Consider the following 144,179-nt stretch of genomic DNA (forward strand, 5'->3'; position numbering starts at 1 on the left):
CTATACTTCTGTGCTGTCAAACATCTTACAAAGCGCACATTTCTTTAGGGGAAAAAAATAATACATACATTTGCCAAATAATCTATTTTGTAAATGTTCAATTTCTCTATATTTATTTGGAATATTTTAAAATATACCAAACATATTTATAATGTACTAAAAGCTGACATTTTTTATAGGTTTCCTGAGCTTGGTTGCAGACCACACACAGGTAACCTTCCGATTACTACCAGCCACATACTAAAATCTAAAAAAACAGGGAAATTAAAGTGGTTGTAAACCTCAGACATGAAATATGAACAAAGTATACTGTATCCCTCTATAGTGTGTACTTGTCTCAATTAATTGCACTAAGGGGTTGATTTACTAAAACTGGAAAGTGCTAAACCTGGTGAAGCTCTGCTTAGAAACCAATTTGCTTCCAGGTTTTAGGCCCGATTCACACCTATGCAGGTTGCAATTTGCATATTGCAGGTGTATTTTGCATTTTTCAATACACATTTTTTGATCCATAGAAGCCTATGGAACCAAAAACCAGAAAAAAATCCCTGGCCCTTTCCATAAAATGCACAGATATGAACTACATCCATAGGAAACCATGTTAAATGGACTGTAGTGTGTTTCTGCAAAACTGAAAATTCACTAAAAAATGCATAGCTGTGAATTAGGTCTTACTCTTAAAGCTTAATTAAACAAGCTGAAGCGATCAGTTCACCTCTTCACAAAAAATAATAAATGCACATTTTTTTCCTTCCCCATTAAAAAATGTTTTCACCTCACCTTTGCCATGCCATCCCCTCCCAACCTTACAATCTTCCAATTTTCCTCTAAGGCCTTGTGCACACGGTCGGACTGTCCGAGGAAAACGGTCCGCCGGTACGATGACGCGGCGATGTGCGCGACCCTGGAAGGTCAATGCTTCCACGCATGCGTTGAATCACTTTGACGCATGCGAGGGCTTTTGGCCGAGCGGACATGTCCGGTGAGTCGTAAAGACGTCCGTACATGTCCGACGGACAGGCTTCCAGCGGACATGTTTCTTTTTTTTTTTTTTTTTTTTTTTTTTTTTAATTGTTTTTATTAGTTTTCACAAGTACAAGTACAGGTACAGTGGTCCAAAAAGTACTGGCACAGTAGTTGGAACAATACAGGCATATCATGGCACACAGAAATGCAACCAATTCCTTTCCCTCCACTGTACTTCCCTCCCACAAACAAATTGCCCCGTTCCCTCAACGGAGGAGCGGACATGTTTCTTAGCATGCTAAGAAACATTCTTCCGCTGGAAACCGGTCCGGTCGGCCGTACAGACGACCGAACATGTCCGCGGAAACTGGTCCGCGGACCAGTTTCAGCAGACATGTTCGGTCGTGTGTACAAGGCCTTAGGGTATAGCAGTGGAGGGTCCCTTTTTTTGTGTCTCACCCAGGTCCATTCACCACCCTCAGCTCCCGATTAGAACATCTGCTGTATAATTTTTTTGGAGCCTCTAAAGCAGGGGTGTCCAACCTTTTGAAGAGCGAGGGCCACTTAACTAACTTGGTAACGAGTCGAGGGCCACAATGAGCGAAGCAGGTGGATGACAGGTCACGGCTACGCTATGGCCCTCTGATCCACCCAGATAAAAGGGTACAAACTCCCTTCTGTTTTTCGGATTGGAGGTAGGTGGGCGTAAACAGACATCTGTCGCTCTATACAGGTGAATTGAGGATCCCATTTGGTCGGGCTGATCTTGTGAAAAGGGCCTAAGACTGCTTTCACACTGATGTTCTGTGGTTTACTCACACCGCGGGTGCAGCATAGTACACCTGTGTCTATCCTGCGAGTTAGCTGAATTTTGCCATAGATTCCGCCTGTGGCAAAAGCTGCACAGGAAGCATCGGCTTATGGGGCTCTGCTCAGCAGCCGCTTTCTTCTTCTACCACCAGCTTCATTCACAACCCTGATGCTGTGGTATGGCTGTTCAGCAACCTGCGATCTGGGCTTTCCAACCCACCATTCCAGAGCAGGAGGTCGCGGGCCACATCATAGGGCTCCGCGGGCCACCCCTGCTCTAAAGCATTGCACCAGCGACCAGCAGATCATTGATGCCATGCAAGTCTCCTGTCAGTGTATTGGCTTGCTTGTACCTTCCTACAAGGAAGCCGATACATTCTGATGCCTCGTACACACGACCAGTTTTCCGATCTGGAAAACTACCGGCAGGAAAATACAAACATATTCTCTTTTTTCCTGTCGCGATTCCCAGGGGTCTTTTTCCCTGCGGTGGAGCATACACATGGCCAGGTTTCCCGGCCAAAATTCTCATGGCAGGTTTCCTGCCAGGAAAACCGGCCATGTATAGGGGGAAAATGCTGCCAAGCAGGTTCTCGGGTTTCCTGGCGGTAAAAAGTCAGCAGGGAAACCCGTACGTGTGTACGAGGCATAAGAGAAAGAATGAATGGACTACCACAGGGCTCACAGCACTGTGGCAGTTCATTAAAAACTACAAGCCAACAGCCAAAAGGCTGTCAAACCTTGTCGTTTTCCATTCACAGTGAATTAGCAGTGTGAATTAATGATTTTTTTTTCTTTCTTTTTTTTACAGCTAGCGGGAGGGAGAAGATCCCCGCTAGCTGTCACAGTGGGGAAGAGGGAGGTGCGGGGGCCGGTGCATTCATAACAAGTTACACCCCGAATATGAGTGTAACATGTTACATGTTATGAAAGGGGAACTTATCCTCGATGTTAGAAGCTGATTAGCTACCTTGTACAGATGTACCCCCTAAGCCTGGGTTCACACTGCTGCGATGCGAGACACACAGGAATCGCAGCACATTCCTGTACAAATTACATGCAGTGTCTGGGGTGCAATTTGAGCCATGGATTTGTATGGCTCAAATCACACTGCATTCGCACCAACCTGGTGCAGGACCCTTTTTTTGTTTGCACCAGAATCGGATAGCATGGATGTTCACACCCATGCAATCCGAATCTACAAATCACGCTGAGTTTTGCAAACTGATTGCAGGGTGTTCTTAACTTAACATACACTCCGCAATCGGTTCGCATGGATGGGTTGCGATTTAGATGCAGTGCCGAATTTGCAACTGTGAACAACAGGAGAACAAAGGTGACAGGGGAGGAAGCTGCAGCTGGAAGGCAGCCTCAGCTTTGTTCTTGTGCGCTATGTGAAGGGGAAGTCCCATCCCTTCCAATCAACTCTCAGAGCTCTCCTCACCCAGTCACTTCACTGGGTATATGTAAGAGTTTACAACCACTTTAAGTCTGGGTTCACACTGCCCGTGATTTCATAGTGGGTCCCCAGCGCAACTTTGGCACGACTTGCATGGGACTTTTTTAACATGAGTTAATGCAAGTCGTATCAAAAGTAGTGCAGGAACCCTTTTCTAATTTGGAGCAACTCAAGTCGCAACAATTAGAATGGTTCAATTGCACAGAATGGGGTCAGACTGGGGTCTGACTTCTGCTCCAAAGTGGGAGTGATTGTCGCATTAGTGTGAGCCAGGCCTAAATGTGAATGCACAAGGCTTGAAGCCAGCCCCTTAGTGTTACCTAGACCATTTTCTAAAGGACATCTGTACCTTTATTTTAAGCCTAGCTCCAGGAATTTATTTTCATCTTGCATTGGTCGAGCTTGGTTACATCTAATTCTTTATATCTGACATCCAGGGGGCTGCTGGGTATGCAGAATTCACTGCAGGAGTCTGTGCTACATACAGTCAGCACTGATCTCTTTACAGGTGCTGCTCAAGTGTTTTGATATCTGAACACAGGGGGTTGCTTGCTTGGCATTGGCACCATTCAGAGAACCTCTTGTATTTTTTCACTGACCACAAGGTGTAGTTTGATTACAGGAGGTGGAGATCATGATGTCATCCTCCCCCTCTTGTCCAATGAGAAAACACCTTGGGCCAGATACACAAAGAAGTTACGTCGGCATATCTATTGATATGCCGTATAACTTCTAGGATGCGCCGGCGTATCTTTTTTCTGTATCCAGAAAGCGAGATACGCCAGATTTTTGCTTAGATACGACTGACGTAAGTCTCTTACGCCGTTGTTTCTTAGTTGCATATTTACGCTGGCCGCTAGGTGGCGCTTCTGTAGATTTACGCGCAGAATATGCAAATTAGGTAGATACGCCGATTCACGACCTTACATGCGCCCGGCGTATCTATATGCATCGTTTGCATAAGGCGTCGGACCGGCGTAAAGTTACCCCTGCTATAGTGAGGCGTACGCAATGTTAAGTATGGACGTCGGGACAGCGTAGAATTTTCCGTCGTTTACGTAGTTTGCGTAAAACTTTCGCGAATAGGGCTTTGCGTAAGTTACGTTCACGTCGTCTAGGCATTGAGCGGGCGTAATTTAATTTGAAAATTCGACGTGATACTGAGCATGCGTGCGCATGCGCCATTCGAAAAAAGCGTAATTTACGTGGGGTCATGCTTAGTTTACATAAAACCCCCTGTTCCTCATTTGATTTAGGCGCGCTTACGCCGGCACATTTACGCTACGCCGCAACTTTAGACGCAAGTGCTTTGTGAATACAGCACTTGCCTCTGTAAGTTGCGGCGGCGTAGCGTAACTACGATACGCCCGCTTATATTTACGCCTATCTACGTGAATCTGGGCCATTGTATTCACTGAGAAAATCAAGACGTTTTCTAATTGGTAGAGGTGGTGAGTGAGTGCCTTCCTGTGTTAGTTTAGACTGCAAGATGGTTAAGCAGTACAGGTACTTGGAAGAGACCATTGCTGACTACATGTACTGCACTCACACTTTCATTTATTTATTTATTTATTCATTTATATTTTTATGGGCACTGTTCCTAGTACACCTACACAATTTATTGCTTTAACATAACAGTGTCCATTTCTAATATATATTTATCTTTAGAATATTTTAGATAGTGTTCTCAAAACTTTTGGCACTCTTTTTTCCTTCCCCATTGAATTTTTTTTTCACCTCACCTTTTCCATCCCCACAATCTTCCTCTAAGGGTATAGCAGTGGAAGGTCCCTTTTATGTGTCCCAGCCCAGATCCATTCACCACCCTCATCTCCCGGTTGGAACATCTGCCGTGCTGGTCCTCCCACAGCGCAAGGATCCAGGAGTCATTTTATTCCATATATTGGCTTATATATATATTTTTTTTTTCAGAGGATACCTACTTCAGTGTGAGTATATCTAAGGCACATCATTTTCAATTCAAACTAATATACCCATTGAAATGTAAATTAAACAATATGTCCTGTTCTACTTTAAGGGTTCAAATTGTCTAATTGGTTGCTCTTATTAGGACATGGTTTTTTCCACAGATATATACTAAAATCCAACATTAGCTGACTCCTGATGAAGTGGTTGTTGCCCCATGAAACGCGTAGAGATCATAGCTCCATTCAACTATGAATTCAATGTCTCAACAATTATTTCAGCATTTTGAATATATACTGGTGATCTATTTTGTATGATGGAATGTTTGTACTGTACATGTTTTTTTATGAAATATTAAAATACATTTTGTAATTTTTTTATACCTAAATGTATCATTTTATTTAGCAACACTCGCAAAAAGTCCCATGGGCAAATCCTTTTGTTGATCTTTTCAGGCTACTACAGTGAATTTCTGCATGTCCTGCAGCCATTTGGATGTGAGATATGAAGTATAAGGCCCCTTCGATATGGAGCAGAACCCGTTTTGATCAGAAGGGGATCTGCCCGCTTCTCCCCTTGCTGACTGGAGAAGAGTGGGTTGATGACACATTCGTGTCCACTCAGTTTCTGTAGAGCGGAGGTGGACAGAGCCCACTTTGCTTTAAAGGCGGCCAGGACTCAACTGTCCATTTACACCTGACTGCTCTCCGATCCGATTCAATCTGTCTAGATCAGGGGTCTCAAACTGGCGGCCCTCCAGCTGTTGCGAAACTACAAGTCCCATCATGCCTCTGCCTGTGGGAGTCATGCTTGTAACTGTCAGCCTTGCAATGCCTCATGGGACTTGTAGTTTCGCAACATCTGGAGGGCCGCCAGTTTGAGACCCCTGGTCTAGATGGAGGAGGACGGATCTCCTTCTGTTTTTTTTATTTTTTGTTTAATACATTTTTGAAAAAGAATATTAGTAACAATACAATATAGTAACAATACACCAATGGAACATGTATTCCACAGTATAATATATCTAGTAAAAGGAACAGGTGAACATAGCATGAATCTTTAACTAGTCCAAAGTGGCATTCTTACATCCCATGAACAAAACAAGAGATGTTGTGATTGAAGAAGTGGGGGAGAAGAGAGGGGAAAAGGGGTAAACGGGGATGGGGTAGGGGTTAAGACTTAAGGGAATTAGAAGGGAGGGGAAGTTGCCTCACATTTATGTAACATTAGCTTTATAATTGAACATCTATGACATGTTGCAAATTTTCGATCAGGGTTAGACATAAATTCCGCAAAGGTAGTGGAGAACTTAAGGCGAACCAGCAGGCCCATATTTTATTGGAGGTGGAGGTTTGGTCTCTAAGTTTATACGTGAGGTCTTCCAAACAGTAAACCACAGGTGTCAAACACAAGGCCTGCGGGCTGAATCCGGCCCTCCAGACCATTTCATGTGGCCCTCGCACCTCTCCTGCAGCTGCAGGAGAGCTCCAGCCCTCCTCTAGTCCTCCTCCAGACCCTTACTTGCTGTTTTCAAGCAATGCATGTAGCTTCTTCCCAGCAGCAGCATAAGGAAAGGGGGGTGCACTGTGATGTAAGGGAGAGTGGGGGACTCAACTTCTGATGGTGGGGTGGCTCTTGACATCTAATGTAAGGGGAGGGGAAAGGCTGGACATCTAGTCTTACAGATACAACCGGCCCTTTTGAGGGCAATCATAATGCTAATAATGCCATAAATTGGGTTTGACACCCCTGCATTAAACCCTTCTGTTTTTTTTTTTTTTTTAATGGACTGGATTGATCAGAGGTAGGACACAAGTCTGTTTACACTCGCCGGCCCATAGGGGTGAATATTTGATAGGCGGACCTGATGAGACCCTTTGTGTGAAAGGGGCCTTAGATGATTGTATAAAATATGGCATCCTCAGCATATTGTTACGTACCTGGTTACCAGAGTCTGATGCAGGGTAGCCCCTCTTACGGCTCTGGTTCGCGAGCCACTGAATATGAAAACAACGGACTCGGAGCACAGAGGGGTAGGAGTGCCGAGGTGGTGAAGAGAAGTCGCAGACGGACGGAACCCTCTTGATAGACGATGCTGAACGCAGGAGCGGAGGATGGGTCAGCGACCCGCACGGAAGCTGCGACTACAGCGGCACAACAGGTCCAGCAGGCAGATGGTCGGACGGAGCCGGGTCGGAATTGGAGAGGTAGAGTAGTCAGACAAGCCGGGTTCAGAGATCAATCAGGATTTCAGGCAGGTAGGAGAACAACAGGTCTCAGTTAGGGATCCAAAGTCAGAACTGCAGATCAGGCAGCGAAGACACTGTGCTGCTGAGGTGTTTAAATAGGGCAGCCTGCTGTCGATCACTGAAATCAGTCTGCACCATTAACCCTTAAGTGGCAGATCCATGACACATATCTTCCAATGTGCACTTAAGGTCTCTACGATCAATCTTTTTATTGCAGCATGTTTTATAACATGAACCCTGATATTTAATCTGTAGGAGGCTGTGTTCATTAGAAATGTTTACTGCAACTCAAATTAGATATTTGTAGCAAATGCTTGGCCTCCCGAAGGTTCAACGCACTTTGCATGATGCCAGGATGGATTCATTTTTATGCACATGCACAGAAGTTAAGTCCCTCCAGGACAGCCAATCAAGGTGGCCAGAATGAAGTGGATTTTATCGGTGTCTGTTAATAAATCAAATGTAAGTGCATTTGTCATTAGCTGTTTATTTATTTCCATATTTGTTATTAATTTTTCATTTGCAATATTTATGGCAATGATTCCCCAAAGTGTGGACAAGTTGAAGTTGGTAGTTCATGTTCCCATTCGTGGTAACACAGGCAGAAGCCAAAATGTAAACATTTATCAGTAAGTGTATTAGTGTCAAGGCTTCCATGCACACAACTGTCATATGATGTTAGACTTTAGCAAAGCTGAGAAACAATCTCATGGACTAGGGTTGTGAAATGTTATGGTTTGGGCTATAAATCTGTTGAATAGAGTACTTTGGAGGGTAATGACATGCTATCAGTAGACAAGCTAATAGAGGGTTTTCCAGCACCATCTAGTGTTAAATAGTTGGTGCTACTTCATAGTGTATATGCAGTAGCTGTCTGATTACACTTTACTGTAGACGCAGGGATCTCCAAACTACGGCCATCCAGCTGTTGCGGAACTTAACGTCCCATGAGGCATTGTAAAACTCTGACATTCACAGACATGACTAAGCATGATGGGACTTGTAGTTCCTGAACAACTAGAGGGCCATTGTTTGGAAACCCCTGCAATATAGAGCATTGTTTCTCAACTTCAGTCCTCAAGTACCCCCAACAGGTCATGTTTTTCAGGATTTCCCTCAGATGAAATGGCTGTGGTAATTACTAAGGCAGTGAAACTGATCAAATCACCTTGCTCCGTAAGTTGCGGCGGCGTAGCGTAAATCGGCCGGCGTAAGCCCGCCTAATTCAAATGTGGAACAGGGGGGCGTGTTTTATGTAAAATAACCATGACCCGACGTGATTGACGTTTTTCACGAACGGCGCATGCGCCGTCCGTGGACATACCCCAGTGTGTATTGCTCCAAATATGCCGTAAGGACGTATTGGTTTTGACGTGAACGTAAATTACGTCCAGCCCCATTCACGGACGACTTGCGCAAACGACGTAAAATATTCAAAATTCGACGCGGGAACGACGTCCATACTTAACATTGGTACGCCGCATGTACGCCACCATATAGCAGGGGTAACTTTACGCCTGGAAAAGCCTAACGTAAACGGCGTATCTTTACTGCGTCGGCCGGGCGTACGTTCGTGAATTTGCGTATCTAGCTGATTTACATATTTCTAGGCGTAAATCAGCGTACACGCCCCTAGCGGCCAGCGTAAATATGCAGTTACGATACGACGTCGTATCTCCTTTGTGAATCTGGGCCTGTATGCTCTTCCAATTGACAAACAGGACCTAATTCTAAAACACTGGGCTTGATTCATGACGCAATTGCGCCTGTGTAACCATAGTTACACAGGCGCAATTGCTTACTTGCCCCGGCGTAACGAATGCTCCTGATTCAGGAACCTCGTTACGCCGACTGCAGCCTAAGATATGCGCGGCATAAGGCTCTTATGCCCGCATATCTTAGGCTGCATTCTTGCGATGGCCGCTAGGTGGCGTTCCCGTTGTGCTCAGCGTATAGTATGCAAATTGCATACAAGCGCCGATTCACAACGTTGCGCGAGCCCTGTGTACGCAGTTTACGTTGTTTCCGTACGGCGTCTTTCGCGTAAGGCTGCCCCTGCTATTAGCAGGGGCAGCCAATGTTACGTATACCCGTCGTTCACGCGTCGCGAAATTTCAAATTTACGTACTTTGCGTAAGTGATTCGTGAATGGCGCTGGACGCCATTCACGTTCACTTTGAAGCAAATGACGTCCTTGCGACGTCATTTGCCGCAATGCACGTCGGGAAAGTTTCCCGACGGAGCATGCGCTCTATGATTGGCGCGGGAACGCACCTAATTTAAATGATTCCCGCCCCCTACGGGATCATTTAAATTGCGCGTGCTTACACCGGGCATTTTGCCGGCGCGCCCACGCAATTTACGGAGCTACTGCTCTGTGAATCAAGGGCAGCGCAGTAATTTTGCGGGGGCGCAGGGCAAACTCGTTGCCCTGCGCCTCCGTAAAAAAAGCGCAATTCTACCTGAATCCAGCCCACTGTTTTTTGTTTTGTTTTTGCATATATTTGCAAATGGTGCTGGGACAAGGTCATCCAGAGCCCAGTGGGCGAACATGATAAACTGCACCCCCCCTCCAGATGTATGAGCATTATGTGCCAGCAGAAATCACCCCCCCCCAGAAAAAATGGGCATTAATCTGCATGATTACCCCATAATCCCAATACAAATGGCCCCCCTGCCAGAAAAAATTCTCCTCCTAGCAAACCCCCCCCCCCCCCTCGCTACAATATAACCTCTTCTAGCACAAACCTCCCAAATCCCCTCCCAGCACAAAACCTTTTCTCCCATCCTCCTCCCAACACAAATCCCCAGAATCACGATTCCTATCATTCCCCCCCCCCCCCCCCCCAAATTCCCCTCCTTGAACTTATTTTCCCCCTCAAATTCGTCCTCTCAACACAAATCCCATCCCCCCCTCAATCCCCTTGCAATGCCACCCCCCCCTCACATGATACCACAGTGCCCGGGGCAGCCAACCCTCCTGCCCTCCCCTTGTCCTGACCCTTTTGGCAAATATACTGTATGTAGAAGATGGGGGTCTTTTGTAGCACGTAGTCCTGCTCTAATCAATAGGTACCAATAGCTATAAACCCAATGCGGCTTGTAGTCATCCTGCTAGACAGAAGTAACAACCAAACAGCACAGACGTCTGTTACCATTTCATTTGTTATTATGTAACTATAACAACTACCATACGTAAAATGTTGCCCTTGCTAAAAGTTTAAAGCTGAACTCTTAGAACTTCTATTAACTTTTAAATGATTTTTCTGTCCCTGTTGATTACTTTGTGAGCACACAGAAAGTAAAAAAGTTGTATGGACTCTTATGCTGCGTATACACGATAATTTTTCGGCATTAAAAAACGTTGTTTTAAAAAAAGTGTCATTTAAAATTATCGTGTGCGGGCTTCACATCATTTTTCGGGTTCTGAAAAACGAAAAAAAAAAAAATTCCGAACATGCTGCATTTTTTAACGACGTTTTAAACAATGTCAGTTTTCGGGTTGTAAAAAATGATCATGTGTGGACTAAAACGACGTTAAAAACCCGCGCATGCTCAGAAGCAAGTTATGAGACGGGAGAGCTCGTTCTGGTAAAACTACAGTTCATAATGGAGTAAGCACATTCATCACGCTGTAACAGACAGAAAAGCGTGAATCGTCTTTTACTAACACGGAATCAGCTAAAGCAGCCCCAAGGGTGGCGTCATCTGCATGGAACTTCCCCTTTATAGTGCCGTTGTACGTGTTGTACGTCATTTTTTTTAAACGATAGTGTGTGGGCAACGTCGTTTTAATGATGAAGTTGGAAAAACTTAGTTTTTTCTACATGCAGAAAAACTTCGTTTTTTTCATGCCGGAAAATGATCGTGTGTACGCGGCATCAGAGACACGTATGGCAGATACTGGGATGTGAGGTGTGTGTTCTTTCCCCCCTGGATGACACACGACCAATACTTTCCTGGCTTTACTGTGTTCTGCTTTAGTAATGGGGCACCCTTTTTTTTTGGCTTTTCATTTGAATCTTTAACAAGACTCTTACAGTATGCGCAATTATTTATTGCAAGCTTACGTTTCTGAACAAATAATGTTCATTTACTATTATGAAATTTTCATCGCTACTTATACCTAATGAGGCCTATGGCCATCCAGTACTCACCTAATTTCAGGACCAGTTCATGCTATCTCCAAATTCATAATTAAAGAAGAACTTTAAAGAATAAACAATTTAAATCATTTAAGAATAAAAAAAATATATATTTTCCCATACAGTGGGGCTGTGTCTGCACTGCATGGATAAACTGCTAATGTCTGTCTAGGGGATTGCAGAGTGGATATATACTTACCTAATCCACCGAACCTCCCAGAATAAGACCGGCCCCTGACGCTACTGCATGCTAGCGATCTTGTGCATGGACTTGCAGGGCTGGCCGCCGGTGTAAGTGTGGATTGCAGGGCTGGCCACAGGTAGATGTGTAGGATGCAGGTCCGGCCGCGGACAATGTGCTGCATATGCAGGAGGAGTGAAAAGAGTCTCACCATTCCCCCACACACCAAGCTGCTCCATGGCAACCACTGCTGAAGTGAATGTCCTTGCAGCTGCCTTTTTCCTGGCAACCAGGACGCCAGGAGAGAAGGAGGGACAGAGAGGCTGAGGCCTTCCATACCACCACCTTCTGTATATGCAGCTGCAGGATCTGACTCGCCTCCTGCACATGGAAACCGGCTAGTTGCTGCCGCCGCTTATATGGAAAGCAGTGCGGCTGGTGTACACCCACCTTTCTTCCCATTGACTTATTTTTCCGCTGGTGAAGGGGTTTGGATCTGATGCTCCAGGGCCAGAGTACTCCAGGCTTTTATAATCAGTGTGCGCCCGCTGTCTCTGGGCAGTGGTGTAGCATAAGGGAGGGCAACTGGGAGCACTGTCCTGAGTATGCTGCCCTTGATGTCATGTCGGGTTCTGTGGCAGCGGCGCGATCCTTTGGGTGTGAGATGAGAATAGGGAAGTCCACGGATTAACATGGAACTTGGTTTGGGACTTTGAATGAGGCATGTGGATAACACATGCCTCCATCCCTGAAAATTGAAAGAGAGAAAGGGTTGGGACTTTAAATGAGATGCGTGTTGATGCAAACAGTATGTATAAGTAAATAAATAAAGTTGTATAGCGTAATAAACAGGCTCAAACTTACAAACCAAATTGCAAACCGAATTCAACTGTCTAACTTAGTATGTTAAAAGCAGAGGATTAGTTGCACACATTTGCAAATATATGGATAAGCCACAGGCCGCTTACAAGGCTCTCTGCATTCCTGTGGTGCTAACTAAACTTTTATAGTTTCCTCAGGGGAAGTTCACGGATTAGGGGGCACAAATTACCTGCCTTGCCCCAGGGGCTGACAACCCACGCTACGCCACTGCTCACCCCACTGCAACTTTGCTCTTGCTAGAGACTTATCACACAAATTTGCTACAAATTGGAAAAGTGTCAACTAGAACTTGTTCTTCAAGTTTGTTGCAAGTGTGCAACTTCCCAGTGAAAACGTGCAGCAAGTTACCAGCCAAATTTTTGGAAAAACAAATGGTTTTCTAATCAATGATGGGAGAATCGTGCGAGTAAAGTAATTGAAAAAGAAATGCGCATTAGCAAGAAAAGAAAATTCCCAAGAAAGAAAAGAAGATTCTCAGCCAGGAAAATTATTTTCTGTAGCAACAGGAGGTGAAATTGAAGGCTTGGTTGGTCGAATTTCCAAATCAATGGTGGCACCATCGGATCACAAAACGCACAAAATTTCTAAATTTCAAATGAAAATTCTTTCGAAATTCCATGTATGACCAGCCTAATTTAACATTGCCACACATTTGTGGCAAGTTATTCTTGCCATCTGAGAAGACCCTCTCACTCTGCAAACTAGAAGAAAGAATAATCAGGACCCAGCATGTCATGGGACCATATATTCATCTAACTATTCGGGCCATTTTGATTAGTATTTTTTTAATTTGTCAACAGTGTGGCCTCAGCCTATATTGGAAATTCTGCTGCAAACAATTTCTAGGAACATTTAAAACGCAGCCTAAATTACACCACTAATTGTAGGTAGCAATAAAACTGCAAATAACAGTTCACTATGGTCAGACTGGGTGGGCTTTCTCCTGAATAGGAGAGGGATTAAATTAATGGTTTTCGAATATACAAGAAATTGATACCGCAAAGCAAATCCTTCTAAGTCATCTAAAGTTTTTTTTCATTTCCTCCCATCATAATGCTAAAAAGCCGGCTTCCCTCAGCCATTCTATTAGTTCTGACAAACTAAGAAAGATCCTGACACAGAGCAGAGGTAAGAGGAAACAGGTGGTCCTTTCTTCTCTTATATATAGAGTTTAAGCTGTCAAAAAGACAAATGCTGATTCTCACTCTCTAATGTGATTGCTGGGTTTTGTGTTACATTGTTTTGTCCTAAATGAACTGTAAGAAAACACAGTGAAATTCCTACACTTAGTTATTACAGATAGTAAATATAAGGTCATCGAATAGCAATTGCCAGTGTTAAATTTACTGATAAAAATTCATGTATTTTATATTCTTTTGTTTTTAGTTAAAAAAAAGGCTGATACAGAAGGTTGTTAATGAAGATATATCTGTACAATGCAGATGTCATCAGCTTGTCACCTGCACATTCAGAAAAGGAAGGTATGAGGTTTTCAGAGCCGTCACATTACTAATGGGAAAGCAGCCTGTCAGTTTATTCTAACTAAAATGACATGGAATACAGGAAAAGCTTGAGGCTGAGCTTGCAAAAAGTCACGGGGTCCTAGTAAACTGATAAAAGTAATAATGGCTTAGCCCATAAAATGGTGCCATGGTGGGTAAGGTACAGCTCAGTGTACATTCTTGGTACACCCCAGTGCAGGACCAAATTAACTCAGGTGTAGCAGCTGCTTCATCAGGCCCGGGATAAGGGGGCAGGTGGGGAAGCTGCCCTGGACATTTTAGGGGTAGATGTTTTTTGCTTTGAGGGGTGAATTCTTTTTTGGGGGCATCTGAGCTGGGGGGAATTTAAGGAATGGGGGGTAAAGAAAGGGGGATTTTCAGCAGGGGGCGGATATTTACTGGGCTGAGGGGGAATTAATGCTTAGGGGGTTATGATGCAGATTAGTGCTCAGTGTTTTCGTGGGGGGATTTTCTCTGATACATAATGCTCATACATCTGGGGGCAGGTGCAGTTTGGCATGTGCGACCGTGTCCCAATGTCCTGTCGAGAAATGCCCAGCCGGAACTGCGCAGGCACAGAACGGACCCTCAGAACAGTTGAGTTTATAATCAGCTGTTGTCTCACGTTGCCGAGGCACGTTCATGAGGGGCAAATATTTCAAATGATGGGCAGTGTTGGGGGTGGAATTATTATCACGATGGCCAAACAAATCTGCTAAAGAAGTCTTTATCTAATATAGAAAAATTTGCCCTTCAATTTACTAAACACGCCCCGCAAGCGTTCAAAATGAATAGCAGATAAAGATTTCTTTAGCAGATTTGTTTGGCCATCGATAAAAATTCCGCCCACAGCACTGCCTATCATTGAAAAATCCAACCCCTTCAAGTAAATATCCGCCCCTCACCTACATGAACGTGCCTCGGCCACGCAAGACAACAGCTGATCATAAACTTAGCTGTTCATGCGCAGTTCCACCCGGGCACTATTCAATAGCCGGGCACTTCTCGACAGAACACCAGCACTGTGCGTCATTCCCACTGGCCAGTAAAGAACTCCGAAAACCTAGCACCAAAAACAAGAAAATAAGAAGATGTTGGCACCGGGGGAAGTGAGGTAAGATAGAGCTGCATGATTCTGGATAAAATGAGAATCACAATTTTTTTGCTTAGAATATAGATTACGATTCTTCCCACGATTCTCGGCATAACATCATCTTTCACATTATACAAAAAAAAATTGGGCTAACATTTTTTTTTTTTTTAATTAATTGAATTTTATTTTTTCCCAACAAATTGTGTTTGAAGGGCAGTTGCGCAAACACAGTTTGATATAAAATATTGCAACGACCGCCATTTTATTCTCTAGGATCTCTGCTAAAATATATATTATATATATTAGGGCTGTTACTGATCAAAATTTTTGTGTTCGATTTAATCGATTTTTTTAATCGATTAATCGACTAATTTCGATTAATTATAACGCACATACAGATCCAACTACTTTTAGCTGATCTCCTCCTTGCAGGCTGATTCCCAGTGCAGCTACCAACCACTGGAAAAATGGATAGCAGGATACACAAAAACACACAAAGGCAGCGCTCGATGGGAACAAAATAAATATTGCACTGGAGATAAAATCGATGTAGCTACATAAACTGTAAAAATGGTGCGAATACCAAAGGGTAGCAAAAGCAGTCATAAAAACATGTAGCTAAGTATGATACTGGCATAAAAATGTCTACAACGATACCACTTCTGAATCCAGATGAGGAGAGGTTAACATCAAGCCGTCAGCATGTAGATGTCCCATGAAGGGAACCATCACAACTCCCAGTGGATGGCTGTAGAATCCCAGGTTGATAGAGGGAAGTGATAGAGGGAAGTGTAACAGCCCTTGCGTGTGGCAGATAGTAAGGTCCCGCCGGCATGCAGATATGAAGGCACAGCAAAGGAGCCCTTCAGATGGACACGGCAAGCCCCGCTGGTGTCCGTGACGTCACCGCATCACCGACGGAACTCCTTGAGGGCCCGGAAAGCCGGCGGAGAGGTGAGTACCAATCAAAAGAATTTTGATCAATCAAAAAAATGTTGATCGATCAAAAAAGTTAAAGATTAATCGATGAATTAATAGTGAATTTCCACAGCCCTAATTATATATATATATATATATATATATATATATATATATATATATATATATATATATATATATATATATATATATATAATGTTTGGGGGTTCCGAGTAATTTTTTAGCAAAAAATACTAATTTTAACTTGTAAGCAACAAGTATCAGAAAAAGCCTGATGCCCTGTACACATGATCGGTTCATCCGATGAAAATGGTCTGATGAATTTTTTCATCAGATATCCGATGAAGCTGACCTTCATCAGTCTTGCCTACACACCATCAGTTAAAAAAACGATCGTGTCAGAACGCGGTGACGTAAAACACAACAACGTGCTGAGAAAAATGAAGTTCAATGCTTCCAAGTATGCGTCGACTTGATTCTGAGCATGCGTGGATTTTTAACCGATGGACGTGCCCACAGACGATCGTTTTTTTCTATCGGTTTTTTAACCATCAGATAATTTTAAAACAAGTTCCTAGTTTTTTCACCGATGGATAAAAAACGATGGGGCCCACACACGATCGGTTCGTCTGATGAAAACGGTCCATTAGACCATTTTCATCAGACGAACCGATTAGTCTTTAGGTGGTTAAACTGACCTCATTTGCAGACCAAAATTCATCTCTTTGATCTGTAAATGAACAGAAAGATACAATGTTTCTTTTTATCTTTCTTTCTGCGCTTTGTTGATAAACATTGCCGTCTGCTTTTTTTTGACAGCTGTGAACAGGGTAACTGCTCTGCACTTGTTACATGAATTGTCAAAATGCTAGATTAAGATCGTGTTGGGGGGTTGAATCGAGATCGCAATATTTTTTAATGATTAATAGTGCAGCTCTAAGGTATGTATGAGTACCAGAAATACTTGTAACTGCCCTTGTTCCTTTAAAGTACACTTCTATGTAACATAAAAAATCTAAATGAATTCTAAATTGGAAACAGTCCTTTCAATAACATCTATCAGTAATAGTAAAAAAAAAATATATATATATATATATACAGCCACGGCCAAAAGTTTTGAGAATGACACAAATACTAATGTTCACAAAGTCTGCTGCCTCAGTTTTTGAGATGGGAAATTGCATATACTCCAGAATGTTATGAAGAGTGATCAGACAAATTGCAATTAATTGCAAAGTTCCTCTTTGCCATGAAAATTAACTTAATCCCATAAAAAAAATTCCACTGCATTTGTGAAGAAGGCTTCAGGGTGCCCAAGAAAGTCCAGCAAGTGCCAGGACCGTTTCCTAAAGAGGATTCAGCTGCGGGATCGGAGTGCCACCAGTGCAGAGCTTGCTCAGGAATGGCAGCAGGCAGGTGTGAGCGCATCTACACGCACAGTGAGGCGAAGACTTTTGGAAGATGGCCAGGTGTCAAGAAGGGCAGCAAAGAAGCCACTTCTCTCCAAAAAAAACATCGAAAATATGGTGAATGGACTGCTGAGGACTGGGGCAAAGTCATATTCTCCGATGAAGCCTCTTTCCGATTGTTTGGGGCATCAGGAAAAAGGCTTGTCCGGAGAAGAAAAGGTGAGCGCTACCATCAGTCCTGTGTCATGCCAACAGTAAAGCATCCTGAGACCATTCATGTGTGGGGTTGCTTCTCATCCAAGGAAGTGGGCTCACTCACAATTTTGCCCAAAAACACAGCCATGAATAAAGAATGGTACCAAAACACCCTCCAACAGCAACTTCTTCCAACAACCCAACAACAGTTTGGTGAAGAACAATGCATTTTCCAGCACGATGGAGCACCGTGCCATAAGGCAAAAGATATAACTAAGTGGCTCGGGGACCAAAACTTTGACATTTTGGGTCCATGGCCTGGAAACTCCCCAGATCTTAATCCCATTGAGAACTTGTGGTCAATCCTCAAGAGGTGGGTAGACAAACAATAACCCACTAATTCTGACAAACTCCAAGAAGTGATTATGAAAGAATGGGTTGCTATCAGTCAGGAATTGGCCCAGAAGTTGATTGAGAGCATGCCCAGTCGAATTGCAGAGGTCCTGAAAAAGAAGGGCCAACACTGCAAATACTGACTCTTTGCATAAATGTCATGTAATTGACGATAAAAGCCTTTGAAACGTAAGAAGTGCGTGTAATTATATTTCACTACATCACAGAAACAACTGAAACAAAGATCTAAAAGCAGTTTAGCAGCAAACTTTGTGAAAACTAATATTTGTGTCATTCTCAAAACTTTTGGCCACAACTGTATATGTGTGTGTGTATATATATATATATATATATATATATATATATATATATATATATATATATATATGTGTGTGTGTATATGTATATATATATATATATATATATATATGTGTGTATGTGTATATATATATATATATATATATATATGTGTATGTGTGTGTATATATATATATATATATATATATATATATATATAGGGGAGTGGGTTAAGCAAATGGAAAAAGCAACATTTAGTAAAAAAAAAAGCAGCATTTTACTTATCTGTCTGTCAGCCATTTTGCAGAAATTTTTATCCTGGCAACCTAAACATCCAGATGTGTGGAATAGCCCTTGCTTGTCAAGGTGGTTCCTCCCAACAACATCTACATCTTTACTGTGTCCTGCAGTGACAAGCAGCCAGCAGGAGAGATCACTGCAGTCAGTTTGAGGACCCTCTATTCTGAACAGTTGAATAGGATTGGTGTTAGGAGGTTTTCAGAAAAATGGCCAACAAACAGGTAAGTATGAAGCCATTTTCTTCCCAGGGTAATGCTTAACCCCCTGACAAGGTTGCTTTAAATTGTCTACAGTGCCCAGGTGACAACTGCTATGGCTGCACTCTGATCTCATCTTCTTGGAGCACAGACTAAATATTGTTGAAGAAAGCAGCTAAACCCATTTCCTGGCTTAGATTACTACTGCCCAATGGCACCACAATGCTACAACAATGGTGCTGGGTCATCTTGTGGTTCCCTGCTCTGAACAGCCTCATCTAACAGCAGGCACACTTGGGACTCATCCACCTCCCAATGCTACACAACAACCACTATTGGGTGAGGCATATCCACCTGCCAATCAGTCCACACATAGCCCTGTTAAACAGAAATAAAAAAGGGTGAAGTAGACAGCACCACCTTACAGGAGATAGGCCTCTATACACAGGCTACACAAAACTCCCTCACACATCACTCCATTGAAAACTTCCCTGTGACCAGCTAGTCCATATCAGACCTGAGGCCTGGTACACACGATAGGATTGATCCGCGGATACGTTCCTCCGGACCGTATCTGCGGATAAATCCTCTGGCGGATTTGGATCCGTTGGCATGTACTCACCATCGGATCCAAAGCTGCGCGGAATTCAACCGCGGTGACGTGTCGGGCCGTCGCCGCGATGATGACGCGGCGACGTGCGCGACGCTGTGATATAAGGAAATCCACGCATGCGTCGAATCATTACGATGCATGCGAGGGACGGGTTCAGACGGATCGATCTGGTGAGTCTGTACAGACCACCGGATCGATCCGCTGGAGCCGATTCCAGCGGATAGATTTGTTAGCATGCTAACAAATTTTTATCTGCTGGAAATCGGAAATATCCGCGGATAAATATCCGCTGGAACGTACACACCACGCTGAAACCGATCCGCTGAGATTTTTCAGCGGATGGATCCTCTCGTGTGTACGGGGCTTTACTGTGAAAGAAATGGCACTTCCCCGTTACAATTGTCCATATCAAGATAGGACTAAAATGATCTCTAAACTTGATGTGACTATCCAGGACTTTGGAGACAGAATCAATCACCTGGAGAATTTTCCATAGCACATAACAATTTAGTAGATGCACAATGAGTAAGACGCAGAAGTCACCTGGCTGAAAATTAAACTCACTGACCTCGAAGATCGCTCGGGGTGCAACAACATCAAATTTTGTATCATCACTCAATTTGAACTTCAAACATTTCAACAACTTCTGCAATATCTACTCAGGGACACTAAAGATTTAAAGAATATGTAAACCCAACATTTCATATTCCTGATATGTGCCATGTACTTGTTTGAAAAAGTAACCTATTCTCTTTGTATTGCTTCCTTTGTGTAAAATCTCTGGTGACTTCCAGCCCAAGATAATGACATTTATTTGGGGGGACAAGAGACCCAGGGTGAATAGGTGCACCCTTCATACACCCAAGCTTAGAGGTGGTCTAGGAGTGCCAGATTTGGCCAAATACTTTTATGCTGCTCAATTATCTATTAACTAATTTGCTATCATTCTCTGACTTCTCAACCTTTATGGATGAAAATGTAATCATCTCTCCATCCCACCAAAGCCATTAGTCACATAAGTCACATCATCTGCGGACCAGAGATAGACCAACTATAATGTGCCCCACACTATTCTTTTCTCTGAATCTATGGGATAGATTAATAAACCCATATCCATATAAATCCTCTCACGTTCCCTTGGCAACCTTGACTTCCCTTGGCTCCCTTGACTTAAAATCCTGATTTCACCCCAGGTCTCAATTCCCAAGTGTTCACCTGGTGGACAAACAAGGGCTTGATACGTATTGCTGATATGTGTGATTGTAAGGGTATCTTATTAAAAAACAAATCCTACTATAAAAATACCAACTCCCAAGCTCGGAAATTTACCACTACTCTCAGATTATAATTTTTTTTACTATCTTACAATGTACAAATGATCTAATCACTTCACTTCCACCTCAATGGAATATCTACAGTGTCTTGCAAATGTATTCACCCCCCTTGGCAGTTTTGTTGCCTTACAACCTGGAATTAACGTGGATTGTTTGAGGATTTGCATAATTTAATTTACACATGCCCACAACTTTGAAGATTAAAAAGGAAAAAAAAATATTGTGAAGCAAACAACAAATAGGACAAAATAACAGAAAAAGTCAATGTGCATAACTATTCACCCCCCTAAAGTCAATACTTTGTGGAGCCACCTATCACAGCTCCAAGTCACTTTGTATAAGTCTCTAGGAGCTTGCCACATCTTACCACTGGGATTTCTCCTTGCAAAACTGCTCCAGCACATTCAAGTTGGATGGTTTGCACTTGTGAACAGCAATCTTTAAGGCTGGGTTCACACCAGTCAGGTGCGAATTCCAGGTCAGTTTTCCCTGCAAAGAGAAAAATCAGTTGTTCAGCGTTTCATGTCAGTTTTTAAACAGTATCAGGTCAGGTTTACATCAGTATTTTATCCTGTACACAACGGAACACATCTGCGAATCAGATGCATGCCCATAGAAGAAAATTGGCCTGAATTCGCACTTGAGCCGGACCGCACTGACTAAAAAACGCACACTTTTTTGTGCAATGCGCAGTGCAAATGCCCAGCAGATATGTGAACCAGCCCCAATAAAATAAAAGTATTTTAAAATGTTATGCGAATTGGATGCGCTGAAAGTAACGGCTTCCTTCCGGCCACTCGGTCATAAAGCTCAACTCTATGGGGCGTCCGGCTTATTGTCATCCTATGTACAGATACTCAATTCTCTGCTATGGAACTCTGCAACTCCTCCAGGGTCACCTTAGGTCTCTGTGCTGCCTCTCTGAATGCCCTCCTTGACCGGTCCATGAGCTTTGGTGTGTGGCCGTCTCTTGGCAGATTTGCTGTTGTGCCATGTTCTTTCCATTTGGTTATGATAGATTTGATGGTGCTCCTAGGGATCATCAAAAATTTATAAAATCCTGAACGCTCCGAAATTGCAGAACGTACTCCCGTTCATCAAGAAATGGGAGGAGGAGTTGGGCTCATCTGTAAATGAACATGAGACTAGGCAGCTAATTAAAAGAGTGCATGTGACATCAGTAAACAATAATATTATGGAGCAGAATTACACATGCTTGGTACGATGGTATCTCACACCCGATAAGATCCATACGAGCTCAGGAACTACAAAGCACCTTTGTTGGAGAGGCTGCAATTAAATTGGTACAATGACCCACATCTGGTGGACTTGTCCCAAAATCAGAGTATATTGGGCGGAGATAAGACAAAAAATTAGAGAAATATCAAAGCTAGATCTTCCAGGTGACCCATGGGTCTGTATTTTACACGGGACCCAAATGTCAACCAAAGAGTATCTGAGGACATTAGTCCCACAGCTCTTGAATGCAGCAAAACATCAAATATCTAGTACCGTATTTATTGGGGTATAGCGCGCTCCCGCGTATAGCGCGCACCCCTAAAGTTGCCCCGAATTCCTGTGGAAAAAAGATTTTTTGTACTTACAGTTTTGGTGTCTTGCGTGGCATCCATCGGCGGCCTCGTCGGGTCCGGCGTCCGTCTGCGGCTTCGGGTGTCCTCTCCGTCAGGTCCGGCGTCCTTCTGCGGCGTCCTCCCCGCTCGTTTCCCGCACCGAGTTTGAATACTGCGCCGACATATACAGAGCGCAGTACACTCGAGTATTGTCGGGCAGGCTCGGCTACTCTCGCGCTGACGTCCTGTACGTCCAGGACGTCAGCGCGAGAGGAGCCGAGACTGCCCGACTATACCCGAGTGTACTGCACTCGGTATATGTCGGCGCAGTATTCAAACTCGGCACGGGAAAGCGTATATCGCGCACACACGATTTTGCCCTGATTTTCAGGGCAAAAAAGTGTGCGGTATACGCCGATAAATACGGTAACTGGCAACAAATGGAGAGGCCAACATTGATGGGATGGGTCAAAAAAAGACGAAACTTATAGTATGGAATATCTGAGATTTAGAGATGGAGGAAATTGGGTTGAATTTGAAGAGAAATGGAAAGAGTGGAAAGGGTTCAAGTCAACGATGGAATATGCCGAGATGATGGACGTATAAAATAATACTATATAAACGATAAGAGGTAGCAATTATAAGAGCTAGAGCAGGTGAAAGCCGACGACATGGAGACAAGAAAGAGGCCGAGGGGTGGAGTGGGGGGGGGGACAGGTTGGGAGAGGAGAGAGGGTTGGGAAGGGGTGGAGGGAAGGGAACTAGATCGTAAAAGATTTTGATGTATTGGTGACTCATTTTGTTTTCCCTTTTCAGAGGGGAAAAAAGAAAAATAAAAGGAATAAGAAATGAAAAGAAAAGAAGTATAAAGACAACTATAACAAGGAAAAAAAAGAAAACCCATATATGATGCGAAACCATGAAGGAGATGTGGCGGGTAAATGAATGGCGGGCAAGTCTCACTACCTTCTTTCTGACTATGGTTAAGTCTGATGTGGGAAAAAAAAAAATCAAAGATTTGGATTCTTTTTAATAACCTAGCCCTAACTTATACTTCTCAACAACATTGTCCCTTACTTGTTTGGAGAGCTCCTTGATCTTCATTGCAGTGTTTGGTTAGTGGTGCATCTTGCTTTGGCGTTGCAGCCTCTGGGCCCTTTAAAAAGGTGTGTATATGTAATGACAGATCATGTGACACTTAGATTACTCACAGGTGGACATCATTTCACAAATTTTGTGACTTCTGAAGGTAATTGGTTGCACCGGAGCTTTTTATGGGCTTCATAACGCACGTGCGAATTATCCATTTTTTATTTCTGAAATAGTTTTATGTATATATTTTTCTAATTTTACTACTTAGATTATTGTGTTCTGATCCATCACATATAATTCAGATTAAAAAAACATTGAACCAAAGGCTGTAATGTAACAAAATAGGTAAAAAAGCCAGGGGGGGGGGGGGGGGGGTCCTTGATGGACCATATCTCAAATATTTACAGTATTTTGACCTCTACGTCGTAAAAACTATTTTAAATGAATAAATGGGAACAAGATGTAGAGGAATAATGTGAAGTTGATGAATGGTTTAAAATGTCACAATATGTTTCAAATTCATACATTATTAATTGATTGAAGCGAACTACAAAATGTTGCTACGCTGATATAGGGTTTCCGGTGAGAGTGGCAGCCTACTTCCCCCAGGTACTTCCCCCTTATGTTTTTGGGGATGTGGCATGGAAGGCACAGTGTTCCACATATAGTGGACATGCATAAAAAGTCCGGCGATTTTGGATTTGCAACTATAATTTTATTTATTTACTAACCCAGGAGAATTTGAATAAATCACCACAGCAGTTGCTACTGGGACGCCCAGTAGAGGGAGTACCAGGACACATAAGGAAACTTGTAGCATTCAATTTTACAGCATCCAGGCTAGCAGTAGCTAGATCTTGGAAGGCGCCCACGATCCCCTTCGACTTGAAGAAAACTAAGTTGTCGTGGATCATGATTAATGAATGCCTTATTACCTGATAAGCAGGTCATCTTTGACAAAGGCTGGAAACCTTGGATTAAATATCTATCTGAAGCCTTTTGAGATATCAGTACCTTGCTATGCCCAGATAGTCAGAAGTGCACATCTCTATTATCCTCTTTTCTTTATTTTGTTCCTTTTATTTACTGGCTTTTCTTTCCTCTCTTAGTTTTCTTTTTGAGTGACCAGTGAACTACACATTATAAGATATTTTTTTATATGTGCTGCATTGAGGGGACTTGGATTCCTTGCTTAGCTTCTTCCCCCTTATGTTATGTCACATAACTATATTGATATTAGCCACCTGGTCACGCAGTTGTGGTTCCCTTCTCTCCCTCCTCATTGAGCCTCAAGCTCCTAAAAAAAATACATATATATATCACCTTTAAAACAAAGTTTTTTAAAACCAGACTGGACATAAAACTCTCCTGTCTGCACTTCAAGACCAGATTACACTACACTTTGTAGGCCCACTAGATGGAGCCATAGTACCTCTACTTATTAAACTGTTCCATTAGTTACCTTACTGCCCCACCACCTCCACAGCATAAAAGGCTAAGGTCCTTTTTACAGTCATTTGTTCTTTGTTTACTAACCAATCTCTTATGCCGCGTACACACCATCACTTTATGTGATGAAAAAAAAACGACTTTTTAAAAACGTCACTTTAAATGACCGTGTGTGGGGGAAAACGTAGTTTTATGTCTTGTGAAAAACGACAAAAAAAAATTGAAGCATGCTTCAATTTTATGTGTCGTTTTTCAAAACGTCGTTTTTTACTTCACAGAAATTGACTGTGTGTAGCAAAAAACGACGTTTAAAACAACGTTTTTACATCCGCGCATGCCCAGAAGCTAGTTATGAAGCGAGCTTCAATGGAAAAACGTGGTGAACGTAACCTCGCTTTGCTAGAGCATTGTGAAAAAACGATGGTGTGTAGGCAACTTCGTCTTTGAAAATTGAAGTTTCAAAAACGTTGTTTTTTTACTTCACAGAAAATGTTTTTTTTTTTCATCACATAAAGTGATGGTGTGTATGTGGCATTAGGGTCCATTCACACAAGCATATGCATATTTTCTATATGAGGGCAGTTTCTTGCTGGCAGAATATCCTTCAGAAATTATACACGTTTATGCACGTTTACGAATGTAAATTCTGTGGATATGTGCAGCCTTGGATGCAGAGGCATCCTACGTTTTTTCGGAATAGTCAAGTGAAGCGCACATTTTTGTAGATAGGGGCAGCTGTGTGTATGGGTTCATTGATTATTATAGCGCTGCGTTTAGATGTGCACAAAACTATGTGATGTGTGCATCTAATTGAAGCATTTTTTTTTGAAAATCAGGACTTCCTTATGCTTCTTCCGATAACCACCTCACCGTCCAGACAAAACTTTTACAATGGCCTGAGTCTCTCCGACTACAAGGTAGTAATGAAATAGTCTCCATTAATGCCAGATGCATCAACAGTCCTTACAAGAAGTCCACATTGCTTAAAGGGGTTGTAAAACTACAATTTTTTCCCCCTAAATAGCTTCCTTTACCTTAGTGCAGTCCTCCTTCACTTACCTCAGATTTTGCTTTTAAATGTCCTTATTTCTTCTGAGAAATGCTCACTTTCTGTTCTTCTGTCTAACTCCACACTAGGGTTGTCCCGATACCACTTTTTTAGGACTGAGTACAAGTACTGATACTTTTTTTCAAGTAGTCGCCGATACCGAATACCGATACTTTTTTTAAATGTGTCCCCAAATGCAGCCATGTCCCCCCACAGATGCAGCCATGTATCCCCCCCATCCAGCCATGTCTCCCCCCCATGAAGCCATGTCCCCCCCCCCATCCAACCATGTCTCCCCCCATGCAGCCATGTATCCCCCCATGCAGCCATGTCTCCCCCCATGCAGCCATTGTCTCCCCCCATGTATCCCCCCATCCAGCCATTGTCTCCCCCCATGTATCCCCCCATCCAGCCATTGTCTCCCCCCATGCAGCCATGTATCCCCCCATCCAGCCATTGTCTCCCCCCATGCATCCATGTATCCCCCCATCCAGCGTCTCCCCCCATGCAGCCATGTCGCGCTTACCTGCATCCCCGCTGCCGCCGACTGTGTAATACGCCGGGAACATTACAACTTTGAATCGCTGTAATGATTGGCGCCGCGCTGCGTATAGACACTCCCCCTCGCTCGGGATTGGACAGTTCACCCGAGCGAGGGGGAGTGTCTATGCGCAGTGCGAATCATTACAGCTATTCAAAGCTGTAATGTTCCCGGCTTATTACACAGTCGGCGGTAGCGGGGATGCGGCGTCACGGCGGCGGCGGGGGGGGAAAGGGGGGTGAAGTATTCTATTTTGGTATCGGGGGTATTTGCGGGAGTACGAGTACTCCCGCAAATACTCGGAATCGGTCCTGATACCGATACTAGTATCGGTATCGGGACAACCCTACTCCACACAGTAATGCAAGGCTTTCTCCCTGGTGTGGAGTGTCGTGCTCGCCCCCTCCCTTGAACTACAGGAGAGTCAGGACGCTCTATGTTGCAGATAGAGAAAGGAGCTGTGTGTTAGTGGGCGTCCTGACTCTCCAGTAGTCCAAGGGAGGGGGCGAGCACGACACTCCACACCAGGGAGAAAGCCTTGCATTACTGTGTGGAGTTACAGACAGAAGAACAGGAAGTGAGGATTTCTCAGGAGAAATAAGGACATTTAAAAGCAAAATCGAAGAATGAGGTAAGTGAAGGAGGACTGCACTAAGGTAAATGAAGCTATTTAGGAGGGAAAAAATTGTACATTTACAACCCCTTTAAGGAGTTTCAGCAGAATTTTTTTTTTGTACAGGAGACCCAATTTTACAAATTGGACCAAATCAAATTAAAACATTTTGCTTTATTGAACCTTGTCCCTGAATGGACAAGGCCCTACACGCAGGTACCACTTGGTACAGCGTTCAGACCTATCCAACTGTAGCTTGCCATAGACTTTGACAGGATGCCTGCGGTGGGGTTGAACACTGCAACTGCCCCTCCCGAGTGCACTAAAGGGTATACCCTTGTTTACATGTTATAATCTTTGGGGTTCAGAACACTAGATTTAAAATAAAAGTCTTTATTTTTCTTTCAAAAACCAGGCATACAAAAACAGCTTTTTTCATCAAACAAAAACAGCGCATATCTAAAAATAAAAAAGCACAGCGCCAGTAAAACTTGTCCCTTTAAAGCAGTGTTTCTCAATTCCAGTCCTCAGGCCCCCCCAACAGGTCAGGTTTTCAGGATTTCCATTATTTTGCACAGGTGATTTGATCAGTTTCACTGCCTTAGTAATCACCACAGCCTTTTCATCTGAGGGAAATCCTGAAAACCTGACCTGTTGGGGGGGCCTGAGGACTGGAATTGAGAAACACTGCTTTAAAGGGTTATAAAGTCCCCGCCTGCTTCGATGAAGCTTAGCAATGCCTAAGTAACAAGAATTACACAACACTTCCTTCAGAGTGTGTACTGCTTCACACACCACCTCACAGACGAGAGAAAAGATGATTGGGCAAGGATTAAGCACAGTAGTGTGAAATGCATTTGCTTACCTCTTGGGAGCTACATGTGCATCGTCTGTCTCAGTTTTTAATGGATTTACAATAAAGGATATATTTTATATGCTGGAAGTGCCAACCTTTTCTCTCATCTCTGTGGTCTTGGTTGTGGACTAGGCGGGCACCCGGCTCTATACAGCAGTGAAGGATTTCACAGGTCACCTCACAGGTCCTTCTACCACCTTACAGATACCTACTCTACTTCCTAGCCTTTTTAGCACTCTCTCACACAGGCAGGTTAACCAACCCTTTCAGGGCAAAAGTCCTCGCAATCAGGGTTGGGGGCTCTTTCCTACCCAAAAATCTCTCCAATTCTCCGTATTCTGGGTCCCACATGAGGACTTAAAGCGGTGGTTCACCCTTATTAACATGTTTTTAGCATAAAATGAGGCATAGTAGCGCGAGCTACAGTATGCCTGTCTTTATTTTTTTATCCCCGTACTCACAGTGTAATCGTAGACACAAGATTCCAACTCCCCGCGGGGAATGGGCGTTCCTATGGAGAGGGAAGGTGATTGACGGCCGGCTCTGGCACGTCACGCTCCCCGAAGACAGCCGGAACAGGTCTCGGCTCTTCAAGGCGCCTGCGCACAGACTATGCGCAGGCGCCGTGAAGCGCCAAGTCCTATTTCGGGTATTTCCGGAGAAGTGCGACGTGCCAGAGCCGGCCGTCAATCATGCTGCCTCTCCATAGGAACGCCCATTCCCCGAGGGGGGTCGGAATCTTGTCTCTACGATTACACTGTGAGTACCGGACTAAAAAAATAAAGACAGGCATACTGTAGCTCGCGCTACTATGCCTCATGTTATGCTAGAAGAAAAAACATTTTTTTTTTTTTAATAGGGTGAACCCCCCGCTTTAAAAATCCTTTGGAAACTGCAAGTCAGTTTTCCCCTTTTACTGGATCGCCCCGGCACCCCTCACCCTGCATAAGTAAGAACCCCTAAATGCTCTGTCGTGGAAATGTTCTTAAGATGTTTTTAATATGTATTGTCTCCCAGTGTTAGTTCTGCTGCAGCCCGCTCTAAAAAGCGCACTGGGGCAGACTGACGATGGTTGTGTCCCGTCTGGTAGTGGAAAGACTCCTGAGGTTGCAGAGAGGTGTTTGCAGAGTGGGAATATGTCAGCCAGCGAAGGGCCCCTGTGCGATGCAAAAGTGTTCACCTTTTTGGTTATGGGGGGGTACGCTCGTGTCACCCTTGTGTGCCTGATCAACACATAGGGGGTCCAAGGCGTGCCCCTGCAGATAATCTCCTCATCCACAGGAATGGTAGTATAATGTTCAGCCGCTTGATCGTTCTTATAGGTGGTGAGAGGGGACACCCCTCCCTCCCGTGCTTCTCCGGGCTTGCCCCTGCCATCATTGAATCGGAGAAGGGATCCGCCGACCCCGTAAGCTGACCATAGATATTTCCAGCGGATGTTATGACATTCGAAAAAAATGGCGCCGTCTTGGCTGGAAAGCCGAGATTTTTTTTATTATTATTTCAGGCTTCCCAGCCTAGGAGGTGAGATGTGGAGACCTATTGACCCCAGATCTCACTGTAAAGAGGACCTGTCATGCTTATTATTATTACAAGGGATGTTTACATTCCTGGCCAGTCCCATCCAGGTACCAGTACAGACCTTAGGCCACCAACTGTACTAAAGCTCCACCTGATCCCTTTTTCAAACGAAGGGTCATGGTGGTCTGGTAAGTAGGCACTTACCTCTACCTCTCACCGGGTGTCGCCAGTTTGATATCTGTTCCGTGGTGATGGTGTCTACTCTCAAGTCAACCATTTGATGCATGGACTTATTAATGCTTATCATTTAGTGACCATTGATGCATTTTTTTAACCTGTTTTCACCTATTTTTTGATGTTGTTATTATATAAGCACTTTCACTTTAAATCACGATTATATTGTTGACCTTATAGTTAATATATTGTTTCAAGCTAGAATTTTTAATTTATCTATCACCTATTAGCGCCCCCTTATTATTATACACCCCCCACATTGCTAAAGTTGTTTTCACACCACTTTAGGGGAGCAGCTTCTTTAAAGGGTCACTAAAGGATTTTTTTTTTTTAGCTAAATAGCTTCCTTTACCTTACTGCAGTACTGGTTTCATGTCCTCATTGTTCATTTTTGCTTTGAAGTAGCTGTAATTCTGCTGTGATCTCCACACTTCCTGGTTGCCCGTTTCCTTATAACCATGGTACTGGGAGATTATTACGGTGGTCTAAGCTGTCATTACTGTGTGTCTAAAACTCCTCAGAACCAATCAGATTCATTTTAAAAACAAAACACTGCCCTGGATTTGTTGTTTTTGTTCTGTGAGTCTTCCCGACTCACCTCTCACCCGGAAATTCATGTATGTACCTTTAAAACCGAACGTGAAACTAAAGGCACATTATATGATAGATTAAATTCAATTTTTAATCATTTTTAAAAGGAATCAGTTAACGTTTATGTCTCTATACCCTGTAAACAGTCATTTCAGCAAAATGTTTTCCTTTAGTGACCCTTTAATATATTTATGTTTTAATTACCATAGCGCGGAGTTCTCTATTTATTCATAATATATATATATATATATATATATATATATATATATATATATATATATATATATATATATATATATGTTTGGGGGCTCTGTGTAATTTTCTAGCAAAAAAAATATGATTTTTACATGTAGGAGAAAAATTTCAGAATTGGCCTGGGTGGCAAGTGGTTAAAGGTCAGCAGCCAGGGCCGGCCCAAGACATTGTGCTGCCTGGGCCCAGGAATGAAGTGCTGCCCCTCCCTTACCGACCAAAATCTTACCGACCAAAAGGCCCCCACAATTATTTCATATCATGACAATTAAAACCAAAATTTAATTCATCAGTAAGTCAGATTTACCTGCAACCGTGATGGTGGGGTTCAGACAGAGGCAGCGATGGTCGTGAGGGGGGGGGGGGGGTTGGGTTAGACACAGGCAGGGTTGGTGGGGGGGGGGGAGTTTAGACACAGGCAAGGGTGGTATGGGGTTATACAGAGGCAGGGGTGGTGAGGGGTTTAGACTCAGGCAGGGGTGGTATGGGGGTTAGACACACAGGCAGGGGTGGTAGGAAGGGGGGTTAGACACACAGGCAGGGGTGGTAGGAAGGGGGGTTAGACACACAGGCAGGGGTGGTAGGAAGGGGGGTTAGACACACAGGCAGGGGTGGTAGGAAGGGGTTTAGACACAGGCAGGGGTGGTAGGAAGGGGGGTTAGACACACAGGCAGGGGTGGTAGGAAGGGGGGTTAGACACACAGGCAGGGGTGGTAGGAAGGGGGGTTAGACACACAGGCAGGGGTGGTAGGAAGGGGGGTTAGACACACAGGCAGGGGTGGTAGGAAGGGGGGTTAGACACAGGCAGGGGTGGTAGGAAGGGGGTTAGACACACAGGCAGGGGTGGTAGGAAGGGGGGTTAGACACACAGGCAGGGGTGGTAGGAAGGGGGGTTAGACACAGGCAGGGGTGGTAGGAAGGGGGTTAGACACAGGCAGGGGTGGTAGGAAGGGGGGTTAGACACACAGGCAGGGGTGGTAGGAAGGGGGGTTAGACACACAGGCAGGGGTGGTAGGGAGGGGGTATGGGAGTTAGACACAGGCAGGGATGGTATGGGAGTTAGACAGAGGCAGGTGGAGATGGGATTAGTGGCGCGGCACTTACTTTCTCTCAGTGTCAGCAGCAAAGGGGGGAGCCGCGGAGAAGATGGGAGGGGGCGGCCAGCTGTGATCTGCTATTACATGTAATGGGAGCGGCGCGCTGTGAATGCTGGGGCGGTCGCAACCTCCTCGGCTCCTCCTCTGCACGGCTCTCCGCGGCGCTCGTATGTTAGTGACTGTGAGTGAGAGTGAGACTTTCAAATTCTGACGGCCGGCGGCCGGATTGCCGCTCCCTCCAATATGCCGCCTGGTACCATGGGTACCATTGGGTCCCATGGTAGGGCCGGCTCTGTCAGCAGCTACAGTTTTTTGACACAGGAGATGGGTTGGAGTTAAAAAAAGAGAAGGATCAGAGAAGATAAGATCAAGCAGCCTTCATACAAAATGCAGAGGATTGACCCTTTATGTTCCACAAGGAGGAATACAAGCATGTTTTACTGCATATACAGACTGATTTTTATGTTGTGGGTTTAGTAACACTTTGACCACTCACGGACCGTCTGCTGTTGTTATACGTCGTGACTTTGAAGAGGAATACCGTTGTTATGGTAGCAGCTAGCGACCATAACCCCAGTATCCTCTTCTTCAGCGGGCGGTCTTCTTTCAGATAAAAGTGGTCTCTGGGGTGATTCGCTGCAAGATCACTTATCGGCGGCAGGAGAGGTCCCCCTCTCCCACTGCTCTCTGGTGCCCTCCGCCGCTTACCGGAGCCGTCTGCAGATGGCCCCCCACCAATCTCCATATCATTGCAGGGCAGAAGCGACCCCAAAACGTCACTCCCGCCCAATGCTCTTAAAGGGACATTTTTATTTTATTTTTTTAAATAACATTACATTTTTTTTGTTATTACATTTTAGTGTGAATTAAAAATCTGAGGTCTTTTTTATCCCCAGATCTCATACTTAAGAGGCCCTGTCATGCTTTTTTCTATTACAAGGGATGTTTACATTCCTTGTAATAGGAATAAAAGTGACCCAATTTTTATTTTATTTTTTAAAAAGAAAAAATGTAAAATAAAAGTTAAAATAAATAATAAAAAAAGTTTAAATGTGCCCCGCCCCGACGTGCACTCGTGCATAAGCGAACGCATACACAATCAGTATGAAAACGGTGTATAAACCACACATATGAGTAGGGCCGAAACAACTAATCGATTATGAAATTAATCTATTACAATTTTCATAATCGATTAATCGGCCAGTAACATAATGGGGTTAAAAAAACGAAAATTAGCCCTTTATAGTACAAAAAAGCAAATCACTACTGTAAAACCTACGTTAGGCTTACCGGTAACGGTATTTCTATGAACCTTCCAGGACGGCACCCGAGAGATGATGGCTCCTCCCTGCAGGAAACACAATCACATGACAGTTTAAAAAGCCCCACCCTTCCCCTTGCCCCCCAGTATGTAATAGAGTAATCCTGAACTGGTTCACAAGGGACGTAGTCCTTATAGGTACTTACCTTTTTCCCTCCACATAGGGCGGGAAGTAGGCCTGCCGTCCTGGAAGGTTCATAGAAATACCGTTACCGGTAAGCCTAACGTAGGTTTTCTCTTATCACCTTCCAGGACGGCACCCGAGAGGATAATCAAGTATACACAGGCCTACCTTCAGGGTGGGACCACAGCTTGTAGAACCTTTCGACCAAAGGCTAAGTCTTGCTGTGATAACATTTCCACACGATAGTGCTTCAGGAATGTGTGATGGCTGGACCAGGTAGCCGCGCTGCGGATTTGTTCCCAGGAGGCCCCTGCTTTCTCAGCCCAGGAAGTTGCCAAGGATCTAGTAGAGTGAGCCTTGATTTTACTGGGAGCAGTCGCTCCGGTGCATACGTAGGCTATGGATATAGCCTCTCTAATCCATCTTGAGACTGAGCCCTTTGATGCCTGCAGTCCCTTCCTGGGCCCAGCATGTAGAACTAATAGGTGATTGGATCTCCTAAAACTCTTAGTTCTTTCTAGGTAATTAAGAAGACACCTTCTTACGTCTAAAAAATGAAATTTCTTTTCTTTCTCGTTCTTTGGTTCAGAACAAAAGGACGGCAATATTATGTCTTGCGTCCTATTAAATAAGGATGCCACTTTCGGTAAATACAGGGGGTCTGCTCTAAGAGTGATCCTATCTGCCTGTACTCTCAGGAAGGGTTCTTTCATGGATAGCGCCTGCAAATCCCCTACCCTCCTGGCCGAAGTAATGGCTAACAAAAAAGTCAATTTTAAAGTTAGAAACTTAAGGGAAACCTCTTCCAGAGGTTCGAATGGGTGTATAGATAACGCCTCTAACACCCTAGTTAAGTCCCAAGGCGGACAACTATGTTTCTGAACTGGAGACCCTCTTTCCCTGGCCAACAAGAAACGTCTAATCAGGTCCTCTTTGGCCAATCTTTTGTCAAGATAGACCGAGAGGGCCGCTATCTGGACCCGAAGGGTACTGACTTTTAGTCCCATGTCTACCCCATCCTGGAGGAAGTCCAGGATAACCGGGATAGAAGTTAGGGATACTTGTTTTTTCTTACCCCAGGAACAGAAGGTCTTCCACACCTTAAGGTAAATCTTTTGAGTTACTGATTTCCTGCTCATGAGGAGAGTACTAATGACCCTCTCTGAGCAGCCTTTGCGTTCTAAGATCTGGCGCTCACTAACCAGGCCGCTAGTTGAAAAAATTCCGGCTTGGGGTGAAGTACTGGGCCCTGCCTGAGGAGATCTGCCCTGTACGGGAGTTTTATTGGTTCCCTTATCGCCATGGATCTTAGGTTTGCGAACCAAGTTCTTCTTGGCCACCATGGTGCTATCAGAAGAATCTGGCCCGGGGACCTGCTGAGTTTTTGGAGAACTCGCGGGATAAGTATCACCGGCGGAAAAGCATAGGCCAGCCCGAAGTCCCAGGTCTGGGATAGTGCATCCAGACCCTCCGACTGTGGTTCCCTGGAAATCGAGAAGTACCTTCCCACCTTCCTGTTTTGTCGGTTGGCAAATAGGTCTATCTCTGGATTTCCGAAGAGCTGGACCAAAGTTTGAAAGACCTCTGGGTTCAGTTCCCATTCCTCCTGCCTCAACTGGTAACGGCTGAGGAAGTCCGCTTCTGTATTGTTCGTCCCCTTTATGTGTATGGCTGAAATGGAGACTACTCTTCCTTCTGCCCATTCCAAGATCTCCTTGGATAATTCTAATAGGGGGCTGGATCTGGTCCCTCCCTGGTGGCCTAGGTACGCTACCACTGTGGAATTGTCGGAGCTTACTAGGACTTCTCTGCCCCTGATGTCTTCCTGGAAGGCTATTAGGGCTTCCCCCACTGCTCTGAGTTCCCTGTAGTTGGATGACCTGCGAACTAGTGAGCTGTCCCATTGCCCCTGAGCTTTTTTCTTTTCCAGGTGGGCGCCCCACCCCCAGGAACTGGCATCGGTGGTAACCTTCACTGGGTTCCACTGTGCCCATGGTCGCCCTTCCTTCAGGTTTTGGTGAAACGTCCACCACTCCAGGGAGGTCAGGACCTGGGGGGTGAGCAGAATGTCCTGGTCTAGGGACTCCCTCTTTTTGTCCCATGAGGACAGGAAGAAGAAATGCAGTGTCCTGGCATGAAGCTGCGCCCAGACCACTGCTGGAATGCTGGCTGACATAAGGCCTAAGACTCTCAGAACACTTCTTCTGGAGAGTCTGGGGTTCTTTTTTAGGGCCCCTGCCGCTGAGGCTAGCTTTAGCACCTTGTCTTCTGGTAAGAAGAGCTTCTGCTGCCGAGTGTCCACTATATATCCCAGGAAGGTCTTGACCTGCTCTGGTTTGAGGGAGGATTTTTCTTTGTTGACTATCCACCCTAGACCCTCCAGGACTGCTATTACCCTGTTGGTGTCCAACGAGACCTGAATGGCAGACTTTCCTGATATCAGTAAGTCGTCCAGATAGGGTATAAGGGATATGCCCTGTAGGTGTAGGAATGCCGTAGCTTCCGCTAGGATTTTTGTGAATATTCTTGGGCTGGAAGTTAGCCCAAAGGGTAGTGCCCTGAACTGCCAGTGGAGGATTTCTCCTTCCACTACAACCGCAAACCTCAGGTATGCCTGGTGATCCACATGAATTGGCACGTGAAGGTAGGCATCTTTGAGGTCTAGGGTCACCATGAAGGCTTCCTTCATGAGGTTCTTTCTTACCGAATAAATACTTTCCATAGTGAATTTTTTGTATTCCAGAAACTTGTTCAGGTTTCTCAGATTCACTATTAAACGGTATTTTCCAGAAGGTTTGCGAACCACGAATACATGGGAATAAAATCCCCGGTATTGCTGATCCTTTGGTACCGGCACTATCACTAGTTGTTCTGCTAACTCCCTTATGCCCTGTAAGAGGGCAGATCTCTTCAGAGCATCCCTGGGAAGATGTGTAAGCGTGACCATAGAGGGGGGTGTCGTCAGAAATTCTAGACGATAGCCCTTTTGAATTATTAGGCGAATGTAGGGACTGTTCGAAATTTTTTCCCATTGGGGAAGGAATTGGGACAGTCGACCCCCCACTTTGATCTCGGCGTCACTTGGATTGCTTGTCGCCGGCTTTTGGAGGAGGGAAAAGCAGGTTGTTCCTCTTATTCCCTTTACCAAAGTTCCAGCGCCTGTAAGGTTCCTTTTTGGATTTTTGTTTACCCTGCCCCTGGGGGCCTCGAAAAGTTTTTTTGAAAACTTCTTTTTTGGGTTTAACTGGAAATTTTTTGCCTTTTTCTGATGACCTGGCCAGGACATCATCTAGGTCTTTGCCAAACAACAGGGAACCCTGAAAGGGGATACCACATAATTTACCCTTGGATGTTACATCTCCTTCCCAGGCTTTAATCCAAACTGCCCTCCTAGCTGAGTTAATGAGGGCTGCTGTTTTAGCTGATGCTCGTGCAGATTCAATTGCTGCATCTGCTAGGTAAGCAATCGCTTTCCTTATCACTGTAAGTGATTCAACTACTTCTTCTGCATCAGTATTCTGAGCCATGTGCTCGGTGAGCGTTTCCACCCATATATCGGTGTTCCTAGCTACGCATGCTGCTGCTAGAGCTGGACTCAGTGCTGCCGAGTTGGCCTCCCAAGCTTTTCTAAGGAGAGATTCTGCTCTACGGTCCATCAGATCCTTGATGTTACCCGCATCCTCAAAGGAGAGATCAGACAATTTAGTGACTTGCGACAAGGCCGCATCAAGTCTAGGGAGTTTAAAAAAGACCTCCTCGTCTTCCTGGGAGAAGGGAAACCTTCTTTTCCAGGTTTTTTGTTTGATAATCCTCCTTTCAGGATCTCTCCACTCCTGTAGGACTAATTCCTTGAGGGACTGGTGTAGGGGAAATACTTTAGATTGGGTGTCGCCCAAACCCCTATAGACCTTATCCTGTGCTGATGCTGCTTTAGGGGTCTCTGGTATCTCCTCTGTGGCGTAAATTGCCTGGAGGAGACCCTCCAGATCTTCCACGGCAAAGAGGTGTCTCCTAAGACGTGCGTCTTCCTGGGACTGACTAATTGGGTCCCCGTCTACCTCTCCTGAGCTGTGCCGGGACCTGGGTAAGCTTGCTACCTCACTTTCTTCACCCTCTATCTCCCCCGGAGGGGGATTTTGCGGTGATGTGAAGAAGGCACTTGGGCCCCTAGAAAAGGGGTTTTCTTGTGAGGAAGTGCCTTCCCTGGGGGTAAGATCCTCTGTCCCAGTCTGAGCTGTCTGACCAGCTGCCTCCCGGAAAGCTTTTACTGTTGCTAACATTTCTGTTTGCATAGATGCAAGAAAATTCTTCATCATTGCCGCAGCCTCCTTCCCTGCTAAAGTATTAATACATTTGTAGCAGAAAGGCTTAGAGTAAGATTTGGGGAGTTTCTCTCTGCAATTCCCACATTTCTTAGAGGAACTATGCCCTGTAGCGGCAGGAGACTGAGCTGAGGCCTCCTGGGCTCCGCTGGGGGATTCTGAAAGACATGAGGTATACACACATTACTCTGTCTTTTTTCCCAAAGACTGCTGGCTGTACTGGGGAGGAGAGAAAACAGACTAGAAGAAGGGCCAGATCCTGCACTGGTCGTTCCCTAAAAGTTTGGGAAATCTTCACTGCTTCCCTCCTCCCTTTCCAGGGGGATTCGTACTTACCGACCCCCGACCTGGATCTGCCAGCGGTCGCATCTGTCTTTCCGTCCTCTTCCATGAGGAGGGTGACTTGGTCCTGGCTGTCGGTACTCCTACACGAGTCGTCCACAAGCCGACCTGCCCACCGCTCAGCGCTGTCTCACGTTGCCGACAGGAACTTCCGGGTTACGCCGCCGGGAACCGCCCACTTCCTGTGATGCGGTTCCTGTTCCCAGAACGAGGCTTGGAACGCAGCATTTGAATTTTGAAGACCCGGGAACAGCCCTTTCGATGGCGGTGGTTTCAACAGCACTCAGTGATGGCTCACCTCCCCGCAGCTCAGAGCACTGGTGTGTATAGGGGGCGACCTGTGAGTTTGGACCGAAGTCTACAGGTTAGTTCAGCCCTCCCCGGCCTCCCTAAAACCTGTCTCACAGGGGTACCTTCGACCCTCCCCGGTCTCTAGGTTTTAACAAAAAAATAAACGTGTCGCTGTGTTCGGAGAAACACAATCAATACTGGGGAGCAAGGGGAAGGGTGGGGCTTTTTAAACTGTCATGTGATTGTGTTTCCTGCAGGGAGGAGCCATCATCTCTCGGGTGCCGTCCTGGAAGGTGATAAGAGAAATATCACTTTCACTGTCCCACAGTAAAAAAAATTAACCCCTTACAGTAGCGATTATTTGCTCTTTTTGTACTTATTTTAGTTTTTTTAACCCCATTATGTTACTAAACATCTCAGGCCTTGGTCACACCTCTGTTTTTTGCAGAAACACGCTACAGTTCATTTACATGTTTTCCTATGGGACACGTTCACATCCATTTTTTTTTAAGGCTATTATCCGATTAATCGAAACAATAATCGGGCAACTAATCGATTATGAAAATAATCGTTAGTTGCAGCCCTACATATGAGGTATCGCCGCGATCGTTGGAGTGAGAGAAATAATTCTAGCCCTAGACCTCCGCTGTAACTCAAAACATGCAACCTGTAGGAATTTTTTTAAACGTCAAAGTTCGTATCAGATAAATTCTTAATCCTCCATCATAAAGTGTCCATGTGTCTTCAAAGTGCTCCGTGTTCAAAAATATAGAAGCGCTCCAATGCTCCGTTTCTCCATAACAGGCGTCCTCTGGGATTGGAGGCTGCATTAAGACTTCAATCCTGTGTGTAGTGATTGGCTGATACATTTTTTATTTTAAGTGGTTATTGATTTTGCAACCTCCCACTTTTTAATTTAAGTATTGATTTATATGTGTAGACGAGTATGAAAATGGTTTTACTGATTATCTATTTTTATTAATTATGTGCACTAGGTCTTTTTTACCCCAAATCTCATATTTAAGAGGCCCTGTCAATCGCCTATGGAGATTTTTAAGGGTAAAAGTTTGTCGCCATTCCACGAGCGGGGGCGAAACTTTGAATCGTGACATGTCGGGTATACATTTTCCAAAAAGGCTGCGTTTGTAAGACCGCTGCGCAAATACAGTGTGACAAAAAGTATTGCAACAACCGCCATTTTATTCTCTAGGGTGTTAGAAAAATATATATATATAATGTTTGGGGGTTCGAAGTAATTTTCGAGCAAAAAAAAATAAAAAATGTTTTTAACTTGTAAGCACCAAATCTCAGAAAGAGGCTCAGGGGCTGAAGTGGTTAATGTGTCCTGTGCAGTTCAGGTTATAAAGATTTATGGTCCTTTATTTTTTGAAAATAACACTGTTATGGGACATTCCTATCTTGAAATGCTGAAGGACTGACCTTTCCCACTTATATGCACTGTCTGCTTGGCTCTGCCCCCCACTCCCTGTGATTGACAGAATTTGAGTCATTTAATTTAAAAACAGATCAAACAAGTGAAACCAGAAACTAAAAATAGATCAAACAGTTGAGACCAGGATCTAAAAATAGATCAAACAGTTGAGACCAGGATCTAAAAATAGATCAAACAGTTGAGACCAGGATCTAAAAATAGATCGAATAGTGGAGGTCAGATCTAAAAATGGATTGGCTAGCTGAGGCCAGTTGCACTGTTCCTGGGCGGCGGGCCTGTGTGCCAGGAACATAAGAGAGGATACTCCTGATTTGTAGAGATCTACTCTGACTTCCTGTTCCAGCTCCATGACAGGAAGTGAGGTAAAATCTCTCCAATTGGCAACAAACAACACAAAATAAACTGACAGGGGCTTCACCTTTTCCCTACTCCCTCTAAAACTGAAACTTTCAGGTTTAATTTCCCTGCTCAGCTCTGTCTGGATTATTGCTCTCCTCCTTGTCTGGCTGTAATGTATGACCAGCGTTCAGTTATATTCGTGCTCGGCAGTGTGGGTGGTACAATCCACCTAGCATAGGCTGTAGCCGTAATGCACGGATGGGCTCTTATGTCGGTCCCTCCATCATCCATATCATGGCGCCTGCCCAACCCCCTCCTCCCTCTGCGCCACATCAGCCGCTCAGGGGTCGCAGAATCAAAACAAACACACGTGGTCTGGGTCACCTGACCATCGCTCTCCGCCAATCCGCTCTATGTTCCGGAGTATTGGCGAGTGACCGAGGCGCGTCACTCTTTGCCAAGCAATGGACGGAAGAATGGGCGGGGATAGCGACGCCATTAGCATATTGTGTTAGAGACAGGAAGACTTCCGGCAACAAGAGGTGAGGAGAGGTTATATGTGCGGAGAAGAGAGCGGAGTGCAGGTGAGTGCTGTGCCGGGACTGTCATTGGTCACACTGTGCTGGCTCATCATGGGACTACCAGTGTACTTTAGGGGCCCCAGCTGCCTCTCACCCAGTGCTGCTAGAAAACTGCTATCTCCATGACAGACATTTCCCTTCCTGTCCTTTACACCTGGCTGGAAGTCCAAGGTGGGGGGAAATGCACTCTGAGGACCTGTCTAATTTTGAGCCTTTATTTGGGAGGGGGATTTGTACAGCAATTTTGCATACAGGCTTAAAGCGGAGCTCCACCCTAATTACAACATTACTGCATTTACATTTGCGCTATCAACAATGCTAAATATGGATGTTTTCATTTTGTAAATATGTACAGTACCTGTACATTGCTGAGGCTTCCGGTCTGCGTCGTTGCGGGAATTTTACGGGCATTGCGTCACTTCCCGTTCGATGCTGTGCAGTGGGAGCTTCTCTCCATAGCTCCCTGCCTTCACTGCGCAGCCGTCATATCAAATCTCGCGGTATTTCTTTAGCAGGAAGTGACGCGCTGAGGCTGTGGCTGTGTAGCTGAGGCTGTGTTTACATGAGAAATCACAACGCCTGCCATTGCTATGGCAACACAGACGCTGGCGCCCATGGTCCGCGCTGCGTGAGCGGTGGATGCTGGGAACACAGCGTCACCGCAACCAGGAAGTCCCTGCCCGTATGTATTGCCAACACTCAAAATGGAAACGGAAGGAATATAAGTTATTTTTCAGCACAGAAATAGAGCGGAGCGGACGTTAGAGCGGAGAGAAGTAAGTTTCTTTAAGCCCTGCACTTAGCTATGTAAATAGACTAAAAAAAAACAAACGTTATTGCATGGGAGATCCGCTTTAAAGTGGTTCTAAAACCTAAACATAATGCATTCCCTGCAATGCGCTTCTGCCCACGTATGGCCAACGCTCTCACCGTCAGACCTCCGGGTAGCTCAGTGACCCCATCAGTAAGATACAGCATTGGTGTCTCCACAGCAGGAACACATAGGGAGACCCTAGGGAATTAAATGGTGGTCATTGCAACTTTTTATCTTGCACTGTGTTTGCGCAGCAATTTTTGAAACATGTTTTTTTTTGGGGGGGGGGGGGGGGGGAAGTTTCATGCATTTAAAAAAAACACCCCGTAAAGTTAACCCATTTATTTTGTCTAATGTGAAAGATGATGTTACCCCGAGTAAATGGATACATGTCATGCTTTGGAATGGCACCAAACTTTGGTACTTTAAAAAATCCCCATAGGCGACCCTTTAACATTTTTTACAGGTTACCTGTTTAGAGTTACAGAGGAGGTCTAGTGCTAGAATGATTTCTCTCGCTCTAGCGTTTGCCGCGATACCTCACGTGTGTGGTTTGAACGCTGTTTACATATGTGGGCATGACCTATGTATGCGTTCACTTCTACAAGCAGGGATAGGGGGAACTTTTTTTTATTATTATTATTATTATTATTATTTTATGTTTCTATTTTGATGCTTTCTTTTACTTTTTTTTTTTGATCACTTTTATTCCTATTACAAGGAATGTAAACATCCCTTGTAATAGGGTTATGGCATGACAGGTCCTCTTTACAGTCAGATATGGGGTCAATAAGTCTACAGGTCTGACCTCCTAAGCTGGGGGAAAAAAAACAAAAAAACGATCTTGGCTTCCCAGCTTAGACGGCAGCAAGTTTTCAAATGCAGAGGCTGGACGTGACGTCATAAGATCACGCCTGACCTCCAACAGGTCATAGAGACTTCTGGGGAACATCTAGCCTGCCAGATTCTCTATGGTCAACCTCCGGCCCTGGTCGATTCCTTCTTCGGCCACAGGCGAGTCGGTAGAAGCACCGGATGGTGGGGGCGTCCCCATCCCGCCGCCTGTAAGAATGATCAAGCAGCTAAACAGCCACTATGATTGTTCTTATGGTGCAGGGAATCGTCGGCTGTAAAAGAAGATATCCGAATGACATCTGTAACCGCAGGCATCATTCAGATTATCACCACTCAAATCTGCAACGTCATATGATGGCGTGCGGGCGGGAAGTGGTTAAGCACAAAGGAGGAGAAGCCTCATAGTGCAATGTTATAAAAATTCTTCTTTAATAAAAAGTGAATTCTCTTACATTTAACCACTTGACCTCCAGAAGATTTACCCCCTTCCTGACCAGGCCATTTTTTGCATTACTTTAACCACTTGAGCCCCGGGCCATTGTCAAATGATGGCTTCACGGTGGCTCTGAAAATCCAACAGGACATCATATGACGTCCTGGATTCCTCCGGCCACTGGGGGGCGCGCGAGCGTGCGCCCGGCGCGTCCCCGAGATGCCGATGCGCGTGCCTGGCGATCGGTAATGACTGAACAGGGACGTGGAGCTCTGTGTGTAAACACAGAGCTCCACGTCCTGTCAGGGGAGAGAGGAGACCGATCTGTGTCCCTGTACATAGGGACACAGCATTGGTCACCTCCCCCAGTCACCCCCCTTCCCCCACAGTTAGAACACAATACAGGTACACATTTAACCCCTTCCCCACCCCCTAGTGTTAACCCCTTCAATGCCAGTCACATTTATACAGTAATTAGTGCATATTTATAGCACTGATCGCTGTATAAATGTGAATGGCACCAAAAATGTGTCAAAAGTGTCCGATGTGTCCGCCATAATGTCGCAGTACCGATAAAAAAAATCACAGATCGCCGCTATTACTAGTAAAAAAAAATAATAATAATAATAATAATAATTCTGTCCCATATTTTGTAAGCGCTTATTGCGATTTTTTTTTTTTTTTTACCAAAAATATGTAAAAGAATACGTATGGACCTTAACTGAGAATTGTTGCTTTTTTTTTTTATAGCGGGAAAAATTAAAACCGCAGAGGTGATCACATACCACCAAAAGAAAGCTCTATTTGTGGGGGAAAAAAGGGCGTCAATTTTGTTTGGGAGCCACGTCGCATGACCGCGCAATTGTCAGTTAAAGCAACGCAGTGCCGGAAGCTGAAATTTCACCTGGGCAGGAGGGGGGTATATGTGCCCAGTAAGCAAGTGGTTAACTGACAATTGCACAGTCATGCTACTCTGCACCCTAATGAAATGTATTTTTGGTAAAAAAAAAAATCCTAATAAGTGTAACATTATAGGATCCACAAACTATGGGATATATTTCTGAAAAAAACATTTTTTTTATATACTGCTAATGGTGGCGATCAGCGGGACTGTGATATTGTGGCATTCAATCTGACACTAACTGACACTTTGTTAGAACCAGTGACACGAATATAGTGATCATTGCTAAAAAAAATGCACCGTCGCTGTACTAATGACACTGGCTGGGAAGGGGTTAAACATCTAGGATGATCAGGCTTTTACTAGGAGGAAGTGATGGGTTTTATTCCCTGCTTTGCAGAGGCACAGAATTTATCCCCCCTGCCTTGTTTACATAGTGTGTGTTTTACTGATGATCAGCAGGTGCCGGCAGATATCCAGTGCCGTCACCCGCAGATCGGCTTTTGCTTTTAATAAAGTGTTACTAAATTCACAACAGTAAAATCAGTCTGTATATGCAGTATAGCATGCTTGTTATACTCACTGAAGAACCTAAGGTGCTAATCCTCTGCATTATGTAAAAAGGCAATTTGATCCTCCCTTTCTTCCACTGTCCCCAAGCCATCATCTTAATAGAACAGAGCCTTGAAGACACTCTGCACATGCTCAGTTTGGTGTGTATTGCTAGAGAGGTTTTTTTTTTTTTTCTTTCGTTTTTTTTTGGAAGGGTGCATGTGATCAGCACAGGGCCAATCGGCACTGTGCAGATAGAGGATTGGGGGAGAATGAAAGCTCGTCCTACAAGCTTAAGCAGACACTGATAGAAGTCGTAAGACTGCTATATACTGCTGATGAGAAAATGTATTTAGCAGTTTAAATTTACTAAAATAATTATATTTCCATGTTCTGTGTACTGTGGGAGACCAGATATAGTGAATGTAGGCTCCTGGGTTTAGTAACACTTTAAAGGGTAAGTTCACCTTTACAGAAAAATCTGTAAGGTAAACCTCACCGGTCCATGTCTTAGAAATCCCTGCAGCTTAAAGCGGAGGTTCACCCTAAAAACAAGGATATACCATTCAATCCAGCATACTGCCAACATGTACAGTATGCTGTTTTTTTTTTCAGGTTTACATACCGTAGTAGAGGTATATCCCCCCCCCCCCGGCTTCCGGGTAGTGAATCCCACGGGAGTGGGCGTTCCTATTCAGAGACTAAGTGATTGACGTATGACAAAAGCTTCCCCCCCTGGCGCATAATGCGCGTCGCCAGTTTCCAAAAGAAGCCGAACTGCGAGTCGGCGATATACGGCGATATACGGCGCCTGCGCACCGACGTTCGGCTTTTTTCTGAAACTGGTGATGTGCCTTTTGCGCCGGGGGGTGAACCTTTAATCTCCAAAACATACCTCGTCAGGAAGTACGTTTAGGAGAATTCTAATTGGTCGGCACCATCACATGGGCGGCGCCGATCAATCAGAACCCAGGTAACCCATCCTGTCACCGTGGGCGAACTGGAGAGAAAGCCACAGTGATTTCAAATACCCGGACCGATACAGTGGCGATAAAAGCTGTCAGTGCGGATGATTGCCTGACTCCAGGTTAGCAGGACTGAGGGGATGGGGACAATGTAAGTTTACCTTACAGATTCTCTGTAAATGTGAACTTACACTTTAACCACAACAGAAGTGGCCTGGCAGTGGCACATGCACACCCCCTGTAGGCAGCCTCCAATCCCAGAGGACGCCTGTTATGGAGAAACGGAGCATTGGAGCGCGTCTATATTTTTGAACACGGAGCACTTTGAAGGCACATGAACACTTTATGATGGAGGATTATGAATTTATCTGATATGAACTTTGACTTGATACATTTTTTACTTTAAGTGGCTATTGATTTTGCAACCTCTCCCTTTTTTAAAGGGGTGTACCACTAATTTTTAATGTTTATTAAAAGTCAGCAGCTACAAAAAGTGTAGCTGCTGGCTTTTAAGAAACATACACTCACCTGCTCCACGTTCCAGCGACGCACCGGCCAGGACTCTGCTCCTCTCCCCCCCTCTCCGGCCGGCGTCTTCATTCTAAGTGTGGGCACCCGGCCGTGACAGCTTTCGGCTTCACGGCCGGGCACCCACTGCGCATGCGCGAGTGGCGCCATTTGATTGGACATGCGATCACCTGGGACCTGTCACGTCTCCCAGGCGATCGCCTACAGGGAGGGGCTGCCAAAATGCAATTAGACTATTCGCCTTTGCAGCCCCTCGGCGGAAGGAGGAAGTGGGACTGGAAGTCCCACTCCTCCTGAAGCCCCCACTCCCCCCCCCCAAAAACAATTTACATGCCAAATGTGGCATGTAAGGGGGCGAGGTGTGGCATGTAAGGGGGCGAGGTGTGGATTAAGCAGAAGTTCCACTTTTGGGTGGAACTCCGCTTTAAGTATTTATTTATATGGGTATACGAGTATGAAAATAGTTTCACCGATTATCTATTTTTATTAATTATGTGCACTAATGTGTATTCTCTTAATTCGGGTAGTGAATTATAAAAAATGTTTTCCATTTAAAGGGACAGCGCACTTTTTTTTAATTTTCAGAATCTCATTGGGTCCAATATTCAGAATTATGTTGCATGAGTCTTGTAGCTACAATTAACCAAGCACGTGGTTTTTCTACATATAACAATTTTTCAAAAGATAACTGAAGAACTGCTTTAACCCATCTGTCATTACAAGAAATAACTTGTTATTAAATATTAACAGTACAATCATATTTCCCTAGTTATTTATTTCCAGAAGAACATAGATATGCCTGGAGTTATGAACCTCTTACACAATATCATATGAAGTCACGAAAATCTTTTGTACAGCACTTGTGACCATATATAGAACATTTCAGCACATGTTACCTTCATCATGGGCACAATTCCCAAATTCTCAACACAAAAGCAATTTAGCAAAAAGCAATTTAGCTCCAGGATTTTCTGATCAAAGGACAGTGAGGACCATTTACTGCATAAAAATTAGTTTTTTTAAATTATATATTTTTTTTTATTCCCCAGTAATAGAAAGGCTAAAACATCCCTCCATTTTCTTGTCTGTGTCCCAGAGACAGGAAGAGGGGGGAAATCTTCCCAATAAAACGGTCATTGCAATGAATAGGCTGTCAATGCATCAGAAAAGCATTTTTCTCAGACCTAGTGCAACACAATGCAAAGTAGTACACAAGATATTCAGGTGCATCTCATAAAATTAGAATATCATCAAAAAGTTAATTTTATTTCAGTAATTCAATTCAAAAAGTGAAACTTGTATATTTTATGTAGATGCAATACCATAGGTGTGCGCAGCCTATGGCATTAGGGTGTGCACCCCAAAGCTTAAACACAATATATGTGTATATATATATATATATATAAATATACACTGTATCTCTATCAGTAGGGCAATGGACAGTGTCAGTATAGTGGTAGAGGGCATCAGTAGGGCAGAGGTTGGTGTTAGTAGTTTATTTTCATAATTTTTTAATTATTACTTTTTTTACAATAACATATTTTTTTTTTTTTTTTTTTACAATATTTTAAGTGCCCCATTGGAGGGGCTTTAGTGAACTATCAGGCCTCGTACACACGATAGGACCTGTCCGATGAAAACGGTCCGCGGACATGTCCGCTGGGATCATTTGGTCTGATGGCTGTACACACCATCAGACCAAATTTCCCGCGGACAGAATACGCGGCGACGTGCGCGACCCTGGAAGGTCACTGCTTCCACGCATGCGTCGAATCACTTCGACGCATGCGAGGGCTTTCGGCCGAGCGGACATGTCCGGTGAGTCATACAGACGACCGAACATGTTCGACGGAGGTGATCAGACTGTGGCACTGCTGAGGTATTATGAAGGTCCAGTCCAGGTTGCTTTGATAGCGGCCTTCAGCTCATCTGCATTATTGGGACTGGTGTCTCTCATGATCTTCCTCTTTACAATATTAGCCCACAGATTCTCTATGGGGTTTAGGTCAGACGAGTTTGCTGACCAATCAAGCACAGTGATCCCATGATCATTAAAGGCGGCCATACACGGTTCGAATTTCGAAAATCGTATCAAAGAATTTTCGTACGAATTTCGCACCGTTATTGAATTTCATTTGGAAATCAAAGTTCCAGAGTCTGGAGGAAGAGTGGAGAGGCACAGAATCCAAGTTGCATGAGGTCCAGTGTGAAGTTTCGACAGTCAGTGATTTGGGGAACCATGTCATCTGCTGGTGTAAAGTCAACTGCTAGGTGTTTATGGGGTCTTAAAGTGGTTTTAAACCCTTACATATACCCAGTGACTGGCCTCAGGTGATACAGCAGGGGTGCCCAACCAGTGGCCCAGAGAGCCCTCTGATGTGGCCCGCAAAATCCTGCTCTGGGATGGAATAGAATAGAATACTTTTATTAAAGGTAAGTTTATTACTAAAATCACAGTGTGTGTGTGTGTGTAATATATATATATATATATATATATATATATAGGCATATCTGTTCTGCAGTGGTTACTGGGCTGCTTTAAAACTGATCTGCAGAGCAGTGCACCTGTGGGTTACCTGCACTGAGCCATAGACTTCTGCGAGTTTGGTTAGGGTGAACTGCAGCACATGTCTGTGTGTGAAAGCAGCCTTGGGCCCCTTTCACACGGTCAGTCTGACCAAATTGGACCCTCTATTCAACTCTAAGGCCCCGTACACACGACCGAACATGTCTGCTAAAAATGGTCCGCGGACCAGTTTCAGCAGACATGTTCGGTCGTGTGTATGGCCGACCGGACCGTTTTGCAGCGGACAAATGTTTCTTGGCATGCTAAGAAACATGTCCGCTGGAAGCCTGTCCGTTGGACATGTTCGGTCGTCTGTACAGACTCACCGTACATGTCCGATCGGCCGCCATCCCTCGCATGCGTCGAATCACTTCGAAGTGATTCGACGCATGCGTGGAAGCATTGAACTTCATCGGCGCGGCCTCGTCACCGCGTATCGTGTACGCGCGGATTTCTGTCTGGTGGTGTGTACAACCATCAGACAGAAATCTCCAGGCGGACATGTCCGCTAAAAACGGTCCGGCGGACCGTTTTCAGCGAACAGTCCGTCCGTCTGCACGAGGCCTAAGGAGTGGCAGATGTAAACCGACTTGTGTCCTCCCTCCAATTCAATCCGCAAAAACAAGAAAAAAATAGTATAGTGGACTGTGTCCCTGTCTGCAAATACAGAGCAGACACGAACCTGCTATCCGCCCGCTCTGATCATTGTGGCCTGTGACCGGTTACCAAGTCGCTTAACCACTTAAGGACCCATTCACGCCGATATACATCGGCAAAAAGGCACGGCTGGGCACATCCACGTACATGGCTCTTTAAGCCCAGCCGTGGGGTCGCGCCGCGGGCGCGTGCACGCGACCCGGTCCAAAGCTCCGTGGCCGCGGGACCCGCGGACCTGATCGCCGCTGGAGTCCCGCGATCAGTCCCCAGAGCTGAAGAACGGGGAGAGCGGTGTGTAAACACAGCTTCCCCGTTCTTCACTGTGGCGCTGTCATTGATCGTGTGATCCCTTTTATAGGGAACCACAATCGATGACGTCACACCTACAGCCACAACCCCCTACAGTTAGAAACAGACATGAGGTCATACATAACCCCGGCAGCACCCCCTTGTGGTTAAATCCCAAACTGCAATTGTAATTTTCACAGTAAACAATGCATTTTAAATGCATTTTTTGCTGTGAAAATGACAAGTGTCCGCCATAATGTTGCAGTCACGAAAAAAAACGCTGATCGCCGCCATTAGTAGTAAAAAAAATTAATAAAAATGCAATAAAACCATCCCCTTTTTTGTAAACGCTATACATTTTGCGCAAACCAATCCATGACCGCTTATTGCGATTTTATTTTTTTTTATTTTTTTTTACCAAAAATAGGTAGAAGAATACGTATCGGCCTAAACTGAGGGAAAAAAATAATGTTTTATATATTTTTGGGGGATATTTATTATAGCAAAAAGTTAAAAATATTGAATTTTTTTTTCAAAATTGTCACTCTATCTTTGTTTATAGCGCAAAAATAAAAACCGCAGAGGTGATCAAATACCACCAAAAGAAAGCTCTATTTGTGGTGAAAAAATGACGCCAATTTTGTTTGGGAGCCACGTCGCACGACCGATAGGTTGTCCGTTAAATCGACGCAGTGCCGAATCGCAAAAACTGTCTGGGTCCTTTAGCTGCCTAAAGGTCCGGGTCTTAAGTGGTTAAGTGGCCCTCTCTCTTCAAAAGGTTGGGCACCCCTGTGATACAGAGATGAAAAAAAATCCTCCTACATAAGTTTCACCTGTTTATCTGCAGCCTTCTCTTCTCTGCATGTGTTCAAAGTGCAGAATTTTTACAAAGCTTGTGTGAGCCGTCAGAAAAAATGGGGCAGAGAGCTGAAGTCATATTCTGCAGAGCTCAATGAGGAGAGTTGTTTGGAGGAAAGGGACAAACTCTTAAAACAACTTTGGTCCCTCCAGAATTCTGGCCCTGCTAGCCATGTAATGTCACACATCTGTCTCCCAGTATGTAGTCTCACCTGAGGCAACAAGAAACAAGGGAGTAATCATATTTAGCACCTCTACAGTACAACCTTCGCAAGTAAAGGATGGTGTGTCTGTAGGAATATAGTGATACCGGCAACTCTGCTAACATTGTAACATTACATTTGTGATTGCTGTTTGAAAGAGTACCTGTTAGTAATCCCGTATGACATGATGACTGCTTGAGAAGGATGTTCTATTAATCTATTGCTCTGATCGGCAGGACAGTCATGCCATTTTTGGGTCAAGACTGGCGTTCTCCAGGCTGGACCTGGATAAAAACTGAAGATGGGTGGAAAAGATGGAAGTTTTGTGGAGATGATCCTGAAGAAAACAACAATATTAATCTCCAGCTGTAAGTAGACTAACACCCATTTTTATTATTGGGATATTATTAAAGGCATCATAAACCTTCCTACCTGCACTTTTTCACCTACATAAGATGTGCATTGATCATGTAGTTTCATGGTGACGTTGGTGGTTTTTCCTGTACACACAGCCTGTAGTAGAGTAAGGGCTCATTTACGCTTGCTTCAACTTCAACAAGGCTCCAGGCAGGCTTTATTAAAGCTCTCTGAATGCTAGTTAAAGTGATACTAAAGGTTTACGTTTAAAAATAACAAACATGTGATACTTTCCTCTACTGTGCAGTTCGTTTTGCACAGAGTGGCCCCGATTGTCCTCTTCTGGGGTCCCATGGTGGCTCCTCCCCACAATAGATAACCCCCTCTGGTAAGCTCTCTCCCGAGGGGGGTTACCTTGTGGGGGCGATCCCGTGTCATACACTCAGCGTACATAGCCGCAGAGGGTGTGACTCGGACGTTTCAATGGATTTGATTGGCAGCAGTGGGAGCCAATGGCTGCACTGCTATCAATCTATCCAATGAAGAGCCGAGAAGCCGTGGGGAGAACGACGCAGGATCGCGCTCAGGTAAGTAAATGGGGCCTTGGATGCATAGGATGCGTTAAGGTGAAAAAAAACACGAGGCTTTACAACCCCTTTAAAGCTCCTGTCACTAAATAAAATGAGAACCCCATGAATAAATCAGTTGATGAAACATGTCGGGGTGTGATTGCTAAAGTCACAACCGCTACCTTAACCTGCTAGTTTGGACGTGGAATGGTCTATTTTTGCTACCAGCTTAATCACCTGAGCAGCAGCTCCAGTACCACCTGCATAAGGGCTGTGAGTAATAACTTGGGCTATTCGTTGGTCCGCTGTGACCACTAGTTCACCTGGAGAAAATTTTCGTTTGTGTTCACACCGTGTTACTTTTGGATTTATTTCACTGCTTTTGACAAGTTATTTTTGTGAGTGCATCTTTTGGGAGATTTTTAGTGTGTTATTAAAAGTTGTGTTGCAATATCACACTATTGTGCTCTCTCTCTTCATTTCATATGGCTGTCATCTTGGAGTTTTCTGTTTGCATCGGATCTCCATCCATTTAACTGAATGCTCCACTCTACAAAGAAGGAGCTCCATCAATTAAACTGAGTGGGTCAGTTAAAAAGCCTGTGTGCCTAAACACGAGAATGTCAGGCCATTTGTTGTGGTGGGTTTGCATTTCTGGTGGTAGAAGCACGTAGTTACTATGGTGTGGTGAAAGCACTCACTGAAGATCGTGAAGGAATTTCTTCTGTTTTCCATTTATGAACTTTATTTATGTTCACTTAGTAAGTTTATGGACTTTTTTTGCCAACCTGTTATTTTTGGTGCAATTTTTGCACACATTTTGGACACTTATATATTATCTCACTCAGAGGGTGGATTATTCACACATTTTTCACTGTGTCACTGTACCAATAGTATATATGTTGTTCTATTATTTTTCACGTATTTTGAGCGCTGTTTAATATCACATTTGGTACCTTTTTCACATTAGGTAGCACTGTATTTGCATATTAACAATTTTTGAATTTATATTTTTATAGCAGCAGCTCATGTATATTTATTAATTTATTCATTTATTTTACTAATATCACTATAGTTCACATTTATTCTCCAGCTACGCGCAGTGAGGGTGGCTCAACTAGACGGACCTTATTTCCACCTTTTTTCCAACTAAATAAAATGAGCAAAGGAGAAAAAAACGCTCAGGTGTGGGAATCTTCGAGGTGTTTACTTCTCCCAGAACCACGGGTGCAGGCAATGCATAGATGAGCAAAGCTATGACTAAACACTAAGGCTGCGTACACACGGTCGTTCCAAACCAATGAGAATGGTCCGACGGGCCATTTCCATCGGTTCACCGATAAAGTGGCCTGATGGTCTGATGTGCGTACACACCATCGTTCCAAAAACCGATCGGGTCAGAACGCGGTGACGTCAAACACACGACGTGCTGAATAAAACGAAGTTCAATGCTTCCAAGCATGCGTCGACTTGATTCTGAGCATGCGCGGGTTTTGAACCAATGCTTTCTGTACTAACCATCGGTTTGGACCGATCGGACAGCGGGCAATCGGTTCGATTTTGAAGCATGTTTTAAAATTTTGGACCAAAGGAAAACAGACCGATGGGCTATACACACGGTCGGTTTGGACCGATGAAACTGAACCTCGGTCCATTCTCATCGGTTTTGTCCGACCGTGTGTCTACGCGGCCTTATACAGTGTGAAGCTCATCAGCTTTACCGGTGTGCTGTGACATGTAGTACTGTTTTGGATTTTACAATAAAGGCAATTTTTATTCGGTGTGCGGCTGTCCAGAATAATTTGTCCTTTTGTTTTGCAATCACTAAATAGAATAGTTAGCTTACAGTCTTGTTTACACCTGCTTTTGCTTTGCTTTGACTTTGCTTCAAAATTATACCCTATGTAGCTTCACCGAAGCACCAAGCCAAAGCGGTGTAAACTGTTATGCTGCGTACACACGATCATTTTTCAGCATGTAGAAAAAACAAAGTTTTTCCAACTTCATCATTAAAATGACGTTGCCTACACACCATCGTTTAAAACAAATTCTCTAGCAAAGCGCGGTGACATACAACACTATAAAGGGAACGTTCCATGCGGATGACGCCACCCTTGGGGGTGCTTTAGCTGATTCCGTGTTAGTAAAAGACGATTCGCGCTTTTCTGTCTGTTACAGCGTGATGAATGTGCTTACTCCATTACGAATGGTAGTTTTACCAGAACGAGCGCTAACGTATCATAACTTGCTTCTGAGCATGCGCGGGTTTTTAACGTTGTTTTAGCCCACACACAATCATTTTTTACGACCTGAAAAACGACATTGTTTAAAACGTTGTTTAAAAATGCAACATGTTCGAAAGAAAATTTTGTAGTTTTTCAGAACCCGAAAAAATTATGTGTAGCCCACACACGATCATTTTAAATGACATTTTTTTAAAACAACGTTTTTTTCATGCCGAAAAATGATCGTGTGTACGCGGCATAAGCTAGCCTTTTTATTTAGTGACAGGAGCTTTGATTGGCATTCAGAGAGCTTTAACAAAGCGTGTCGGAAGCCTTGTCTTGAAGCAAGTGTAAACTAGCCCTAAATCTTCACATTCCAGTCTCGGAAGTTCCTGTTTTCATTCAAACATGGGGCATGGCACTGCATAGGTTAATCAATGACCTCTGTCTACAGTTTAAGAACTGACACTTCCTGTGGGAAAAAAAAGGAGATCTCCCACAGTCCCCGGATCTCTGTCTAGCACTGATGCAGGTGAGAGCTAAATAGTAGTTAGATCTGATGCAGAGCAATTAACAGAGATGTGTTTTTCGAGGAAATGACAAGGCATGGATTTGAATAGTGTGTGACCTAGAACAAGAAGTTCCCTGTCCATTTTAATGAATAGGTAGCAGCTAGGTGAAAAAATACATGGACTTAGGGGGGTCGATCAGCCATGGCGCTACAAACTGCAACCACAGCATGTGAGTGCATCATAAGGCAAATGGTCTGTGCACTGCAAGTGCAGTTGTTCTAGATCTGAAGGAAACATGCAAGGAAAGTAAAAAAAAAAAAAAAAACAGCTTTTGCTCATCTTACACATGATTGGATGATAGAAATCAGCAGTGCTTGCCCTCAGACCTAGCACAACTGTAGTGCAGCAGTGCAGACTATTTGCCTTTAGTAAATCCACCCCATAGAGAAAATTACTACATTTTTTAGCGCTAAAGCACCTACAGTGTGAAAGGGGTCCAAGTGTAATTTCTCTTTTGTCCCTCTGTTATCAGCATGAGTCACTTCTGAGAAGTATTTCACCACACATGAGATGGGAGGGAAGGGGGCGGGGTGAGAGCTCAAAATGGAGCTTGTCTATTCAGAACAGGGTTCTTCTGCTGTGTGCAGGGGGTGTGTCCCTTTTCTCCAATCAGCTCTCACACATTGTAACTGCAGGCTCTCTGCCCCCTCCTCTGTGCTCCCGACAGATAAAGATTTTAACACCTTTTCTGCCCATTTGAAGGGGTGTTTAAGAGCAGAAGACTGCAGATAAACAAATACAACTTATGTAGGGAGATTTGTTTCATCTCTGCATATCATCTAAGGCTGTTCACCTCACTGGATATATGTGAGGGGGTTACATCCACTTTATTGGACTTATTTAAATGAAAGTATGTTTTCTGATTTACAAAAGCTACACTGATGTATAAGATTTCATTTATTATGCTTATTTTTTTCCTCAGATTAAATCTAGATGATCAAGAACCTTACACAGCTGAAAATTGTGCATTCTCCACTAACAAATCAGAAAAGGAGGAATTTAACAACGTTGCAAAGACACAGTGTAAGTGTTTTATGAGCTGTTTTATCTGCCAGGGGATTTGTATTTCTGTTTTATTTATTCCTGATATTTATAAATTCCCCCACCCCCAGCACAAACAGGTTGATGACTCTGATTACAGTTAGGCCCCTTTCACACGGGTGGACCGTATGTCAGCTTTTTCATCCATCCGTGTACGGATGAAAAAGGGACATACATTGGTCCCTATGAGAGCGCGGATGTCAGCGGATGAATATCCCCTGACACCCGATCTCGCCCACCTCTGCATTCCTCCGATTCTGCAGACGGAGGAAAACCCTATTTCTTTATCGTACATCACGGGACACAGAGTCTTAATCATTACTATCTGGGTTATATTCAACCATCAGGTGCTGGACACTGGTGTAATCAATTAGAACAGGAAGTTCCCTCCCTATATAACCCCTCCCATACTGGGAGCACCTCAGTTTTTTCACCAGTGTCTAAGGTGTTGGTCACGAATTAACATGTGCTCTGAGGAGCTCCACTGGAGGGATCCATGCTGGATGTAAAAAGCCTCCATAAAATCCGGATCCGTCCAAGGTGCTTCATAGCCAAAGTGGACAGTACCCGGGCCTCGGTGCGAAGAACAAGGTTTTGCCTATAATGCTTCTCTCTGAGAGCTGGACCCTGGGTTCCAGTACATTGGTCGATGTCAAAGACCAAATATTTTTTCTGTTGCCAGGGTGCTATATAAGTCCAGGGGAGAGGTGATCTGCTATGGACCCCAGTCCCTGAAGGTCTGAGACGAAGCCTGCGTTGAGGGGTGAAGGCTGGGCCTCTTGCTTTGCAATACCCTGCAGCGTGGAAAGGTAAGCGGAGGTACCTACGGGACTTGGTCCGACAGTGGGTTCTCCATTGGGGATTATGGGTATCGCCTATTTTATGCTTCTATGCATGGGCAACTTAACCACAAAGTCTTTTGAGACAGGATGGCTCTGGCACCCATATACCTCCCCTAGTGGGTCCTAGTCCTCCGCTGAAGGGGCTATTGGGTCTTGCCTATAATGCATGTGTGCCTTGGCAAAGAAACCACTATGTCTGTTGAGACAGGATGGCTGTAATACCCATAGATCTCCCATTCAGGAGGTTGGTACCCCTACATGAGTATGTCTTATCTGTTTTCCACGAAGGGCCCTAAGAGGACATGCCGGGTGTTTCGCTTGCCATGCTTTCCAGAAACGGAAGCTCAAGGTTAGCTGATCTAGGGTGCGGCTTACTGCCTCCGCTTGCTTCATGCTCTGCCACGATGGGGGGGGTCCCTCGTAGTCTCTACGGCTCCTTGGGGGATCTCCCTCTCCCCCCGCCTCCACCATTCCCCTACGCGCGCGTGCGTGAGAGGGGCGCGCTTTGAAGGCGGGGGGACGATGTGGTTGCCGCTGGCGCACGTGCGCCGGCTCATGGTGCAGACGCAGGGCGGCCCCTTCAAAAGGCCCAGACGTCAGAGAAGCCAGGGGGACACGGTAGCTTGAGCACGTAAGCACCTTGTGGAAATTGGATACAGATTCATTTAAGACACCTACTCGGCATCTAGCTGTGTTAGCAAGCATTATTTGCTAGACTAAGTTCAGCTGTTGATGCACCAAGGTTAAAGTTCCTCTGCTTTTTGCTTAGGACTCTTTTGTCTCCCCGTAAAAGAGGGTTCAGGGGTAGGAAGGGGTATCACCACCTAAATCTGGTGGCCCTTTTTATCATGCTTGCATGATACTATCCTCCCCTGTAGAGACTTAAGATAGCTCACATAATTAGCTATCAGCCCTGTCAGGCGTGAGCCTCCCCCAACATTGCAGCACTCTGCATATGTTTTGTTGCATTGCATGTATAGGTCTATAAGAGGTTAACTGCTATATTCACAGCAGCCTCCCAAGCAGAAAACAGGGTGTGTCCCTTTCCCTGCTCTAAATCCTCAAACAAGGGATTGAAAGACCTGAGGATGAAGGTTCACTGTCAGTGAACAGATAACAGGTGTTAATGAGGAGAAAACTATCAGAAGCCCCAAAAGCTCTGGTTGCAGCTGCAGTCTTTTCAGAGATCCAAGCTGCATATATCTTCACTTAGCCTAGACGGCAGAGCCTCTGTCTCTTTAAAGTCCTCATCCTGGTGTTGGCTTCAGGCTAACCGAATGCACAACAGGGGGGGTGCACATTTGCTGCTGTGCACATGGCTAACGTTGCAGGTTTGCGGAGACGCACATCTGCAGAGTATAACTGCCTCTTTACAGTCCACATGTTTGCATGAAGTACATGAGTTTGGAATGTTCAAAATGCATGTGGGGTAAAAACCGGTAACAAAGCATGTTTTATTGTTGATCACATAAAGAGACATGTTATTTTGTTCGTATGATTTTATATGTTCACATAAGGTGTTTAATCACAGCAAAGTGCCTAAAATCGCATAAAAATGCTTAAGTGCATAAAGATGCGGGATCTCACATGGTTACTTGATAACCCAGGTCCTTGATTACCCAAGGTTATTTAGGTCACACAGAGAGGCTTGTTTCCACAGGAATGCCTAAAATCGCATAAAGATGCTTAATTTCACTAAAGATGCGGGAGCACACATGGTTACCTGATAAACCAGGTCCTTGATTACCCAAGGTTATTTAGGTCACACAGAGAGACTTGTTTCCATAGGCATGTCTAAAATCGCATGGAAATGCTTAAGGATGCGACATCACACATGGTTATCTGATAACCCGAGTCCTTGATTATCCAAGGATATTTGGTCGTACGGAGAGGCTTGTTTTATACAGGAGTGCCTGAAATCGCATAAAGATGCGGGATCACACATGGTTACCTGATAACCCGAATCCTTGATTACCCAAGGGTATTTGGTCACACAGAGAGGCGTGTTTCCACAGGAATGCCTAAAATCGCATAAAGATGCTGGAGTGCATAGAAATGCGGAATCACACAGGTTTACCTGACAAACCACAATCCTTGATTACCCAAGGATATTTGGTCACACAGAGAGGCCTTTTTCCACAAAAAGGTCTGAAATCGCATAAAGATGCTGGAGTGCATAAAGATGCGGGTTCACACATGGTTATCTGATCACCCGAGTCCTGGATTACTCAGGCATATTTGGTCACACAGAGAGGTTGTGTCCGCAAAAATGCCAAAAATCGCATTAAAAGGCTTAATTGCAAAAAAAAAAAAAAAATTGCTGGATCGCACAGTGGTGCTCGATCATACAAGAATCCTTGGTCCCACAAGGGTACTTGTCCGCACAGGAGTGCTTAAGATGCATAGATGTTGGATCGCATGAAAATTTGCTGAATCGCATAAGAATGCATGTTTGCCTAGAGTTTGACTTAGGAGGCATTATAATTAGGTTTCCTTAATTATACAGGATTCCTTGGCCTTACATAGGCGCATACTTGCTTGCAGGATGCTTGTTCATAGCTCACATGCTATATGTATGCGTGTATACAGCACGCCCCCTTTTTTGTGTGTTTGCGGAAAACATATTCTTATGAACTCACGCTTCTATGAACACACGCTTCCATAGAGGCATATGGCTTTAAAGGTTGCCACATGCACATAGGGGGAGCTATTTGCATGTGTGTTTATTTACAAGGCTGCTAGGGCCCGCCTCTAGCAGGGCTAAAGGCCCAGAGTTTAGCAGTAATGTCATTCCGAGGCAAACCCGTGCTGACAGATCAGTCAGTAGCATGGCTGGGCCTAGGGGAGTCCAGCATGATTAATTATCTGGAACTCCTGGGTTGGGATCCCAGTCTAGAGGGAATATGCTGTCTTTATTCAAACACAGTTCCCTATGCTCAGTTTTATTCAAGGCTAATATAAACTTTGCTCTGTCGGACTGGAACGAGTGGATCCTAACTTAGCATTATCCTAGGAGTCTTGTCCCAGGGATATGCTGGAATTTCAGTTTAGGGTTCTTAACTGAATGATTGGCAGAAGGGAATATCCTTCATACCCATTACCTGGGAGCAGGTTGCGAGGACTGGCCTCTAGGGATAGAATCCAGGCCTGGAAGAGACCACGGCACAGGGAAGGTGGTCAAGCTCCTAGGGAGCCTTATCTGCTAGCTTTCTAGAGCTACGGATGGAGCATCCGGCTTAAGGACCTGAACGTTTAGGTTACAAGGTTGCTCTGTCTGAATACAATCTGACTATGCCTCTCTAGTGGTTTACTTTGGTTACCAGAGAAGAGCTTGTGCCTTGCCTATTGTCAATTGTCATTTCATGGAATGCTAGATTGGCAGGCAATTCGCTGGAGCCATCAACAATCGGGTCCGGGAGATTGGCCTCTACACCCCGACTTTTTTCTGACCAAATGTCACAGAAACGTTACCCTGCACATAAAGGGTGTTGACGTCCAGGTTCAACAAGAGGTTGAACAACTTTGTGTCAAGGCCAAAGGATCCACCCGCATGCGGGACAGATTTTTTATTGACCCTGGGGGCCCAGTTGTCGCTGGTTTATGTGTTATCTCCCCCCAGGGCCGCAACCTTCGTGGCTTCCATGCTACATCAGAAGAGAACGGAAGCTGGCTTAATTGCTCGAGCATAGCCCATACAACCTTACTGCGCAGGGACAGCAGAACTGATCGTAGAGGACCCAGGGTCCCTTACAGCTTGTCCAGGCCTGCTTTGCAGGGTTACATCCTGTCTTGCATACATGTGTATTAATGGTCTGGCTGTTATAGCCTGCATTCTTGAGGATCGGGGCGTACAGAATCAGCGGCAGTTACCTTGATTCATACAGGACAGCTGGCCTCCAGGACCAGATATCCTAGGATATGGAAGGCCCATATTCCTGGTGTGAAACCAAGGGGTGGAATCCTTGGTAGTAGGTCCTAGGTAAAATTCTTACCTTTCTACATTGGAAAAGAGATGGAGCTGGCCTTAAGTTCCATCAAGGGTCCGATCTCGGCACACTCTTGATCTGGGCCGTTATACAAGGGGTGACAGGTATAAGTCCGCCAGTTAAGGCGCCCTTGTGCTCGGAGGATTGGATCCAGTATGCTGGCTTACAGAGTCAGCACCTTGGGCTGATGCACCATAAATATTTCCCTTTATCCTTCTAAAGAGGGAATTGGTGTTCTTGGTTGCGGCTGCCTCCGCAAGAGAGTATTGGCAACTTTCTTTGTATAGAGCCATACTTAATTATTTGTACAAGAAGGGTGATGTTAAATACTCACCCAACCTTATTGGCTAGAAGGATCCAGTGTTCACTTGAATTAAGATATTCTTGCCTTCCTTTTCCTTTTTTTCAGGACCTTGATCCGCGTAAGGAGAGGTTATTGCTTTCTCTTAATAAAGATAAGAGCAGTTAAAGATCTATCTGAAGGCTTCAGATATAGAAACCTAACGTTTTGTTGCCAGAAAGCCCCTAGATGGGGCGGGCAGTGTTCAGATCGGCTATTAAAATGGCTATGCGCTCTCTCGTTATAGTAAGAGAGGTCAAGACCTATCTGAAGCGGCTGCTCGGATACGGAAGACTGATGTTGGTGCGCTACCAGGAGGCCCCAGCAAGGGGCAGGCAGCGTCTAAATCAACTATTGTCAAATGTTGATTCATCAGGTTATTATTCAGGCTTTTGGTTTATAGAGAGGGCTTCCCCCTGTTTCTTTTTGGGGTACACCCTACCAGGATAGTAAGCACTTCATGCGGGGTGCATTACCAAGCCTTTATGACTCAGATTTGCCAGACCTGCAACTTGGTCGTTTGTGCTTACGTTCACTAAATCCTATCAAGTGAACATAAGACGGCAGGAGGATGCAGCCTTTTTTTGTTGGCACAATATGCGGCAGGCAGCATTAGAATTCCTCGTGTCTGATGGCAGTCTGCATTGTTGGTGTCTCCCTCCCCTCAGTAAGCATTGCTTTAGGACATCCCAGATAGTAATGATTAAGACTCTGTGTCCCGTGATGTACGATAAAGAAAATAGGATTTTTATAACAGCTTACCTGTAAAATCCTTTTCTTGGAGTACATCACGGGACACAGAGTCCCCACCCCTCTTGTTTGGGGATATTGGGACACTTATTGCTTGGGACAAAAACTGAGGTGCTCCCAGTATGGGAGGGGTTATATAGGGAGGGAACTTCCTGTTCTAATTGATTACACCAGTGTCCAGCACCTGATGGTGGAATATAACCCAGATAGTAATGATTAAGACTCTGTGTCCCGTGATGTACTCCAAGAAAAGGATTTTACAGGTAAGCTGTTATAAAAATCCTGCTTTTTTCCTTCCGTCTGTGGATCGGATAAACACGGACACACAGTCCGTGTTCATCCGATCCCCCCCATAGGGGAGAGCGGAGAAAAGACAGGGCGGTCCCTGTCATCCGCCAGCTCAGCGGTGATCAATGGAGCGAACCCCGCTGAGCAAGCGGAGGTTCATGGGCGGATCATTACTGATCAGCCCAGTGTGAAAGGGGCCTTAAGCAGAGCTCCAGCCAGAAGGGTTTTGTGATATATATATATATATATATAGATAGATTTGTCTATGAAAACTTATCCTATGTCTGGATCACTGCTGTGTAGCGTAAAATCTGTTTTATTCATGCGTGTTAGTTAGGGCTCAAGTCCTGCGGGAACGGCGTCCCTGCACTTTTTTCACAGCAGGAACGCAGTTCCCTTTGCAGGACTAGAGCAGCCGAGCCGCCCAAGCCAATCCTTCACTAAGCGGCGATGCCCAGCTCTAGTCACTGTCAGGGGCAGGCGAACCTTAGTAATCCTTTATGTTACTGGCCGCTTCCTGTATATGGATTCATCGGTTAGTGTGCCGTATTCCGTCACTTCCTCGATGCTGCAATGTCTCCTGGGAGCTTTTGTCATTATTCCCAGGAGATATTGTGGAGGCCTGCCGCGAGTTATCGCGGGATTTAGAAAGAACTTGCGGTTTAGTAATTATGCATATGAGCGTATCTTTTTTTTTTTTGGTCGGGGAGTGGATCTTGGGTGGGAGTTCCCACACTTTTTTCCCCGGGACTTGACCCCTGGTGTTAGTGCATTACTTCCTCCACAGCTATGAGACCAGCGGCTCTTATAAAGTAAAGGGATCCTGTTTAATCTCCCTTTCCTCTCTCTTTGTTCATTCACAGAATGCCCTGTATACTGTTCTAGGAATCCAAGGTGTTCTGTGAATTGACAAGGGGAGGAGCAGATAAACTACAGGAATACTTCACTCTGAGAGTCCCAGGTCTTGTTCATTCACAGCATGCCTCATACTCTGTAAACTGGGACAAGGGGAGCACAAAGGAAGGGTAAACAACACTATTTCATACCCACATCGCTGGAAGTCAGTGTGGAGGCTGGTGGTAATTTTTTTGGGGGGTGGCAAATGGTGCACCCACAGCTGGAGCACTTACCCTATCTATGGTGGGCATCACGGGCGGCTTTGCCTTCTCTCCTCCAGCGGGCATCATGGGCGGCTTTGCTTTCTCTCCTCCGGCGGGCATCACGGGTGGCTTTCTCTTCTCTGGCGAGCATCACGGGCGGCTTCCCCCTTCGCTCCTCTGGCGGTCATCACGTGCCGCTTCCCCCTTCTCTCCTCTGGCGGGTATCACGGGCGGCTTCCCCCTTCTCTCCTCTGGCAGGCATCAGGGGCGGCTTCCCCCTTCTCTCCTCTGGCGGGCATCAGGGGCGGCTTCCCCCTTCTCTCCTCTGGCGGGCATCACGGGCGGCTTCCCCCTTCTCTCCTCTGGCGGGCATCACGGGCGGCTTCCCCCTTCTCTCCTCTGGCGGGCATCACGGGCAGCTTCCCCTTTTCCCTGCTCGGCAGCTTCCGTCTCCTCCCTCCTCTTTGGCAGCCAGTAGAAGTACAACCCTAGCCGTACTTTCTGCCACAAATGAAACTGCGATTTTTACACTACACAGAAGCAATCCGAATGTAGTTTATACAGTACAGTGATTTATAATTTTTTTCCCCACAAAACTGGAGTTGCCCTTTAAGTCCCTACATTGTTTTCAAAGCCATATTGTAAATGTGAATTTTGTTTGAAAACTGAATTATTCGAGGTTTTTGTGTTTCCCGTTTTTCTAGTGCAGTTTTTTTCTTTTTCTTTCTTCAGATTTTTATCGTGATAAATGGATTTATGTTCAGAAAGGGAGTACACGAGAAGTAAGTATATTCTGCTCCAGCCAAAAGAAATCTCTGTAGCGATAAGGTGAGCAGCTGGCACCAAAAGATAAAATGTTTTAATACCTAACATGTTTATTATTTGGTGCCACTACTTATGTTCTTAGGTTAAAAAAAAAAAAATCCCAATAATAGCTTATTGATGATTGGTTTGCGCAAAAGTAATAGCGTCTACAAAATAGGAGATAGATTCATGGACTTCTTCATAGTTTCTTTGCAGGACTACGACATTGCGGCGGACAAATCTGAACTTAATGCCTTGTACACACGGTCGGACTTCCAACAAAAAAAAAGTCCGATGGAGGCTACACACGGCCTGACTTTCCAAGAAAAAAAACCAGTTTGACTTTTTTTCTCGGAAAGTCCGGCCGTGTGTACGAGGCATAAGTGACACTTTTTGGGGACCAGTGACACCAATACAATGATCAGTGCTAAACAAAATGCACTGATCAATGTATAAATGACACTGGCAGGAAAGGGGATAAAACTACGGGGCGCTCAAAGGGTTAACTGTGTTGCCTGAGTGTGTTCTAACTGTGGGGGATGGGCTCACTGGGACAACACAGAGATCGCTGTTCCTGATTACTACATACTTGGTGAGGTTGTGTGATTATATGTCAGTATTACATTGTATATCCCTGTATGTTGTGGTTGTTCAGGTATATATCTAATTGTTTTTTAAATCTATCAATTCCCCCCGCTGAAACCACTTCCTGCGGAAGGGAATTCCACATCCTTGCTGCTCTTACAGTAAAGAACCCTCTACACCCTCTACATAGTTTAAGGTTAAACATATATTTTTTTTTATTTCTAGTATAGTTTTATCCCTATTGTGGGGTCTCCAGTACGGTATTTGTACATTGAAATCCTATCCCCTCTCAAGTGTCTCTCCCCCACAGAGAATAAGTTCAGTGCTTGCAAACTTTCTTCATAACTAATATCCTCCAGTCCCTTTATTAGTTTTGTTGCCCTTCACGACCAATTTAAAAAATGCAATTTTTTAAATTGGTCGTGAAAAACGATCGTGTGTAGGCTCCAGAGCATTTTTCTCGACGCGAAAAATGTCCATTTAAAAATTTAGAACCTGCTCTATTTTTTTTCTCGTTGTTTTTCACGTCATCGTTTTTCTCGTCGTGAAAAAAGGCCGTGTGTAGGCTTGAACGACGGGGGGGGGGGGGGGGGGGGACGCACATGCTCAAAAGAAAGTTATGAGAAGTGAAATTTGCATAATCAGCCCAAAGGGTGGCGCCATTCGAATGGAACTTCCCCTTTATAGTGCAGCCGTATGTGTTGTATGTCACCGCACTTTGCTCAAGCATTTTTTTTTCACGATCGTGTGTATGCAAAGCAGGCTTGAGAGGAATCGCGTCGAGAAAATTTTAATTTTTTTCCATGACATGAAAAACGGTCGTGTGTACGCGGCATTAGTGTATAACAGGGGTAAGCAACCTTAACTACAAATCACATCTTCCCCTGTCTCCAGGATTCGTGTTTGTGGCTGCCAGACTTCTGTGTTGTGAAATAGATATGAAAATCTGTGTGATTACACAAACTGCGGTTCATTGAAGCAGTATGCTAAGGGAATCTTTTTATTGGACATTAGACCAAGGAGCTTGTCTGTGATCATATTGGAGGACAATGAATTATAAATGAATCCTTCAAAAAAAAAACTAATACATTTTCTCAATCCCATTTTAGAGAGCAGTATACAAATCCAGTGTTTGCCTCCGTTGACCATGGAAATAAGGGATTGTCATTTGCTGCATACTGTTACAACATACATAAAATCTGACTAATTTACTTGTTTCTGTAACAGAGACATGGCTATTGCACCTTGGGTGAAGCATTTAATCGTTTAGACTTTTCAAGTGCAATTCAGGATATCCGAAAATGTAATTATGTTGTCAGAGTAAGTGTTTTATTTCTCTATATTTTATTAATGAACATGCTGATGATTTGTCAAAGATGAACAACATTTTAACTTCTTTTCCTTTTTGTCCTCTAGTTAAATTGGTTCTGGTAGAAGGGTGGGTAGCATGTGTTTCACTTCCATGTAGGATTGGAAGGGGAGTTCCAAGCAGTGTTGTCTGTTTTTATTAAAGCTCAACTCTATCTTCACTTATCTGTGTGTATGCCTAGACTATGTCTGGGGGTTATTGAATCAATCCAGCCCTCCTGAATTGTAGCCCTGTAAACTACACATAATTGGCATGAGAGTTTCTATACATCCAGTCTTTATAACACCTGTTCTGCAAAGCCGTCAGCAGCTTCCCCACTGTCCAACACACCCTGGTCCTCTGGGGTTGTCATCAAAATCCCCTTTATACACTGTATATGCTATGGTTAAAGCCAGGGGGTGTCAAACCCACATTAGGATGGGATGACAGACTGGCCTGCATTCAGAGGCTGTAATCATCGTGAACTGCGCATGTCATTGCGCTCCATTAACCAGAGGTGGCAAAAAAAAAAAAACACAGCCCCTGTTCCCAAATTCTTGGAAATGTGGTTGTATGCACTGCTTGTAAAAGGCATATAAAGTCAAAGGGATGATCTGTCGTTCAAAAAATAAAAATTTCAATTGCTCAAGCGAAAAAAAACTGACAGGCTCTGATGCTTTGCAATTCTATAAAGACTATTTTTAAGTTATTGATACAATGTAAGAATTTCACAGAAAGGCTTGTAAAATACCTTGAAGAAAGTAATGGTAGGAAGCTCCTTAATGTGAAGTTGATTGATACTATGCATGTTGTAAAGCTATTTTTGGTGAAATACCCACCTTGGAGACATATAAGCTCAGTCTAGCATGTTCTTCTCGCAGTCGGGTAAGTTTTTGGCATGTCTCGTGGAGAGACTCAAGGAGACCTCCAAATGAGATATGCAGGCCACCTCTATAGGCACCCCTTGATTTGAGGGTGTAGAGACCCTGCTCTGGGGCATTTTCATTGTCATCGTGCACACGGATCTGATCTTCTGCACCATCTTATCATAATTCCTGTTAGCGTCTCCTTTAGTGGACACGTCTGAGGCCTCGTACACACGGCCGAGGAACTCGACGTGCCAAACACGTCGAGTTCCTCGTCGAGTTCAGCCCTGAAGCCGCCGAGGAGCTCGGCGGGCCGAGAGCTCCCATAAAACAACGAGAAAATAGAGAACATGTTCTCTATTTTCTCGACGAGTTCCTCGGCGGCTCCAACGGGCCGAAAGTGTACAGACGACCGTTTCTCGGCAGAATCAGGCTCTGACCGAGTTTCTCGCCGAATTCTGCCGAGAAACTCTGTCGTGTGTACGAGGCCTGAGAGGAAAGGGCAAGAGAAGACTGACTCGCATAATGGAGATGATGGCAGACAACAGTGTACTCCAGCAGAGCCAGGACAGGGAATACTATTTGTAGACAAGTACCTGATGGCAGTACTGCTTAAATAGTCCACATGTGTTGCATCTAAAAGTACAATGTGGAGGGCTTCAGGGTTGGTGAGTTATGGGAGCTGAAAGAAAGAGCTCTAGACCAAGTCTTGGTCAGGCACACCTTTTTTTAAGCTGATTTTAGGATGCACACTTACCCTTGGTTCACACCAATGCGTTTGTTAGTGCATTTTGCAGAAACACACTACAGTTCATTTAACATGGTTTCCTATAGATCTAGAATGTGTAAAGGGTTAGCTCGGTAGCGGGGTGTGTGAGACATTGAATTTATACAGACAGGCAGTCGAAGATGGTTGAAAACAAAGATTTTGGTTTATTCTTTCATCTTGCTGGAAACAAGTGCAAGCATCCAAACAGCATAAACAAAATCAAACCTAAAATAAACCTTGGCCACTTTGGGCGTCTACCTTCCACACAGGAACCTATCTATGGAGTCTGGCTCAGCCTAGTGCTGGGCAGACAGTGCTGGTCATACAGCAGAAAAGCAATAGTATTTTTTGATTTTTATCACACAGAAAAATCAATCCTCTCCTCACCTTTTCAGAAGACTTTCAGTCTCCTTACTCACAAAGACTCAGGATGCCGCAAATCCATGGTAATCCTCTGGACTACTTATAGAGGCCTTAATTGCCTCATTCTGAACAGCTGAAGTCTTCCAACGCCCTTAGACCATTTCTGGCTACATTTGCAGCCGACGCCTAATAACAATTGGTGTATTGTCTAAGGCAGAAATGTATGTCTTGTCTGTGACAACACCCACAGATTTACCTGACTTCCTGTCACAAATGCTAACCCTAAAAATGACTAACCCTATCATTTAACCCTAGCCCTTAACTGTAACCTTAACATGCGACTTTGGACACATAAAGGTTCCTGCAACACTTTGATGTAACTATGATGCTACTTGAGTGTCAGGGAGTGTAAAGTCACATGAAAGTCACACTCCAACAGTATTGTCATACTTTCCTGTTAGCCAAACGAAAAACCGCAAAATGCGTCAAACACATTTAAAACGTGTCCACAAATGTGCCAGAAAAATAAACGCATCAACCACAACCTGCATGGATGTGAACCTAGCCTTATATCAGCTGTGATTCTGGGAAGTGACCTGAAAAACCTAATATGTTAGATATCCATGGGGGCAAAATATGGACAGGTTTTTTTTTTTTTTTTTTTTTTCCACTGGGTAATTTTATCATGATTGTAGAATTGGTGAGTGAAATAGTTTGTGAAGCATTATGATCTGCCAGAGCTAGTGTATGAGGAGTTACAACTATATAGAATGTTGTATATTCGGTTTCCAAGCTTAGGAGATGGGCATGTCCTTTCAGTTTTACTTTTCTCTATAAATGGGTAAATGATCGTCTGTCTCTTTTTATATCCTTCTCCCCCCTCCACAGCTGCTCCAGCTGATAGCAAAGTCTCAGCTTACATCACTGAGTGGTGCCGCACAGAAGAATTATTTCAATATTTTGGAAAAAATTGTCCAAAAAGGTAATATGCACATTATTATCATATACAAGAATTGGTGTTGATTCATTTTCAATAAGAGTACATTATGTTAACATACTTGACCAAATATTTAAACCTGTGGCTTCTTAAAAGCTGTTAAACTTTCCCCTGTGCTGCACTTATCGTAAAATCTGGGGCTCTCCATTGTGTAAATTTGGATGGGCACCATGTTGGTGTACTGGTACTGTCTTTGTATCATGCTAGATAGCAGATGAGGCCATCCATCATGTTTGGTCACCAATCTGAGGTTTAGGGGGACAGGGCTAGAGAGACCGTTTTCTCTAGAGTTTAGATCTCCCAGGGCACACAGAAATAAGCTGAAGATTCATGCAGGATGCCAGGCATGGCACATGTGTCCTGAGTGAGTTGCAGGCTCTGAGTACAGGGCACTGAAGAGCACAAATGCTGCCTGTCATGCTGAATAGTAAGCAGTTTCAGTGGGTCATCCTTTGGCATCAGAAATCTGTGTGATTTTTCAAATTTTTGGGTGGAATTGTGGTTTTTATTTGTAAATTTAGGTATATTTTTAAGGCAGGAGAAATGGTGTTTGTACATACTTGCATATATCCAGTGAAGTGACCTCAGGTGATATACAGAGATGAAACAAATTCTACATACATCGTACCATTTTTATAGTTTCTATTACTGATGCTGCATGCAGGGCAGAGAAGCCTGTATAGACAATAGACCTGGTGGGAAATAGAAACTTGCCAACTCCACCCAATATGGGGAAAAACAGCAGCTTGCTTGTTTATGCTTTCAATACTTTATGTAAACCTGTCAGTCATGGTCAAGTTTTAAATTTTTTTTTTCTTAATTTCTTTCAGTGGTAGAAGATCAGTACAATCCACGTTTAATACGAGATCTTCTTCATGACCTGAGCTCTACGCTGTGCATGCTGCTGGAAAGATTTATATTGGTTGGAAATATCAATATCTGGATTTGTCGCTTGGAGGCTATCCTCTCCTGGCAGGAGCAACTGATGAATCTGCAGATCAATCCGGTATGGCCTCATTGTTGGAATTTCTCTTTATGATGAAGGAATCTGTTATAGATGTTTGGTTTCTAATGACTTGCTGTTTTGCTTTCTTCCCCAGAAACTTGGCAATAGCCTTAAATTCTGCGATATGCCATTGCACATGCAAAACAACATATTCCATAGGTTTTCAGATGCCTGGGACATCATCAATCTTGGCCAACTGGGTCAAACTTTGCATGTTCTAAGTGAAGACCGTCATCTCTGGAAAACACTGTGCAAGTATCACTTTACGGAGAAAATGGTAAACATTTTGCTAAATAATAGAAATCTTATCCTGTGCTGTTCTAGCTTTCACTTTTAATCCACTTTCAGAATGCAATCTGTAAATAAACATTCCTCTGTATGATGCTGAGACTGCGCTGTAGTTAACGACCCTAAATTTCCACTACCTCTGATCATGGTGTTCACATGGGTTTGTTTACAATACAATCATTCTGGTTCAGCAGTCACTATGCATCTCACAAACTGAGACACGATGAGGGAAAGTTATAAAAACTGGAGCAGACAGAATCTGGAGAGGCTGTGCATAATAACAACTTCTATCTTCGGATAAGCTTTGAAAATGAAAGATAGAAGCTGAATGGTTACAATGCACAGCAGCTTGAGTTTTTTGGTAATATCACCCCAATGTGGTGCAGTTTTGGATGGGGTAATTAAATATTAACTTTTTGAAGCTATCAAGTTATTTTAGATGATACTGTCCTTTTTATTGTTAGCCAAGTTGCTGTCATTTACATGTCAATATTACTTGTGGTAGATGTATGCAGTTTTCTTTTTAAAGCGATACATATGTTTACTTTTAAATTTTGTCCCTTTTTTCTAGTTTCACCAGCACTTGATCTTGACAGAAAAAGGTGTCGTTGACTGGAAACAGATGTTCTTCAGACTCCAAAAGTTCTATCCAAAAAGGGAAGAATATGGAGATACACTGCACTTGTGTCGTCACTGCAGCATTCTGTTTTGGAAGGTAAAAGATTTACAGTAAAACTTTGGTTTGTGAGCATAATTCGTTCCAGAAACATGCTTGTAATCCAAAGCACTTGTATATCAAAGCTTTTTTTACAGGGTATAAAAGAGAAGAGAGGCACCTCTAAGTGTAACAATAAGTTAGTAAATGTTGTACCTTCATTTAATGTACCGCATTTATCGGCGTATAACACGCACAGGCGTATAACACGCACCCTAACTTTAAGAGGGAAGTTTCAGGAAAAAAACGTTCCACGCCCCCCTGCGTATAACACGCAGGCACAGTTTACCCTCTTTTTCAGGGTAAAAAAGTGAGTGTTATAGCCAATAAATACAGTAACCATATTACTACACTTAGAGGCTCCTCTCTTCTTTTTTATACTCAGTTGTGACATGATGCTACTCTTATATCAAGACATCACTTGTATATCAAGTAGTGCAGGGACTTCTTTGAGGTCTGATAGACTTGAAGTTGTACTAATATGAATGGTTGTCATTGGAAACTATGGGGAACGACTTGTCATGCTACTTTACAGTCCCAAATCGTGGGATGAGTCGTACAAGTGTGAAAGGGGCCTTAAGATGCCAATCTGTTAAACGGTTAACTCGGATGACGCTACAATACTGTGCTTAAACATTGTACAACCATAAGTACCACCGACATACAGCCATAAGTAAAGTTGAAAATTTATAATGGTGTTCAATTTATTTTATTTTTTAGTTAAAGTGGTTGTATACCTCACTTGGTGATTTTTACCCACAGGTAAGCCTATAATAAGACTATAAAAAGGCTTACCTGTAGGTAAAATGAATATCTCCTAAACCTGCATGGTTTAGGAGACATTCACCCTGTATGCAGCCGCTGAGGCCAGTGGCGCATGCGCTCTGAAGGTCCAGCGTATTGTCCCGAAATTTCAGAGCTCCTTGCTGGAACGGAGGGAGTGACGTCATTGTGGCTCCGGTCACTCAGCGCCGGAGCCCCGCAAACCTTGAAGAAACGCAGAGGGAACGTGTCGCCCCCCCCCAGCGGTGACCGAGCACCATTTCGGGGGGTTCGGTCTAAGGTAAGTTTTTCAAAATGTTCTAGTATGCAATGCATAGTACTGACTCAGGGAGCTAAATACAAATGCACGTCACACTTATGCTTTTGTCTTGCAGGTGTATGTAACAGGTTTTAAAACGGTTTCATATCAATCCTTTTTTTTTTTTTTTTTACCGAAATACGTATAAATCTTTGTTTACACAAATAAACACTTTGTTACATGACATGGGTTTTCCAGAGAATTGTGGGTTAGCTATAGACAGCACAGCATATTCTGCCAGTGTTGAGGCTTTGTTAATGTGGAATTTTGAAATGAACCATCCGATATATAAAATGTATTTTATGTGATAGACCAACACAGGGGTGGCATATAATTGTGAAGTGGAAGGAAAATGATAAATGGTTTTCAACTTTTTACAAATAAATATGGGAAAAGTGTGGTGTGCATTTGTATTTAGCTCCCTGAGTCAGTACTTTGTAGAACCACCTTTCGCTGCAGGTCACAGCAGAAACCCCCCCCCCCCCCAGCACAGGTGGGTCGCAGCACAATTAAAGCAAAGATCCCCCGCACAGGAGGCCTGGCGCTTACTGGGTGTCCTCTTCTCCTCTGTCTCCTCTCCAGTCAGCTTCCTCCTCTCTGTCCCACTTCTGCCAAAGCGCTGGGCATCCAATAGGCACTTTAGCCAATCGGGAAACAGGTCTTACTGACCTGCCTCCTGATTGGCAGGGAGGCACTATGGTGTGAAAATAGCAAATATTCATTTGCTATGGTCACACAATTGGGTGGGTTTAGGGCACACTCTCTGCGCCCCGAGCCCACTCTTTTTCTGAAGCCTATTAGAGCCTCTGGCTATAATCAGGTGCTTCAAAAAAATACACCCCCTCCCTCCCATGCACCCTCAATGCATGGGCTGCCACTGGTGTAAAATGTATCATTCATGTACAAGACTTAGTTTTGATTGTAGATTAGTGTTATTGTGGACCCCCTAAAAGTCTATCAAATCACTTGTCCATCCAATTGAATTCTAAAGAGAACATTTAAATTCCATGCAGATCATATCATCAGTACTACAGGTACTATTGCTAGATACTTAGTCATCCTCAGATCATGAGTGGTAATCTATTGCAGCTTTATAATTTATGATAGCATGATAATTATAATATGAATGTTCTAATTGTTCCTCTTCTGCTTGTCTTCTTTATGTGTAAAGGACTGTCAGCTAGCTCTTATATTTAAGGTATTTGCATGTTTCTATCAGGATATCTCATGGTGTGTATGTTCCATATATGTTTAAAGCCCGATGAGTAAAAGTTTCTGAACTGATAACTGTCTGAGGTGCTCCTAGCAACCAGCAAGCTTCTCCTTTTTCACTCTGTAACCTCATTTTCAAGCATAAAGGGGAGAGGGTGATGTCATGAGCAACATATCAGAGCAAAAATGGAGCTGCTCATCCAGAACTACCACATTGCTGTTTTTCTCGGGGTCATCTGATTACTGTAGACTACAACACATTTTATTCTCCAGTGCTAAATGTATGTAAGGCCAAAAGCTTTTATTTTGTTTAAAGATTAGGCAATGGTTTAAGCAGTATTCTTCTAATAATGTAATATTTACACTCAGAAAATTAGGGGTGTCCCGCTCCAGGTTCCAGTATGGCCCAAGTCTGGTGGCGCTGGGGGTGCAGGCTGGGATGGGGCCCGTCCTGGTGTGTTCTATTCAATATAGAGAATTGAAGTATCCTCAAATGCCACACACAATCATATCCGATAGTTACAGTAATGAGAGCAGCCTCAGCGTGGCTCGGTCCAGGTCACGTCACTGACGCGTTTCACTCCGCCTACCATGTTTAGTCATGGCGGTAAGTCTCCACGTGACTGGGAGAATAAATACATCATTAGCTGCTCCTGTCATAAGAACAAATAAGCATCAGGTGGAGATCAACAAGGACATTTCCACGATCAGGAAATCCAGTATTCATGTGTTCAGGAACTGCTTCAAATGAATACATATGCAGTTGACAATGGATACATGGACAACAAAATGCAGGTTTTTTTAAGGAGTCCAAGTTTAAAATTGCAGAGAACCCACCGAAAAGGTCCATGGCTGTAAAAATTAAAGCAAACGAAAATAATGAAATTTAAAATTCCTGCAAAAACTGTGCTTGTGTAATATAAATAATGCAAAAAGAAATTCAATTATGTGTAAAGCAGCAACTCAATTGTGAGATATTTGATACAGGGGTTTATTTACTAAAAGAAAATCCACTTTGCACTGAAAGTGCATTTGGAAGTTCAGTCGCTGTAGATCTGAGAGGGACGCAAGGAAAATAAACAGCATTTTTGCTTGCACATGATTGAATGATAAAATCAGCAGAGCTTCCCCTCATTTCTGATATTCCCCTCAGATTTATGACTGCCGATCCAAGTGCACTTGTAGGGCAAAGTGGATTTGCCTTTAGTAAATCAACCCCCATGTGTGATAAATCATACAATTCAAAATTGATAAAATACATCATATTCAATTATTATGCACCAAAAAAATTATTTAAAAATATTACATCATAAAAGTCCACGGGAGTGATGGAGAATTCTTGAGTGTTCACAAACTTATTGAGTATCCATCACTGATTGTACATAACATCCTTGTGAAAAACCACCACCTATTGTAGAAAAAGTGCACCCTTCCCCACTGTAAATTACCTTCTATCTCTAGAAAGGTCTAAAGGGCTCAGAACCGAAATCATCCAATTATAGGTCAATAGGAACGACTCCATACAGTCTCCCTAGAGGACAGGGCATTTATGGTAGTCTCCTCTGCCAAACATCCTCTTATTGGAATTTTAGATGGAAATATGGAAACAAAATGTCTCAATAGTATACAAGCACCCGCACTTCAAGGATCGCGAGAATGCAATGACGTTAGCATGCAGCTCTACCCTACGCATCTCGTCACACAGGACGTCATCTGGCGCACGCTAGAGGAGCATTTTGTTTCCATATTTCAATCTAAATTCCAATGAAAGGATGTTTTCCAACAGAGCCTTAGAAATGGCTGAAAGTTAGAAGAAATTTCCAGATCACGGTGGCATTTCCCCCCCCCCCCCCCCCCCCCCCCCTCTTTTATAGTTGTCGCTGGAACAAGTTTTCCAATTGGGAGATTTCCTCTCATATTATGGTGACAACTCAAACATTTGACATTTTTCCTCCGTTTCTGTACTGGAGACAATGGTTTTTCATAACCCATTCTAAGGGTGACTCCATCAAAGGACACAAAGAATAAGTTCTAACCCTTAAATATTCTTTACAACTGTGAAAAAAAGTTTTGGCTTTACATTCACTTTAATTACAAATGATTTTTTTTTTTTTTGTCACGAAGCCTATTGGTTTGCTAGTTTTGCCTGTAATAAAAAAACATTGATTAGCTTCCATATGCATGTTTGTATATTGTTTACATGATGGAATCTCATTTTGTCTGTATTCAGTTTACATAGAGCTAGCCACATCTTGCCTAAAATGCACAAACACAGAACTTGGTGCCAAACCCCATTAATCATTTCCGAACTGCCCACCGTGGATTTGCGTCACTACCTTGATGCTAAATATCCTTGTTATGGCAGCAAATGGCTGCTATAACACTGGTATTTTCTTCAACGGCGGGCTGTCTGCTTTACGATAAAATTGATCTCTGTGGCAAATTCCCACCCCCCTCCCGCTGCGTCCCAGTCATCTCCGCCACTTACCGGATCCGTCAGTAGCGTCAGACGATCCAATGCTGTCCTCTGAAGTCGAGTGAGGGATTGATGGCCGCCATTCGACTCCATGCCATTGGATGACAGAAGAGACGTCAAACGTTGCTTCCTTCCAACGGCCTTAAAGGGATTTTTTTTTTTTTTTTTTTTATTCTGATCTGAGGTCTTTTTGAGGTCCTGTCATGTGTTTTTTTTTTTTTCTATTATAAGGTATGTTTATATTCCTTGTAATAGGAATAAAAGTGATCCAAAAAATAATTTGTGTAAGTGTAAAAAATGTAAATCGTCCCGTCCCTCCGTACTAGCATGCAGAATCGAACGCATACATAAGTCGTGCCCGCATATGTAAACTAAGTTCAAACCACACATGTGAGGTATCGCAGTGATCGTAAGAGTGAGAGCAATAATTCTAGCAAAATTCTTTTTCTGGAACTCAAAACTGGTAACCTGTAGAAATTTTTGCCATTTAATTTAATTTAATTTAATTTTCTAAATTTTGATTTTTAAGTGTCAAAGTTCATCACCATTCCACGAGCGGGCGCAATTTTGAAGCGTGACATGTTGGGTATGAATTTACTTGGCGTAACATATTTCACAATATAAAAAAAATTGGGCTAACTTCACGGTTTTCTTTTTTTTTTTTTTTATTAAAAAATGTATTTTTCCAAAAAGATTGCGTTTGTAAAACCGCTGCGCAAATATGGTGTGACATAAAGTATTGCAACAACCGCCATTTTATTCTTTAGGCTGTCTGAAAAAAAACTTATATATATATATATATATATGTTTGGTGGTTAATTCTATAGGAAGCAAATCCTGTCTTTTTTTTATTTTTTTTGGCCATGAGTAGGTCACAGATGGCACAGAAGTTTAAAACATTACTGCTCCTGGTCAATTTTAAATATAAATTTTAGACCCATATTTATTGGACACAAAGTGATTCCACCACAAAAATTAAGAGACTGCAGGTGATAGAGCAGTTTAATATTGCCCAGAAGAAGTTTTAACCTGGGATAATCAATCGTCCTAACCGATTTAAGCTTAAGGTGATTGTAAACCCCCATCCTGTAAAAAAGGAAAAAAAAAATCTGTTTAAAATAGACATGAAAGGTAAAACATTTGTGTATACAGTAGATAAAAAAAAGGGGGGGCGGGGTTCAAACCACCCGAAACGGCACTTTGCTGGCTGTTTGGCTGCGCTGCCCATTCATTTCAATGAGCAGGAGCGGTGGAGGAGCAGTGTACACACCACTCCTTCACCACTCCAAAGATACTGCTTGCAGGAGTTTTTTTAATTTCCTGCCAGCGCAATCGCCTCAGTGTAAAAGCACTCTGGCTTTCACACCGAGACTGCAAGGGAGCCGTTTTACAGGCGCTATTTTTAGCCCAAATGTGCCTGAAAAACGCCCCAGTGTGAAAGGGGTCTTAAGCTCCTTTTTTTTTTTTTTTTTTGGGATGCACTTCCTGAAGGAAGGAGACCAATGTGAGAGATCTTTTATATTGACGGGGGCTAGCACATAACAAAGCCTCATTAAGCCAGCTGACGGAGGTTCAGGGGCCCTTGCTGTGCATCATTGCTCCAAAGAATTACTTGCTTTAGTTCACCGAACTGCAAACCTTGAAAAGGTTGGGTTTGCATCAAACTTGTGCTATATCCAAAGCTCATGCTTTACTCGGGAGCTGTTTTGGAAAGGCTGTGGGGTTCTTCCTACCCAGTCCATGTATTCTTATCCTACTTTTGTAAGTTCTGGTGGCCTGTTTATTGCCTTCCACTTGCGTCCTTTCCTGCTTTCCCCGAATTCCTCACTGGTCTTTTTACTAAACTTTTCATGCCCCTTGCCTCTGTATGCCCAGAGGTGGTACATAAAGCAGTCCCCCAGAAGCACCAACAGGCTAGAGAAGATGTTGCCTTGGGTAAAGTGGCAGCTTATTCTACTTGTTGTCTAGAGTCATTCTGTAATCCCATTGTCGTCTGTTACCTTTTTTAAATGATCGCTTATTAACTGCATGCATGATATGTTTAACTTGTCTTTTCTGCTATTCGTGATTCCATAGTGTGCATCCCTCCCAAATTTCAGTGGAAAAGCCCATAGGTGTACCAGACATGGTACTGTACATAACTTTGCCCTAACCCACTGTTACTGCTGATTATGCAGACTGAAGCTCATCACTGGCTCAGAAAGATATAAATCCAGCATGGGAATTTTTTTTTGTTGGGGACCTTCTTTCAAAACAAAGGAAGCAGAGAAAATGTTAGTTGAAGAGTCAGTTAATTTTCTATATATTTAAATCCGCCCTTCTTAGCCAGTGATCTGTGGAATCATAGGAAGGTCTCTTCAGAGGTTGCAATGAGTTCTCGAGCAGTGGGAGATTGACACCTTTTATTGTTTGCATGTGTGTTTACTTTAATAAGTAGTGCTGTATAAATTACGATCTATAATGAAATGGAGAATGACTAATGGGCCGTACACACTATCGGAATTTCCGCTGGAAAAAGTCTAACAGACTTTTTCCATCGGAAATTCCGACCGTGTGTATTCCCCATCGGAGTAATTCCATTGGAAAGTCTGATGAATTCCATCTGAGTTTACATAGAGAAGATGTTCTCTTTTCCTCTGATGGAATTCTGATGTGAATTTGGTTGGACAAATGTCTGATCGTGTGTACGGGGCATTAGAATCTAGAAGTATGAACATTTTTAGTGTCCCAGGGACCTGAAATTTTTGTTCAAGTGTTCCTCCAGAAGTATAAAGGTTGTAAAAGGACGATACAGTGGGGATCGAAAGTTTGGGCACCCCAGGTTAAAACTTGTATTAATGTGCATAACAAAGCCAAGGAAAGATGGAAAAATCTCCAAAAGGCATCAAATTACAGATTAGACATTCTTATAATATGTCAAAAAAAGTTAGATTTTATTTCCATCATTTACACTTTCAAAATTACAGAAAACAAAAAAATGTCGTCTGCAAAAGTTTGGGCACCCTGCAGAGTTAATATCTTGTAATGCCCCCTTTGGCAAGTATCACAGCTTGTAAACGCTTTTTGTAGCCAGCCAAGAGTCTTTCAATTCTTGTTTGAGGTATCTTTGCCCATTCTTCCTTACAAAAGTCTTCCAGTTCTTTAAAATTTCTGGGCTGTCTGTCACGCACTGCTCTTTTAAGGTCTATCCATAGATTTTCAATTATGTTGAGGTCAGGAGATTGTGAAGGCCATGGCAAAACCTTCAGTTTACGCCTCTTGATGTAATCCCCCGTGGATTTTGAGGTGTGTTTAGGATCATTATCCATTTGTAGAAGCCATCCTCTCTTTAACTTCAGCTTTTTCACAGATGGCATCAAGTTACCATCCAAAATTTGCTGACATTTTATTGAATCCATTTTTCCTTCTACTCGTGAAATGTTCCCTGTGCCACTGGCTGCAATACAACCCCAAAGCATGATTGATCCTCCCTAATGCTTAACAGTTGGACAGAGATTCTTTTCATTCAATTCTGTGCCCTTTCTTCTCCAAACGTACCTTTACTCATTCCGGACAAAAAGTTCTATTTCTTTCTCGTACATCACGGGACACAGAGCAGCATATTCATTACTATGTGGGTTATATGGAGTACCTTCAGGTGATGGACACTGGCAATCTCAAACAGGAAGTGCCCCTCCCTATATAACCCCCTCCCATAGGAGGAGTACCTCAGTTTTTTCGCCAGTGTCTTAGGTGTTGGTCATGGAATAGCTTGTCTCCTACATCCTTGGGATCAAGGCAGGCTAACCGGATCTGTCCAAGGTGCCTCAGAGCCAAAGTGGACAGTACCCGGGCCCCAAACCGTGGGGTTTTGCCCATAATGCTTCTCTTTTTAGAGAGCTGGACCCTGGGCCCAGGACTTAGAACCTCTGCGGTACCTAAGGTAACCTGTTTGCCAGGGTGCTATATGGGCCCAGGACAGTGGGTTCCTTTTTAGGACCCCAGGGCCTGAAGGTCTAGTACGCCACCCACGGAGATGGGGGAAGATTGGACCGCTTGCTATGCAAAGTCCTGCGGCATGGAGCAGGTAAGAAAGGGGGGGCCTGCGGGACTTGGTTCGTCGGCAGGCTCTCTAGGGAGATCTTTGGGGGATGTGCCTGAGTATGCTCTTGCATTGGCAGTTTTGGGCCACTATGTCTATCAAAGAGACAGGATGGTCTGTGTATGGGCTCCCATGTGTGATCTTCCTAAAGATATGTGTTGCATTGTAAATTGTCTGCTGGGCGCTGGGTTGGGAAAGGAGCTGTGTGTTAGCTATGCTTTCCCAGGACTGGGGGGTCAGTGACTCACCTGAGGCCTTACCTGTCTGGGTGCCGTGCGGTGTCCTCCTCCAGCATGTCAGACGCTTCCGGCGTGGCCCCATCCTCCGCAACAGGGGCGCGCGCGCGGGCGCGCGCCCTGTAATATAGGCGCAGGGTGATGATTCGCGCCGTTGTGGAGAAAGAGGGGCGGGACATCCGGTCTCATAAAAGGAAGGGGCGGCCCTTCCTCTATGCTGTGTAGCTCAGTTGCTGCTGAGCTTGAAGGAGGAGGACGCAGAGCGGTTGCAGTGCGGCTGAGGGCACCCAGTGGCGCAAGGAAGTATTGCAGTTCTGGTGAACAGAACTAGCTGTGTGGTTACTAGCCTAAAAAATTCCTTATACAGCAGATGGATACTTGCAATTTTTTGAGGGAAGATAGCATGTTTTCATAAAAAAAAAAAAAAAAAAAGGTTTTTGAAAAAAAAAAAAAAAAAATATATAGGAAACATACTGGTCTTCCCGTTTTGGTTTTTGGACGTTAATTGTTAATACCGTTCCCTAAAACCGTACTATTATTTTCTCCTAGCTACAACCATCAAGGGTTGTAAGCAGGGGTACCTCGGTATTGTACCATGGCTTCCAAGGGTTCAGGATCAGGGGGTACAAAAGAAAGGGGCCCCCCCTCAGATTCTGACGGTTCAGATCGGCCTATGCCGGTACTTTCCCCACAGGTTATTACACCATTGGGCACCTTGGTTAAGCCATTAGGGAGATCTGGTGCTGAGGCTACATCAGATCCACCCAACCCTGTGTTTATCACAGAGAGTATGCTAGCCGCCTCCTTGGAGGGGCTAGAGAAAAGATTGGCGGCTATGATAGCCAAATCTACACCGGGTAAAAAGCGGACTAGGTCTCCGTCGCCTGAGTGTGGACCCTCAGATGCTGAGGTTCTCTCCCCGGGGGGATTTGAGTTGCAGGAGGATCATTTGGACCGGGACCAAATTGGTTCAGAGGTTGAGGGTTCGGCTAATGAAGAGCCTTGCTCGGCCTCCCAAGCGGAAAGCTTCTGGGTTCATTCTCTGACAGACATGGTCCACTTGGCGTTTAATTTGCCTTTACCGGAACCTCAGGGTCCGGCCGTATCATCTTTAGGCTCTTTGAAAACGCCTCGCAGTAGCGCTGTTTTTCCAGTCCATCCCCTTTTAGAGGAAGTAATCTTCCAGGATTGGGCACGACCAGACAGAATCTTTTTACCACCTAAAAAATTTTCCGTCGTCTATCCTATGGAAGAAAAATTTGCCAAAAAGTGGACTCTCCCAGTGGTGGATGCCGCCATCTCCTGTGTAAATAAGTCCTTGACTTGCCCGGTAGAAAACATACAGGTGTTTAAAGAACCGGTTGATAAGCGTTTGGAGACGCTTTTAAAAGCATCCTTTACTACGGCGGGTGCAGTAATACAGCCAGCGGTGGCTGCTATTGGAGTTTGTCAGGCACTAACAGACCAGACAAGACAAATGCTTAAGGTTATTCCGGCCCAACAGGCGGAAGAATTATCTGATATTCCTAGAGCCATGTGCTTCGCGGTGGATGCTATAAGGGATTCCATCCAGCAAGCGTCTCGTCTGTCACTATTTTTAGTACATATGAGAAGGCTCTTATGGTTAAAGAACTGGGAGGCTGAGCCCCCATGCAAAAAGCTCCTGGCAGGGTTTCCCTTCCATGGAGAACGACTCTTCGGAGAAGATCTGGATAAATACATTCAGACTATTTCAAGTGGCAAAAGTACACTTCTACCAGTAAAAAAGAAGGTCCGGGGACCTGCGTTCAAACGGCAGCTTCCCCCTGCTCAAGGGCCCGCCAATTCCAGGCAGTATCGACGGCCTCCTGCGAGATCATACTTTAACAATAAGCCACCAGGACAAGCCTTTGGAGGCAAGAAGCAGTGGTATCGTAAACCAGCAAAGACAGCCCCTAAGTCTGCCTCATGAAGGGACGCCCCCACCCACGAAGGTGGGGGGAAGGCTGCGTCTTTTTTCAGAAATTTGGGAGACCGACATTCCCGACAAGTGGGTCCGGTCTTCCGTGGCCACAGGCTACAAATTAGAATTTCTAAAAATCCCTCCACCTCATTATCAGGAGTCGAGAGTGCCAGTCGAACCGACAAAGAAGGCCGCCTTAATGGCGGCATTAAATCATTTGCTTTACCAAGGCGTGATAGTAGAGGTACCAGCCCAGGAACAGGGGCTAGGGTTCTACTCCAATCTGTTCATCATCCCAAAGCCCAACGGCGATGTCAGGCCAATCTTGGACTTAAAGGGATTAAATGCGTACTTAAAAGTACGCTCGTTCCGGATGGAATCCGTGCGATCGGCAGCCGCCGCACTTCAGAAAGACGACTTTCTGGCCTCCATAGACATAAAGGATGCTTACCTTCATGTGCCAATTTTTCAGCCACATCAAAGGTTTCTACGCTTCACAGTGGCTCGGCGTCATTTTCAATTTGTGGCACTCCCTTTCGGGTTGGCTACGGCTCCTCGAGTATTCACCAAGGTCCTAGCTCCAATTCTAGCCAACCTAAGAATCCAGGGGATCATTGTCCTAGCATACCTGGACGACCTTCTAATCATAGATCATTCATCTCCTGGCCTGGAGCGAGCAGTAGCTCTCACGGTTCGATACCTAGAGAGGTTCGGTTGGGTCCTAAACCGAGAAAAATCAGCTTTCCAACCCACAAAGAGGTTGGAATATCTCGGCATGTCATTAGACACGGAACAACAAAGGGTGTTCCTGCCTCGAATAAAGGTCGAGGCTATCAAAGAATTGATATATGTGGTTCTAAGCAAGAGAGAACCAACGATTCGCCTATGCATGCGATTACTAGGCAAGCTAGTGGCCACCTTCGAAGCGGTGCCATACGCTCAAAGTCACACTCGTGTCCTGCAGGCAGCCATTCTGTCAGCATGGAGCAAGAGGCCACAGGCCTTGGAATTTCCGTTGCCACTCTCATCAAGAGTCCGGCAGAGTCTGTGTTGGTGGTTAGACCCTCAGAATCTACTGAAGGGAAAATCTTTCAGCCCCGTGACATGGAAGATAGTGACCACAGATGCCAGCCTGAAGGGCTGGGGAGCGATCTTGGATGGGTGCACTCACCAAGGTACGTGGGCACAGGAGGAGAGTCAATTGCCCATCAATATCTTGGAGCTCAGAGCTGCTCGGCTAGCCCTCAGGGCTTGGACCTCCAAATTACAGGGGTTCCCGGTGAGGATACAGTTAGACAATGCCACGGCGGTGGCATATATAAATCACCAAGGGGGAACCAAGGGCCAGATCCACAAAAACCTGACGTAACTTAAAAAATCCAATTTAAGTTACACTGGCTTAAAGTTTCTACCTAAGTGCCTGATCCACAAAGCACTTATCTAGAAATTTCAGACTGTGTAACTAAAATTCCGCCGGCGCAAGGCGTTCCTATTCAAATGGGGCGAGTCCCATTTAAATGAGGCGCGCTCCCGCGCCGGCCGTACTGCGCATGCGCGTCGGCCGTACTGCGCATGCGCGAAGTTACGTTACGCCGAGTTTTGAGGATCGCGACGGCTTAAAGTTGCGTCGGGGAAAAAAAAAATGACAGCGGCATGCATTCCTGAGGGAGAACTCCATGCCAATTTTCAAAGAAAAAATCGGCATGGGTTCCCCCCCCAGGAGCATACCAGGTCCTTAGGTCTGGCATGGGTTGTAAGGAGACCCCCCCACGCCGAAAAATTGACGTAGGGGGTCCCCCTACAATCCATACCAGACCCGTATCCAAAGCACGCTACCCGGCCGGCCAGGAAGGGAGTGGGGACGAGCGAGCGCCCCCCCCCCTCCTGAGCCGTGCCAGGCCGCGTGCCCTCAACATGGGGGGGGTTGGGTGCTCTGGGGCAGGGGGGCGCACTGCGGGCCCCCCCACCTCAGAGCACCCTGTCCCCATGTTGATGAGGACAGGACCTCTTCCCGACAACCCTTGCCATTGGTTGTCGGGGTCTGCGGGCGGAGGCTTATCGGAATCTGGGAGTCCCCTTTAATAAGGGGGCCCCCAGATACCGGCCCCCCACCCTAAGTGAATGGATATGGGGTACATCGTACCCCTATCCATTCACCTGGAGGCAAAAAGTAAAAGTTAATAAACACACAACACAAGGCTTTTTAAAATAGTTTATTAATCTGCTCCGGAGGCCCCCCCTGTCTTCGTTATTAGCTCAATTACCAGGGGGGGCTTCTTCTTCCGCTCTCCGGGGGTCTTCTTCCACTCTCCGGGGGTCTTCCGCTCTCCGGGGGGGCTTCTCCGGACTCCGGGGGGGCTTCTCCGGACTCCGGGGGGCTTCTTCCATCTTCTCCCCTCTTCCGCTCTTGACTCGGCGAACCCCGGTTCTTCTGCAGCTCTCCGGTGCCTTCTTCTTCAGCGCTGGCTGCCTGCTATGTTTGTGTGTTAGCTCGATTTCAAACAGGCAGCCGGCGCGGTCTTCTGTGGCGTCAGGGTCTTCTCTTCCTTTCTTCCGATGTTGCCTCGTCGCCTCTTGTCGCTGTAATGATGGAAGCGCGCCTTGCATCCCATTTATATAGGCATCACCGTCCCATCATGCTCCGGTAGGTACCCACGTGGTGGGTGCACGTGGGTAGGCACCCACCACGTGGGTACCTACCGGAGCATGATGGGACGGTGATGCCTATATAAATGGGATGCAAGGCGCGCTTCCATCATTACAGCGACAAGAGGCGACGAGGCAACATCGGAAGAAAGGAAGAGAAGACCCTGACGCCACAGAAGACCGCGCCGGCTGCCTGTTTGAAATCGAGCTAACACACAAACATAGCAGGCAGCCAGCGCTGAAGAAGAAGGCACCGGAGAGCTGCAGAAGAACCGGGGTTCGCCGAGTCAAGAGCGGAAGAGGGGAGAAGATGGAAGAAGCCCCCCGGAGTCCGGAGAAGCCCCCCCGGAGTCCGGAGAAGCCCCCCCGGAGAGCGGAAGACCCCCGGAGAGTGGAAGAAGACCCCCGGAGAGCGGAAGAAGAAGCCCCCCCTGGTAATTGAGCTAATAACGAAGACAGGGGGGGCCTCCGGAGCAGATTAATAAACTATTTTAAAAAGCCTTGTGTTGTGTGTTTATTAACTTTTACTTTTTGCCTCCAGGTGAATGGATAGGGGTACGATGTACCCCATATCCATTCACTTAGGGTGGGGGGCCGGTATCTGGGGGCCCCCTTATTAAAGGGGACTCCCAGATTCCGATAAGCCTCCGCCCGCAGACCCCGACAACCAATGGCAAGGGTTGTCGGGAAGAGGTCCTGTCCTCATCAACATGGGGACAGGGTGCTCTGAGGTGGGGGGGCCCGCAGTGCGCCCCCCTGCCCCAGAGCACCCAACCCCCCCATGTTGAGGGCACGCGGCCTGGCACGGCTCAGGAGGGGGGGGGGCGCTCGCTCGTCCCCACTCCCTTCCTGGCCGGCCGGGTACCGTGCTTTGGATACGGGTCTGGTATGGATTGTAGGGGGACCCCCTACGTCAATTTTTCGGCGTAGGGGGGGTCCCCTTACAACCCATACCCGACCTAAGGGCCTGGTATGCTCCTGGGGGGGAACCCATGCCGGTTTTGTTTTTTACAAATTGCCGTGGAGTTCTCCCTCGGGAAAGCATACCAAATGCCGTCGCTGCAATGGGCCTTTACAAGGTGTGACTAACTTTACACTTTGTAAAACGAGCCCTAATTTTACACTTGCAAAATAACACTTACGGCGCAAAAAAGAAGCTAGAAAGCTTTGTGGATCGCCTTAAGTGCTAATTTGCATACTAGCAACGGCATTTCGACTCGAAATGCCCCCAGCGGCGGATGCGGTACTGCATCCTAAAATTAGGCAGTGTAAATCAATTACACATGCCGGATCTTCTGTGTAACTTTGGAAAAAGCCTTTTGAGGATCGTTTCCAAAGTTACACACAGACTGAACAGCACTTAAGTCGGAGTATCTCTTTTGAGGATCTGGCCCCAAGAGTCAAGCAGCTCAGAGAGAAGTGAGCTTAATTTTCCTATGGGCAGAGAATCATGTGCCCTGCATATCGGCAATATTCATTCCCGGGGTGGACAACCTGCAGGCGGACTTCTTGAGTCGTCAGACTCTGTCGCCAGGGGAATGGTCTCTGCATCCGCAAATATTTCAGATAATTTGCCAGAAGTGGGGAATGCCGGACGTGGATATCATGGCATCAAGGCTCAACAAGAAACTAGACAGGTTCATGTCCCGGACTCGGGACCCTATGGCCTGCGGGACCGATGCGTTAGTTTACCCTTGGCATCAGTTCAATCTTCTATATGCCTTCCCTCCGCTCCAGTTACTACCCCGCCTGTTGCGCAGGATCAGGGTGGAGCACAAGCCAGTCATTCTGATAGCTCCAGCATGGCCCAGAAGGGCATGGTACTCACTAATCCTAAAGATGTCAGTGGGAGACCCTTGGACGCTTCCTCTACGACCAGACCTACTTTCACAAGGCCCGATCCTCCACCCTGCATTACGGCGTCTAAATTTGACGGCCTGGCGGCTGAATCCCTGATTCTTAGGGGTAGAGGTCTATCTAGACAAGTAATCTCTACCCTGATTAAGGCTAGAAAGCCAGTCTCCAGAGTAATTTATTACAGGGTTTGGAGGGCCTATGTAGGCTGGTGCGAGTCCAAGAAATGGCTTTCCCGCAAATATACCATTGATAGAGTATTAAGTTTTCTCCAGCTAGGAGTGGATAAAGGATTGGCATTAAGCACAATCAAGGGACAGATTTCAGCTTTGTCAGTGTGGTTTCAGAGGCCGCTGGCCACCCACTCGCTGGTTAAGACCTTCATTCAGGGGGTCTTGCGTATTAATCCTCCGGTTAAGTCACCACTTTGTCCGTGGGACTTGAATCTTGTTCTGTCAACTCTACAGAAACAACCCTTTGAGCCGTTGGCTGAAGTTCCTTTGGTTTTACTAACAAGGAAGTTGGTATTTCTGGTCGCCATAGTTTCCGCCAGAAGAGTATCAGAGTTGGCAGCCTTATCTTGTAAGGAGCCATATCTTATTCTGCATAAGGACAAGGTGGTTCTCCGTCCTCATCCTTCCTTTTTACCAAAGGTTATATCCAGTTTTCACCTGAACCAGGATTTGGTATTACCATCCTTTTTTCCAAAGCCCACTTCCAGAAAGGAAGGGTTGCTGCATACCTTGGATATTGTCAGGGCCATGAAGGCCTATCTTAAAGCTACAGAGAAGATGCGGAAAACAGATGTGTTATTCATTTTGCCAGATGGGCCCAAGAAGGGGCAGGCAGCTGCAAAATCCACCATTTCGAGATGGATTAAACAGTTAATTATTCAGGCCTACGGCTTGAAGAGGTTGCCTCCTCCGTTGTCAGTAAAGGCTCATTCTACCAGGGCCATGTGCGCCTCCTGGGCAGCACACCATCAGATCTCTATGGCTCAAGTATGCAAGGCGGCAACCTGGTCTTCAGTCCACACGTTTACAAAATTTTACCAGGTGGATGTAAGAAGGAATACAGATACAGCCTTTGGGCAGGCAGTGCTGCGGGCTGCGATTTAAGACCCTCAGAATCGGGGGGCACCCTTGAGTTAAAATTTAAGTTTAAATTTAATTTTCTCAACTAAGTTGGATTTATTATTATTTGAGAGTATCTCTGAATTAAATCCTTGTGTCTTGGGAAGATTTCTCCCTCCCCTCAGTAAAGCATTGCTTTAGGACATCCCACATAGTAATGAATATGCTGCTCTGTGTCCCGTGATGTACGAGAAAGAAAAAGGGATTTTTAATACAGCTTACCTGTAAAATCCTTTTCTTGGAGTACATCACGGGACACAGAGCTCCCACCCCTCTTGTGGGGACCATTTTGGGAGGCATACTGCTTGCTACAAAACTGAGGTACTCCTCCTATGGGAGGGGGTTATATAGGGAGGGGCACTTCCTGTTTGAGATTGCCAGTGTCCATCACCTGAAGGTACTCCATATAACCCACATAGTAATGAATATGCTGCTCTGTGTCCCGTGATGTACTCCAAGAAAAGGATTTTACAGGTAAGCTGTATTAAAAATCCCTTTTTTAACCTCATCGGTCCACAGAACTTCTTTCCAAAATGCTTTAGGCTTGTCTATATGTTCATTTGCAAAGTTCAAACGCTGATTTTTGTGGTGAGGACGTAGAAGAGGTTTTCTTCTGATGACTCTTCCATGAAGACCATATTTGTACAAGTATCTCTTTATAGTGGAACAGTGTACCACAACTCCAGTGTCTGCCAGATCTTTCTGGAGGGATCGTGCAGTCAAATGTGGGATTTAAATTGCTTTTCTCACAATCCTGCGAGCTGTTCTGTCTGATATTTTTCTTGGTCTTCCAGATCTTGCTTTAACTTCCACTGTTCCTGATGACTGCCATTTCTTAATTACATTCCGAACAGAGGATATTGACATCTGAAAACGCTTTTTGCTATATTCTTATAGCCTTCTCCAGCTTTGTGAGCGTCAACTATTTTCAGTTTCAGTTTTCTAGACAACTGTTTAGAAGAACCCATGGTGCTGATTGTTGGGGCAAGGTCAGATGAGTCTGGGCATTTAAAACCTTTGAGATTGACATCACCTGGTCTTCCCAGACGATGATTGAGAACAATCCATGACACTGGCAGGTCTCAGCTTTGCAAAGGGGGCAGTGCATGCTATAAATTCTGCAGGGTGCCCAAACTTTTGCAGATGCCATTTTTTTGTTTTCTGTAAATGATGGAAATAAAATCTAACTTTTTTTGACATATTATAAGAATGTCTAATCTGTAATTTGATGCCTTTTGGAGATTTTTCCATCTTTCCTTGGCTTCGTTATGCACATTAACCACTTCCAGACGGCCGTACGACTATATACGGCCGCAGGGTGATTCTACTTCTCTGGGGCGCCGTGTTTTTATGGCCGCCCCTTTCCGCGTTCCCCGCGCACGCTCCCGAGCGCGCAGCGGGGAACTTCTGTGCTGGCCGTGTCCCTTGGACACAGCCAATCACAGATCGCCGTGAATGGTCAATCGGAGTGGCCGTTTGCTAGGCGATCTGTGTGGCCAATGAGAGATGATCTCATATGTAAACATATGAGATCATTTCTCATTGCCGGCTCTCACACTGACAGCGTCCTGTCAGGGAGAGAGGAGACCGATCTGTGTCTCTTGTATATAGGGACACAGATCGGTCACCCCCCTTCCCCCACAGTTAGAACACTATATAGGGAATACATTTAACCCCTTCCTCACCCCCTAGTGTTAACCCCTTCCCTGCCTGCCAGTCACATACAGTAATTAGTGCATATTTATAGCACTGATTGCAGTATAAATGTGAATGGTGTCAAAAGTGTCCGCCATAATGTCGCAGTCGCAATAAAAATCGCAGATCGCCGCCATTACTAAATAATAATTCTATCCCTTATTTTGTAGGCGCTATAACTTTTGCGCAAACCAGTCGCTTATTGCAATTTTTTTTTTTTTTTTTTTTTACTAAAAATATGTAGAATACGTATCGGCCTAGACTGAGGGAAGGAAAAAAAAAATTGAGCTATTTATTGTAGCAACAAGTAAAAAATATATATTTTTTTTTTTCAAAATTGTCACTCTATTTTTGTTTATAGCGCAAAAAATAAAAACCGCAGAGGTGATCAAATACCACCAAAAGAAAGCTCCATTTGTGGGAAAAAAAGGACGTCAATTTTGTTTGGGAGCCACGTCGCGCGACCGCGCAATTGTCAGTTAAAGCGACGCAGTGCCGAATCGCAAAAAGTCCTCTGGGCAGGAAGGGGGTTTAAGTGCCCAATAAGGAAGTGGTTAATACAAATTTTTACCTGGGGTGCCCAAACTTTCGATCTCCACTTTATAAATGGAAGGCATATACATTTTGATATAGATATACAGTCATGGCTAAAAATATTGGCAGCGCTGCATTTCTGTCAGATAATGCACCACTTTGTCCAGAAAAGTGTTCCAATTTAAAAATGTTTAGGCATTCTCATGGTTTTTTCTTTTGTTTCGGTTGGTATGATACAAAAAAGTGGAGAAACAAAAAGCTAAATCTGACAAATTCCCACGCAAAACTCCAAAAATGAACTGGACAAAATTATTGATACCCTCAATTTAGTATTTGGAAGTAAACCTGGTCACTAACTACCAGAAACGTCTTACCTACAAGGGTTTCTCTACTAAGTCATGTTTTGTTTGGGGATGTAGGGCCAGATCCTCAAAAGGATCCCTGTTTCTATCTTTGGAACTGATCCACAGAATCAGTTTCCAAGAGATAGACAGAAGATCCGACATGTGTAAGAGACTGAGGCCTAGTACACACGAGAGGATTTATCCGCGGATACGGTCCACCGGACCGTTTCCGCGGATAAATCCTCTCGAGGATTTCCGCGGATTTGGATCCGATGGAGTGTACTCACCATCGGATCGAAATCCGCGCCGAAATCCCATCGCGATGACGTGTCGTCGCGGCGACGTGCGCGACGCTGTCATATAAGGAATTCCACGCATGCGTCGAATCATTACGACGCATGCGGGGGATCCATTCGGACGGATTGATCCGGTGAGTCTGTACAGACCAGCGGATCAATCCGTTGGGATGGATTCAAGCGGATAGATTTTAAAGCATGTCTTCAAATTTTTATCCGCTTGAAATCCATCCCAGGGGATAAAAATCCGCGGAAACAGATCCGCTGAATTGTACACACCAGGGGATCTATCCGCTGGAGCCGGTCCGCGGATCAATTCCAGCGGATGGATCCTCTCGTGTGTACGGGGCCTCACACTGACGGATCTTAGGATGCAGTACCGCATCCGCCGCTGGGGGCATTTTGCGTCAAAATGCCGCCTCGGGTATGCAAATTAGCACTTACGGAGATCCACGAAGCTTTTCAGCTTCGTTTTTTCTCCGTAAGTTTTAAGTTGCATGTGTAAAATTAGGGCTGCTTTTACAAAGTGTAAACTGTTTACACCTTGTAAAAGCAGACCCTTCTGTCCAGCGACGCGTTTTTTTTTTGTTTAAAATTTTTTTTTTTCCCCGACGCAACTTTATTGACCCGACGCGATCCACAAAGCTCGGCGTAACGTAATTTTGCGCTATGCACGTCGGGAAAATTACGTCACGAGCATGCGCAGTACGGCCGGCGCGGGAGCGCGCCTAATTTAAATGGGAGTCGCCCCCATTTGAAGAGGAACGCCTTGCGCCAGCGGAATTTAAGTTACACAGCCGAAAATTTCTAGGTAAGTGCTTTGTGGATCGGGCACTTAGGTAGAAATTTTAAGGCAGTGTAACTTAAATGGGAATTTTTACGTTACGCCGGCTCTTTGTGGACCTGGCCCGAAATGCTTATTTTACTCACTGCAATGCAATTTATAACATTTTTTTTTTTTTCCTCCTGCATTTTTAGTTGGTATTCTGTCTCTACCACTTAAAATACACCTATGATAAAAAATAATTTTGAAGTAAAGTACAGCAGCTGTTCATTTATGTTTTTAATGATTTTCTTTCTTCTGTCAGGACTCTGGACATCCTTGCACGGCTAATGATCCCAGTAGATGTCTTACGCCGGTCTCTCCACAGCACTTTATAGACCTTTTCCAGTTCTAAATGGAGTTCATTGTTCTGTTAGTAATTTGTGAATGAATGATGTAGGTTATTTTAAAGGACTTGTACTGGTAGTTTAAATGTTTATGGAAAACGTATCTCTGCTGGACCATGGTACAGGTGAGAAGACCAAATATGTTTTATCTGAAGCTTATTATTATTATTGTTTTGTTGTATTTCCTGTTTCTTTACACTAAATAGTGTGCGCATATATATATAATACATGGTTTTGTACTGTAACTATATGGTACTACAAACTTAAAGATTTCCAGAATAATATTGCACACCTTGCTTTTACTTATGTGCACTTTTTATTAAACCTTGGTATTCAGGGCGAATATATTTATCAGGGGACTCGTGAGCTGCTCCAGGTTCCTCCCCAGGTGTAGCAGAAGGGATGCTGAACACTATACTCAAAGCTGATACACTCTTAAGAATGTGGTGCTTTAACACATGCACACTAACTTATGTTGAGTTGAATGTGTTGCCATCGCACCCCAGTGCACCAAAAACTGCACCTGATCTTTTTTTCGGCAACATGGGGCACAACACACATTAATCCATTACTGCCCATTAGAGTAGAATGCTGATATTTCCCATTAATTGTTTTTTAATCTCCTGCCATAAGGAGCCTTTTCTGCACTACTTACTTACAGGCACCTAATGTTTTTATTTTTATTTTTTCATTTTAGTCAGAAGGCAGTGGCATTTTATTTGCTACCTAGATTAATAATAACTAAAAAAAAATAATTTGGATTTGTACCAGTTATAGATGCTGCAAAAATTTTTTTTATCACCAATGAATTCCAGGGCTCTGTATATCCAAATCCTTTTGTTTCACCTACTAAATATCTGTGGGCTCTGGGTGCAGTTGCCCATGTAAGTTAAAGCAGAGCAGCCACTGATGTACTTCCATGTCGTGCTTACGGGCCTTGGAATGGGCATCCCTAAGTAAGTGGGCAAGCATGGCGATTTGTGTTTCTCTAAATCCCTTCCCAAAATCAGGGTCTACATCAGGGGGGCTCAACCCATGGCCCGTGAAGCCCTCTGATGTGGCCCACAACCTCAAACCAGGGAAGCTCATGCCCTTGGGTGGTGGGGTGGCAAGCCCAGATCACGATCAATGGGTTGCCAACCCGCCATCCCAGAGTATCAAATGCAGGGACTCAGCGGAAGCAGCTACAGAGGATGCAGGCGCCGCATAAGCTGATGCTTGGAGAAACCAAGTGCACCTTACCTGGGACCTTTCTAGCAGCCTGGAGAGCGATGCCAGCAGAAGCTAGAAGAGGAAAAGGTCAGTGTATTAAATATCATATATACTGCACTTTTGCAACGGGCACGTTGGCATAATAAAAGGTTATTAGGCTGCTTTCACACAGATCTGAGGGTGCAACTCAATGCGCCTGAGGCTTTCCTGTGGGTTAGTTGCACTGAGCCATAGGCTTCTAGTATATCCTGCTGGATTGATGCACGCTCGGAAGTGCACCACACTATATGTAATAGAATCCAGGAAAGCCTCCGGTGCGGCTAAATCGCAGTGCATCAGTGTGAAAGCAGCCTTATTAGAGGGTTTAGGACAGTAAGGGCTCATTTATATTCACGGTTTGGGGGCAGTAAAACCCCATAGTTCATTGTGGCCCATGACCGGTTAACAAATTCCTAAGGGTCCCCCGCTCTTCAAAAGTTTGAGCACCCCTAGTCTACATAATCAGTTACTAGTCATATAGCCTGAGAGGAGCCAGTTCTTTAAAAGAGACAGAAGCCAGTAAAACATATTGAAATAACTTGCTGTCTGTGACTTCTGTTCCAGTGACAACCATTCCCACCATTTCTTGTTCAGATAAAAAAAAATCCTAATGGGGCACAGACAAGAAGGTTAACTTTTCTGCACTTAGAGTCTAACTACAGTCACTTTTTTTAGTTTCTGTTAAAGTGAATTGAAAACTCCTTTTTTAATCCTATAAAATGGCAATGAAAAAAGCTTCAAGTTATGGTTATGGGAACTGTTCTCAAAAATTTGCTTTTTTTTTGTAAGTATCTAAAATAAGTACAGTCTCTGCTTCTGAATGTCTGAAGCTGATTAGAGACTGTAAGCAACACCGTTATTATTTTTTTATTAAGGAGACTGTCACTGCCAGTTAAAGGAAAAGTGACTGACTTTTTATAGCCCAGCCCCCTCAATACTTTAATTCAGTGTTATTCTTCACTGCAGAATCCCCCATGATTCGAGATACAAAGAGAATGTAACTGCTCATGACCTCTTTCAGCCTGTCTTGTAAAGGGGGGAGACTTGGACATCATTAAGCCTGTGTAACTTCCAACGTGGAGATTCATTTTTTGCCATATTTTGATGGGTATTCTGTTCACACATGTGCAAGTTAAATAAACCTCAGGAGTGAAGCACTTTTTTTACATTGAAGCATTCATTATCTGTGCCCCAAGGCTACACAGTCTGCAAGCCCCCTTGTTGCCCTTTACCTTGTCTTTTTCTGAGCCATCTTGATTGGCTAGCCTGGGTGTACAGGTGTAAATTTAGTTTGTCTGAGATTGCACATTTTGCATGTTCACTATCAGCCAGGTAGGAAGCGTCTTTCTTTTTTTAACAGATAAGGACTATCGGGGTCTTTTCTGCAATATAAAACCTTGCTTCTAGCAATTTTACTTAAAAAAGCTGCAGTCATGGGCTTATACAAAGACCTAAATACCAGCGTTGAGCAGCCCACAGAAGTCTCTTTCAATGGGTTAAGTGGAAAGAAAATGACTTGTTTCCCTCATCCACACACTCGATGTGGATAGGAGAATCCTTCCTGCTGAGCTATTGTATTATGACAGTGGGCAAATTTGGTCAGCGCAGCCAGCTGTATCCTGCAGCACTGATCAAGCAGGGAAAGTCCAATAGGACCATGCATGGATCAAAATTCAGCGCTCCCTGCAGAACCAGCAAATTTCGATCCATATGTGGTGAGGACTTTAATGCTGGCCCATAGATGATCCAATGCCCTTTCAGTGGCCCTTTTTTATTCTTGTCTGTATAAACAGGTCATACAAGGCTCGGCCCTCTACTGCTCCCTTTCCACCTGGGACCAGCCATTGTAAGAATCCATCCCACCCGCACAGCTCAGTGTTTCTTCTGCCTCTTACTCTGTGACTGGCCAATGTCAAAACAACTTTCATAGCCTCCTACTGATTAGATGGGTGACTGTGGGAGGGGAAACTTGGGGGAAGCATCTTCCTGTCATTAGCAGGCTGATGACATTGTTATTAGACATTTTTACTGTTTCTGTATATTGTGTATTCATGCAGACTTGTAAAATTGGTAATAGATCCACTTTTTAAATTCTTACATTATTATTATTATTATTATTATTATTATTATTATTATTATTATTATTATTATTATTATACAGACGTGCTTAAAGCGGGGGTTCACCCTTAGAGGGCACTTTTTCCCCTTAGATTCCTGCTCGTTTTCTCTAGGGGAATCGGCTATTTGTTTTAAAATATGTGCAGTACTTACCCGTTTACGAGATGCATCCTCTCCGTCGCTTCCGGGTATGGGCTGCGGGAATGGGCGTTCCTTCTTGATTGACAGTCTTCCGAGAGGCTTCCGACGGTCGCATCCATCGCGTCACAATTTTCCGAAAGAAGCCGAACGTCGGTGCGCAGTATAGAGCCGCACCGACGTTCGGCTTCTTTCGGCTACGAGTGACGCGATGGATGCGACCGTCGGAAGCCTCTCGGAAGACTGTCAATCAAGAAGGAAAGCCCGCTCCCGAAGACCCATACCCGGAAGCGACGGAAGAAGATGCATCTCGAAAACGGGTAAGTACTGCTCATATTTTAATACAAATAGCCGATTCCCCTAGACCGAACGAGCAGGAATCTAAGGGGAGAAAAAAAAAAATTTAATAAATGGGTGAACTCCCGCTTTAAATTCACTCCATTTTCGAGTAGATTAAATTTATCTGAGGATGACACGGATAAGTAATTTATCATATATCTTAAAGGAATAAATGTGTACAAGTACACTTTGTCCAAAAAATAAATCTTTTTGCACACCTGATGGATTTTTTTTTGATTATTTTTTTTTTTTAGCTTAAACTTTATAAAACAATTTGCATGCAGGGACGATTACTGCTTACCGTAGTTATGTTAAAACCAGACTAAATTTTATAAAACCTATCTATTTTTTTTTCTGTGTAGGAACTAAGGTGTTTTTTTTTTTTCTGTTGGAAAGTTGAAGGTTCCTCTGCCATTTCTCCCTGTCAGGAGCTGAGCCTCATATATACATGCCACATTACAAGGAAATTATGAAAGTTGTTACCTCCTTTTTAGTTAAACTTGTGTTTCTTTTAAATGCAGCTCTTCCTGCAGTGGCCAGTGAAGTCTTCTCTGATCTGCATAGACTGTTTTTTTCCAAAATTGAAAACAAAAATGTAATATATTGCAGCTTACCAGTCCCTCGGTGTGCAGGCCGCCTTCCTGTCTTAAAGCGGAGCTCCACCCTAAAGTGGAACTCGCACTGATCGGAACCCGCCCCCCCTCCGGTGTCACATTTGACACCTTTCAGGGGGAGGGGGTTGCAAATACCTGTCAGAAGACAGGTATTTGCACCCACTTCCGGCCACACGTCTCGGGCAAACGACGGGTTTTTCCAGACTTCACGTCTGTCCCCCGTTGTGTGCTGGGAACACTCGGCTCCCAGCACACAGCGTGTGAGCCAATCGGCGGGCGCAGCGCGACTCGCGCATGCGCCGTAGGGAACCGGGTAGTGAAGCCGGAGCGCTTCACTTCCTGGTTCCCTCACTGAGGATGGCGGGGGGAGCAGCAGAGTGACGAGCGATCGCTCGTCCTCTGCTGCGGACGGCGCTGGACTCCAGGTCAGGTAAGTGTCCTAATATTAAAAGTCAGCAGCTGCAGTATTTGTAGCTGCTGGCTTTTAATATTTTTTTTTTTTACTGGCACATCCGCTTTAAAGTGACAACGCTTACTTGCTGTACATATATGGAGGATCAGCATTGTCACCATTTGCTGCTCTCTCTCATGTTAACTGTAGGCTGATGTGGTAACACCTACACATTCAGTCTGCATCCATAAATTGAACCTGCAGAAGAGCCAGCCCTGCAGTATCGTTGGGGGACATGCACCCACATGTAGCGGTAACCTGCCGGAAGAGCAGTGTTGACTTCAAGGAGCAAAAAGAGGAAAACAATACATAATACAAAAAGGTTTTATCACATCAATACCAAATCCTAGACATTTTTGCTTGGGATTTAGATCTACTGTGAGCAGGTCTGGTGCAAGGATGTCTGACTCCCTAGGCGAAACCTCATTTTGCTGCCCCCCATTGGCTCCACCCCTGACTTCACCCCCTTTGCCCTGCCCAGTGCTGGACTGGGACAAAAATTTGGCCCTGGACTTCATCCAGACTGGCCCACTTTGACAGGTCTCTCCCATGGCGGTCGGACAAATCCCGCCCCCCCCCCCCCGGCCACCCAAGCCCCCTCTCCCCGTTCACTAGCCGTTCTACTTTATTAGAGTAGAACGGCTGGTACTGGTACTCTTATAGGCAGTACCAGTGGGCAAGCTAGACATTATTTCACCCGGGGCAAATAATCAGTTCGGTGCCCCCCCCCCCCCCCTCATGGGACAAGATTAGGCAGAAGTGAGAAACTCCCAGGCCATAGCTGTTGAGTCAGCTGTCTGTCCCCTCCCCCCTGCTCCTCTGGTCCTCCCCCCTGCTCCTCTGGTCCTCCCCCCTGCTTCTCTGTTCCCCCCAGGTGAGCGCTGCAGGGAGGGAGAGGAGTTGAGCGCTGCGGGAAGGGAGAGACAGAGGAGCGGAGGGGGGCAGCGGTCTGCTGTCACTGAAGCCGGCCCACTGAGCCATCGGCCCACCGGGAAACTCCCTGTAGTCCCAATGGACAGTCCATCCCTGGCCCTGCCCATGTAACAGGAGGTGGCGCTATACAGGAAGCATCGCCTCTGCTTCCTCTAGCGCTGGCTCCAGTGCTGCGCCTCTAATTACACTACCGGCCAGGCAGAGCGGCTGCCTGAGACTGAGTTAATTACATAAAGTTTATGGGTGTTTGCATATGTAAACATATGCTACTGCGCTGACCCTAAAAAATTTATAAATGCTGTGAGCAACTTACTTAGATCACATGCATAAAAAATATGTGTAAATAATAAAATATATATGTATAACCAAACACCAATCAAAAGTAATAATAAATATATAATCAAAAAGATTAATGATAATACGTGACCCTCAATGTGCAGTCTCTAATTTATAATACAATGCGCATATGCGCTCAATAAAATCCAATGAATGTGATGCACGCGCACATTCATTGGATTTTATTGAGCGCATTGTATTATAATTAGAGACTGCACATTGAGGGTTACGTATTATCATTAATAATCTTTTTGATTATATATTTATTATTACTTTTGATTGGCGTTTGGTTATACATATATATTTTATTATTTACACATTTTTTATGCATGTGATCTAAGTAAGTTGCTCACAGCATTTATACATTTTTTAGGGTCAGCGCAGTAGCATACAGTATGTTTACATATGCAAACACCCATAAACTTTATTTCACTGCACCCTCAGGAGGTGCATATAATAACTGCAGCAGACCTAGTGAATCACTAGATACATTTTTTTGCGCCGTGTCACAATACAAACTATACACATGAGTTAATTACATGCTGCAGCCTGCAGAGCATGCATACGCGGAGGGAAATCAGCGGCTGGGCACCCCTAGGCAGCAGTGTGCCCTAGGCGGCTGCCTAGTTTGCCTAGTAGTAGCACTGGCCCTGACTGAAAGAATTTAAATTGAATTTGGTTCCAATCTTTTAGCCTTAGGGCTGTACTTGCATTATTTTCAAGTTGTATTGTTCAGACAATGTGGCACCTTTTATAACACTTAGCCGTTTTAAAATGCACATATTTTACTATTTAGACACTTTTTAATTGTAGTTTGGAGTTGATAGGTTCATTCCCAAAAATCTGGACAGATCTTTGAACTGTAGAAAGTAGGATTAACCGATCCTAAATATGCCCTCTGTGTGACGCAGTGTTTTGTAACAGACGTGACTATGAAAAATGGGGCAGGGACCATGATTACAACATGTATGAAATCTTACCCAGCCATTCAAATGTGCCAAAATCTGTAGCATCTAGTGGCAAACTTGGGAGCAAGCATTAACATGCACAGTAGATGACCAATATGATTTTTATATTCTTTGTTCTAAAGGGCATTGTTTCTTTAATGCTATTACTAGTATACTATTCTATTTTTCCAAAATATAATTTTAGAAAATGTGCTTTATTCTTGTTTTTAAAGTAAAAAGTAAAAAAATGTGATTGAATTCAAAGTTGTGCTGTTGCATATTTGAAGAAGTGGTAATATGTCATGTAGAAAGGTACTACCTGCTAAAAGTCATTGTAAAGAGCTGCTTGTAAAATGTTTATCGTATATTTAAGAATGTAAAACACATGCATTGTGTCTGATGATTTTTGTCTATTGAAGGAAAATTGTAATAAAATTCTTAATTTTAAATGTTTGTGTAATTACTGTGTTTTGACAGATTTAGAGTTATGCAAGGTGAGTAAGGTCTTCTGCAAACAATTGTATGCAGAGTGCCTGAGCCCAGATAAACCTTGTCTTATTCATTTACATCAGTCTATTTAATAATGGCTCACATGTACATGGTAGGTGACCTGCCTGCAAGGTTCAATAAAATCGCTGCATCAGAGCTTCCGATCTTGCCTACAGGTTCTATGCTAGGTTGTAGCACTGCCATCGGCCAGTAGATGGCAGTGCTGTATTATAAAACTGTAGTGTGACTTTCAAAACATTGTGATCCTTCTCGTTCAATAATTAAGGATCCAGTGCTGCATATACCCCTGGGGTTATATCTACTATCCTTCATTAGAGGATATTTTGTCTTGTTAAAGCTAAAATATCATAGCATGTATTGTTCTTAGCACATAATAATTCTGATAGGGAAAAAAGATCCTAATTGGTAATTTTGAATTGTTTAAACATTGTTATTGGATGGAATACAAACTTGTCTAGTGGTACTTGGTAAATATATGATATTTTAAAAATGAATAATAATAATGATTGTATTCTAAAATGGTCTACTATCCACATGCTGCAGTATGTAAATATTCAGTTATATACTAGAAAACATTATTGTGGAGTGCAGTCTTAACGTGGTTGTAAACCCACTCTTGCAACTTGCACCTACTGGTAAGCCTAGATTAAAGGATCACTAAAGGATTTTTTTTTTTTTTTTAGCTAAATAGCTTCCTTTACCTTACTGCAGTACTGGTTTCATGTCCTTATTGTTCGTTTTTGCTTTGAAGTTGCTGTAATTCTGCTGTGATCTCCACACTTCCTGGTTGTCTGGCTCCTTATAACCATGGTACTGGGAGCTTTTCACTGTAGGTCTAAGCTGTCATTACTGTGTGTCTAAAACTCCTCAGAACCAATCAGATTCATTTTAAAAACAAAACACTGCCCTGGATTTTTTTTTTTTTTTCTATGTGTCTCTCTAGTTCACAGGAACATGAAAACAGTTTAAAAGTGAAACTAACCTGCAGGCACATTATATGATTGATTTTTTTTATCTATTTGTAATCATTTTTAAAATGAATCAGTTAACTTTTATGTCTCTATACCCTGTAAACAGTCATTTCAGCAAAAAAAAAAAAAAAAAAAAATTCCTTTAGTGACCCTTTAAGGCTTACCTGTAGGTGCAAGAAATATCTCTGTAACCTACGCGGTTAAGGAGATATTTTCACAGAAACGGGCACCGCTGTCTATGGTGCATGCGTGCCGTAGACAACGGAGCAGGCGCACTGAGCGGTGCCGTTTTTGTGAATGCCATTAGCTGGGTTAATGCCATGTTATTGCCGCTCCGGCCAATCACAGCGCTGGATAGGCGATAACGGGAAATAGAGACAAGGGGACATGGCGGTGGACGGGACCGAGGCAGACTTCGGGGGCTTAGATCTCAGGTAAGTGACACATAATGAGCTAGTATGCTGTGCATACTAGCTCATTATGACTTTCTTTTGCAGGTGTATTTAAAAAAAAAAAGTGAAAACAGAGGGTTTACTTCCGCTTTAATCTTTTATTTGAAGTCTGTGGACTGCAATGCATATGTTCTAGTTGTAGAAATAAAGATGTATCATCACATTGCCTTAAAGCAGTATTAAACCCAAAAGCAAACATTTTATTGTATTTCAGTTTCAGTTTAGTTTAGTTTCAGTTTAGATGTGATGGCTGAATTAGTTTGCTTTTTAGGCTTTCTTACTTCTGGTACATGAGGTTCCTAAGCACTTCTTCTGTGTTGTGGGCCTCATAACTATAGATCTGCAAATTGAGATTACAACTTAAAGCGGGGTTCCAACCACAATTGGCATTTTTTAAATGTATGTCCTTTCATCCTGCGTTTTTATAATATAAATCTGGTCACTTACTATTTTACAATCCGCCGCCGCTCTGCATAGTTATTTAAAAAAGATAGTTTATAAAAACTATGTCCACACTGTTGTCATTTTGCTTGTGGGCATTGTGAAGCCCACAAGCACTTACTTCCTGGAAGTCTTGGATGGAGAGTGATAATTGGGTAGCGCACTGCATCCTGGGAAATGATGACACACATTTCCCAGGAGCATTAGAGGGAGATGATGTCAGAATCCTTGGTGATGCCAATGGCAGATTTCTTGGGACTGCATAGTAACAGGCATTTCCAGATGAGTAAAAAAAAATTATTTTTTTCTTTTTTAGGTCTAATGAGCACAATAATGAAAAAAAAAAATTCCGCGTTGAGTATGCAAATTAGCTAGATACGCCAATCCACAAACGTACGTCCGGCCGGCACATTTTTTTACGTTGTTTCCGTAAGGCTTTTTTCGGCGTAACGTTACCCCTGCTATATGAGGCGTACTCAATGTTAAGTATGGACGTCTGGCCAGCGTCGAAGTTTACGTTGTTTGCGTAAAATGTTCGCGAATAGGGCTTTGCGTAGAATTACATTCACGTCAAAAGCATTGGCTTGTTGCGGGTTAATTTTGAGCATGCGCACTGGGATACCCCCACGGACGGTGCATGCGCCGTTAAAAAAAAAAAAAAAAAAAATTATTTACGTGGGGTCAAGACGTATTGACATAAAACACGCCCACAACTTAGTGATTTGAATTGCGCGCCCTTACGCCGACACATTTACACTACGCCGCCGTAACTTACGGCGCAAATTCTTTGTGGATACGGGAAATACGCTGTAAGTTACGGCGGCGTAGTGTATCTGAGATACGCTACGCCGGACGTAAACATGCGCCGCGCTACGTGGATCTGGCCCTTTGTCATGTTGCAACCAAAAACGTAAATGTATTTTATTGGTATTTTATGTGATGGACCAACATTAAGTGGCAGTTAATTGTTAAGTAGACGGGAAATGATAAATGGTTTTAAAAATGTTTTACAAATAAATATCTGTAAAGTGTGGCGTGCAATTTGTTTTCAGGTTTCTTGCAGACGGGACTTATTATGTCTTTCTTTCCTTGTCAAATATCTTTATTTGTGATTTGTCAAAGGAATTGTACAAACATTGTAAAATACAGAACATTACAATTAAGGAGAAAAGTCTTTCGCATGTATGTTATCTTGAAAATTTCCTATACTTATGTCTTTCTTTCAACAATGGCTTTCTTCTTGCCATTTTTTCATAAAGGACAGATTTGTGAAGTGCATGACTAATAGTTGTCCTGTGGACAGATTCTCCCACCTGAGCCGTGGATCTCTGCAGGCCCTCCAGAGTTACCATGGGCCTCTTGGCTGCTTCTCTGATGAATGCTCTTCTGCCCGACCTGTCATTTTAGGTGGGTGGCCATGTCTTGGTAGGTTTGCAGTTGTGCAATACTCTTTCCATTTTTCAGATGATGGATTGAACAGTGTTCTGTGAGATGTTCAAAGCTTATTTTTTTTTTTTTTTATAACCTAACCCTGCTTTAAACTTCTCCACAACTTTATTCCTGACCTGTCTGATGTGTGTCCTTGGCCATCATGATGCTGTTTGTTCACTAAGGTTCTCTAACAAACCTCTGAGGGCTTCACAAAACAGCTGTATTTATGCTGAGATTACATTACACACGGTGGACTCTATTTACTAACTAGGTGACTTTTAAAGGCAATTGGCTCAACTAGATTTTAGTTGGGGGTATCAGAGTATAGGGGGCTGAATACAAATGCATGCCAAACAGATACTTATTTGTAAAAAATGTATAAACCATTTATCATTTTCCTTCCACTTCACAATTATGTGCCACTTTGTGTTGGTTTATCACATAAAAATATGTGTAGTGTGTGTGTGTGTGTGTATGTATGTATGTATGTATGTATGTATGTATGTGTGTGTATGTATGTGTATATATATATATATATATATATATATATATATATATATATATATATATATATATATATATATATATATACAGTATATCATGAGAAATATGAAAAGAGAAGACATAGCATGGGAGCTAAGGTTGTGTTCAGAAACCGGAGGGGAATTTGGGAGATTCTGAATAAATACAAGATGTATCTGAATCTGACTTGGTGGCCCTGCCCACAAACAATCCACAACAGGCGAACTGGTCAGAATGGAGGTGGGGCCCATGTAGGGGCTTTTTTTTAAATAATAATAATAAATAAAAAGTGTATCTATGCACAGTTGCAGAATGGCACGGCTGGGCACAAGCACATACCTGTACGTCCTCATTAAGTGCCCAGCCGTGGGGTCGCGAGCGCGCCGGCACGCTTGCGACCCAGTCCGAAGCTCCGTGCCCACCGGACCCGCAGACCCCATCGCCGCCGGTGTCCCGCGATCGGTCACCGGAGCTGAAGAACGGGGAGAGGTGTGTGTAAACACACCTTCCCCATTCTTCATTGTGGCAATGTCATCGATCGTCTGTTCCCTGATATAGGGAAAGACGATCACTGACGTTGCATGTCCAGCCCCACCCCCCTTCAATTATAAACACATATGAGGACACACTTAACCCCTACAGTGCCCCCTTGTGGTTAACTCCTAAACTGCAATTGTCGTTTTCACAGTAATCGGTGCATTTTTATACCCCCTTTCGCTGTGAGTGAGTAAAAAACGTGTATAGCGCTACACATGCGAACTGAATCGCCTCAAGGAACTTGGGGCCAGATTCACAGTACAAGAACATCGGCGTATCTACTGATACTCCGGCGTTCTTTCAAATTTGCTACGTCGTATCTTTAGTTTGAATCCTCAAACCAAGATACGACGGCTTTTGGCTTCGATCCGACAGGCGTACTGCTTCGTACGCCTTTGGATCGTAGGTGTAATACTTCGGCGCCTGCTGGGTGGAGTTTGCGTCGTTTTCCGCGTCGGGTATGCTAATTAGCTTTTTCCGGCGATTCACGAAGGTACGCGCGGCCGTCGCATTCTCTTACGTCGTTGCTAGTCGGCTTTTCCCGGCGTATAGTTAAAGCTGCTGTTTCGTGGCGTATAGATAGACTTGCCATGTTAAAGTATGGCCGTCGTTCCCGTGTCTAATTTTGAATTTTTTTTTTTGCGTAAGTCGTCCGTGAATAGGAAAGGACGTAACTCACGTCTACGTTCAAAAAATGACGTCGGTGCGACATCGTTTCGCGCAAAGCACGGCGGGAAATTTCAAAACGGAGCATGCGCAGTACGTTCGGCGCGGGAACGCGCCTAATTTAAATGATCCACGCCCCTACCCGGATCATTTAAATTAGGCGGGCTTGCGCCAGAGGGATTTACGCTATGCCGCCGCAACTTTACTGGCAAGTGCTTTGTGAATCAAGCACTTGCCAGTAAAACTTTCGGCGGTGTAACGTAAATGCGATACGTTACACCGCCGCAAATGTACCTGAATCTGGCCCTAGGTATCCATTTCCTTCTATTTTTTGCCTTCAGAATAGGTGGGTTTTGAGGGTTTTTTTTCTGAAGGCCTGGTGATTCACTTCGGATATTGGTTGGTAATGCGTTCCACAGTCGAGGTCCTTTAGACTTGTAGCGGGCCTTGGGTATTTGAAGTAGATTTTGGTTGGTAGATCGGAGAACGCGATTGGGGTGGTGGCATTTTAATCTATCACATAAATATTGGAGCGCGCTTCCTTGTACACATTTGTGCGTCAGGCAGAGGGCCTTAAATGTGATCCGGTCTTTTACAGGCAACCCGTGGAGGGACCTGAGGCAGGGAATGATTGATTCCCAGGGGTTTTTTTTCTGTTACAAGTCTTGAAAGCTGTGAAAATGACATTGGTCCCAAAAATGTGTCAAAATTGTCCGATGTGTCCGTCATAATGTCGCAGTCACGAAAAAAAATCGCTGGTCACCGCCATTGGTAGTAAAAAAAAAAAAAATTATTAATAAAAATGCAATATAATTATCCCCTATTTTGAAAACGCTATAAATTTTGCGCAAACCAATCGATTAACGCTTATTGCGATTTTTTTTTTTTTTTTTTTTACCAAAATGATGGAGCATCAGCAGCTGACGTCACTTCACTCCCAGCTGATCAGCCTGAGCTGAAGCTGGTTGAACTTTTTACCCAGGACTCTTGAACTTTGTTGCTAAGAGCTTTTTAGATGTCAGTATTTTGTTTCCATCAAGTGGAATAAAGAAACCTTTTTTTATCAAAGTACTGCACCATGAAGTCTCTTTTTCTCTTCACCCACACGTTTTCCAATTACCTTGTGATTTGGATACCATCCCCCGAGAGATCCGTATGAGACAGCATTGTTCCTGGAATCTTCAGAGGAGGAGGGGAGTAGGATTGAACATCCAGATCCAGCCAAGGATATTTCTGTGAGCAGAGCCTGATTGATCCCTTTGGGGTCCTACTGATCTGGTAAGCGGCTATTTACTTACCTTTTGAAGGAGTGTTTGTTATTGAAGAGTTTTACATCATCCCTGTAGTCTGGTGGAAGACTGATCTCCCTACAAAGGATTTCATACACGTGGGATGTCATAACAGGACTTTATGCACATGATTTTATGCAATATATCACTCAGTTGATTTGCCCATTCCTTTTCAGGATTTAGGACATTTGCATCTTTTTATTATTTGGTTGCGCACTTCTTTGTTTATTTTTTCATGTATGCCAAGCCCTATATTCAGGCTTTTTTGTATTTAGGTGCTGCACCTTCACATATATTTTTTTTCATCACATCTATGCAATTAATATTGTTCATTTTTTCACTTGTTTGCTTTTTGCACCATTGTTTAACACGTTGTATATTAGGGGTTAGCGCGGATTGTCCTTGCTACACAGATCCTTACACTGCAGGTGCTCGGGTACATCTTCCTCTCCAGCAAGAAAAGTGAGCAGCAGCACAGTAGTGATATTGCATCAGAGGCAAGAGTGCTTAAAGCGGAGTTCCGGCCACAATTTCACTTTTTAAATATAAATACCCCTGTAATACAAAAGCTTAATGTATTCTAGTAAAGTTAGTCTGTAAACTAAGGTCCGTTTTGTTAGGTTGTTACAGCATTTAGACACTTTATAAAATAGAAATTGACTGGGGCCATCTTAAGTGTGGGCATCATGAAGCCAGACTGTATGACTTCCTGGATTTCAGCCTTGCAGATCTCGCACATGCTCAGTGCTGCACAAGCAGTGTAATAGGTTTTAGATCAGGTTTCAGCAACTGTACTGTCCAAGTCACATGATTCTTCGAGACTGGGGAGTGCACAGACTCCTGGAAAGTTACACCCACTACATTCCCAGGAGTCTGTGCGGTGTAGGTTAGGAAGCTTAAGCACCTAGGTGCAGGAAGAGGGAAGATTAACTATTCTGCCTAGCAACAACACTTTGAAGGCATCTAAAAAAAAAAAAAAAAAATCTTAAAGGACTAATGACATTTTTTTTAAAACTACTGATGTAATGTTATATTTATGGGTGGAACTCCACTTTAAGGGGGTAATCCACAAAAGGGATACGCCGGCGTATCTACTGATACGCCGTCGTATCCCTGTTTCTATCTATGGAACTGATCCACAGAATCAGTTTACCATAGATAGGCAGAAGATCCGACATGTGTAATTGAATTACACTGTCGGATCTTAAGGATGCAATTCTAGGCCGGCCGCTAGGTGGCGAGGCCATTGCGGCCGGCCTAGAATATGCAAATGAACACTTACGGCGATCCACGAACGTTCCGACGGGCCTGTCGCGCTAAATCTACGTCGTTTACGTCGAGTTACGCCGCGTAAAAATAGGGCTGAGTCCTATTTGACTAAGCCCTATAAGCGTTCCCGCGTCAAAATTTTCAACTCTACGTCTTTGCGTAAGACGTTCGTGAATGGCGCTGGACGCCATTTACGTTAACGTCTAAGCAAATGACGTTGGAGCGACGTCAGTTAGCGCAATGCACGTCGGGTAAGTTACCCGACGGAGCATGCGCAGTACGTCCGGCGCGGGAGCGCGCCTAATTTAAATGGGAATCGCCCATTTGTATTAGGAACGCCTTGCGCCGGACGGAGTTAAGTTACACCGCCGCAAATTTCCAGGTAAGTGCTTTGTGGATCGGCACCTAACTTGGGAGATTTGCGGCAGTGTAACTTAACTCTGAAAAGTTAAGTTGCGCTCGGCGGCTGTGGATCTGGCCCTAAATGATTTCACATTGCAGATATACAGCTATGAGGCCACATAAAGAGGTGTCATATGTCAGGACATACACAGGTCTTTTTTTCAGAAGGAATTCCGGGGGAAATAGAAAAGATTTCAGGGTAGTGGTTATGCACAATTACCATTTCTAGAGGCTCCCTATAAGATAGAAATGTTTTACTTTTTGAGTTGAGTTTCACTTAAATAACCCCCATAGAGTCAATGAGACATTTTATCCTGCTGATATTATTTTAAGAAAAAATTTGTCGAATTGGCATAACCCCCACTTCACATCATTTATCCAATTAAAAGAGATACCAGGTGGGTTATTTTGTATGCAACATTTAGAAAAGCAATGCACGATTCCCTGATTTGCGACAGGGGAATCGCTGTCACAGGAGGGAGGTAGATTGATCAATTCTCAAAAACTCTGCATGCAGCTTTTTCCGTAAAGAGGAGTGTTGTACTTAAAATCACCCATATGGCATCTCCCAAAGGGGAAAACTGTCTGTAGGAGTCAAAATCATTTCTCAACCTAGACATTTCATGTTACGCACCATCTGATTAGTAAGGAAATATAGTGGTCCGCTTCCTGGAAAATCCCAGCTGACATTTGCACACATTACATTGTGATTTTTGGCTCAGCAGTGGTTGTTAGTGTGTTTTGTGCACATGTTCTACCAAGGCCAGACAGATAAATATTTCAGTGAGTTTCATTTTCCTGACAAATAATGTCAATAAACCGCACAAATGGAGGATAAAAAAATTATTTATTACTAAAGGCCTCCTTTTATGATGACTGGAGAACTAAGGCCTGTAGAAATATTGAGTTTGATTTCAGATAAAAGTCTGACCTTCCTGTTCTGACAAATTTCTTATATGTAGTAAAGCTCTTGATCCTACATGATCCTCCACATAACTGCTTCTATCTTCTGCATTACATTAGTTTGCTGCTTTCCGTGGAATAAAAATTATTCTTTGAGCATTGTGTTGAATTGTAAAGTCATCAAACAATTTGGTCACGATCCTACTAAATGGCTGAACAAAGAGGCTACCTAATAGGATTTACAGCTTTATGGCACTTGAGCTGTGATCCTTTATTGACAGTGGAGGTTGGCCGTTTTTTTTCTGCAGTCCTATTGACCATACCTTCACTGTTCTTGATAAGAAGGTGCAATCTGACAACTTGAGGAGGGGCCCGTATACTCCACTGGGTGAAACATGCAGGGTGGAGTTTGCTCATTTGACATTGAATCTTTTGGACTTTTGAATTAACTGTACTGTTTTTTTTATGATAAGAAACACAAACTATAATTATCCTAGTGATTAAAGATTTCTTTATTTCTAAATAGTTTTTTTTAAGCTAGTGCATTGTTGGTTCACTTAACTTTTCCTTTTGATTTCCCTTCTAAATTTTTTTTTTTCTTTGCCTGAATTTCTCACTTCCTATTTCTCCTCGGTAAGCTTGCCCCCATCATCAGAGCCGTTACAACGCCAAACAACTTGGTGAAAGGGTGACAACAGGTGGTGTGATTATTCGCAAATGAAAGAAACACAAAATGGCTGTCACTCTCCCTCGGTCTGGGACTCCATGCAAGATCTCACCTTGTGGAGTTTAAATGATCTTGAGAACGGTGAGAAGTCAGCCCAGAACTACATGAGAGAATCTTGTCAATGAACTTAAGGCAGCTGGGACCATAGTCACCAAGAAAACAATTGGTAACTCACCAAGCCATGAAGGACTGAAATCCTGCAGCGCCAGGAAGGTCCCCCTGCCCAAGAAAGCACATGTACAGGCCCGTTTTGAAGTTTGCTAATAAACATCTGAATGATTCAGAGGAGAATTGGGTGAAAGTTTTGTGGTCAGATGAGACCAAAATCGAGCTCTGGTTGACAGTTGGTATCAACTGTTTGGAGGAGGAGGAATGCTGCCTATGACCCCCAAGAACACCATCCCCACCGTCAAACATGGAGGTGGAAACTTTTTTGCATTGGGGGTGTTTTTTAAAGGGACGATGGACAAGGGCCATTTACCTTCAAATTTTGGGTGAGAACCTTCTTCCCACAGCCAGGGCACTGAAAATTACACCAAAAAACATTAGCTCAAGAAAAGCACATTAAGGAGCTGAAGGTTGGAGTTACCAAACGTCGGCCTTGAAACCTTAATGACTTGGAGAGGATCTGCAAAGAGGAGTGGGACAAAATCCCTCCTGAGATGTGTGTAAACCTGGTGGCCAACTACAAGAAACGTCTGACCTCTGTGACTGCCAAAAAGGGTTTTGTACTAAGTCACGTTTTGCGAAGTGGTCAAATACTTATTTCACTCATTAAAATGTGAATCAAGCTGTCTTCTCTGCTCTGAACACTGCAGGGAGGAAGGCCGAGGTCCCTTGCTGACACCCGGCGCTTCCATGGCCAGGCCCAAGCTGTCTTCTCCCCTCTGAACACTGCAGGGAGGGGGGCCGAGATCCTCTGCCGACACACGGCGCTTCCACGGCAAGCCCCAAGCAGTCTTCTCCACTCGGAATACTGCAGTGAGGGGGGCCGAGATCCCCCACCATCAGCTATGAGATCACAGAAACACACACACACACAGCACACTGCACACCGCCGTTACAGAGAGGATTATAATACACAAGCACTTCAAACTATGGCTTATTTTTGGGGTAGGGCTTATATCGCAGCTCTCCTGGAAAATAGCGCTAGGTCTTCTTTTCCAGGAAACACGGTATATATCCCTGAATGTTAAAAAAAAACGGCTCTCCCAACAATACTCACTTCATTTTGGAGCTGTCTCCAAAACTACCTTTGTCTTTGCACCAAGATTTCCTAGTTTTTCAGGTTGAATGACATGTAGTATTACTCAACCGGGAAGACTGAGAAAACACTAGGGGCCAGGTAGGGAGCGCGTATTTGTGTGCGGGCGTAGCGTATCCTATTTATACTACGCCTCCGCAACTTTGACAGGCAAGTGCGGTATTTACAAAGCACTTGCTCCGTAAGTTGTGGCGTAGCGTAAATAGGCCGGCGCAAGCCCGCCTAATTCAAATGTGGAAGATGTGGGCGTGTTTTATGTAAATTTATTGTGACCCCACGTAAATTACGCTTTTTACGAACGGCGCATGCGCCGTCCGTGAAAGTATCCCAGTGCGCATGCTCCAAATTAACCCGCAAAAAGTCAATGCTGTCGACGTGAACGTAAATTACGCACAGCCCTATTTGCGAACGACTTATTTATTTATTTATTTATTAAAATGCTTGTTGGGAGCGCAGTCATTACCAGAAGGCCTCGATGCGCTCATAGAACCAACATATACAAGTACAAAACACATCTCTCATTACGTAAGATAACAATGTAAAACCACATAATAACATTTAAAAGAACTAAAAATACTACTATCTTACCCTAATTAGGGCCATACACTTGAAGAAATAAAAAAGTTTTTAAAAACTTCCTGAATTTTAATAAATCCTTCTCACGTCTTATGTATAGAGGTAGAGAGTTCCAGAATATTAAACACTTGCGCAAACAACGTAATCGACGGAAAATTTGACGCTGGCCTCCTATAGCAGGCGTAACTATACGCCCGGAAAAAGCCTAACGTAAATGACGTAAAAAAATGCGCCGGACAAACGTACATTTCTGAATCGCCGTATCTACCTAATTTGCATATTCGATGCGTAAATATACGGAAGCGCCACCTAGCGGCCAGCGTAAAATTGCAACTAAGATAAGACAGCGTAAGAGACTTACGCCGGTCGGATCATAGTCAAATCTATGCGTAACTGATTCTAAGAATCAGGCGCATAGATACGACGCCGCACACTCAGAGTTACGACGGCGTATCTGGAGATACGCCGTTGTATCTCCTACCTGAATCTGGCCCTAGGAGTATAGGATGCCATGGTCCTACCCCCTGAGCACTCGGTGTGCAAAGAACGGTGCTGATTAGGGATGAGCTTCGTGTTCGAGTCAAACATCGTATGTTTGACAGTTCGTCAAAATATGAACGTTACGGGCCGTTCGCGCCAAATTCGAGTGGCGTGTCACGGCCCATAATTCACTGCGGCATTGCATATTTGCTCATTATGAAATACTTACCTTAGAACGAGGCGTCGGTAACTCACCTGTTCCACACCGAGGAAGCTGACATGTTGTCTCGGCGCGGGAGACTTTTTTTTTCCTTAGTTGCAGCCCTAGTCGGCCAAGATGAGAGACACATCATGCTTAATTCCCTTCAACATTGGATGATGCCCAGCAGTGCCATCAGCACAGAAATGGCAGAAACCAGCTGGACTCATGTACACCCATCTACTATCCAGAGAAGACTGGCCAGAAGTGGTCTTCATGGAAGATTGTTGCCAAAAAGCCATACCTCCTACATGAAAGAAAGGCTAAGCTACTTGGCTATGCCACACATCCGATGCAGACCCACACGTTCACACAGGCCCGCCTCAGCACCAGGTCCCAATCACTATCGGCCCCATTTCAGTACATGCACCAGAGCCTGGTAGTTTTCAGTCGCATTGCAACGCACCGATTCACGCCTCGGTCATGGGACATTTCTGCCACACACCTAGCTGCCACACACCTGATAGAATCCAAGCATTCTTAGGCGCAGCTCACCCCAATATGCCCAAGCCCGGCCGGCCCTATTTCAGTACATGCTCCAGAGCCCAGCAGGCGTCGGTCGCAAACGCGCCACACTGGTTCAAGCCTCTGCAATGGGACATTTCTGCCACTCGCCCAAACCGTAAACACATCCCAGCAAGTCCACGCACACCCTCAGACGCAGTCCCGACCGTAACACTCATCTCGGCCCCATTTCAGTACATGCTCCAGAATTTGCACACTGCAAGTCACACCACACCGATCCAAATTTCTGTCATGGGAATTTCGGTCACTCATTTTATTGACACATGTTTAGATTCGAACCCTTGCATGTTCTCGCAAGCAGGCTCGTTAAGCGTACCCCAGCGGTGTCGGCCACATTTCAGCACATGCTCTTGTTGTCGGCCGGACCCACAACGCACCGACACACGCCTCTGCCATTAATTCCACCGCTGCACCACCTCATAAGTTTCGCTCACTTAGAAACATTCGAGACTAGCTAGCCCCCCCCCCCCCCCACGTCCATAATATTGTAATTTCTCCTACAGGTCAGTAACGCTCAGTTGCTCCCCCCTGCATCCCAGGTTGGATGTCATTTCTACAGGTAAAAAAAAAAAAAGGCATGTAGTTGCAACCCTCCCCCAAAAAAAAAAAAAAATATATATATATATATATATATATATATATATATATATACCCCGTAGGACACGGAAACAACCCCGATTCTCGTCTCACCCCCCATAGGTTCCGGTCGACCAACCCCGACCTGAAAGACAAGACTTCGCTCCCAGGGCACGAATCACCCAGAGTCATGTCTCAGGCCAGCAGCGAAGACCTCTTCGCCCCTCCCTCACAGCCTCCCGTCTCAGAGAGCGGCAGCTTACACTCCTTCAGGGGATGGACCATCCCCAAATTGACGACAAAATTGAGGCGCGGGTAGGTACCTTTCCCGGCCACAGCCAGGAAGGCAGAGCTTTTTAGGCTCCTATTCCCTGGAACCAGCCTCAAACGATGTCCCGCCAGCCTCACCCGGACCAAGTACCCAGCAGGCAGTCCATATGCGCCGCTGTGTCTCAACTCCACACCATGATATCATCCCTGTCTACCACGGTCACAGACATGCAGGGCAGAATGACACTTCTGGAGGCTTGCCTGCCTACGGCCACCCCCGACCCGCCCACAATCAACTGCAGAGCCCCCCCCCCCACCCGGCTACTCCCGCAGGCAAGTGCTCCACAGTCCTCCCAGCACACTTGGTCCCAGCCAACATTAGGAAGGACATCCTGGATGGCAAGGACATCAACTTGCCTCCCTCCTCATCTCAGTCCACGATTTAGCAGAAAACAAGGCCTACACCTGGCGTGCTCAAGGCAAAAGACCCAAGGCTCAATCACAAGTTGTCTGTTCCAGAATTTGCACTGGCCTTTGGAATGCTCAGGGATGTCCTATTCTCCACCTCCCCCAACAGGAGGGAAGAGTTGGACCTATACCTCCACACCTTGGTGGATCTCGGTTACAAATACGGAGGTTTTTTGTTCTACGATTACCACCGCTCCTTCTCAGCCAAAGCAGCAGCCAGGCTGTCACAATTCCAGACCACCACAGATTGGAGTCACATGGACACCAAATTGTTCTGCCGTCACTTTGCCGGCCTGCGCTCACCCTTATGCGCCATTTGCCAGTCCTCCACTCACACGGGCCTCATGGTGCGCCAACACCACCAATAGTCACCTGTTCGAACTCACCTACCGGCCGCTCAGCAGACGACTCAGGCGGACAAGTTCGGGCACCCAGTACAGACAGCAGGGGGAGCAGCCATCTGCAACAACTTCAATTACAGGTCCTGCAACTTTAGCCAATGTTGCCTACTCCATGTTTGTCTTGTCACAGAGCACACCCCAGAACCCTATGCAAAGTCAAACAGCAGAAGAAGTCTTGACTAGGCTGTATAAACATCCTGTGGCTGGAGCTCTACCTCACCACATTCCTTGTCTAAGGCTTCACAGCAGGCTTTCCCCGCCCCACACAACTTATGAGTGTAGGAACCTACGCTCAGCCACTACAGACGAGCAGGCCATAGACCAGCTCTTGCAGACTGAGCTAGAGCGAGGCTTCATCATAGGCCCCTTCACTAAGCCCTCCTTCAACACATGGAGAGTCAGCCCTATTGGACTTGTCAAGGGCAAGTTCTCGAATAAAGTCCGTTTGGTGTACGATCTGTCTGAAAATACGCGTCCGTAGACATGGCAATCCAAGCCATAATCAAAACCGGCACAGGCACCTGGCTCTCCAAAGCAGACATCTCAGACGCCTTCAAACTCCTGCCTATCCACCCATCTCTCTGGTGCTGGCACGACATCAAGTGGCGAGACTTGTACTATTTTGCTACCAAGCTGACCTTCGGCTCTAAGAGTAGCCCCTGGCTTTTCGACACCTTCACACAAACTCTCACCTGGATATTCTTGCGCCAAGCCCAGTGTCAAGAAGTCATCCACTACTTTGACGACTTCTTGTTGATTGAGCAACCTGGCACGCCCCCAGGAGACCTCGATAAGTTAAGACTCATTTTCAGGAATCTCAACGTTCCCATTGCGGAACATAAAGTGGACGGTCCAGCACACTCCATCACTTTCCTTGGAATCAATCTGAACACCATCTCCATGCAAGCCAGCCTCCCCCCGACAAACTGACCCGCATCAGGACAGTCCTTTAAAATTTCACCCAGACACAGGGATGCACCAGGAAGCAGTTGCAGTCCCTCATGGGAATTCTCAATTTCGCTATAAGGATCATCCCTCAAGGACGGTCCTTCATGTCACTCCACCTGGTTTTCCTTTCCCAGGCACAGGATGTCCAGCATTTTCTGGCTTTACAGGATCTGGCGAAACCCTCGCTGTTCACGTCTCACGCAGTCAGGGCTGCCCTACGTGGAGTCCAGAAACAACAACCAGTCGTCAACACCAAACGCCTACCTATAACCAGCACCATCTTTAGAGATATGTCCACCATCCTCGCCACATCTCCGTTTGGCCTGCTCCCTAGCTTGGTCATACAAGCGGCCATCTACCTAGCGTATTAAGGGTTCTTTCCGCCCGGGTGAGTTTACCTACAGCAGCCCCACCAGCCGAGTTCTTGCGCAGATGGCACTTGGTCCGCCATCAAGATCGATTCACGCTCCATCTTACCGTGTCCAAAACCCAGAAATCGGGCCCCGGCGTAGATGTCGGCATATACAAAACCAAATAACATCTGGTGCCCAGTTACCGTGTTGGACCGTCTACTCTCACACTTACCAGCACAATCAGACTTTACTCCCTTTTCCGGTCAAACCACTTAACACCAGCCAGTTTATCAAGCACGTGAGGATCCTTCTACAGACTCTACACCTCAAACCTACTCAGTATTCGGGCCACTCCTTTCGCATCGGAGCAGCCTCAGCCGCCTCTCAACACGGGGTCCCCGGCCATGTCATCAAGAAGCTAGGCAGGTGGAAGTCCACCTGCTTCGCCCGGTACATCCCTAACCCGCAGGCAGAAATGGCACAAGCTTTCGCTAAACTTGCACAGTAAACGATCTCACTCAATAAAACCATACCCCTACCTAAATGTTTTTGCCCCCTTATTTTGGCGTACCATTCATTAGGCCAGGGCACACTTCAGGCCCATTGTATGTTGTAAGTCCTTGTCGGTCTATGTCGTCCATATCCGTATCGGCCATAGGGCTTCAACCATAAGTAAGAAGGCCGAGTAGCGGCCTGGATTTATGGGCGGAGCCCGGCAGCCTATATAGCCATCACGCTCGGCTGCGGGCTCCGTCGGTTTCCTGCGCACAGGACGTGGTTTCCGGCGCACTTCACCCACCCTCTCGTCCCCTTTTAAAAAGAATTCTCAGAAATCATTCCTCTCCACAATATCCATAATTTACCATGGTATGCCCCCTTATTTTGGCGTACTATCCATTAGGCCAGGGCACACTTCAGGACCATTGTATGTTGTAAGTCCTTGTCAGTCTATGTCGTCCATATCCGTATCTGCCATAGGGCTCCAACCATAAATATATATACAGTGTGTGTGTGTGTGTGTGTGTGTGTGTGTGTGTGTGTGTGTGTGTGTGTGTGTGTATATATGTATGTATATATATATATATATATATATATATGTGTGTATGTATATATATATATATATATATATATATATATATGTATATATATATGTATATATATATATATATATATACACAATAGTTTCTGACAGTTCTTGGCTTCACTGTACCATATGATCACTGTGACCGATCATAGAGATCACAGTAGTTCTTAATGGCCGTATGAATGGCAGCCATGTTTACTACTGGACATGTGATTGCTGTGATTGGGCTATACATCAGGTGTGCAGGTGACACTTCCTTCTCATGATTGCAGAGTGAACATATCCCCTCCAAATGAGCGTCTGCGCATTACACAGGGGGCCTTAGCTGGTGGAAATATCTGGACACCTCTCCACATCTACTGGAAGCTTTTCACTACCAATGGTCCTTCACCGGTGTCGGTTTGCTCCGGTTTGCTCTTTGAAGTGACCCGCAGTAGAACTGACACTGGGAGACACTGTGACAATACATATTGAATACATTTTAATAAAATTTCCACAACATCAGATCAGACATTGATAAGAAATCCAAAATGTTACCATTTAACCATTTACCATATAATGTTACCATTGTCCCCAGAACAGAAGGTGAGGGAAACCTTACCCTCAGAAGTCGCATAATTAGTGAAAATGATGACCACCTGTGTGCAATCTAAGTGTCACATGATCTGTCATTACATATACACACCTTTTTGAAAGGCCCCAGAGGCTGCAACACCTAAGCAAGAGGCACCACTAACCAAACACTGCCATGAAGACCAAGGAACTCTCCAAACAAGTAAGGCCTCTTCCACACGAGGCGGACTCCGTTGCTACGTACTACGCTACTACCAATAATGGGGCACAATTACTCCCACTGCATCAAATGATGGGGCATTATTTTCTACTCACAATGGCCACCGTCCGGCCCTCCTAAAGTCTGAAGGACAGTAAACTGGCCCTTTGCTTAGAAAGTTTGGAGACCCCTGATCTAAATGAACACAAAACATTCTCTGAATAGATGAGTTGGAGAGCATGACATCACCACAAATAGAAAAAATAAAATACACAAATACACTCCCTAAGAGCCGGTTCACACTGGGGCGACCCGGGATCCGACTTCAAGACGCCCCAAGTCGCACAGTCGAGAAAGTGAATGGGAGCCGTCTTAATGTACACTACTGAAGTTGCTCCGACTTCAGAAAAAGTTCCTGTACTACTTCAATCCGACTTCTAGGCGACCTGTACCCATTGATTTCAATGGAGGTCGTCTCCAAGTCGGATACGCGTTCACAGTGAGGCAACTTCACAGTAAGTCGCCCCAGTGTGAACCTGTTCTAAGGCAAGCTCCTACCTCCCACAGGGGAACTCCACGCCAAATTTTAAATAAAAACCGGCATGGGGCCCCCTCTAGGAGCATACCAGGCCCTTAGGTCTGGTATGGATTTAAAGGGGAACCCCTATGCCGAAAAAACAACGTGGGGTACCCCCAAATCCATACCAGATCCTTATCCGAGCACGCAGCCCGGCCGGTCAGGAAAGGGGGTGGGGAGGGACGGGCTGTATACAATCTTATCCATCACCCATGGAGTGGCTACATGAGCAACCTCCAAATACAAAAATAATATAACTATAGTAACGTCGTCTACTACAGTGATTATTCAGCTTCTAAAGGCAGTGGCGGCCCATCCATAAAGGGTGCAGGGGTTCCACCCCCATAATCCATGCGCCCGATGCAGGACACATGGATTTCAATGTTTTTTTTGGAAGCATTTGATTACACCGGAGGCTCTAATTGGCTTCAAAAAGGGTGGGCTCAGGACACAGAGCACTGCACCCTGAGCCCACCCAGTTGTGTGACAATAGAAAAATAATATTCACTGTTGTCTTCCTGGTTCTCCTCCAGACCAACAGGAAGCGGGTCTTAAGACCCGATTGGCCGAGAGGAGAAGCAATCGTTTTGCCCACTGAAGAGGAGGAAACGTAGAGGAAGCCACCGTGAAGCTGCAAAGGAGGAGGAGACACAGGAAGAAGCCAAAGCTGCCTGTGACCTAGATGAGGTAAGTGCGAGCGAAGAAGAGCGAGCGACCGGGGTAGGGGGTTTGACTGATTGACCCATCGACCAACAGACCGACTGGTGGTTGGGGGGTGGGCTGACGGGTAGTTTGTTTGCCACCCTCCTGAAAAAAATGGATCACCAGCTGCCACTGTCTAAAGGGACCCCACAGGTATGGTATATGCTTAGTTCCATTGGTCCAAGCTAGACCCATGTGATTATGTAAATATATCCATATCTGAAATTATTCTTTAGGAACCAATAAATTAGCAGTTACAGAGAAACCATTACCATACCTGGGTGTATCTATACAGGGCCAGTATCTGGGCTATGTTCACTGTGGTTACAGAGTTTTGATCCCCAGTAAAACCAATTGACTTGCCGCTTTTCCTACAGGAATAATTTGGCACTGTCTGTCCTGGTCCAGATAAGATCTGTAAGATGCTTTTCACAGCTTTGCTATTGTCATTACGGTACATGAATCGTACATATGATATCCCAGAGTCATATTCGATAAAATTGTTGGGTCCTTATTAATTTCATCAATGGCAAAACGAATAGTCAGAAAATATCGGTAAAAAGGAGGTATGGGCCTGAGGAAGTTAAAATGTTGAACGAAATAAAAATAAAATAATTGTTTTTTTTACCATATTGAATAATAAAAAAAAATGTATATACTGTAATATATTTCAGATCCCACGAGGAGTCAACAGAGAAACTGGCAGATGGGGATATTCTCAAATTTTGACTTCAGGAGTGTGCAAGGTGAATTATGCCTGCTGATGTTGTTAAGCCCCCTTGTTAGTCCTTCTAAGTCTGTTGGCCATAGTTCAAAGGCCATGCAGTGCATTGTAGATGAAAAAATTCTCCCGGGCAAATCTGCAAATAAATTCTCTGGGGCTATGAATCTTGTACTGGCAGAATTCACTACCATGGTAGTGGCAAACCCAAACCCAGTGGCGGCCCGCCCATAGGGGGCGCTCGGGCGCCGCCCCCCCAAGCTGTGGAAAAAAAATACATTTTTTTTTAAAAAAATGTCACTTTAAGAGTGACCAGGCGCCGGACATGCGGCGGTCTATGGGAAGCTTCCCAGCCTGCAATCAGCTGATTGCAGGCTGGGAAGCTGATTTGCCCGTGTTTAGGGCGTGTGCAGGGCGCAAGCTGTGCGCCCGCACACACTCCCACTTCATTTGATTTGCTAGCATGTCCGCTAGCTATCATGGGATTGGCAGGACCGGAGCAGAGGTCAGTGGGCGGATCGTCACATGACTTCCGGCGGCATCTCTCTGTAGCGTGTGGGGGCATTATTGAGGAGCGGCGCCAAGAAGGTAAGTGTTACTTCCCGGCTCCATCCCCCGCATCAGCACTCCCGAGTCCCGCCGCCGCTAGTACTGCCAGCCAGCTCCGCCACCACCAGCATAGCTGTGTTTGTGGCCAACCGTGAGCTCTCTTCCAGCAGCGGCACATTTGAGATGGAGGGGGGAATTTCAAGCACGCACTGTGCTCCGGACTGGTGAGTGCTGTGGCGGCAGGACTCGGAGTGAACTGCGGGGGGCCGCTGCTGGATTGTAGATGAGAGCCCACGGCCAACACAAACACAGGTATGCGGCGCTGCGGGGGGAGAGGCGGGGGGGGGGGGGCGCTGCTGCTGGATTCCAGCAGCAGCCCCCCCCCCTCCTCACCCCCCCCCCCCCCCCCCGCTGCATACCTGTGTTTGTGTTGGCCGTGGGCTCTCGGCTACAATCCAACAGCGGCCCCCCCCTTCCTCCGCAGTTCACTCCGAGTCCTGCCGCCACAGCACTGATATTCACTCAGCTAATGGGATCTCTAAGGGGGGGGGGGGCTGCTAATGTTAAGGGACTCACCCCCCAGCACTGATCCCACCATCCCCCCAGGCACTGATCCCACCATCCCCCCGGGCACTCATCCCACCATCCCTCCCCCCAGGCACTCATCCCACCACCCCCCCCCGGGCACTCATCCCTCCCCCCAGGCACTCATCCCACCATCCCCCCCCCCGGGCACTCATCCCACCACCCCCCCCCTGGGCACTCATCCCACCACCCCCCCCCGGGCACTCATCCCACCATCCCTCCCCCCAGGCACTCATCCCACCACCCCCCCGGGCACTCATCCCACCACCCCCCCGGGCACTCATCCCACCATCCCTCCCCCCAGGCACTCATCCCACCATCCCTCCCCCCAGGCACTCATCCCACCATCCCCCCCGGGCACTCATCCCACCATCCCTCCCCCAGGGCACTCATCCCACCATCCCCCCCCAGGCACTCATCCCACCATCCCTCCCGGGCACTCATCCCACCATCCCTCCCCCCAGGCACTCATCCCACCATCCCCCCCCCGGGCACTCATCCCACCATCCCTCCCCCCAGGCACTCATCCCTCCCCCCAGGCACTCATCCCTCCCCCCAGGCACTCATCCCACCACCCCCCCCCCCCCGGGCACTCATCCCACCATCCCTCCCGGGCACTCATCCCACCATCCCCCCCCCCCCGGGCACTCATCCCACCATCCCTCCCCCCAGGCACTCATCCCACCATGCCTCCCCCCAGGCACTCATCCCACCACCCCCCCCCGGCCACTCATCCCACCATCCCTCCCCCCCAGGCACTCATCCCACCATCCCCCCCGGGCACTCATCCCACCATCCCCCCCCCCCCAGGCACTCATCCCACCATCCCCCCCCGGGCACTCATCCCACCATCCCTCCCCCCAGGCACTCATCCCACCACCCCCCCGGGCACTCATCCCACCATCCCTCCCCCCAGGCACTCATCCCACCATCCCCCCCGGGCACTCATCCCACCATCCCTCCCCCCAGGCACTCATCCCACTATCCCCCCCGGGCACTCATCCCACCATCCCCCCCCCCCAGGCACTCATCCCACCATCCCCCCCGGGCACTCATCCCACCATCCCCCCCGGGCACTCATCCCACCATCCCTCCCCCCGGGCACTCATCCCACCATCCCTCCCCCCAGGCACTCATCCCACCACCCCCCCCCGGGCACTCATCCCACCATCCCTCCCCCCAGGCACTCATCCCACTACCCCCCCCGGGCACTCATCCCACCACCCCCCCGGGCACTCATCCCACCATCCCCCCCCGGGCACTCATCCCACCATCCCTCCCGGGCACTCATCCCACCATCCCTCCCCCCAGGCACTCATCCCACCACCCCCCCCCCAGGCACTCATCCCACCATCCCTCCCCCCAGGCACTCATCCCACCATCCCTCCCCGGGCACTCATCCCACCACCCCCCCGGGCACTCATCCCACCATCCCTCCCCCCAGGCACTCATCCCACCATCCCCCCCCCGGGCACTCATCCCACCATCCCTCCCCCCAGGCACTCATCCCATCATCCCCCCAGGGCACTCATCCCACCATCCCCCCCCCAGGCACTCATCCCACCATCCCCCCCTGGGCACTCATCCCACCATCCCTCCCGGGCACTCATCCCACCATCCCCCCCCCCGGGCACTCATCCCACCATCCCTCCCCCCAGGCACTCATCCCTCCCCCCAGGCACTCATCCCACCACCCCCCCCCCCCCCCGGGCACTCATCCCACCATCCCTCCCCCCAGGCACTCATCCCACCATCCCCCCCCCCCGGGCACTCATCCCACCATCCCTCCCCCCAGGCACTCATCCCACCATGCCTCCCCCCAGGCACTCATCCCACCATGCCTCCCCCCAGGCACTCATCCCACCACCCCTCCCCCCCAGGCACTCATCCCACCATCCCCCCCGGGCACTCATCCCACCATCCCCCCCCCAGGCACTCATCCCACCATCCCCCCCCGGGCACTCATCCCACCATCCCTCCCCCCAGGCACTCATCCCACCACCCCCCCCGGGCACTCATCCCACCATCCCCCCCCCCCCCCCCAGGCACTCATCCCACCATCCCCCCCGGGCACTCATCCCACCATCCCTCCCGGGCACTCATCCCACCATCCCTCCCCCCGGGCACTCATCCCACCACCCCCCCCGGGCACTCATCCCACCATCCCTCCCCCCAGGCACTCATCCCACCACCCCCCCCCCGGGCACTCATCCCACCATCCCTCCCCCCAGGCACTCATCCCACTACCCCCCCCGGGCACTCATCCCACCACCCCCCCGGGCACTCATCCCACCATCCCCCCCCGGGCACTCATCCCACCATCCCTCCCGGGCACTCATCCCACCATCCCTCCCCCCCGGCACTCATCCCACCACCCCCCCCCCCCAGGCACTCATCCCACCATCCCTCCCGGGCACTCATCCCACCATCCCTCCCCCCAGGCACTCATCCCACCATCCCTCCCCCAGGCACTCATCCCACCACCCCCCCCCCGGGCACTCATCCCACCATCCCTCCCCCCAGGCACTCATCCCACCACCCCCCCCGGGCACTCATCCCACCATCCCTCCCCCCAGGCACTCATCCCACCACCCCCCCCCCCCCGGGCACTCATCCCACCATCCCTCCCCCCAGGCACTCATCCCACCACCTCCCCCCAGGCACTCATCCCACCACCCACCCCGGGCACTCATCCCACCATCCCTCCCCCAGGCACTCATCCCACCATCCCCCCCGGGCACTGATCCCACCATCCCCCCTCTCGGACACTGACACTGATCCCACCATCCCCCCTCTCGGACACTGATACTGATCCCACTATCCCTCCCCCAGGCACTGATCCCATCCTCCCCCTAGCACTGACACTGATCCCACTGCCCCCCCCCCCCCCCCAGCACTGACACCCAAAAAAAAAAAAATTTACATTTCTTTTGCCAGTTTTGGGGGCAGGGGCGTATCGTGAAATCAGCGGCCCGTGTGCAAGATCAAAAGTGGGCCCTAGGTCCCATCTAATGCCGCCACTGTGCCCCATCTAATGCCGCCACTGTGCCCCATCTAATGCCGCCACTTGTGCCCCATCAAATGCAGTCACTAGTTGTACCCCATCAAATGCAGTCACTTGTGCCCGTGAAATGTCATCACTGTGCCCCATCTAATGCCGCCACTGTTCCCATCATATGCACCTACTTGTGCCCCATCAAATGCACCTACTGTGCCCCATCAAATGCCGCCACTGTGCCCCATCAAATGCCATCATTGTGCCCCATCAAATGTTCCCACTGTGCCACATAAAATGCTGCCAGTGTGTCCAGCAATTGTTGCTACTGTGCCCCTTCAGATGCTGCCAGTGTGTCCAGCAATTGCCGCCAGTGTGCCCAATAAAATGCTACCAGTGTGCCGAACAATTGCTGCTACTGTGCCCCATCAGATGCTGCCAGTGTGCCCATCAATTGTCGCTACTGTGCTCCATCAGATGCTGCCAGTGTGCCCATCAATTGTTTCTACTGTGCCCCATCAGCTGCTGCCAGTGTGCCGATCAATTGTCGCTACTGTGCCCCATCAGATGCTCCCAGTGTGCCCATCAAATGCCGCTACTGTGCCCCATCAGATGCTGCCAGTGTGCCCCATCAATTGTCGCTACTGTGCCCCATCAATTGCTGCCAGTGTGCCCATCAATTGCTGGCAGTGTGCCCATCAATTGCCGCTACTGTGCCCATCAGATGCTGCCAGTGTGCCCATGAATTGTTGCTACTGTGCCCCCATCAAATGCTGCCAGTGTGCCCATGAATTGTCGCTACTGTGCCCCCATCAGATGCTGCCAGTGTGCCCATGAATTGTCGCTACAGTGCCCCATAAAATGCTGCCAGTGTGCCCATGAATTGTCGCTACAGTGCCCCATAAAATGCTGCCAGTGTGCCCATGAATTGTCGCTACTGTGCCCCCATCAGATGCTGCCAGTGTGCCCATGAATTGTCGCTACAGTGCCCCATAAAATGCTGCCAGTGTGCCCATGAATTGTCGCCACTGTGCCCCATCACCAGACTGCCAGTGTGCCCATGAATTGTCGCTACAGTGCCCCATAAAATGCTGCCAGTGTGCCCATGAATTGTCGCTACAGTGCCCCATAAAATGCTGCCAGTGTGCCCATGAATTGTCGCTACTGTGCCCCCATAAGATGCTGCCAGTGTGCCCATGAATTGTCGCTACAGTGCCCCATAAAATGCTGCCAGTGTGCCCATGAATTGTCGCCACTGTGCCCCATCACCAGACTGCCAGTGTGCCCATGAATTGTCGCTACAGTGCCCCATAAAATGCTGCCAGTGTGCCCATGAATTGTCGCTACAGTGCCCCATAAAATGCTGCCAGTGTGCCCATGAATTGTCGCTACTGTGCCCCCATCAGATGCTGCCAGTGTGCCCATGAATTGTCGCTACAGTGCCCCATAAAATGCTGCCAGTGTGCCCATGAATTGTCGCCACTGTGCCCCATCACCAGACTGCCAGTGTGCCCATGAATTGTCGCTACAGTGCCCCACAAAATGCTGCCAGTGTGCCCATGAATTGTCGCCACTGTGCCCCATCACCAGACTGCCAACCAGTGTCAATTGCCCCTATTTGCTCACCTTTTAATATGATCAGTCTAACTCCTCGCCTGGTGGTGGTGGGGCAGGGCAGTCTTCAGTCAGCGCCGGTCTTCTCTTTTGGAATCAGACTCAGACAGGAGGACTCAGGAGGAGGCAGTGAGTCGGGCCGCTCGGGCGGGAGGAGGAGGAGCCTGTCTGGGCCCTGGAGGAGGTCAGATCGTCAGAGATGTCGCGGGCGGCCCGGGCCTGAAATTCACTGAGTGCAGGGCAGGCAGCGGGAGGTCGGGACGGACCGGGTCCGGGCTGAGCAGCGGAGGTCACTCACTGGGCAGTTGGCTGGAGCGGTGGAGGAGGTCGGAGGGCTCGGTCTGCGCCGCGGTACTACGGTAGGTGAGTGACTGTGTGATGCAGATCTGCTCTTGCCTCTCTCTGCTGCAAGAACCGCAGCTGAAGGAGGAGGAGGAGGTGGGGGTGGAGTCGGAAGCCTCAGAGAGAGAGAGCAGGGCACGGTCGCGGTGACGTCACTGGTTGCTACACGCCAAGCGGCACGGCCTTAGCAACCAGTGATTTAATTACAGCGCTACTGCGGCAGTGAGTGTGGCAGGCTGGCAGGCAGATGGCAGTCCATGTTTCCACAAATTGTGTGATTCCGGGATACTCTATTGTCCCGCATTGAAGGCTCCCGGGACACGGGACAAACATTTAAATTACGGGACGATCCCGGGCAAACCGGGACACGTGGTCACCCTAGCCGGGAGAGGCATATATAGAAACCAATGAAAATAAGTATAATCCTGCGCTTAGGAAAAAAGCAAACAAGAAAGGCTGCATTCCCATAGAGTCCCCCCCTAAGGGGATACTACAGTAAATATGAAAAAATGGGGAATGGGGGTGGTGGCGCTTACAATGAAAAAAGGGGGAGAAGGCCCCTCAGATGTATCTACAGAAGTGTGGGTTTTAATCAGTGGCGGCCTGTCCATAGTGGGCGCCCAGGCGCCGCCCCCCCCCCCACCCACAAATCTTTAATAAAAAAATAAAATAAAAAAAATATTTTTTTTTAAACATGTCCCTTAAAAAAAAAAAAAAAAAAAAAAAAAAAAAAAGGTCCTTGTGTGCACTGTGTCCGGGCGCAGGGCACAGTGCAGTAGGAATAGCGCCACGTCTGTGCAATCACGAGATTGCAGACGTGGCGCTACATTGGCAGGAAAAAAATGCCTTTGTGGCTATGCCCATCGCGCCACAGCTTCCGGCGCAATGGACTTGTGGCCGGGCGGGTGCACAGCACCCAGTATATTGCAATGCTGTGCTAGTGCCGACATCAGGAAGTGACGTTGCGTCGGCACTCTGCAGCTCAGACGGGACGCACCCCAGTGAGCCGTGGTACAGGTAAGGAAGCCTGCTCCCCAACCCCCCCTTATTGTACCATTTTTCTTTTATGGTCGGCAAAAATAGCGGCTCCCTTTCTCTGCTCCCCCACCCACCCGCTTATTTTATTTTTATAATGCACTGTACTCTATGTTGTAGATCCTGTGTGTGTAGTGTGAATCTTGCTCTGTACGTGTCTCCCTGCTGCTCTGCCCTGTCTGATCGTTTGTATATCGGAACTGAGCCTGGCTCCCAGTGACCGGACTATACTTCATGGTTGTTCAGACCCATCCTAAAAGTCCATCCTCTTTGTTTGTGATATTAAAACTCTTGAGCTCTGGCTAAATATGCAATCGTCTCTCCCTGGGACTGAGATAGTTAATACAACCATTGACTTTAATTAGGAATCTCTCATAAGCTCTCCAAGGAACTCCCCCCCCCCCCCCCCCCCCAAAGCTGGGAGGTCCTGTGTGTGTGGTCAGGTCTCTGGAGGGAATTGGAGAGGGCCTTGTGGTATGTTGGCAAGCTTTGCCTTTAGCTAAGGTAATACCACAGCGGCTGCGTTTGATGGCATGGCGCAGCGACTGCGTTTGATGGCATGGCGCAGCAACTGTGTTTGATGGCATGGCACAGCGGCTGCATTTGTTGGCATGGCACAGTGGCTGCGTTTGATGGCATGGCACAGTGGCTGCGTTTGATGGCATGGCACAGTGGCTGCGTTTGATGGCATGGCACAGTGGCTGCGTTTGATGGCATGGCACAGTGGCTGCGTTTGATGGCATGGCACAGTGACTGCGTTTGATGGCATGGCACAGTGGTGCGAATTGATGGCATAGTGACTGCATTTGATGGCATGGCGCAGTGGTGATAATTGATGGCACGGTGGCTGCGTTTGATGGCATGGCACAGTGGTGCGAATTTATGGCATAGTGACTGCATTTGATGGCATGGCACAGTGGTGATAATTGATGGCACAGCGGCTGCATTTGATGGCATGGCACAGTGGTGATAATTGATGGCACAGCGGCTGCATTTGATGGCATGGCACAGTGGCTGTGTTTGATGGCATGGCACAGCGGCTGCGTTTGATGGCATGGCACAGCGGCTGCGTTTGATGGCATGGCACAGCGGCTGCGTTTGATGGCATGGCACAGTGGTGTGAATTGATGGCATAGTGACTGCATTTGATGGCATGGCACAGTGGTGATAATTGATGGCACAGTGGCTGCCTTTGATGGCATGGCACAGTGGTGACAATTGATGGCACAGTGACTGCATTTGATGGCATGGCACAGTGGTGACAATTGATGGCACAGTGGCTGCATTTGATGGGCACAGTGAGGCTGCAATTTTTTTTCTTACGTTTGCGCCCCCCCAAAAAATTTGAGCACCAGCCGCCACTGCCCAAACCCCATTCCAAATAAAATGATGGGCATTGGGCACACCGGCGCTACACACCACACACCACGGCTGAGCTGAGGTAGGTCAGTAAGTGTATGTATGTAGGTCAGGTCAGTGTATGTAGGTCATCTCAATGTATGTAGATCAGTGTATGTAGGTCATGTCAGTGTATGTAGGCCAGTGTATGTAGGTCATGTCAGTGTATGTAGGTCATGTCAGTGTATGTAGGTCAATGTATGTAGGTCAGTGTAGGTAGGTCAGGCAGGTCAGTGTAATGGTCACTGTGTCAGGCAGGTGAGTTTAGTGGTCAGCATTGATGGGCACTGGTAAGACACCCCCCCAGCCCACCCCCCACGGCTGAGCTGAGGTAGGTCAGTGAGTGTATGTAGGTCATGTTAGTGTATGTAGATCATTGTAAGTGACGCAGAGTTCAGTAGTAAGTGACGCAGGATTCACAGGTCAGTAGTAAGTGACACGGAGTTCACAGGTCAGTAGTAAGTGATGTAGAGTAAAGAAGTCAGTAGTAAGTATGTAGTAAGAGTTCAGGGGTCAGTAGTATGTAACCCAGATGTCAGTAGTAAGTGATGCAGTGGTCAGTTGTCAGTGAACCAGAGTACAGGGGTCAGTATTAATTGACAGAGTTCTGAGGTCAGTATTAAGTGATGCAGAGTTCAGGGGGTTAGTAGTAAGTGTCTTCAGGCAACAGTAAAGAGCAAGTTTGGGGCTACATTGCGGCAAATGAAGTTGGAGATTTGGTTAGCATACTTATCCATCATTCCATATTATCAGGGAGGCGTGGTTGGCCCACACAGATCCCTAATCTCCACATCATCAAGTCTTTCTGGGATTACATGAAGAAACAGAAGGATTTGAGGCAACTTTCTCCAAGATGTTTGGAACAACCCACCTGTTGAGTTCCTTGAAAAGCTGCGTGCAAGTGTACCTAGAAGAATTGATGTTGTTTTGAAGGCGAAAAATGTATTGATTTAATTTGGTTTTCTCTTCTGTTCGTTCTATTTCTGAGAGCATCAGTAAATCCAAAAGTATAATGCCACGTACACACGATCGGAAATTCCGACAAGAAAAGTCCGATGTGAGCTTGTGGTCGGAAATTCTGACCGTGTGTAGGCTCCATTGGACTTTTGCAGTTGGAATTTCCGCCAACAAAAGATTGAGAGCTGGTTCTCTATTTTTCCGAAGGGAAGAGTCCCTATCGGAAAATCCACTCGTCAGTAAAACATGCATGCTCAGAATCAAGCAGAAGAGCCGAACCGCCTATTGAACTTCATTGATCTCGGCTTGTTGTACGTCACCGCGTTCTTGACATTTGGAATTTTCGACAAGATTTGTGTGACCGTGTGTATGCAACACTAGTTTGAGCCAACAATCCGTCAGAAAAAATCCATGGTTTTCTTGTCGGAATTTCCAATCGTGTGTATGCGGCATAAGAGGGTGACCACTGCACTCCTACTCCCCTCTTAATTGTCATTTTTTTTTCTACTTCTGACTGCATTCTTAGTTTACAGCATATTTTCACTTGCCTAAGACTTTTTCACTATATACAGTATCTATATACAGTGGAACCTCGGTTTAAGAGTAACTTGGTTTGAGAGCGTTTTGATATATATATTTTTTAATCTGACTCGGTTTGCGAGTGTTTATCTCGCAAGACGAGCAGAATTTAAGCTAAATAGGCCTGCAGTACCTCATTTGGCCTGAGGTACGGGGGCGCAGGAGCCAAGCAGAGCTGAAAATAGGCCTGCAGTACCTCATTTGGTCTGAGGTATGGGGGCTCAGGAGCCAGACATTGGCCTGCAGTACCTCATTTGGCCTGAGGTACAGGGGTGCAGAAGCCGAGCTGAAGTGTCCTTGGGCCTTTTCAGACGTTATTAGACTCACTGGCAGCTATTAACAATAGACCCCTCCCCCAATAGTAGATCTCCTTCAGCAACAACTGACCCCCAGCAACATAAGACCCCCCTCCCCCCCAGCAACAACAGACCTCCTCAGCAGCAATAGATCCCCTCCAGCTAGAATAGATCCCAGCAGTGAGCATCAATACCCTGCAGCACACCCCAGCACCCCTTGCGATTACATACAGTCAGTCCAGGAGGTGCCAGAACTGCATTCCCCCATGTTCCCATTGGGAAAAAAAGCCCTGATTAAGAGGAAATGTGAAAAGCATTGTACGAATCTCAGTGCTTGTCAGGCAGGCAGCGAAGGAAGTTATTGGTGCCCATCACCACCTGGATATCCACAGGACCATAGTTAGAGCATCATGAAGAATTATTTTTCTTCTCACCTGCCCGAGAATTCATCACTACTCACATAAAAGGGACAGTGGAAATGGGACCCACAACTAGAATAAGAGGGCTTCTGGGCCACCGAGGGCCTGCACAATGGTACGTCCACCCCTGTTATATTAGATAATAGGTCCACTTATTCTTTAATTACTAGTTACAGTAATTTAAACTCCACTATAGGATACTGTGTGTATATTACTGTTGCTAAGTACATACTATTCTGTGTACATCATGGAAAACCAAACCATGGACCGTTTCCAGGACTATAAGTGTCTGTCTCTCTTGTGAAGTAACCATAGTGATGAGCAGATTTCTTGTCATACACCTGCCAAGCCTTGGCACATTTCAGTAGCTCTCGTCATATGCCAGTGGGTACGACCAACCATAGTTCTTCCAGTTATAGCTCCACAAAAGCAATGAATAGAACACTAGGTGCCAGTTTTGCCAAAGGCAATAACTACGTATCTCTAACCACACATAAGGGTGTGAATCGAGTCCTAGAGGAAAAGAAGACCTGTTAATAGAGTTAGGTTTCCAGTCTTAGCCAAAGACACACTGTTCAAAATATTCATTATAAAAACTCATCTTACGTAAATGCAGCAGATACAAGAATAATGTCAGTCTTATGCCCCGTACACACGATCGGAATTTCCGATGGCCTAAAATCTGATGGAATTCCGTTCAAGCTGTCTTGCATACACACTGTCAGACCAAATTCCGACTGTCCAAAACGCGTTGATGTAAAACACTACGACGAGCCGAGAAAAATGAAGTTCAATGCTTTCGAGCATGCGTGGTTTCTTCACCATTGGAGTTCCACACAGGCGATCAGAATTTCCGGAAAATGTTCTAACATGTTCTATTTCTAAACACCGACGGGAAAAAGTCAGATGGGGCCCACACAGGATCGAAATTTCCGATGAAAAAAGTCAGACTTTTTTCATTGGAAATTCCGATCGTGTGTACATGGCATAACACAGAAACAATATTACATTAGTCAGAATAAGGGAAGACCCCAATGCATCATGACTGCTAGGCTTGTTTTCTTGGTTCACTTATGACATACTGAGTGGATTTCCCATACGCAGACATGCGCAAACTGTTAGCGCTATACAGGGGCGGACTGACAATTCATGGGGCCCCCCGGGCAATAGGAGATTATGGGGCCCCCCAGGCAATAGGAGATTATGGGGCCCCCAGGCAATAGATTATGGGGCCACACAGTATATACTGTGACAGGAAGTCAAGTAAATCTGTGGGTGGTGTCACAGATGGGAGATACATTTCTGTCTTGTTTAGACAATACACCAATTGTTATTAGGCGTCGACTGCAAAAACTAGCCAGGAAAGGTTTAAGGGCGTTGGAAGACTTCAGCTGTTCAGAATGAGGCAATTAAGGCCTCTATAAGTAATCCAGAGGATTACCACAAATTGCTGCATCCTGAGGCTTTCTGAGTGAAAGAGAGCAGTAGCTGAAAGTCTTCTGAGGAGGTGAGGAGGATTGATTTTTCTGTGTGAAAAAAAATCAAAAGACTATTGTTTTTCTGCTGTATGACCAGCAGTGTCTGCCCAGCCCTAGGCTGTGCCAGACTCCATAGATAGGTTCCTGTGTGGTGAAGATAGACGCCCCAAGAGGCCTGGGTTTATATGTATGTTTGATTTTTTTATGCTGTTTGGATGATTGCACTTGTTTCCAGCAAGATGGAAGAATAAACTAAAATCTTTGTTTTCAACCATCTTCGACTGCCTGTCTGTATAAATTCAGTGTGTAGTGAACCCATCCAAGGGGTCACACACCCCGCTACCGAGCTAACCCCTTACAATACACACAGACACACAATATACACACACAGTATACATACACACAGAATACACATATACACACTGAAGAGGTACTGGAGAGGCGTGGCAGCTATAATTTTGGGATTTAAAAAAAAACACAGATTTTTACATACTGTCCCTGGAGGCTGGCAACCCTGATGGGACCCCCTAGTGGCATGGGGCCCTCGGGGGCCCAAGTGCCCAAATGGTCAGTCCGCCCCTGGTGCTATATAAATCCTATATAATAATAATCTTACATCGGAACAAAATAAGACCCCAATGCATCATGGCTGCTAGGCTTGTTTTCCTGATTCAGTTATTACATACTGCGTGGCGTTCCTATGTGCAAAAACTTAGTGTAGTGGGGTACTGCCTGCTGGCTATGTTTTTTATGCCGCCCTACCCCACGGGGTGTGCTGCCAGCTGTATGGAGGAGCGGGATGTGCTAAGAATCAGAGAGCTGACTGTGTTCTGCTGTCACAGCCGCCGCTGTGCTGCAGGAGTGACTTTGTGTGAAATCCCCTGCTCCCCCTCCCGACATGTAACAGCGGCAGTGAACCAATCGTGGGAGGTTGGAGGGTTTTACTTCCTCTTTTTTCCCCTGCAAGGTAAAAGCATAATGGGCTAGTATGCATCACGTAGCCCATTATGTTGCACTTATCTGCAAATGAAGCCTGCAATGTCCCCACTGGTGGCCGCATCCATCTTCATCCCTCCTCCTTCCGGGGCCATAGACTCCAGCTCTGTGACTGGCCAGAGTCGTGTGACGTCACTCCAGGGCATGCGCGCGACAGCAGCTGGTCACGTCACGGACCCTTTAGAAAAGGCACAATCGTGCCCTTTCTTCAGTGCGCATGCGCAGATGACATTGGCGCAAGTGTATATGGTAAATATCTCCTAAACCGTGCAGGTTTAGGAGATATTTCCAGTACCTACAGGTCAGCCTTATTTTTGGCTTACCTGTAGGTAAAAGGTGTGCAACTAGGTTTACAGCCAGTTTAATACCCTGACTGTGTTCTGCTCTCACAGTCGCCGCTGTGCTGCAGGAGTGGCTCTGTGTGAAATCCCCTGCTCCCCCTCCCGACATGTAACAGCGGCAGTGGACCAATCGTGGGAGGCTGCAGAGGAGAAGAGACATAACTTTTCCCAAGCAATTTACTGGAAGTCTGGGCAGTTCAGCACGGGGAGCCAGAGTGTACAGACCTTCCGTTCAGACCCGCCAGGCCAGCACTCCAACAGAGGGACAGGACAGCTACAGAGGAGAAAGAGCAGCATGAGAACCAGAGTGTGCGGACCCGCTTCAGAGTGTGTTCTGAGCATCCAGGGAGCTGAGAAACAGAGAGTTGCTGTGTCTTGGGACCAGTGAGACCCATTGCTGGGTCACTGCCTACTGCCAGCGAGAGTCTGATCATGAGGGCTAAGACGTCTGAGACAACTGACCACTAAGTGTATGGGACCGGACCTGTTGCATTTCAGGAGTGGTGGATGGAACTGCAAAGCTTAATCCCTTGCTACGCACAGTTAATGCAATAGAGACAGCTTCCTACTTATCAGCCCATCAGCCCTCTATTGCACACTCTTAAAGGGACAACTTCACGTGCACTACCCTACAGAAGGGCCCCATGATAGCCAGCTATATTGACGATTGGGCGCCAGGTTCATTGTAGCCACCTCCAGGGGTACCCCCTTGTCAGAATGCATATAACCACCCATTAAAGGGCTGTATGCACAGAGTGCATTCGAGGACATTTATTTTGGGTTAGTTTTTGATGCTACTTTTAACCCAGCTTGCATTAGTTAAAATGTTGGTTTTACAATGCTGCATTCCAGTTGATGGCCATCGTATTATTCATTTTTGACATTATTTAGCACAGCATCTTTAAACGCGTTCAATTGCCTGGCTACTAATTCATGCATTGTTTAACTGTCTTGCCATGTTACATCCTATTAATCCACTATCTAGTTACTTGTGGCATATTTTCTGTGTACTGTTGTAGTACGCTTAAAGGAGTTCTCTAAGCTAAAACTTTTAACCCCCGCTGTGCCCGGGCTGTAAAACTATACAAAATAAACTTTCACTTACCTGCCTACGATCCCCCGTTGTTTCCGATATCGCCGTCCCGTTCTCCGGTCCTGGTCTGTTCCACTTCCTGCGGGTCGGTAACTCATAGTGCGCTCAGCCTATCAGCGGCCGCAGCAATGTCCCGTCGCGGCCGCTGATAGGCTGAGCGCACTGTGAGTCACCGACCCACAGGAAGTGGAAGAGACCGGGACCGGAGAACGGGATGGCGATATCGGAACAACGGGGGATCGTAGGCAGGTAAGTGAAAGTTTATTTTGTATAGTTTTACAGCCCGGGCACAGCGGGGGTTAAAAGTTTTAGCTTAGAGAACTCCTTTAATTTACACAGGTGTGAGCAGCCTCCAACCTACAACAAGTTGTGTCAGTGGGAACTGAGCAGCTTGAAGAGTCATTGCAGAGCAGAGAACCCATCATATCCAGGAGCTCCTGCAAGGGTAAGCACTACATAAGACTCAAATCCTTAAAGTTGTAAATAAAAAAAAAAGCAGTGGTTCTCAACCTGTCTAGTGCCGTGACCCCTTGATAAAATTTCCCAAGTTGTGGGGACCCCTAACGGTAAAATGATTTTCCTATTGTGGGTTGTCAGCACCCAAGGTAAGAAAGTAATTTGGGCCTCTAACCCACAGACATTTAGCGCTCCCTGAGTCCCTTCCACTCGTACAATATTAAAACCCCTTATAGTACATTTTAGGATGTACCATTCTTTCTCTTTGTTCTCCTTTATTTCCCTTTTATCTCTCTCTATCCTAATTTCTTGTTTGTTATCCCCACCCCTCACTAGACATCTTTCTTGTTCTTTCTATTATTCTTTCTCTCCCTTTTTCTTTGTTCCTCCCCATCTTTTCCTCTCCCTTCCATGTATTCTCTATTTTAATTCCTTCTCTTACTCCCTGGTGGGGAGTATGGGATCAGTGGCAATGCTGGTGGGGAGTTGGGATCAGTGGCAGTGCTGGTGGGGAGTTGGGATCAGTGGCAGTGCTGGTGGGGAGTTGGGATCAGTGGCAGTGCTGGTGGGGAGTTGGGATCAGTGGCAGTGCTGGCGGGGAGTTGGGATCAGTGGCAGTGCTGGCGGGGAGTTGGGATCAGTGGCAGTGCTGGCGGGGAGTTGGCATCAGCCAACTTAGGTGCTCTTGATCAAGGTCATCTGCTGATCTGAGAACTGTAGTGGGGACTTTTAAAGGCAACTCTAATCACAGGTAGTGTTACTCACTGTGTCTCCGACTTTGGTTTCTCGTAGCAGTGACACCTATGCTGAAATCAGCAGATAGGGTCTCCTCCAGCTCCTCCCACTTCACATTCCTCACCAGTCAGCTGACCTCTAGTCCCTGCCCCCCAGCTATGCCGTGAACTGAATGGGCGGCTGTGAAGAGGCTGAGTGGGCGGCCGCAGGCTTCAGGAACAGCCCGGGTTTTGGGGACCCCTGGCAAATCCTCATTTGACCCCCAGGTTGAGAACCACTGGTTTACAGGGTATAGAGACATAATAGTTAACTGATTCCTTTTAAAAACGATTAAAAATAGATAAAAATCAATCATATAATGTACCTGTAGTTTCTAGATTCGTTTTTGCATGTTGTTTCCTGCCTCTGCTGTACAGAGCCACAGAGCCAATACAGGGCAGTGATGGTTTGGAAAACGAAAAACTGATTGGTGCTTTGGGGTTTTAGACACACAGTAATCACACCTCCTTGATTAGTGACCACAGACAGAAAGCTCCCAGCACTGTGGTTATCAGGAAACGGACAACCAGGAAGTGTGGAGATCAGAGAAGAATTACAGCAACTTCAGAGCAAAAACGAACAATGAGGACATGAAAACAGCATTGCATTAAGGTAGCTATTAAGATAAAAAAAAAATTCCTTTACAAACCCTTTAAGTGTAATGTCCAGTTAGACATTAAGAACATCATAGAGACGGCAATAAAAAGCTCACAGGAGTTCTACCATTTTTATCTCTGTCAATGTGTCTGTAAGGCCCCGTACACACGACCGAACATGTTTGCTGAAACTGGTCCGCGGACCAGTTTCAGCAGACATGTTCGGTCGTCTGTACAGCCGAGCGGACAGGATTCCAGCGTACATTTGCCCGCCAGACCGTTTTCGAGCAGGCAAATGTTTCTAAACTTGCTTAGAAACATGCCCGCTGGAATCCTGTCCGTCGGACATGTTTGGTCGTCTGTACAGACTTACCGTACATGTCCGAGCGGCCGCCATCCCTCGCATGCGTCGAATGACTTCGACGCATGCGTGGAAGCATTGAACTGCCAGGGCCGCGCACGTCGCCGCGGCCTCGTCACCGCGTATCGTGTACACGCGGATTTCTGTATGATGGTGTGTACAGCCATCATACAGAAATCTCCGGGCGGGCATGTACGCTGAAAACGGTCCAGCGGACCGTTTTCATCGTACATGTTTGCCCGTCTGTACGAGGCCTTAGAGGTATTTCTCTCACTTCTTGACTAGCAAAACTGTTGCCATTGTATCAGTGAGGGCTCTTTCACACAGAGCCACTCCACTCTGTTCAGCAGGGAATCTGAGAGAGAATCCCCTGCTGAATCAGAGCTGAATGAGACAGATGTCAGTTGTTTGACATCTATGCCAGTTCAATGTGTCCGCCAGATACAGGAGAACCCATGGGTGGTCTGATGCAAACTGACTTGTGTCCATTTCAATCAGGCTATCTCCAAGCCGTAACTTTTAGGTCCGGAAAAACAGCATCCTTTCTTTTCCAGGCCTGGACGGACTCGGAGGTAGGTGGGTATAAACAGACACATATGGGCAGGAAGATGTGTTTACATCTTCCTGCCCATAGAGCTGCATGGAGCTTCTGATCAGGTCTTTCAAAAACTGACAGGCGGACCTGATTGGAAAGCTTGTGTGAAAGGGCCCTGAGCCCCATTCACACTTAGGCATTTTGCTTCTCATTTCTATATGTCTCACTACACTCAGCATGCAGAATTCCATTCTTTATTAGCCTTCTTTCAGGCGTAGGCAGAACATATTTCTGGTGATTTTAAAGCTTGTTTTTGCACGTTTTTCTAGACTGAACAAGGGAAGGAGAGCAGTTCTATAGAAGGAAAGCAGTTCTTCAAAAGTTCTTCTGTAAAAGCTTTCACTAAAATGCTCATATCACCCATTTACATGCACTCTCATTAAAGTCTATGGGACCAAAAACACCTAAATTCACTTTAAAAAAAAGCTCAAGTAGCACTACCCCCGAAGGAGCTGCTGGTTTGTTTTGGGTCTACGCTCCGGCTATCAACCCCTAAAACTGTCTCGAACCGTCCCTTGGCACAACTGGTATCAGTGGGAATTGTGGACCCCAATAGCTGTTGGAGGGCACAATATCCTATTACACCACAGTAAATTATGCAAACAATTGATTACCTTGGGTTGTATTGATCCCGTAGGATGACAGATGGACTGCACATAAATTCAGCTTAACCAATGTAACTCTTTACTTGGTAAAAATAAAAGCAAGAGAAACAAAAGGGGTAAAACAGTAGTAGACTTCTTGCAGAGCCCTGCAAAGGTCAGAATCAGTGATGACAGATAAATACAAATTAAACTATAATAGCTATGTAGACCTGTGTAAGTACACAGCAAAGGGGCCTCCTCAGTAAGATATCTGCACTGAGGCGCCTCCCCACCAAGCCTCACCCAGCTCTCTCTAATAACAGTGCTAAACAGTCTAATAAAGCCAGTTACCCAGTTAAAGAGTATGAAAGGAACTATCAACAGTTTACTATAACTATACAGGCAGTTTTAGATAGTGTACTTCACTAATGTGGATTGGTTGATCAGACCAACCCTCAGTAAAAATTACCCCAAAAGTCTGTGCACTTATGCGTTGGCGCGCAAAGGGGGATATTTTGGGGTTAGTTTGTACGGAGGGAGAGTATTTGAGCTGGGTGGGGGGGCAAAGATTAGTGCTCCGTTTTTTATGGGGGGGTGGGGGTTTGCTGACATAAAATGCTCATACATCTGGGGGGGGGGGGGGGCACAGTTTGGCACGTATTCTGACCTTATCCCGGCACATAGTCAGTAATGGGGTAGATTCAGGTACCGATGCGCACTCCTTACGGAGGCGCAGCGTCCCGTTTTTGCCCTGCGCCCCCACAAATTAACTGCGCTACGCTTCATTCACGAAGCGGTAGCCACGTAATTTGCGTGGGCGCTCCTCAAAAATGCCCGGCGTAAGGGCGCCTAATGTAAATGATCCCGTAGGGGGCGGGAATCATTTAAATTAGGCGCGTTCCCGCACCGAGCGTAGGGCGCATGCTCCGTCGGGAAACTTTCCCGACGTGCATTGCGGCAAATGACGCCGCAAGGACGTCATTTGCTTCAAAGTGAACGTAAATGGCGTCCAGCGCCATTCACGATTCACTTACGCAAGCGACATAAAATTTAAACTTCGCGACGCGGGAACGACGGGTATACGTAGCATTGGCTGCCCCTGCTATTAGCAGGAGCAGCCTTACGCGAAAACCAACGTACGCAAACGACGTAAACTGCGTACGCAGGGCTCGCGTAGGGTTGTGAATCGGCGTTAGTGTGCAATTTGCATACTATACGCTGACCACAACGGGAACGCCACCTAGCGGCCTGCGTAAGAATGCAGCCTAAGATATGACGGCATAAGGAGCCTTATGCCAGTCATTTCTTAGGCTGCAGTCTGCGTATCAAGGTTCCTGAATCAGGAGCATTCTATACGCCGGTGCAAGTAAGCAATTGCGCTGCGTAACTATGGTCACGCAGGCGCAATTGCTCTTTGAATCTACCCCAATGTTTACAGTGGGAGAGGAGAGTGGGGAAGTCCAAGACGGCACTACAGTTCTTTAGAAAATCAAGGGTAGAGCTGGCATAAGTAGTTAGTAGTTAGCAGCCCGCTTTCTCTCTCTGCAGACAAGCTGGTGGCAGTGGCAGCAGATGAGTGGAGCGGTGGCTTCGGAAATCGGCTGTCCGATACATTTATTTTCCTTCATGTGATTGGGTATTCTTTGCTAAGTGAACTTTCACCACATTCACTCAAGCTCTGGGGTAAATTAACTTGCAAAGCGAACAGCCTAATTGGCTTTAGTAAATCAGCCCTGTAGTAACCAATAACCTTCTCTAAACTGCCCTGAAAATTGTTTGCATAGATTTAAGCACTTTACACATGGTTTCTCCTTGCATTGCCTTTTGCCTGAGCCTACGCTGCTGGCACTAGCAGAACTCTGGTAATATAGAATAAAATAGTTTGTCTTGTCAGTTTGTGCAGTGACATCTTTTCAGATTACTAGAGACATGCCAGTCATGTATGATAGAGAACTGCTTGTGCTGATGGGTACCTGCTGTTCCCAGCATCTGTGACTGACATCTAACAATGACAGCAGTACTCCCATTGCTCTTATCAGGAACGCGGGTGTATTTCCTGACACTATCACAGTGACCTAGAGGAATCCGCAGGAAGGGTCTGCTCTGAGTTGTTCATATTACAGCACAAATCAAGCAAAGGAAGCAGATATGATTTTCCATTACTGTCAAGCTGTCCAACGTTTAGCAACAGAATCCAAATTTGTTTGCCCTTTATCTTTATAGTTTCTTTTAAGCGACTGCCCCAGGATTTAGAGAACATGTTTCATCCAAGAAAAATAAAGGAAAAGTATTACTTTTCAATATTTTACTATATATCTGTAGAAGAGATCAGCTTTATGTAAATAATCCTATCAATATGAGAAAGCTGAACTACAGGCAGATATAAAAGACCCAAATTAAAGATTATCTACAGGTCTGATTATTTATAGTATACTTAAGCCTGGTATACAGGATCGGATTTTGCGCGGACAAAGCGTAGGACCGAAGGGCGTGGGCCATGAACTTGTCTTGCAAACAAATAGCAAAGAATTGTCGGCCAACAAACACAAAACTACGTGTTTTTTCATCTCTTTAGCGCCACCCTTTGGGCAACTTCTGCTAATGTTGTGTTATGGTTAGCATTGCTTCTGAGCATGCGTGTTTGTACTTTGGATTTTTTTCTAAAGGACTTCTGTACATGCGGTCGGATAATCCGACAACACACATTTGTTGTCGGAAAATTTTAAAGCATACTATCCCACATTTGTTGTCGGAAAATCCGACAACAATCATGCAAACGTCGGATTTTCCGACAACAGCCTGTAATCGCCCAATTCACGTCGGAAAATCGGATAGTGTGTACGAGCCTTTACATTGGTCCAGCTTGGACCAATGTAAGTATGCGTATAAGGGTAGGGGTTAGTAGGGTTCTGTGGTGGTCGTCACATCCTCCATGTTTCCCTCTTCGTTGAAGGCTAAGCAAGGGTCATACGAGAGGCTTACCCTGGGGTGGGTTCTTCTGGCTATGCTAGGCACTTCGTAGAGGGTTACATTACTACACATGGGGTACCTTTGCCATTTTCATCAATGCCCTGGGACAAGGCTGAAGCTGCCACGGGGGAAGACTTGACCTTAAGGCGGGCCTCTACTCTTAGAGATGATTGTATAACCAAAGGGCGCGGGCCATGAACTTGTCTTGCATACAAATAGCAAAGAATTGTCGGCCAACAAACACAAAACTACGTGTTTTTTCATCTCTTTAGCGCCACCCTTTGGGCAAATTCTGCTTTGGGCAACTTCTGCTAATGTACTGCAACTGTTCTCCAGTTAACTCTCAGGCCTCCGTGACAATGCACACCTTCACTGTAACTTGCATTAAGGAGGGACGCACTGAGCGTTGTCCACATCCATCTGTCCAGCGTTTCCACTACCATTCCCCAGTAGTTGAGTGGGCCCGGCCGTGCACCCCACATGGGCTCCACACATGCACTTGTCTTAACTCTTGAACTTTCTAACCTCTGTACAGGATGGGGACCTTTGCATTGTAAAACAGCTCCCGTTGCCCTGGGAGACAGACCGCTGGCGGAAGGAGTGCCGACAGCATCTCCCATGCTGCTAGAGGGCATTCCACCCATAACAGGTACATGCTACTGATAGACCGTGGTGAAACTTCCGTTACCCTAGGTAACCACTTGTGTCTTCACACTGCTCCTCCCAAACCACTGTCTTCATACCCCAATATGTTTAGACCCTCTCGATAGACTTTGTTGTGCCGGTTACTTGCATTACACCCATTTCAGTAACTTCAGACCAGGCAAGAACAACGTTTCAAATGCTTTACTTAGAAAAGTGCAAAGGATCAATTACAGAGTCCAACATTCTAAGGCATAATTCTTCCCTAAATCCCTAAAGGCTGTGTGCTGCCCCAGCATACCTACAAAGGTAGTGTTCATGTAATACAGAGTTCATAAGAGGCATTCTTCCAGAACTGGTGTCTATGTGGTGAACCCCAGGGTCTAATGACATCCAGGTATTAGAGAGCGACATTCTTCTGTTCCTTGCGGGTGTCGTTCTCCGTCTAATTGCCTTAGGTTTATCAGACCTGACATGAGCCCTGGACCTCTGGGTACTCTCATAGGGGCTTTTCTGTAGCCTCTTTACTTGGCCCCTTTTGAGGAACCCCAGTCCCAGACCATGGTCCCATATTTGTATCACATGATTAGTGGTGCCGGACCCAGAGAAGAACCCACCAAAAGACCAAAGCAGGAAAGGCAATAACTCCTACCCTTCTGGCTGGGACAGCACCTAACTGATTATTTCAACCTGCTTACATGCATATTCCAAAACTGAGGCACCACTGGGGAAGCTGACAATCACTGTAGCAGTCGGCGCCACTACAGTAATAACTGCAATTATCCGGGTCCTGGACTGAGCGACTTTCCCTCTGCATACTGATCACAGGGGGTCACTCACTTGACACTGCTGCCATTCACAGAATGTCTTGTATTTTTTTCAGTGATTACAAGGCATTCTGTGATTGGAGGGAAAGGGGGATGGTGAGCTCAAGATCTCCACCTTGCCCATTCAGAGAACATCTTGAATCAATTGAAAAAATAATTCTGTTAACGGTGGTAATGCCAATGAGCAGCCCTTGTCGTCAATGTGCAGAGGGGAAGAAATTTGGCACAGGACCCTAAAATCGTGGCTAGGATGGTAGTAGCGCTGACTACTACAGTGATTGTAAACTTCCCTAGTGACCCCTCAGGTATGAGCTGTGAATGCATACTTACATATGTCTGCCCAGTAGACTAAAGGGGGTGACAGAACCCCAAAGAAAAAAAACAGGAGAAGATGGCAATGGCGGAAGGTGCGACAAGGGACAGAAAGGCTGGTGAGTTTGTCATAATGTGCAAAAAGGCTTTGCATCCTTGTGAATTATGGCAAAGGCATTGGTACTACATTTATTGTCATTAATTACTTATTCTTAGGTATAAGGCTGGATTCACACCTATGCAGTTTTAGTGCTTTTTGCAGATTTGCACTACAGAACGTGTTCCATAGGAAACCAGGTTAAATAGAATGCAGTGAAAATCTGCAAAATGCATAGGTGTGAATCCAGCAGGGGCGGACTGCCAATTTATGGGGCCCTCGGGCAATAGGAGATTACGGGGCCCCCGGGCAATAGGAGATTACAGGGCCCCCGGGCAATAGGAGATTATGGGGCCCCCAGGATATCGATTATGGGGCCACACAGTACTGTATACACACATACAGTATACATACACAGTATACACACACAGACACACAATATACTGTACACACACAGTATACATACACACACACAGAAAAGGTACTGGAGAGGCGGGGCAGCTATAATCTTGGGATTTTTAGACCAAAAGGATGTCAGTAAGGGACATTTCAGGGACAGATGTAAAAAAACACAGATTTTTACATACTGTCCCTGGTTTTACTGAGGCTGCCAATCCTGATGGGGCCCCCTAGTGGCATGAGTCCCTCAGGCAATGCCCGAGAGCCCAAATGGTCAGTCCGCCCCTGGAATCCAGCCTAAGTGAGGCCATCCCATAATAGTGAGCAGTTTAGTATTGCTGTAGAAATGTTCCTGTCCACATTTTGAGCGAGAAGAAACTCCAGTATGGCGCACCTTCCCATGAGATTTAGGATTCTCAGCATTTTCAGAATCTATCAAGGACTGAGATGCCACCTTCTCCAGAGTGGAAGTCGCGTGTAAAGTAAATTTATCTCTCCACATGTGTGTTTTCTTGCTGGTATAATATGTATTTTTTTTTTAGTGCATGGTCTGCATTAAGAAACTTTAAAAACCTAAACACACATCCCTACAAAAAGGAACATCTACAGATAAAAGCCAACAACCGTATATAACTGTAGAAATTGGCAGTTTTTACAGTTATGATTAATCTTTGATTCTATTTTGTTTTGTATTTTCATGCTCTTTTTGATAAATTTAATTAACATGATTGGAAAGAGATTAAAGCATAAGTACGTTAAAAACTGAAACAAGATTAACCATACTCATATCATGCAAGATAAAGAAGGAAGGTGAAGAGGACATCAACGGCTTGTGCCATTTTTTCAATCTATAATCTCTGCGGTCAGATGCTCTGGATATTTTTAAGTCATTCTTCTTGGCAGCCCATTAAGAACTTGCTCTTTTTTTAAAGATCTGTCATTAAAGTGGAGGTCCACCCTAAAAAAAAAAATTGACAAAAAGGCCAAAAAAAATTGAATACATATATTTTTTTATACTTGCCAGAAATGGCTGTTACTAGGCAGATTTTCCTAATCTGCCCCTCCCTTGTCCACAATGCTCCTCCGGTCTTGTCCTCCTCACGTTGTCTCCTGGGGAATGGGGCGTGCTGACTTCTGTGTCTCCCAGAAGTCAGCTGCCCATTTACAAAGCGGTGCGCGACTCGCGCATGCGCAGTAGGAAACAGGCAGTGAAGCCGCAAGGATGGTGGCGCCGGGACCTGGATTGGCCTCAGGCAGCCGACATCACGGGCACCCTGGACAGGTAAGTGTGCTTATTAAAAGTCATCAGCTACAGTGTTTGTAGCTGCTGACTTAAATTTTTTTTTTTTTTTAAAGCCGGACCTCTGCTTTAAGTAAATGTAGAGGCTGACATTGTTGACCTCCTTTCAAAAAGGCTAGTTGCCTTATGTGTTGCTCTGCATACATATTCAAAGTCAATGTATCCAAAGCATGGAAACAGATCAACATGACAGCCAGGCAATGAGAGCAGAGAATGCTCTCATGACAGATTTCCTATAAATAATACTGTGTAATCAAATTAAAGTACTGTATATGTATGGCCAATGCGGTACATACGCATTTTTATTCATCTTTGAAAAAACTTCAATCAGCTCCTAACTTCCTGCAGTGAGCTGACAACAGTTTCCGCTACATCGAACTCCCAAGCAGTGTTATCAGTCCTACCTGCCTTGTTCTCTGCTGGACAACAGAACACCTCCCCCATTATATTATGGAGATGAGAAGAAGGGGGGGGGGGGGGGGGACTTTTAACTAAGACCTGGTTCCATCTATGCATTTTTTTGTGGGTTTTCAGTTTTGCAGAAACACACTACAGTTCATTTAACATGGTTTCATATGGATGGAGTTCACATTTGTGCATTTTATGAAAAGGGCCAGGGATTTTTTTCTATTTTTTGGTTCCATAGACTTCAATGGATCAAAAGCTTGTATTGATAAATGCAAAATGCACCTGCAATATGCAAACTGCAACCTGCATAGGTGTCGATCAGGTCTGAGGCTCCATTTAGAAATGCAGGGATTTTTTTTTAACATGGGTTCCTATGGAACACATTTACATCAATGCATTTTTGTGCCTCTGTGTTTTTGGAAAGGGTCGGGGACTTTTGCAGTGTTTTGCAAGTACGGTGGAACCTCGGATTGCGAGTACTGCGGTTAACGAGCGTTTCGCAATACGAGCTCTATATTTTAAAAAATCCTAACTCTGTTTGCGAGTGTTGTCTCACAAAACAAGCAGGATTGAAGCTAAAGCGGTTTGCAGTACCGCGTTTGGCCTGAGGTGGGGGGGCGCTGGAGCCGAGAGGAGCTGAACGTCACCAATCTGCTCAGAAATGCTCGGAAAGATTCAGAAATTCTCTGTTCCCAAGCCTTTCCGAGGTTTTGCTGAGACTCAGAAATTCTCTGTTCCCAAGCCTTTCCGTGCGTTTCCGAGACTCTCCGGCGCCCCCCACCTCTGGCCACATGCGGTATTGCATGCCATTAAAGTCAATCCGGAACTAATTTCTTTTGTTTCCGTTGACTTCAATGGGGAAACTTTGCTATGCGAGTACTTTGGATTACGAGAATTCTCCTGGAACGGATTATGCTTGTATTTCGAGGTTCCACTGTACTGCTTTTTTACTGCGATTTTGCCACAACTTTTTTTTTACATTCACTGTATATAGCTGGTTGCTAAGGAGCCGGCCAGGAAGCCGGCCCAGTGTCCTTAACAACCGATGAGTCATCAGCTGTCAGCGGGCTTCCCTACTGGCAGCTGAATGTAAAAAAAATATTGCCAGCTAAAAAAAATGAAAAAAACAGTGCGTGGTCCTTCCCCAAAAGCCATACCAGACTCTTCTGTCTTATATGGATTAGGAGGGAACACCCCCACACCAATAAAAAAAAATGGCATGAGGTCCCCCTAAAATCCATACCAGACCCTTATCCGAGCATGCAGCCGGTATGTCAGGAAAGGGAGGGGACGAGCGAG

At 45.5% G+C, this 144,179-nt stretch overlaps 1 protein-coding gene across 3 annotated transcripts; it reads left to right on the forward strand.

The window, feature by feature from the left end:
• The first annotated feature begins 40,381 nt into the window (after nt 1–40,381).
• On the forward strand, nt 40,382–90,948 carry FBXO25 (F-box protein 25). 3 transcript variants are annotated; one of them, XM_040348682.1, is made up of 11 exons: nt 40,382–40,531; nt 50,382–50,516; nt 54,794–54,894; nt 62,951–63,000; nt 64,835–64,927; nt 67,842–67,935; nt 68,781–68,956; nt 69,051–69,233; nt 69,816–69,959; nt 72,212–72,238; nt 90,578–90,948. In XM_040348682.1, the coding sequence occupies exons 2-11, from the start codon at nt 50,392–50,394 to the stop codon at nt 90,665–90,667; spliced, it is 1,083 nt and encodes a 360-aa protein (XP_040204616.1). In that variant the 5' UTR covers nt 40,382–40,531; nt 50,382–50,391; the 3' UTR covers nt 90,668–90,948. The 3 variants fall into 3 exon arrangements, with proteins under 3 accessions (XP_040204616.1, XP_040204615.1, XP_040204617.1); XM_040348681.1 differs by having other exon boundaries at nt 40,383–40,531; nt 50,385–50,516; XM_040348683.1 differs by lacking the exon at nt 72,212–72,238 and having other exon boundaries at nt 40,386–40,531; nt 50,385–50,516.
• Nucleotides 90,949–144,179: the final 53,231 nt, after the last annotated feature.

The sequence above is a fragment of the Rana temporaria genome, chromosome 4 (assembly GCF_905171775.1).
Source record: "Rana temporaria chromosome 4, aRanTem1.1, whole genome shotgun sequence".
Classification (NCBI taxonomy): Eukaryota; Metazoa; Chordata; class Amphibia; order Anura; family Ranidae; genus Rana; species Rana temporaria.

Bases quoted from the DNA above. Each gene is read 5' to 3' on its own strand.
- FBXO25 (XM_040348682.1), top strand. From the start codon at position 50,392: ATGCCATTTTTGGGTCAAGACTGGCGTTCTCCAGGCTGGACCTGGATA. The intron at 50,517-54,793 runs GTAAGTAGACTA...TTTTTTCCTCAG, and splicing joins AACAATATTAATCTCCAGCT to ATTAAATCTAGATGATCAAG. The intron at 54,895-62,950 runs GTAAGTGTTTTA...TTCTTTCTTCAG, and splicing joins CAACGTTGCAAAGACACAGT to ATTTTTATCGTGATAAATGG.